This window comes from Acartia tonsa, chromosome 4, assembly GCF_053477335.1.
Source record: "Acartia tonsa isolate MP-2025a chromosome 4, ASM5347733v1, whole genome shotgun sequence".
Taxonomy (NCBI): domain Eukaryota; kingdom Metazoa; phylum Arthropoda; class Copepoda; order Calanoida; family Acartiidae; genus Acartia; species Acartia tonsa.
Genome location: NC_137263.1, coordinates 32,032,659 through 32,142,942, shown reverse-complemented (window position 1 = coordinate 32,142,942; position 110,284 = coordinate 32,032,659). Strand labels below are relative to the sequence as shown.

The 110,284-nt window shown below is 31.3% G+C and overlaps 1 protein-coding gene across 2 annotated transcripts; it reads right to left on the bottom strand.

Annotated features, from left to right (window-relative positions):
• Positions 1–34,540: 34,540 nt before the first annotated feature.
• Positions 34,541–101,264, bottom strand: LOC145316813 (inactive tyrosine-protein kinase 7-like). 2 transcript variants are annotated; one of them, XR_013878712.1, is made up of 4 exons: positions 100,039–101,264; positions 96,263–96,707; positions 36,072–37,562; positions 34,541–35,898 (listed from the first exon to the last, which is right to left on the bottom strand). XR_013878712.1 is itself a non-coding variant. In XM_080157552.1 (3 exons), the coding sequence occupies exons 1-3, from the start codon at positions 100,780–100,782 to the stop codon at positions 36,415–36,417; spliced, it is 2,337 nt and encodes a 778-aa protein (XP_080013678.1). In that variant the 5' UTR covers positions 100,783–101,264; the 3' UTR covers positions 34,541–36,414. The 2 variants fall into 2 exon arrangements, 1 of the variants encoding a protein (XP_080013678.1); XM_080157552.1 differs by having other exon boundaries at positions 34,541–37,562.
• Between the last annotated feature and the right edge of the window lie 9,020 nt (positions 101,265–110,284).

Sequence of the window (110,284 nt, the reverse complement as noted above, 5' to 3'; positions counted from 1 at the left end):
GAATTGGGCCATCTAAAGTTACTTGGATAGTAATAAAAAAACCTGTTTCTAGCTTTGTTATTGTATATGGTTTTCAATAAAAAATGTTGCTTATTTTATCAACTTCTAAGTAACTATACATTGGTTTAAAGCAAGGATTATGTTAAAAGTCAGCTTAACGGTTAGGAAAAATAGAGAACTCTGTCAAAAAGTTTAGTTTTAGCTATGGAAGGAAAAAAAGACAATTAACTGCACATTTATATAGTCCAGAAATTTTTTTCCAAATCTTAAACATAGTAAAAATCGGCGGAAAAGCCGTTTTTAAGGAAACGAGAGACAGTTTTGCCCTATATTTGAGATTATATGAATGAGATGATGTTAAGGTTTGATTATCTGATGAGAAATTTTCTCGTTCACAGTCCCTTTAAACGCACATCTAATAATTAACTTAATCATAAGCTGTGCCCCTAACCCATGGAGGTTTTAACTTGGAACTGAAAGATGCACAACAAATATCCAAGCTTATTAGGACCTCCATAAAAAGATCGTGTAATCAAGGTTTTTTGTCTCTAATATTTTGACCAAGGTTTTTTGTTGACACTAATTCAGAACTTGTGGTGTAAACGTTATTTATAAAGAAACTTTAGATTTTATTAGTACCTGTTATAATATTTTCAGAGGACATTGGACTATCTATTACACTAGTCCCCAAAGTTTTATGATAACGTTATCTAATTCGTCGGCTTAACATTGGTAACTTATTATTGAATTTTGACTGGAGTGTCCAGACGTTTCAATCATTAATTGTAATCTACAAAAGGGGAAATATTGTGTATCACCATTGGGGATGTACACCAACTTAATCGGCCATTATCTTATCCCTTTAGATACCTGTAATATATTGCATATTTATTATTAATAATAAGATATCTAATATTGCAAATTTTCTCAATAATAACCATGAATACAGTGATAACACAACGGAGAATAAATAAATCTTGCCTTTGTTAAAAAAAAGAACACTTTGATTGTTGGGAGACAAGAAAGGGTTGTGGGTTATTTTATTTTCAATTGTCCTCTCCCCTTCCTTCCTGATAATAACTTAATAAATAATCTGAAAACAAACATGATATTTTAGTGAGGCATATGAAATAATTGTGAGTTCCCAGGGGGGAAAAAGTGATTTTTTTATGTATATGTTATTAGAGTTTGGTATAAACTTGTAAATTAGGGGGTAGGGGTTACTTTTTTCTAAGGGCAATTTCTCTTTGGAGGGTTGTGGTACCTTCAAAATGAGAATTTATACTGTAAAGGAGCACCATATCGGTTCATCGGTTAGCGAGATCCTTTCTTTAGAGGTTTTAGGATATTTTTATGCAAACTCAATAACCTTCAAAATACCAATACCCTAGGTGCTAATGGTCCATCCACTAGTATCTATAATATTTTACAAGCCGCTTTATTATATCAATAATGATTTTAAATTCCCCACTCTGTTAGATATTGATTTCTGTGTACTCTATTTTTAATAAAGAGTTACTTTATAAATAATCATTTATCCCCTAATCAGCTATGGATATATTATAGATACACGCTAAACTTAAGTTAATTCAAGATATTTGGATATGTTAACAAAATATTTTATATTTTTGCCTTAAGATATTTTTTCTTCCAAGGGCCATTTAGAAGAATTATTCCACCCAAAAAGAGACATTTGATAATATATAATTTGTTCCAACTAATCAAAATTTAAAGGGCGAATATAGGTTCGATATGATATGAGCTTATATGAAAGGTGCCATTTCATACTTTTAGAATATCTATGCCAAATTTAAAAATTCAAAAAAATCCTTAAGTAGATTTTGCAATTTTCTGTTTCAATTGAACATATGATAAATGAGATTGACGACAAACCGTTTATTTTAGCCCTCAAGTACGCATTTTCAACACACACACACACGAACCTTAAAAAAACAGAGATTTGAAATCATTCTTCCTCCAAGAAAATTTTTTAGCAATTTTTTTTTTACTTTTTACATTATTTGATGTTTTTTTTTAAACTTTTAAATATTTTACTTTATATAATTTGTATGAAGGTAGAAGATGGATATATTTACCCCTGATTAATTGGTTTCCACGTTATTACGACTATCCTTTAACGAAAGCTTTTTAATTCAACCTTTCCACAAAGCCTTGTGTGATGCTAGGGTGTTTGAGTTCTTAGGGAACCACACTAATTACATAATATTATCTTGAGTTTGACAGGTTTTAAGCTATAAACAGACTTATACAATTAGATATGTCAATATCTTTAAGTTATATATAATCTATGGAATGGCACGGTTTTTTTGAGCCCATATCATATTCAACCTTTATTCGCCCTTTAACTCTAAATTATGAGTACCTGTGCTAACCATGGATTTTTTTATAAGAGAGGGGTTTTGATACAAAAATTTTTAGCCCCATCCGATATTACTTATCTCCTGAAATTAAATAAATGTTGAAATACAATATAAAAGGTCTAGTATTAAATCTGTATTTATAAGATATTTAGATTAGATGCTGTGAGTATTGGTGCAAAAAATATGACGTAACAAAAAAAAATTAGCCAATGAGAGGCCGTTATTGACCAATGTTAAAATTTATAGTGGACTCTCATTGGCTAATTTTTTTTGTTACGTCATATTTTTTGCATCAATACTCACAGCAACTTTAGATTATCTTGATTTGACTGAGGCAGAGTGTGATAAGTTTGTGTTTGATGATGGACAGTAATAAAATGCCGTTTCCTGAAGTCGTGCGCATTCATACCCAATGTTGAAAGTCTAGGGCATAATTTCAAATCTCAGTTTTCGCGATTTGATTCCCTTAAAATTTTGATAAATATGGGCGCAGCACCAGAAAATTTTTTTAAAATTTTTCTAAAAACTTTTTAAAATTAAATTTTTTTAAAAATTACCTCATGAGGCAAAGCCCCAAGATGCTAGGGGCGAAGCCGCTAGTTCTACATAAGATAAAAGTGATTATCAAGATTATCTAATTCGCTATGACTAATCTTTTCCAAATTACGAAAACTGATATCTTAAATTTGTGTCATATTGTGTATGACCGCATACGACTTCAAGAAACGGCATTTATTGCTCTCTTTCGTGTTTGATACATTCAGCAAAGGGTGACAACATGGATGCCAAAAATGTAGACATTTTCAACATTGATTTTTCCAAATGATTTAAAAATATTATATAGTACTTACTTATTATTATATCCTATATATTATATAAAGTAGTAAGTTTTTTTTGTCCGTAGCGAAGGAGCTCACTAACAGCTAAACCGTTATGGTCCTCATTTACAATGCAGCTTCTTAGATGTCCCGAGACGGTTTTAGGCTATTTTCTGAAAAGTCTGGGTATGGTTTTAAGCTATTTTTCTGCCCTTTCATATCTCTTTGAATATAGAGCCCCTAGATGCTAGGGGCACAGCCGCTAGTGAAGATATATAGACCAATAATATCAGTTTCTTCTTAATCAGAAAAGTTAAGAATGGAAAAGGATCCTAAGGAATGAGACAATGGACAATACATTGATGTACAATCATGATGATGATAAACTAAATTAACCCTTCTTTTAAGTTTAAATCATTGGTTGAATATTTAGAACACTTAGGATATACAAAAGAATAAATCTGTAATAAAAATAACAATTTTTAATAGTTAACAAAAATGTCTATATATTTTTTAGAATCTATAACAAAATAAAAGTTTCAAATGAACAAGTTTTATAAATAAATCTTTAAGAATTAACGTAATTGAGATAACCATTAAAAGTTTGTATTATAAATGAATAAAAATCAATACAGAGTGATAACAATTATCTCTTTCTTTTGTCTTGGTAACAATAAACTTCACTTCTGACTTCTCTAACCATTCAATTTTCTATTAGCAGATGGTAATTTGGACATTTGGTGACCAGAGGTCAACCCATTGTCCAACAGAGGTACTAGATACAATAGGGTCACCCAAGGAGGGAGGGGACAGTTTTAATCAGAGATTTAAAGGGATAAGACAATAACCGATAAATTGATTTACATTTCAAATGATGAAATACTCCTTCTGTAAATTACAATTAGTGGTTCAAACGTTTGGACATATAGTTAAATGAAGCTAATCCCAAGTCAATAAAATTCCCTAAAGTTGTTAAACCAACGAAAAAGAAAACGTCATCATAAAACTTTGGGGACTAGTTTAATAAACAGCCGAATGTCCCCTCCCTCTCTGATTTTAAAAGTCCCAAAAATTTGATAAACACATTCTTTCATTCTTTGGATTAAAAACTTTTGGCAATTTTATCAATACCTGATTGGTTGGTACAAAATAATAGTGTCCGAACCTGGTTTTAGTTTAGAAATTCACAGGGCGTTTGAAATTCTTATGGGTTGAGAAGGGGAAGGCATGCGTTCAAACTTTTATCCCATAACAAGAAAAATTCAAACTTTTCAACCCATAATTTTAAAAGCGAAGCTTTTCTATAATTAGGGTCGGTCCGTCCGTCCGTCCGTCCGTCCGTACGTCCGTCCGTCCGAGATAGATAGCTTTTATTCGTTAATTTAGGCATGTTAGAATTGTCCTATCGATTTCAAACTTTGCATGATGATTTCTGTAGTAGTTGGGTACGATTTAGAAAGCGTAGCAACTCTATAATCATTACCAGAATGTCCGTACGTCCATTTTAAACATGTTGATTTTTCTACTTTTTTAACAACGAATTTTCAAGTGTTTTAATTATCCGTTTGATCTGATTTTTGGTATATTGATTCCTGGGACAACAAATAACAATATTATAAGCGAAGCAACTCTATAATCAAGTCCAAAAATGTAAGTATGTCCATAAACATTATCCTGTTTTTAAGCAGTTTTTCAACAAATTTACCTACAATTTTGATTCGACATTTTTACATTTATGTTCCGATTTTTCAGATCAGATACTATACAAGTGTTAATGTCCGTTTGTCCTACCGTTTCAGTGCTTCGCTTTTATGGATGTTGTCATCCTTGTTAATCTACAGATTGGTTAATTTTGAAATCCCTTTAGAAAAGTTTTTAGAAAATATATATTAGTTCTTTATTACATCGTACTATGGACAGCTTTCCGAGGATATTATAAGAAAAAATTCTAAAATTAAAACTGGATATTCAATATTCGTGGAAAATTATCTATTATACGATGCTATACTTGATTTTTAAGTATGACTGAGAACTGGTTCTAATCCAGCGGATATTAATCGGTTTCAAAGCAATACTGGAAATGATTTTCTGTTTCAACTTTAGTATATTAGCTGAGTTAGTTGATAAGATTTGAATGAAAGTGTAGCACAATGCACAATAGATATAAATAGATAGAGGAAACGCCCGTATTTAATAAATTAAAAACTATGCATTTAGAATAGATTGAATGATATAGAGTATCAGAAATTAACATTTAATGTCATGTACAAAAAAAAAACACTTTCTTTAACCATTTTAATATTTTATAAATGCTCGTCTTTATTAAATTAAAAACTATGTATTGACAATAGAGGGGATGTTATAGAGTTACATTTATTTTATATTTTTTTATAATGTCCCGTAATATTTTGTTTTTGCAATAAATGTTATGCTAAATTTAATAGTTAAAAACTGGCAAATTCTTCTTTTATGTGTTTAATCAATGATTTAGGTAAATTAACTTGCTTTAATAAAAAAGTTTTTGTTGTGTAACATTGTACATTATGTACAAAGTTTGGAAATCTTTTTACTTTTCCTATGAAACAGTTTTATCCTGCCTCCAAGCAATGAAAGGCTCCGAAAATAATAATTTTAATTAACTAAAAGTTATTTAAATTTGGATATGAAATAAGAAAATAAATTATTGTAATGTTGCATTTAATCCAACTGCCATTGCTTTGAAAACTATTTTTCAAATTCTTATCTTCTTTGCCCAAGTTTCTAACCGAAGAACAAATGTAAACAAAACTAAAATTTGTATAATAGGAAGGAAGCCATCAAACGATTTTTTTCTGGAGTTGGATATAATTGATATTGAATTGGTTGATGAATTTGATATTTTAGGTTTACATTTTGATTCAAAACTTTCCAATATGCAAAATAATTGGAACAAAATTGTTACTAAAATGTCAAAAATTAGAAATTTTTGGGCACTTTTCTACCTTACTACACCTGGTAAAGTTGCTATTATAAAAGGATTCATGTTACCTTTACTAAACTATGTAGGGGCAGTTGTCTTTCCATCTGAAGAAATAATTACGCAAATTTAAAATCTTATTATTTCTTTCTTATGTCAAAGTAGACCAATTGCAAAATCTAAAATCTTTTCAAGTGCTGAAAATAGAGGTCTAGGAATAACAAAAGTAACAGATTTTTTACGATCTCTAGATATTTTAATGTATAAAAAATCTTTATCCATTGTTGATACTTGGTCTTCAGAATTAAAGAATACAAGATGCCAAGCAAATGATCCATTTTATTTTAATGAAAAATTAGATAAGGATATTAATCCCATTTATCTAGAATTATTGAATCATATACAATATTTTCAAATTCATTTTGGCTAAACCATGACAACATAAAAAACATGAGAATTTTTAAATATAACTTTTTTGGCAATAATGAAAAACAAATTGTAAGTAGGGCTATTTTTACAGAAACAACATGGTTACGCTATGAAAATGATATAAAGTTAATTTGTTTTGGAGACCTGCTAAATACTGATAATTTATGTCTAGATTATAGAAACTTTAACATCAAATCAAAGGTCAATTTCAATTACATGGAATATTTAAGACTTAGGGGATTTGTTCAGCACAATATTGCTATATATAGGTGTAAACTTTCTAAACCTCAAACTAAAATTAGTTCTCTATTTTTAAAGCCAAAAGTAAAGTCAAAACATTTTCGTTACTTCTTATCAAATGACGATCAGAGGATAGAAAAGTGTAAGTCTTATTTAAATAGGTATAACTGGGCTAAAATCAGAGAATTTGACATAGAGAGAGAGCGTAAATGGCAGAAAGTATGGACTTTGTCCTTTATTCCAATAAATATACGAGAATTTGCGTTCAAATTTATAAACAATTATAACTATTTTAATGCTAATATCGCTAATTTTAGGCCAGAGTCTCCAGATTGTACACTTTGTATACTAAACCAGAAGCTACCCGCACCCAAAGAAACTGCCCCGCACTTTTTTCTGGACTGTCCTGTCACAACTAATGTTACTACCAACTACTTCACAGACCTTCTACAAAATATTCAATATTCTTAATTTTGACGCAAGCTGGCTGTTAGTAGGAGTTCCAAAAACGCTCACCAGTAACATTATAACTGTTTTAAATATTGAAATTATTCTAGTTTTATTTTTCATCTTTCAGTCAAGACTGAAACAAAAGCTTCCATTAAATTCAAATCTACTTGAATTTATTTCCTTTCAAAGGAAATTTTTGCTTAAAAACAAAAATTATAAACTAGGATATGAAAAATTAACAACAATTCAATTTGACCTTGGATAAATTTTATTCCTACTCTGTCTGTTATTCAGCTCTAGGGTAAATACCTAGGTAAGAGACCAGTCGATAATGATCCTTCATTAATCCTCTGGCGACTCTTAAACCTAACAGGGTCAGAGCTGTCTACTATCAGAATACCTGTCCTTGACCCACTCATCTTAATTCAGTCTACCAAGCACATCTTATATGTGATACACTATTTTTTTGAGGCTTTATTGATGACTGGGCTCAGGGAATACCACAGGATGTCTGACTTAAATTAAAGGGACAATATCAAGGTAAGGGACCAGTCATTCTCTGGCGACCCTTGTACCTAACAGTGTTGATAAAACTGTCCATGCCCCTGCCTTCCTTATTCAGTCTGCCAATCACATCTTAAATGTGATCCATTATTATTTTATGAAGACGTAAATTATGACTGAACAAAGGGAATGTCACAGTATGTAAAAATCTTTTCTTATAACCAATGTAATCTTGATATAATATTCTTTAATATATGTGTACATAAATAATTTTTATCCAATTTTTTTTTGAATATTGTGAATGACTTTTAAAATAATATTGTTATTATTAATTTTTGTATGTAAATGATAAAGACAAATAAAGAATCAAATAATAAGAAAATAAATGTAATAAATCTCAATAATTTAGAAAAATTAAACAAACGAACGAAACTTTAGAAAAGCAGCACTTTACTTATTTAAAATTTGATAATAGCCCATCAATGATGAACGTCCAATAACATTTCAGTTGCGCGTATAACATGGTTCTATAAATCAAGAACGTAGTCAACTCAATTAAAAAAATACCCCCCCCCCCCCCCCAATGATGAGAATTACACTCTTTTTACTCCCCACAAAAAAAGCTTTCCCATCTAGCTAGGAGTATCAACTTCCAATCAACTAATATAAAGGTTTTATATTAATATAATGGGAAAAGCCATTTCTGGATTTTTCAAGTGCTAGGCTCTCACAAGGATTCTAATGCTCTTAGTCGAGGAAATCCCTTCTGTGTGCAGTTCAAATCAAACCCTCTTAAACCATATTTTTATGTGCTGTAAATATATAAAATAATTAATTTGAAGAGTGTGAAAAACTTTATACAATAATTCTCATAAAAATATAAAGGGGTTATTTTAGGTAAGGTACCAGAAAATTATGGTCTTTTTTTGAGTACATCTGAAATTTTCAGGTTTAGAATTTAAAGAGATATTTTAAAAAATCTAAAATCTTCCACTGAATCATTCATGGATCTGAGAATATACAAGTTGAAAATTGAAGTTTGATTTTGAGTATTTTATTTATTCATAGAAACTGAGATACAATTTACATACAATCTTTACATAACTATCTATTTAAATTCATATTTTCTGTTTGGAAGAAAGTATCTTAAATATGTAATTCACTGCATTGGCGTAAATGGTAAAGAGTCGGCAGGCTGTGGGGAGGTGTCGGGTTCGAGTCTGGACCACAACGTGTCATATTAAACAAGTTTTAAAAGGTACCTACTGCTGCTATGCCAGGCGCGTGGCAGCAATTGTAAGAGTAGGGAAAAGACTTGGTCCAAAAACAGGCACAACTCATTACCATGCACAGTTAGAACTTCCAGACAAAGGTCGTTTAATCAAAGGTTAGTTGTCTGTTGGGTAACCCAATACCAATCAGGCGAGTAGACGCTTAACACCTTAATTTTCAATGGTCGTGGAGAGGTCTAGACATCAGGTACCCTAGAGGTCATCACCTTAGATATGTCTCATTGGGATATTGAAGAACCGTCGGACGGATGGACTTTTTAAAAAACCAATTCATTCAAAAATTTTCAAATTTGCGAATTATACATACAATAACTTAACTTATCATTTCTATTTTGACAGGGAAATAGGGACTTTGGACTGTAAAAATTTAAAAAGTTTCATACAAACGTTCTCTGATTTATTGGTTTAAAATTGGTTGGATTGAACCAGCATTGTCAAACATTTCAACCTATAATTTTAATCTAAAGAAGAGATAAAATTGTTTATCAACATTAGGGGTGTACATCAATTTATCATCTATTGTCTTATCCCTTAATATCCCTACCGCTTGCATAAGTTGAAAGATGAAATTCCTTGCTGCGGATGCTCAAACAGTCAAGTACCTTCACTTAACTATAGAGCTATGCTTTCAAATACTTAATTCACAAGTGTATCATAGCAATGGATGTACAATATACGTGGATAGTATGACAGGGAAAAATTTAGCTTGCCCACATTGACCTCGTTTATTGGTCAGTTCGTACATCCAGTAGAATGGGAGGGGATTGGGTAAAGGGTAGTGGAAAAAGGGAATCGTTATTTTAGCCATCTGCAAGTTTCACTCTATTAAAGAACATAAAAATCTGGTGTAAGATCAAAGTAATAATATATTCATTATGAAAGGGGGAAGCTTTTTAATATTTATCAAACCATTCCGTTATCATTAGAAAAAAAACCAAGCATTTTTACAGTTAAGGTCAATCCGATCATTCGTCAGTATCGGATAGATTTGATAATTAATTTAGACATGTTAATACAGTCCTACCGATTTCAAACTATGATTCCTATGATAGTTAGGCAATTGAACTCACATCACCCTTATCAGAAAGTTTGTCATTAATTGAAAATAATAATAATGAAATATTTATATTTGAAAAATATACAATGAAATATGGGAAAAAAGGTAAAACGGCAAAGCCCCTTTTTTATAAATATAAATTGAGGTGACGAAACCAAATATTAATACTTTTACAGTTTGGATTCAAAACCAATCAATATCCGGTGGATTAGAGACGGTATTCAGCCATACAATAAAATCATGCATAGCATCGAACTACAGACAATTCTCCATGAATATTAATATAATAATCATAAAAATGATAACATTTTTGTTAGCATGGGCCTTCGATCCATCGGGGCTAACACAAATGGCTTAAATCTCAAAATTTTACATTTTAATAACCACGGAAAGCTATCTATAATACGATGTAATAAATAATTATTCCATAATTCCATCGATTAAAATGGTGGGTTTGGTGGGTTGTATTTCCCCCTACATATTTGAAATACATGGTTTATGCATTTTCAAGAGGGATATGTCCTAGAATACAGGGATTGGAAACTGGGAGAATTATTTCTTATTCGATATTTAAAACTAGTTGCTTCGCACATAGCCTCTAGAGGAAGACGAGAGAAGTCAGAAAAATAGCCTAAAACCCCAGAGACATATATAAAACTTCCCTAAAAAGTACAACCAATTAAGAATAGCAATTTCCGAACTTCAGTAAAAAAAACTTACTACTTTATAAAATGGGATATATCTTGATGAAATTATCATTCTTAATTGTTTATATATAGGTTATCTAACCTTGCAGGGCTACCATATTCAAAATTTTACCTAACCTAGTCTATGGTAAGTCATAATAATACATATATAAACCTTTTTTATACCATCTACTTTTTTCACAGAAGCGGCTGCGCTTCTATTATCTAGAGGAGTAAAACAGTCAAAAACCATCCTCAGACTTAAATTAAAAAAGAATAGGAAAAAAATCATCATGAGACTTCACCAAAATGGAATAACTCAATCGGTTCAACGGTTGAAGAATTTTGAGGAATTTTGTTGACAAATTAAACTTTTATTTTTCATTGGCCTATCCCTACATCTCCGGTTTTTGCTCTTTCCTCAATAGAGCAAAGAACAATCAGCAAAAAATTATAGAAAAGTAAAAAATATTCACCTGAAATTTTTTGTCTGTTAAGATATAAAAACTGAACTGATTGAGTCTTCACTGTTATGAAAAATTCATAAAGGTCCAAAGATGTTCTTATTTTAATTTCCTTATTAAGTCTCGTAATAGCTTTAGGCTACATTATTTTAAATTTTATGTCTTGTAGTGGTTTCAGGCTATTTTCTGTGTAAAAAATGTTTTTTTTATATTATATCAAAAGATTATAAATTTGTTCCCTTTTTTTATATACATTATAAAGAGCATCATCAACAACATAACTTCATAAGCAATTTAATATCGACAAAATGTCAAACCTTTCGACAGGGAATGTCTTTAGAATAGAGTTATATGTCAGTTATCACCACTTTATTATGGTTTAGGGCATGTTTTAGACTATTCTTTCTTATGGGGGGGATTGGGTACATATTCATAACCCCACCCCCATTAATTTGACCTCACTAGGCGAAGACAATTAAAGTCGAACAGCTGTTCAATGCTCTTAGGTAACACGCACAACACACATCTTTTGTTTGATATCAATTTACACACCCAACAATAAGATAAGCATGTTGTTCATAGCGAGGCTACTCTATAATTCCATCGACCAGTCTGTTTTTATGTACTAAGTACTTATGCATAAAGGAACGTGTTCTTTGTAATTGTAATTTTCTCAAATGCTATTTAATATAGATTATTTTTTTTGTGATACTTACTTTTTTCTTGGGAAATATTGGATGCTATTTTAAATAGACTTCAGTTATTTCTTTTTAAAATGAGAATTTTGTTTATATGATTCGCTACTCATGTGTGTTGTTATCCTTGTTATGTATGTAAATCAATTTATTAAATGTTAAAGGTAAACAACAATATGATATTCTTCATATTTTGATAGTACACAACAATAAAGTATAATCAAAACTCAAATAGAGGTGCTTTCAACATGCCGCTAATTTATTTAGTGGTTTCATTTATTTTCTTTTATTATTAATAAAGAAAATATTGTTTATAAGTAGCGTAGCAACATCAAGATGATAAATAGTTTAAAAGAAGGTTCTCTCCTTTTAGGCTTGAAAACCTATAGGTACTTTTATTGCATCTTATGAACTAGCAGTATCCGTACATCGCCATCAATACAGATACATCATACAGAAGGGGTAATTTTGTTTATCATAGTTGGGGGTGTACATCAATTCATCGTCAATTGACTTATCCCGTTTACCAAGGCTCTAGAGCATCTGTGCTACAAAATAAAAGTAGGATATTTTTAGTTTTAAATATATTTTATCTAGTTTGATAAAACATACATTTAGAATAATATAAGTCAGGCAGATAAAATTTCACAAAATCTTAACATTTATGGAATTTTAATTTTACATATAAGTCATGGTTTAGTATTTAACAAAATAGTGAGGGTTATAACAATAGACGATGAATAAATTTATTACCTCAATGATGATAAACAAAATTAACCATAAGTTTCGACACGGCTAGTTTGAACCAACCAATCAAGGTTTAATAAAAGTTCCCAATGTTTTATGTCAGCAAGTGAGAAAGCCTATTAACAAACTGATAAATCAGTCCAATGCCTGATAAAATCCGATTGTATATTCTAGGGGATAAATATATAAGATTTAATAAATGTAGTCATTATTGATCTACCCAACTAACATAATAGTGTAAAGTTGTGATAATCAGGGATTTAAAGGGATAAGACAATGGCCGATAAATTGATGTACGATGTACATACCCAATGATGATACAAAAATTATCCCTTTTGTAGATTACAGTTAGTGGCTGACACGTTTGGACACTCAACCTAATGAACCAACCAAACAAAATTCATTGAAAGTCCCCAAAGTTTTAAGCCAGCAAATAAGAAAATGTTCTCATAAAACCTTGGAGTCCCTTCTTTCCCTGGGTGGTAATGATATAGATAACATGTGCTTACAAAAATTATTATATTTATTTATATCACTTTGCAATAACTTTAGTTATTATCAGAGATAGAGGAATAGATAATAATTTACACTTATAACAGTTAGGGAGTTGAATCCATTTTTATAGAAGCAGAAACATAATCTATGATTATGGTTTGGACCCTCTAAAACTGTAATCTACCCTTCCACTTTCCCCTCTCTTGGTGAAGATATCTTCAACGCCGATACGATTTTTGAAATGTAAGATTCCACTTTCAATAGAGGCGAAACTGAAATCATACATTCATGTTTACATATCAGCGTATTCATAAACATTGATTTCCTTATTTATATCGACATAATAGTAATGTATCATTCTACTTTCAATAGAGACAAAACTGGAATGATACATTCAAGATAACATATCATATATTTAAATCGACATAGTAGAAATTGTACATATTAGTTATTTTTTTTTATATTTTTATTAGTTTGAATTTTTAAAGAAAAAAAGGACCTAAAAATAAAGGTTGCTAACACTTAACAATCAGGCCCATTTCTGGACCTTAATAGTTCAACGCTCCCCCCCCCCCCCACATATCATCTCAGCTCCTATTAGAGTTAGATGGCAAAAAAAATTGTGCATGCTCCCTGTTAAATAATAAGTTTCCGACTTTAAGTGAGACAAAGTCATTTTTTGCTTACTTCACCCTTTCATTTAACAACTTTCTATTAAAGGTTAATAAAATGTTAAATGGATGTAATTTCCTTATTTTTGAAGCTAGAACAATTTTTTCAGAAAATGTTTATCTTATTTTATATTAGAAATCTCAAAACATAAATTTTCTTATTCGTTTGCTTAACAACTTTGGGGACTTTTACTGAATTTTGATCTACTATCTATAATACAAAGTAGAACGATGTCTTTCTGTCTATCTGTCTGTCCATCCAGCTGTCCCTTAAGATCTCAGTAACAACTGAACCGATCAGATTCTACTCTTCAGGGTATATACCTATTGGTCCTGTTGTGGTTTTAAGCTATTTTCTTGAGGGGTGGGACAACCCCAACCCTCCAAAAAATGGAAATCCCCCCCCCCAAAAAAAATATTCTGGTGATGCTCATAAATTATGGGCGCAGCACCAGAATTTTATTTTTTTATTTTTAAAATTTTTTTTAAAAATTACCTCATGGGGCAAAGCTCCTAGAGGTTAGGGGCGAAGCTGCTAGTACTTAATAACCTAACCATTCAAAATCCAATAAAAGTCCCCAAAGTTGTAAAGCCAGCCAATAAGAAAAAGTTATTGTAAAACTTTGGGGACTAGTGTAATAAACAGTCCATTGTCCACCTCTCTGTATGCTAGTTCCCAAAGTTTTACAATAATGTTTTCATTTTTGTTTGCTTAACATCTTTGGGGACTTTTACTGAATTTTAATTGGTTAGTTAATTTAGTATAGTGTCGAAACGTTTCAACCACTGATGGCAAATTACAGTAGAGGTATTTTTGGGAATGTACATCCATTTATCGGCTATTGTCTTAAACCCATCAGATCCCTGAAAGCGATAAACTTGAATCAAAGTAAGGTAATTTCAGTCCAATGTTCCCTACCTCCCTGGGTACAATAAAAGTTGTATACAGGGAGGGAAAAATGGACGAAAAATTAAATAAATTCTGTCTATAATAACATGAGAAAACAGAATGAGAAGGACAGTAGCACCCTGAAATCGATATCAGAAAGTCCTGAATGTCCATTTAAAACATTTGACGAAGCTTTTTATATACAATATAAATTGATAAGATACATACAAAATGTTATTGCTTCTAAGCGACGGTTTCTACAAAAAGGGTTGGTAGAAGTCTATATGTATGTCTAAAAAAATCACTCTTATGGTTTGCAGGTTTCTATAACTATGTCTTAATAATATAACTATAATAAGGGAGGGTTTAAATTTCAGTAGTACCCAAAGTTTTATGAACATTTGTTGGATTTATAAATTTGTTTACTTTTATTTAATCTTAATTGGTTGATGAAAACTGGCATTGTCAGAACTAAACAGTCAAGATTAGTTGTTTATTGCATCTGTTTTCTAGTTTAGTTAGACCTGAAGGGGCGAAGGCCCAGTCTAACAAAACTGGTATTCATATTATAACTTTTTACTTTACTATTTGTAGAAAAATGTCTATAATACAATACAATACATGGTTTCAAGCATGGATTAGACGGGTCTGATCCAGCGGATATTAATTGGTTTCGTAGCCATACTGGAAAATCATAAAAAATCATGGACAGAATGACGGACAGGCAGAAAAGTGAATTGTAGAGTACCATCGCATTTTATTTTTTTTTAGTTAGCATTCGTATCCAGAGAGGGAGGAGACAACTGACTGCTTATTACAATAGTACACAAAGTTTTACAACAACAATTTCTTATTCATTGGCTTTGGGGATTTTTACTGAATTTTGATTGGTTGATTAAATTGTGTTTATAAACGTTGGAACCACTAATTTTTAACTACAGAAGGGGTTATTTAGAGCGTCATCATTATGGATGTGCATTAATTTATCGGCCATTGTCTTATCTCTTTATATCCCTGATATGTTTCATAATTTTATTTGTTAGCTTTGCTTAAAGGGACTGTAAACGAGAAAATTTCTCATCAGATTATCAAACCTTAACATCATCTCATTAATATAATCTCAAATATAGGGCAAAACTGTCTCTCGTTCTTTAAAAAACGGCTTTTTCCGAAAATTTTTACTATGTCCAAGTTTGGGGAAAAAATTTCCGGACTATATAAATGTGCAGTTAATTGTCTTTTTTTCCTCCTATAGCTAAAACTAAATTTTTTGACATAATTCTCTATTTTTCCTAACGGTTAAAGGAAGCCTGCAAGAAATACCACGCTTTAACTGCTGAAAGACTGCCACAAGTAGACCAAATACCCCAAATTTGAAGCCTTCAGCTTCTATAACAAAGAAGTTCTAGGCATTTTAAAATGACATTTTATGTACAATGAAAATTTTGAAAGAATTGCAATGCTCATGTTGAAAACTTTGAAATTAAACTACGTGGCCTAGAAACAAAATTATAAGCTTATTTTTGTCATAAATTTAGGTTTCCAGTAACTAATTGTATTTTTACAATAAAAATACCCATTTTTATAGTCAAAATCATTAAATAAAATTAAGTTTTACTTGCGTTGTACCGAATGTACTGTAGCCAATCAGAAGGCTGAATCAGCTCAACAACCAATCACAGCTAAGCTTGTATTAGTTTACCCCTTTGTTTCCGTATAATTTTCGTTTAAAAATGCAATTTAAATCGAATTTTTTCCATAGATTTTGACTATGAAATGTGGTGTTTTTATTGTAAAAATGTAATCGGTTACAGGCAATCTAAGTTTCTGACAAAGATAAGGTTATAATTTTGTGTCTAGGCGACGTAATTTAATATTGTTTTTTCTTTTATGAGCATTGGAAATCTTTCAAAAATTCCATTGTACTTAAAATGCTATTTTGAAATGCCTAGAACTTTTTTGTTTTTGAAGCTTAAGGCTTTAAAGTTGGGGTATTGGGTCTTCTTGTGGCAGTCTTTCAGCAGTTAAAGCGTGTTATTTCTTGCAGGCTTCCTTTAAGCTGACTTTTAACAATATCCTTGCTGTAAACCAATGTATAGTTACTTAAAAATTGATAAAATAAGTAATATTTTTAATTGAAAACCAAATGCAATAACAAAGCTGAAATAGGTTTTTTTTATTAGTATCCAAGTTTTAGATGGCCCATCTCTCGCCCACCTTTAATTACAAATTTGTAAATAATAAAGGTGCAATATTTTTTTATAAACAGTCTGATAAAAGTGTAAACTAATTCTTCAAAGTGGGTTATTTAATTGGCAATTTTATATTACAAAATAAATTCCTTAACAGTAACTAAATTGTTTCAACTATATATGACAAGTTAAATACCCCTACAAACATTTTAAGAAACAAAAACGTTCAGATTTTCCTTGTTTTTTCCTTTTTCCGTCCCAAAATACCATAAAATCAATGCATTATTTCTAGATATTTTTGTTAATAGGACGTTTTTGGTTGATCAATGTAGTGAAATGTGCTTAGAAAATGTTACGATTTGATAATCAGATGAGAAATTTTTACGTTCACACTCCCTTTAAGTGAAAGCTTTTCATTACATTAGGTTTTAAATCTTAAGTATGTGTTATAACATAGGCCAAAGTTAAACTTTATCTGAGAGTGATAGAACAATGGCAGATTGGTTATCACACCTTTTTACATAAAAATGAAATGGTTTTGCAAGGGTAATTAATATTCCATCGTCCTTTACCATTATCCCAAAGTTAATTAAATCTATAAGGCTTTTGAATCTAATTTATTAAGCTATTTGAAATATATTTGAATCTATTTTTACAGTTTTAAAGAATCCTGAGATAAGAATTACCTTTACATGAATTCAATCTACCTACAATGAAAGCCAAAATAGACAGGCAAAATTTCTGGATTCTATTTTGTACTTCAGTTTGAATTTTCATTGGTTTGAAATAAATGCACATTTAAAATAACCTTTGTTTATTTTTTGTTATTTATGAATCATTCCAGTAATACAGCAAAGGAATTTTTCAACCATATGATTTCTAAATAGCTATCTTTGTCTTAAGAAATGCAAATTTTATCTCTTTCCTGTCAAAATTTTTACACATTTCTTCAAAAAACTTAGCCAGATTGTTCTTCTGCAGTTATTCTATTGGCTGATTTAGAGATGGTGTCTCTAAAAATTCACGATTCTTAATAAGTAAAGAATTCTATACCTTAATGTTTAACCCATTAGTGCCAAGCGCCACTTTTATGGGCCGATCAAGCTGAAAATCTCAGGGAAGCAATATAATGGTCAAAACGGAATTCCAATTTTTTTGTTTTGATCTAGTGGCGTGCACAGGAAAGTTGCAAAAAAACCCGGTTCGGCATGGCCATAAATGCCCAACGGGCATTTAGACCCGTTTTGGGCGGTTTCACTCAGTATTAAAACCCGGTTTTGTAGTAAAAACCCGTTTTTTTTTGACAAAAAAATGAAAAATGTAATTTTTGAACGCCCAAAGTGAGATGAACACTTTTTAGAACTTTGATACGATCCGTAATTGAAAACTACATAAACTCATGTAATCTATAGAGCTACAAGTAATATACAAAGCGATTTATATCACATTTAGTGTTTTGGCTATAGGTACCACCCTTTTCAGTTAAAAAAGCCCGTTTGTTGAAGTTTTAAAACTTCACACACCCAAAAAAAGAACATATAAAAATTGGGTGATACATATCAGAAAAAGAGCATAAAAATATTGGGTGACAAATATAGAGATTACTAGGGTATATTTATTAGGGTGGCTCAAGAATAATAAATCATAAAGAAATATTTAATGGTTGAAAAGTTAAAACCAGGTAATAAAACCAAAGCCAAGCCGGGTTTTAAAACTGTCGGGCATTTATGGCCATGCCGAACCGGGTCATAATAGGGCGTAAAAAAACGATAAAAAAATCATATAAAAATTGATAATTAGAATAAAACGAATTCACAAATATATGTACTTGTCAATAAACTTTAGATTTAACGAAAAAAATCAGCGACTTTACTAAAAAAAACAAAAAAGTTAGAAGGGGTATTTTGAATTCACCAAAATTTTCATGGTTTTCAAATTTTGTTGAGCTATACCGGCAAACGGAAGTAAGCAAAACTGCCTGCTCCAGGGGGAAATGAAAACCAGGGTAGTAGAGGGGGGATTCATACTGAGAATGATGCAATTATGAAGCTGGAAACCGGTTATTTTTGTGATTTTCTGGAACCGGGCTTTAAAACCCGGTTCAGCACTAATGGGTTAAGATCAAAAAGAAAACAAATAAAACACTAAGACAAGTTAACCAAATTCAAGTCAAATCACAACTGCTGCATTGATTTCACATTAAAGGAAGCCTGCAAGAAATACCACGCTTTAACTGCAGAAAGATTGCCACAAGTAGACCCAATACCCAAAATTTGAAGCCTTTAGCTTCTATAACAAAAAAAGTTTTAGGCCTTTTAAAATGACATTTATGTGCAATGAAAATTTTGAAAGAATCTCAATGCTAATATTAGAAATTTTGAAATTAAACTACGTGGCCTAGAAATAAAAAATTATAAGCTTACTTTTGTCATAAATTTAGGTTGCCAGTAACTAGTTATATTTTTACAATAAAAATGCCCATTTTTATAGTCACAATCATTAAAAAAAATTAAGTTTAACTCGCCATATACCAAGTGTACTGTACCCAATCAGATCGACCTACATAAAAATTGGTAAGACCTAGAACTAATCTGTAAAAACCTTTTTAACTAAGAATTGTGCCCTATTTTTCAAATCGGTTGAGAGCTTTAAAATAGAGTTAATATTTTTTTCAAAAATGACTAGAGTTGGGCTTTTTAAGAATTAGGCCAAAAAGGGGGTAGGACAGTGTTTTTGTATGAAAATATTTTATTTTTAAAGAAATTTTTGCAAAAAAATTAAAATTTCACATCTTTAAAAAAATGATTTTTGACAAAGAAGGAATAGTCTAATCCTTATGAATTTTTTTGTGGTTAATCCCTCTAACCTAACCTAATTATGTCTGATTGGCTGTTTTTCATTGATTTTTTTTAGGTTGAAAAAAACGTTATTGGTTTAGCCCCCCTGTGGGGTATTAATCGGTAACGACTTTGAGTCCAAATATATCAAACTTCTAAAAGTCCTAGGATAACCTGATAGTCTTTTCCATAAGCTTTCTAATGGTCTTGGTTTCATTAGAAAATATTTTCTTTTTTCAAAAACTGAAAAATTACCGGTTTAGCCTGCCCTCACCCTCACCCTAATGCTAAGAAAATTTAACTCTTTCATTTTGTACAAAAATAATTAAATATAAATTTTTGATTAATTGTTTATAAGAAATTAATGAAAGTTTTTGTTTATTAGGCTTATATACCAAATCATGCCATTTGTTGATTAATTACTTTCAAGCAATCAATCAAAATTTTTGCAATTATCCAAATCATGGTAATTTTACGAAAAAATACTCATAATCAATCAATAAAAATTATTGCTTATTTGGCTCATATACCAAATCATGCTGTTTTATGATAAAATACTTATAAGTAATCAACTTGATTGATTGATTGATTAGCCATAGTTTTGTATGGTTTTGACCTGGAGTAGGCTGAGACACTTTTCCATAGAAATAGGGCTATCAAGCTCCATGTTCAACCACATTTTGACCTGACTTGCTATCTCATGAGATCTACTCTTTCCTTACCCTTGCCGAATATGGCAGATGTCCCAAATAAAGTCACGGTAATGAATGATGCTCTCCAAAGAGGAGCTTGGGTTAAGGGTAGTACTGTAAGTAAGTGACTATTGGGTATCCAAACTTACTCAATAATCCCCTTCTTACACTCCAGGGGATGATGCATGATTAATGTTGTGAATGAGAAATTAGAGTCAACCTACAGAGAATTGAACTTGAACTCTCACCACTGTAGCTCAGTGTGCTACCACTATGCATGACACCCCTACTAAGTAATCAACGAAAATTATTTGACTTACATATATACAAAATCATACTATTTTTTGATAAATAACTTATAAGCAATCAATTAGAATTATTGCTTATTTGGCTTATATACCAAATCATACCTTTTTATGTTAACCCTTAACGGTCAGGGGGATATCTCCATCCTGGCGGGCACAGGATGCCAGCAAACCTGGCAGGGTCATCCAGGTAAAGCGCAAAAATATTTTTTTTGACTTAAACAAAGTATTTTATCTTGCCAAAATACTAAAATATCCTCTAGTAGTACATCCTTTTATGAAATACAGGTGTTCAAGTCAATTTCAGGTTCCAGGTATGATCCTGTAGGTCCTGATCCTCCAGGTCTCTAGAAATCTTTAAAAGGCTCCTGTGGCCTCAATATTTGACTTAGAGACTTCAAATTTTAAACTTAAGCTTTTATTACATGTCTACATAACGTATTAAAATTTCATAAAGATCCACCGCCGTTTTCCCGCAAACCGCCGACTGCGGCGGCTGGCAGCTGCCAAGTACAGCTGCGGCCGCTGAAATTTATATTTTGACATTTCAAAGATAAAATTTACATAAAGATAAACATTTTCAGCAAAAAAACTGTTCTTCTAGCTTCAAAAATAAGAAAATTACAGCCGTTTGAAATTTTTAAGTAAAAAAGGACCTAAAAACAAAGGTTGTTAAATAAAAGGGTGAAGGAAGCGAAAATTGACTTTGACTTACTTAAAGTCGGAAATTCATCATAACACAAGGGACTTGTACAAAAAAATTTAGCCCTCTAGCTCTAATAGGAACTGAGATAATATGGGGGGGCGTTGAACGCCCCCCCCCCCCCAACTGATTAAGGTGCGGCAAGGGGCCCGACTGTTAAGGGTTAAATTTCTTTTAAGCAATCGATGAAAATTTTTGCTTATTTGGATTACATCAGTCAAATCTTCAATTTTCGTCATAAATAGCTTACAGGAATGAAGGGATTAAGGGGGGGGGGGGAAGTTCTGACACATTTGCGTAAACCTGGTGTATAGGCTTTATCTTCGGACTGAGAGGATAGGTTATTAGGGATAAAATCATTCTTGTATGATGAATTTCCCCCAGATTTAAGATTTAAGATAGGCCTCCAGGTTCCGGAGCTCCAGGCCTCAAGGTGGTCTCTCTACAGGTAAAAATGAAAAAAAAATTTTTTAAGAGTTAGAAGTCAGCTTATGAGACAAAATATGTATGTTTTTTCTTCAAATATGTGAATAACAATCAAAAAGAAGCATATTTTGTCTTATAAGTTAACCTTTAACTCTTCAAAAAAAATCTTATTTTTAATTTTTATCTGTACAGAGACCACCTGGAGGCCTGAAGTTCCGGAACCTGGAGGCCTATCCAAAAAATCTTAAATCTGGGGGAAATTCATCATATAAGAATGATTTTATTCCTAATAACCTATCCTCTCAGTCCAAAGATAAAGCCAGGTTTACGCAAATGTGTCAGAACTTCCCCCCCCCCCTTATTACTCCTCCTTCTTTTTCTTCACTTCAACTGATACAAGCAACTTTTACTATAAATGTCCATTTATTTACTCCATCCACTTTTAACTCACAAATCAGAACAAATTGTTCAGTAATTGATCAGTAATTTACCACAAAAATGCACAATTAGATAAGTAATTAACCTTTAAGTGTTTCCTTACACGGTGAGAGATTACTAGGGAAATATTAAGATGAAATAAATTTTAAAAAAAATTATAAATATATACAATTGAATTAATTAATAAACGACTTTCTTAAAATAATTTTGATTACTCATTTGATACACTTTTGAAAGTATTTTTTTAAATAAACAAAACATCTTTTATAAAAGGCTCTTTGTATGTTTTGTTTAATTAATTAAGAATTTACAACAATGTTTAAATTATATATAAAATCTATGCTTTTTTTCACATTTGACATAATTATAAACTAGTATGGTACATTTCTATTATGTCGATGTTAAAAAAGTAATGGAAGATTACAGAAACATAGATATTAATAATGTAAACCATGATTCCAGTTTCGCCTCTATTGAAAGTGGAATCTTACATTTCAAAAATCGTATCGGCGTTGAAGATATCTTCACCAAGAGAGGCAAAAGTGGAATCTTACATTTCAAAAATCGTATCGGCGTTGAAGATATCTTCACCAAGAGAGGGGAAAGTGGAAGGGTAGATTACAGTTTTAGAGGGTCCAAACCATAATCATAGATTATGTTTCTGCTTCTATAAAAATGGATTCAACTCCCTAACTGTATAATAACAATATTTAGGGTGTTTAATAAGAGATATAAGTTTTCCGGAATTTTAATGTAGGGAGGAGATTTGAAATCTGCATCAAATTTTAAGGATCTTTTATAAAATTCGTTTTTTGTATAATTCTTTATCTAAAAGCGGAAATACATATTAAGTTAATTAATTTTGACCAATAGGATAGGTGGATTTTAAACTACCTGCGCTCTAATTGGTTGAATGATGTACGACATCCAATCAGAGCGCTGATTTTTTAAATCCACCAATCACGGATGCCAAAATTAATTAACTTAATTTGTATTTCCGCTTTTAGATAAAGAATTATACAAAAAACGAATTTTATAAAAAATCCTTAAAATTTGATGCAGATTTCAAATCTCCTCCCTACATTAAAATTCCGGAAAACTTATATCTCTTAGTGTTTAATAGAAACGTTTTTTTAAAATCTTAATTATGCATAGAAAATAGAGTATTTATATATTTGGAAAACCTGTTCTGGGACATTTATGTTTCAAATATTTAAAAAGGAGTTTTACAACAAATTAAACTTAAAAAAACCGTTTTTTTCTAAATGCCTTATTTTTGAAGATTTACAGATTTTAGGTTTACATTATAATTTTTAAACTTGCGTTTAAACATTTTTAGTCTACTAGGTGTCTGTCATTTATTCACCTCTAAGGATAGTTTAGCAACCCATGTAAAAAAGTAGTAAGGAATAAGGATGAAATATTAGGGAAGCATTGCAAAATATTTAGAGGGCATAATGAACAAAATATAAAACTCACATTATAAAAAGTGGGATAAAAGACAGTCTGACATATCAATGGACAAAATTAGCTTGTATAGATGATGCACCCTGGCAATTGGTATTATATTGATTTGCAATAACAGGAGTTTATGTTGACTTAATGGCTTTTATAAAAAGTAGTCGAGTCTGACATCATATCGACAATAATTATTTTTTTACTAAACTACTAAAATTAACAAGGTTACATATCCCTTTACCCTAATTCTCTGTTTTCTTAATGACAGCTGTCCTTTAAACTTATAAAGAGAAAGGATAACATTATATTTATATGTTATAACAAGAAGGGTTAATATAATTTTCATATGTTATTATTGATAGGGATAGTACAATTGGCAAAGAATTCAAATAACTTTTAAAACAAGATGGTCTGCTAGAATAATATGGAGATTGCGGCATTTATGAGCTCTACGCACAAAGCTTAAAAAATCAGCAAAAATAAGAAAAGTTGCGCTAGTCATTTCCTCAAAACTAAATTAATCGATTTTAGATTTGTTGTCCTTTCCCATACTGACTATAAATAAATTAGGGTTTTTAGGTCTCAAAGTGATGTTATTACAGCTTAAAGGGGGGAAGGGGGGGGTGAAATTGGAAACCCCAAAAACCCTTTATTTAATCCAAAGGCCACTATTTTTTAATAACTAGACTTATAATCAGTGGCGTTCACAGTTATTTAACTGGGGGGGGGGGGGTGAGCGAAACCATTAGGGGGTGAAAGGGGGAAGGAAGGCCTTTTTAATTTTATGGGGGCTTGATGACACCCTCTACACGCTACAGCGTATATCTATTCATTTTTTTTTATAAAATAACCCTTCATTTAATTAAAATAATCATTTATATATCATATTAACAATACACATAATAATTTACTTTAATTTAATGGAAATATCTTTAATTGATATAGATAATATGTTTATCTTTCGGAGATTAATAAGTTTCAAGTTAAAATATTTTTTTTAAACATGGATGACAAGATCCTAAAGTGGCAAAATTACAAAAAACGGAAAAACGGACAAATTTAGTTAAACAGCAGATGTTCAGAAATAATAAAAAGAAATGATAGAAGGAAAGAGAGTGTTTATATAGAGAAAATCATGAAATCTTTAAAAAAAAAACAATCGGTCTTTTATTTTGATGCCAAATTGGCTAGGATTGTGTAATAAACCTGTAGTGCTCTGGAGAGGTGATAATTATTATCAGTTTTTGTCTTCTTAGCATGAACGAGAGACCAGCAGACCAAGTAAATTACGGATGCTCATTGGTATAGTGAATCTTCACAACAAATTTTAGCCGTATATCTAAAATAGGAGCCGAGAAAATCAATTTCCCCAAAAATATTCCGAACATACGGATATTTCGAATTAAAGAGTAGCTGTAACAAATAAATGCACAAATAAGTAATTTAACACTTAAATTGATTGTAGTATTAAAGCTACTATAAATTAATTTTTTGTGTGTTTGTATTTTACTTTAGGACAGGTTACTAGGTTAGGTTATATTAAGTGCATTACAGCCCCGCAGGGTAGGCACAACTGGTATAAGTCCTGCAAAGTTAGGGTCCCCCGTAGTGGTTAGGCATGAAGAAGAAGAAACTACAATCCTTTACTCTTAATCTATTCTTAAAATAATGGAGAGGGGGAGGGGTCTGTACTCGGTAAGCACTTTGAGGGAAAGCAGGTATCTTTTTTCTTTTAAAAAACAGATCTCTGTAAAATTGTAAGTAAAATTTGATTTTTTCGACAAAACTAATGATTAAGAAAAGTCATAAACAGAATATCAATAAATAAATATAAAAATATTCTACTAATCGATATATTATTGCTTGGATGTTACATCAGATTTTCATGTACTCTAATAAAGAGATACACGCAGCGGAATAAAATAAAGATTCCCCCCTTCCATCTCCTTTACTCCATCCCCTCCCCTCCTACTAGATGAACGTACTAACCAATAAATGAAGTCCATGTTAGCAACCTTAATTGACAACAAATTTTCCCTGTCAATATATCCACGTAAAATCCTATATCCATTATCTGAACATATTCTACATATTTATCATCTTCTTTATACAAAGTGTAACATCTAATGATTTTTATAAGAACAGCTCCTGGACGTTACTTCTTAGATTATACATACCTAATTGTGATAGCTACTTAATATTCTATTCTGTAGATTACAAATATCATTGACAAGGTTTGGATACTGCTAGTTTGTAGAACCAAATCAATCTATAATAAGAACTATGTCTGCCTGCCCCTTGGAATAGATTGGGCTCTACTCTTCAGAGAACATAGCTACTGTTCCTGCGGTGTTTTTAAGCAATTCTTTTCGGGGGTGGGACACCCAGGGTTCCCCCCCCCCCCTCCAAAGAAAAAATACGCCCCCCCCCCCGATTTTTAAAATTTTTTTTGTAAACAAAAACAAATTATTGGGGTGCTGAAACCCTGGCTATTCCTTGGGGTTAAGCCCTGGTTTCGCCCCTAGAGGTAAAGCCACTTCAATCAATAAAAGCAAATGTGAGATTAAAGTGTTTATAGGTCCTATCTGCGATTGTCCCTTCCTGTAATAAAATAAAGTGATCCATTTGTGGAAGTGATATCACACAACAGTGCAGTGAATCATTAACTAATTGTAAACAAATCTATACATCAACAAAAACAAATTTATCCCTATGTAAAAGTAACAGGATGTTTGTCTGTGTCCAAAATGATTATAGAATATTGTCTGTCTGATTTTACTTAAAGATCTCACAGAAGCTGTACGGATATGATTCTCCTTTACAATGAAGCTTCTTTTAGGTTTTCTAACTATTTTTTGGAAAGGTTACCTTCATCCTCCCCAGAAGTAATATAAGTACTATCCATCTGATAATAACTACAGAGGTTATATAACTACATGTTTATTAATAATGTACTGGAATCTACTCTTGGACAAACAGATGAACGGACAAAATACCCCAAAAGAGAAAAGCTATGCTTTAAGCAAGGACACAATCTCTCAATTGGTAATCCACAAACTATTACATTATGTTTACAATAAGTCACGCAGAAATAAAGCTTTAAAAGTTAGTGATCAGTCCAGGATATTCAGGGAAGCATAGTATTTTTCCTAGACATTTTTATGTGATAAAACAAGGGGAGTGGGGAGGTGTCAACCCCACTCAATCCCCAAGAAAAATTTCTTTTCCCTTGACACCAGACATGGATTCTAATAAGTAAAACCTGTGACTGGCTGAAACATTGATCTCTTTATCCACCCCGTTTTCCCCATATCCTTCCCCCCTGTCCCATAAAAGACAGAGGAAATAACTACTTAAATTGACTAATATTTTCCTCCTGTGATAATATCCACGTATATTGTACATCCATTTAAAAGAAAGAGGTTAAAAGATTTATAGGTTTAGTAGGAAAGAAAATATAACAGGATATAAAAAAAGGGATCGAAAAATTCATAAAATCGTACCTTACTAAATAATAATTCAATGCTAATAATGTTAACTTTTAGACTTCAATTACAGATTTGTCACTTTATTTCATAAAGGTTTGACATTTTATTATTTAGTATATTTTTTTTAAAAACTTTTGATAAATAAGATCTGTAATATATAAAAAGAATGAAATATTTATAATAGAGATATTATAATTGTTTTTTAAATGATTTATTCATATTACTAGAAAAAATCATAAATAAATTTAATATGATAATATTTAAGTGATAATACAAGGGAGATATATTGATATACTGTACCCCAGTAATAATAGACAAAATTTCCCCCTTTTATACATTATAATTGTTGGTTCAAACGTTTAGACAATATAAATTTGAACCAACCCATGAAGATTTCACAGAAGTACCTAAAGTTCTTAAAGCCAACTAATGAGAAAGTATAAATTATGGGTACCAGTATAATTTACAATCCAAGGTCTCCTCCTTCCTGCAAATCCTTAAATATAAAAAATAATGACATACAGACTTTGGTTTTGGAAAGGCTTTGCTTTTTATATCCAGAAATATTGGGGAATCTTTCATTGTTTCTTTGTAAATATCTGATTCTTAAGATGTAAAATATTGGAAAAACATATTTCCAATTATCCAAACAAAAATTACATTCTACAGATACATCAATATTTAGTTCTGTTTCTACTACGCTGTTTTAACAAAATACAGTAACTAAACTTAAACCATTCCAAGGCTTAACTAAAAACATACAATAGTCTAAAACTGTCCCGGGACCTATGTGTAGCCTCTCTTAAAAGGAAAATTAGATAAGTTAGTTATCAATATTTTAAGCTTTAGAAAAAAAGCTCTATATTCTTAGCACATTCAATCTGTCAGTTTTCCAATAGTGAACATCATATTTTCAAGAGGAAAATGATTTTTTTTATTACCTGATAACTAGAACATACGACTGAAATTTCTCGTGAAATCTTGTCTTTAACAAAGGTTATAGAACATACGTGGAAAAATCATCTTCAATTTAGGTTGCTAACATGGACATCATTAATTAGTCAGTTTGTTCATCAAGCAGGAGAAGATGTTGGGGTAAAGATGGTGGATTGTGTTTTTTAGCCCGCTGCGAGTTTCACTTGAGAGAACTTGAAATTCTGGAGTTGGATCCATGTAATAATACATCCATTTCTATAACTTACTTTGTCTATCCATGGTTTTTTTTTGTGCCTCGATGTTTATTGATGTTGTCATTCTTGTATCATATAAAGTTTTTTTGTGACATAAAAGGTTTTTTATTATGTAATGCAGCATAAATTATACTAAATAGATTATCTTTATATTATTATTGTCTATGTATGGATGGATATTATATTAGACCTAGTCCTTATCCTATCCTAGGTTTTGTTTTGTCTGTAGCTTAAAATATCAATACCAACTAAACCGATTGAGTTCTCCAGTTTAGGGAAGCTTTACATAGATCCTTGGATGGTTTTAGGCTATTTTATTTTTAAATTCAAGGTTTGGTGTGCCTATCCTTTCCCTATGAATACGGAGCCTCTAGATGCTAGGGGCGCAGCCACTTGTCTTATAATAAAGTAACAGGGTTTATGTCTGTCTGCATTAAAGGATCTCGCTGACAGCTAAACGATATGTTTCACCTTTACAATGTAGCTTCTCACAGGTCCTGGGAAGGCTTATAACTATTTGGGAGGAGGATCACTCCACCCTTTTAAAACTACAAATGGTAGAGGCCTCTAGGGGCGTAGCCGCAAGTTGAATATATAAAGTAGTATACAGGTTTTTTGTCTGGATCTTAAGGTTTCGATAACTACTGAACCGATTCAGTTCTCTATTTAAGGATAGCTTATAAAAGGTCCCAGGGTGATTAGGGCTACATTATTTTTAGATAAAAGAAAAAGTAAAATAATAGACAGGCCTAATGTATATTGCTACTGTCAAGCTAAAAAAGTCTCAATATTTTTTTCTTACAAAAATAATAAATACTTCTTGACATAACCAAAAAATTGTATGTAATGCTTTTTTCTAGATTGGGCGTTAATACATATAGTTATTTATCACATCGTATTATTTCCGCGGATATTAAAATACAAAACTATTTTGTGGGCCTGGAATTTCAGCCCCTCGGAAACAAAAAATTCTTAATTTTTTTATCCGCAAAATGCTGTCTATAATAGGATGCGATATATAAGTTTTCTTTTATTGGGGTAATTCAAATGGTCATTCAAATATCTGGAACTTTGATCTCTCTAACCACTGAACCAATAGTAATTAGAAATAAACGTAAAAAAAGATTGAAAAGGGTAATTTGCTACCAATTGTATTTATACTTCAAACATTTTTAAAGACTTCTTATGTATTTACAAACACAGGAAAAGCACACTTAAGTTAATTTAGTAGCGAAGATTCTCTAGAAGTTCAAATGTCCGTCTGTTTTAGAGGTAAAAGTGCACTTTTTTGCTTCTTTTTTTCGGTAGAACGCCTTTTTGGACTAAGCAACCAGTCTATTTTTTTCGTCGGTCTGTCGGTAATTCTATTTTTGTTTCAGATAAACGTCTGACATATGATTGTTTACCGTCATAAATTTCTTGGCTGTTGCACTTGAGATGGTGGGGGGGAATTCGATTCACTATTTTTTCATTTCTTTAAAAAATAGAAATAAAAAAAATATTTTTAGGAGGGGGGAATTTCTTGGGAGGTCGGAAGTACTCTCCCCTAAGATTGTTAGAAATCTTCCAAGGAATAATGAGAAGCTACATTGTAAAGGAGTCCATATCGGTTCAGCGGTTAGTGAGATCCATTAGTACACACAGATAATTTTATATAAGGATATGATTAAAATTTCTTATCGCTGTTTTTTTTTATTGGGCAAACCATCTGGTCTTAAACTAACTTTCTTCGCACAATTTTTTGCTTTGTTACTTGTCTTTCTTGTAAAAAGGTAAATTTTCTCTAAAACGAGAATTTAGATAGGGCGTCTAATGATTTCTTAATTGGGGAAATTTTGTGGAATTTCTTATTTAATCTGACATAACTAATCAAATGTAATTTGTGTTAAAACAATCTTGGAAATTAATGGGTAGATGGATCTACATTTCTCAGGGAAGCTTAGTATTTTGCAATGGCTAATTTTTAGCTCATTTATTATGGGAAAGGTAAACCCACCAAAGAGAATTCTATAAGAAAACATACCCCTCTCCCAAAACTAAAAATTCCTACATTATTTCTTATTTAACATCAAAATTATATATTGGGATATATAATTTTATTTTATCTTAGGAAACATACTATGATGAATACATCTCTGTGCACACCTTTGGTTATTTAATGGGAAATTAAGAGGGGAGAGGGGTAGTCAACCGAAACGAAGACTATGTAGTATATACTGTTTTGAGAAGTGACTTTAATAATAAATGTATAAGTATAGATGTATAACCTAGACAACTACCTGGTGTAAGTGGTGAGGAGCTTTCTCGTCTGCTATCAAATTGCTTTCTGCTTTTCTTTAGCGATTAGGCTGTGTTTATATTTCTAACGCTATTGGCTGATATTGACTCAATTGAAAGTCGGCATAGGGTCCCCATCTCGTGTATAGAGTTCTATATAGCTCGTGTCCCATCTATTCTTTTTCTTTAATCTTTAAATCAAACTAGCACTAACCCCCTATTTTTTTTAATGTAATGTTCTACGTACAGTAACAAGGATGACAACATCCATAAAAGCGAAGCACAGAAACGGTAGGACAAACGGACAATTAACACTTGTAATGTAACAGAACTGAATAATCAGAATATAAATGTATAAGGGTCGAAGCAAAATTGTAAGAAAATTTGTTAAAAACTGCTTGATACAGAATAATGTTTATGGACATACTTATATTTTTAAGACTTAATTATAGAGTTGCTTCGCTTTTAATATTGTACTTTGTTTTCCCAGGAATCAGTATACAAAAAATCAGATCAATCGGAAAATTAGATCACATAAAATTTTGATGTTAAAAAAGTAAAAAAATCAACATGTTTAAAATGGACGTACGGACATTTTGGTATTGATTATAGAGTTGCTACGCTTTCTTAATCGTACCTAACTAGTACAGGAATCACCATGCAAAGTTTGAAATCGATAGGACAATTCTAACATGCCTAAATAAACGAAAAAAGCTAACCGTTACGGACGGACGGACCGACCCTAATTATAGAAAAGCTTCGCTTTTAAAAATTGAGAACCCCCCTATTATTTTCAACACAAGAGCTCTAAACCTTTATGGCTTATCTCCGGCGCAGTGGGGCTCTCATCTTACATAACCTAATGCATCTTAAAATAAGCATCAAAGACAGTTTGTTCGTGGTCCATTTTTGGTTAAAGGGAAATTGTTCTCAAATAAATTTTTATTGAAATTGTGAAAAAGAAATTAATTTTTTATGATTCCATTTGATTCGACTAGACCATATTATGTATATACATTAAGATATAAGTTTTCCGCAATTTTAAAGTTAGGGGGAGATTTAAAAATCTGCATCAAATTTTGAGGATTTTTTATAAAATTAGTTTTTTCTATAATTCTTTATCTAAAAGCGGAAATGCAATTTAAGTTAGTTAATTTTGGCATCTGTGATTGGTGGATTTAAAAAATCTGCGCTCTGATTGGATGGCGTACATCATTCAACCAATTAGAGCGCAGGTAGTTTAAAATCCACCTATCATATTGGTCAAAATTAATTAACTTAAAATGCATTTCCGCTTTTAGATAAAGAATTATACAAAAAACGAATTTTATAAAAAATCCTTAAAATTTGATGCAGATTTCAAATCTCCCCCTAACATTAAAATTAGGAAAACTTATATATCTTAATATACATACCAGAGAAGGAGGGGACATTGGACTGTTCTTTACACTGGTATCAAATTTTTATAACCACTCTATTCTATTTGTTGGCAAAAAAAATTTTGTACTTTATTTGAATTTTGATTTGTTTGTTTAGAGCTATCATTGCCCAAATCCTTTAACCAATAATTCTATTCTATAGAATAGCTAATTTTGTTGAATTGGAGTAAATCATTTGAAGTTTTACTATAAAAATCAAGAAGGGAGTAAAAATGGGCTGATTATTACACTAATCCCCAAAATTTTATAATATGGTTTTCTTATTCGTACGCTTAACTAATTTTGCTACGTTGGTTCATTTAGAATAGTGTATCAACGTTTACACCTCTAATTGTAACTTACACAGGGGGTAATTTTGTATATCATCATTTATAATATATACATCAATTTATCGTCTATTGTCTTATCCCTGAAGATCCCTGACTCATAACGAAAGTAGACTAGGATAATGGAAATATGTGAATATATTTACCGGGAAAAATTTGTCATCAATTTAGCTTGCTTATGTGGGCCTCATTTATTGGTTCATCCAGGAGAAGGGGGCGGTGGGATAAAGGGGGTGAATGGAGGATGTCATTATTTTAGCCAGCTGCGAGCACTGAACCGATTGAGTTCTCCATGCTAAAGAAGCTGGGTTCCAGGATGGTTTAAGGCTATTTAATTTTTATATTCAAATCTTATGGTTTTAGAATACTTTTTGCCCTTCCCGGCCACTTGGAATATAAAGCACCCAGATGCTAGGGGAGCAACCGCTTTAATACCAAAGAGTCCAAATTTTCTTTTTAGTAGCGAAGCTACTCTATAATTCGAAATGTCCGTCCGTCCGTCTGTTTAAGATAGAAGGCTGATATTTCTTGTCAACATTTCCATTAATATGGAGCATAATTAAGTATAAAACATGGATGCCAGTCGGACCCCTTTTTAGCAGGTTTTAGGCTATTTTTATATTTTCTAATTTTTCTCCATATCTTTGGAACCTAGTAATAGTGTCTAACTTTTTATCTTTGTGACGTAACAAAAATCCATCTCTTTTTTAGGGGTTTCCTTTCCCACCTCCCCTCTCATCCTTAGATTTTTGTTTCGTCACAAAGATAAAAAGTTAGACACTATTACTAGGTTCATATCTTTGGTGTTTATGGTCCGATTTTCAAATTTTGTTCAGTTATAGATATCAAAATTAAATTTCCTGTCGATTAAAGAAAACAAGCTTGACAGTCCGACTGCCTTTTTGCAGGTTTTAGGCTATTTTTATATTTTTCATACTATTCTCAATATCTTTGGTGTTTATGGTCCGATTTTTAAAATTTTTTCAGTTATAGATATCAAAATTAAATTTCCTGTCGTTTTAAGAAAACAAACATGGCAGTCAGACTGCCTTCTAGCAGGTTTTGGGCTATTTTTATATGTTTTACAAATTTTCCCACATCTTTGGTGTTTTTGGTTAAATTTTCAAACTTTTTTGGGATATCAGTATCAAAATAATTTTTCAAATTGTTATGAGCATCTTGTGTCGTCATCATAAAAAAAACAACGTTTCGTGTTTATTTTCTCTGATAAATTTATTCTTGATTTTAAAAATACACTTTAAATCTACTTGTACACATTCCATCCACGTTTTTGTGCTTCGCTACTTATGGATGTTGTCATCCATGTTTTAAATTTAAAAGTTTGTATTTATATTTAAGTATTGAAAAGATATTCTAACCTATTGTCATATTGTTTAAATCTTCACCGATTTTGAAAAAAATCCTCCTTGTTATATGAAAATTAAGAAAGTAATGTGAGAGTTTGAAAGCCATAGGAAGTTTACATTAACCCCCCACGGATTTTCTCATTCTTGTTCTTAATTAAATTAAATTGTGTAAGTTACTTCATGATAAAATTTGGAAACGGTTTCTATATTGCGTCAGGATTAGTCATTTTCCATCCAGTGGCGTTAACAGGTTTTTGCTTTAAAGGCTAGTTTTAGGTATAAGATTTTAGTGACCCGCATATATAGAGCGTTCCGCAGGGGTTAGACAAGCCTTTTTAATAAAGGGGGGGGGGAGGGGGAATTCAGATGTCAATTACCATGATAAAGGACGAAGCCCAATTTGTCCTTCTTTTGATTCCTGTGACGTCATAAAAATGAGGGATTATTCATTTTTTAGGGGGTTTTCTTTCCCATTTCTCTTTTCACCTCATTTTTATGACGTCACAGGAATCAAAAGTAGGACAGATTGGGCTTCGTCTGATCCAAGTAAAAACCGCTTTACAGACATTCTAACAATTCTACTGTTGTAGAGTAAATTTCCTAACAAAAAGATGAAAAAAACTGTAAATACGTACGAATTACTTTATTAATTTACAATAATCTCACAGCCAAATTGTCGACTATATAATAATACATCAAATAATTTTCAAAAAAAAAAATAATATTTACACAAAAAAAATTATAAAAGCACTATAACAAAAAAATCACACAATTAAGGATTTAAATTTTTTTTAGATTAACAAAAAAAGTTAGGTCAACCTAATCAATTTGAGAGGAATATCTACATTGATGTGATTCCACCAAAACTAAAAAATAAAATTTTGGAAAAAATCGAAAAATTTACTTTTTTCTAAATTAAGATTGTTAATTGTTATGGGATGATCAAGTAAGAACCTTAATGCGTGATTATATAAATAAAATAATAATTAGAAATGTCATAAGTTATTGTATCATAAATGAATATAAAAATTAATTATAAGCGACAACAACACAAGAAAAATGACTCGTTTTTGTTAATGGAAAATATACATATTTATAATCATTAATTATAACTTTTTTGTGCTTGTTTTATATTGTCAAAAAAATCCGTTTTTGATATTTTTTAAAGCATAAAAAAGCCTTAATCACAAAACAAAATAATATGCTTTAAAAAGTAAAACTTTATTTTTAGGTTGAGTCTTTAACATGATTAAAAATAACCGAAGAACTTTGAGCTTATTTTTACACAAAAAAAAGAAAAGCCCCCAAAATATTGATTCTAGAATGACTTGGTGATTTTTAATAAAACACTTCTTTTTATCTATCTGTCCTATTTTAGGGAAGCAAGTCATGTAAAAATACGTTAAATTTCAACCAGGGGCGTGCCAGTGGCGTGCACTGAGATTTGTCAGGGGGTAAAAAAGAAGAAGGCTGACCTTATAAATTTCAATTATTTAAAGTGTAGCGTGAACACCTCATTTCTGCACTCTTAAAGGGCGTGCAATAGGGATAGGGGGTGTAAAATAAAATTTGTGGGTTGCTTTCTCCTTTTTTCTATAAAATCCAATGGCTTACACACACATTGTGTACAATATAGGTAACAAACTTGCTTTTTCTGTCCATTATTATGTCAGCTACCAAAGGATTGAATGTTCCTTGTTATTTACTATTTGTTGAGCCCGGTAATTTAATTGCTCTGCTTCAGGGATAAAAGGATAGGACAATAAAAGTTAAAGTTGTTATCCGTTAATTATTAAATCACAAAATAGTTTTTTTGTTTCGTGAGTGTTTTAATTCTTTTGGGGAAAAAAATTTTTTGATGACTTTTTTTTCTTTCATTTGCAGTCTCTGCGTCCCTGGTTCCCGTGGTTGCATGTGTCTGTGTGTTCCACTTGGTTGACTAATCAGTCTATGACAAGGTGTTTAACCTGTCTAATTTATCTCTGTCTATCAGGGCTCGGCAGCCGTGCGTCAGCTGCCTATATAAGCCTAAGGAAAATCAACATTGTACAATTTTGAAATCAGCTAAAAGTCTAAACTACACCCAAATATGGCAATCCCTAACATCCAAACTGGTTTAAATTTTGGGCTTAGTCGTGGCTGACGCGCGGCTGCCGAGCCTTATCTGTCTGTCTGTTTGTTTGTCTATGCATTGTTTAAGTTTCTACTGTCAACATAAATTTTCACTCTAGCCACTGTTTATTTGTTTTTTAGATTTAAATGTTTGATAGAATCAACATTGAGATTTTTTCACGACAAGAAAATGTATCACTTGAATTTTTCTTTACAGTTTAATCAACTTATCGGTAACATTCGCATTTTAAAATTAATTTTGCTTGTCTTGAGTTTCAATGAAAACAAAATTTCTTAGATTTTTAGAGAATCCGTTGGAATTTGAAATGCTTTTAGTTGATGACTCATCGCCACAATTGTTTAATGATGAGAAGGAAATTTGTATGAAAATTAGTCAGCATATCTTTCTCTAAAACTGCCATCTTCGTCCATTCCTCGTTTCAAGAATTCATCATCCAGAAGGGACCCGCAGGATCCTGTAGACTTGTCCATGGCCGCCAGCCGGCGCAACGTTTTCGGCGTAAACATTGTCGCCTTGGCGGGCGTAGCCCGTCCGGTACCGCTCACTTCTGAAAAGGGAACGTTGTCCTGTTCCAACATGATGCTGTCCCCGTCCTCGGTGGTGTAGTAGATGTCGGACTTGTTGTGCTTGCTCTTCTCAGCGCCACCGTTCTGTTCAATGTCCTTGACACCGTAGTAGCCCTTCCCCTTGCTGCGCTGTCTTATCCTGTAGATGGCGAAGGCAATGATGATGAGAATCAGGAGGATGAGGCCAATCATGATGATGATCCAGAAGGGAAACTCTGACTTGATGTATATCTCGCTGGGCTGGCTGCGCAGACTGCCTGCAGGCTCTAGAGCTGTGCTGGCAACACACTTGTACAGCCCGACATCCTCGCGGCTAAGATCCTTGATCTCTAGAGTGTAGTTAGCATACATAGTGTATCTGTTAGACTTAGCTTCATCATTTTCATATTCATAGTCAGTAACAGCGGCCTCGTCGGGAAGGACAGAGTTATATTCATTGAAGTGCATGGCAGGGGCAAGTAGCTCATCACCGCGGTACCAATCAATCTGCAGCGTGTGACCCAGGTTAGGATCAACCTCAATCCTGCAGTCCAGCCTGACTCCCTGACCCTGGCTGTACGCAACATAAACAGGTTCTGTGAGGATCTTGGTCTTCTGTCGGATCCATACCTGGACACCACGGCTGTCGCGGCCCCATGGGTTGACCGCCTGGCAGGTATACTCGCCAGAGGCGTCAGGATGTGTCTTCTTCAGTGTAAGGACATTGTGGTTAACGTGCACGCTATCACTGGCCTCCACAGGTAATCCATCCTTGTACCAGTTCACCACAGGCGCAGGATAACCGCTCAGCACCAGACATTCAATCTCAACATCCCCGGCGCCCTCCAGCTGTTCAGGTATTTGGATGATGTCCTCCAGGGTGGGCGCTATGCCGGAGACGGTCAGGTAGCCAGAGTCGGTGGCCGGGTTGGAGATGGTGGACTCTGTGTACGCTACACAGGTGTACGTACCTGCAAAAAAAAGTATTTATTAGTAAATTTAACTTGTTATTATCAAAAATAAAATTTTCTAATTTATTGTCCTAAATTCAATTCTTCTTCTTACTGCCTGTAATAGTGTACATACACATTCTATATATATATTGATTAAAAACAAACAGATAGACATACAGACGGACAGACATTCACTTAGGAATATCTTTTGTAACGCAGCTACTCTTTATCTAAGGGTCTGTCCAAAAGTCAATCTGTTATTTAACATGACAAACACACTACGATTGAATAGTTACTACGCTATAATACTAATACAATAATGAATAATAATATGACTATAAGTCATTATTTATAAACTTGTAGAACATTAAACTAAGCTAAATTTAAGAATATTTATTTATAGGACAATACAATAACATTAATACAATAAAAATTAAATTATTCCTTACAGTCATTATTTAAGTATTTAGACCTTTAAATAGAGTTAAATTTAGACTTATCATAAAAATGTTTTGGTAGAATATTTTTATAGTCGCCAATGTTTAATGGCAAGTAATTGTCGGGTTTGAATCTTAGCCCAACATCGCGCTATAACTAAGGACGTTAAAAAAAGGTTCCTACTGCTGCTAGGTCAGAGAAGTTGTAGGTTGGATTAGGGCAAATGCGTTTGATAATGATTTGCTTGTAAAACTCAAAAGAAATAAAATGTAATCTACTCGTTACCTCTATAATAAATTTTAGCATAAGGGCGGTTTTAAATAAGCTTAATATGTGAAAATTTTCCTATTAATGATTTAGTTTATGTATTTGTATCTATCATTAGACAACCATTCATAAAATAAATTAAGATTTAAATTAATGGAATTTATCAGGAATCTAAAGGGATAAGACAATGGCCGATACTTTGAATTGATGTATATCCCCAATGATACACAAAATTACCTCCTTTGTAAATTACAATTAGTGGTGTAAACGTTTGGACACTAAAAGAAACAACCTATCAAAATTAAATAAGCCAACTAATAAGAAAACTATATTATAAAACTTTTGGGACTAGTGTAATAATCAGCTTAATGTTTACTCCCTTTCTGAATTTTATTGTAAAACTTCAAATGATTTACTTGAATTCAACTAAATCTTTAAATTTACATACAAAAGAGAAAAATTCCATCCCTATAAAGGAAATTATTTCCTTTGAGTAGACAAGTAATATAATAATATCATGTCTTTACATTATGATTGGAGAGGGATGGTGAATAACTTTAATAGATATTTATCGCATCGTATTATTAATAAACAGTTTTCCGCGGTTAATATAATGGAAAATTTAAAGATCAATTCCAGTCATGAAAAATGGTAAAACCAAGTATCCTTTATAACTATTTTCTTGGAAGGTGGGACACCCCTAACCCCCCTAAAATGAAAAATCCCCCACCCCCAAAGAAACTATTTTTTACATTCTTATTTTAAATCTAAAATACGAAAATTTGGTTTTATCAAACCTCTTGGGGCCCAAGCCCATAAGGGCTAGGGGCGAAGCCGCTAGTTTGTAATAAAAAGGTAAATAATATATCCCAAAGTCACGTCCCTACCCTATATTAAGGCTGGAATATTCAATACATGACTTTAAATAAATGAAATAGAAATGAATTCAAAGGATAAAATAAAATTATAACAACATTAATATTATTATTTAAGAATAAAATAAAACTTAATATTGAAATATAATATTTTATGAAATATAAAACTATGTCATTGTTAAAATAAAACAAAATCATAATAGTTTGCTCTATTTTCCACGGCCTGTAAAATAGTCTTTACTTTACATAACCTAAAATAAAGAACAAAAGTTACAGTCTTACATTTGAGAAAAAGTGTGGATATGTAACTACTCTAGAGAAAATCGCGTGGATACTCAACTTCTATTGGGGAAATCGTAGAACAATTGAATGCTTTTTTCTCGGCGGGAATTTTAGAAACCCTACCTAACCTAAACTATAAAAACCATTAAAATCTAATTTTTCTAAAGTTATATGCGAGGAAGGGAGGAAGTTACTCAAGTTTCTAACTAAGAGATTTGTCAAATCCTTAGTTAGTCCCAAACCTATATAAAAGTTTTATAAAAGCCATCCAAATCTCTTAACAAAGAAGAGAATAACAACTTTTTATTAAACTTTCAATGTTTAGATAATAGTGTTTGTGTGGGGGGGGGGGATATTATTTTTATTCTCTTAAACTAACAAGGGTAATTATGTCCATAAATAGTTTAACCCAGAGACCTTAGAGAATAAAACAAATTGAGTTACGCACCCAATTATGATAATATTTTTTTACAAGTTTTTTCATAAAAAATCAGGATTTAGTAAATATACCCAAATTTTTTAAAGCTAACAAATAAGAAAGCAATTTTATAAAACCTTTGGTTACTAGTACAATTTATAGTTTAATGTCCCCTCCCTCCCTGCTTTCAGCTGATTTAAAGTAATGAGTTAGATCACTTTTGATCTTAAATAGAACTCCTTTATTTACCTTTTTAGAGGAAGAGAAATATTCTATCCACTCAACCGAATAAAAGAAAGAGATTGAGAGAGAGAAAATTAAATAAACTCAGGGGGGTAGGGAACAATGTTGGTTAAAATAATCTACAACTCCTTCTTTCCCCTAATGTTAACCAGCTAACTAAGTCATAATCTTAAAAAAAAAATAAGTTAATATTTATTAATTGCCCCATCCCTATATTCCTGAATAAAACTAAAGAGCTTAGCAATCAATGTAAAATTATATACAAAATCTATTGATTTTTTTTAAAGAGTGGTTAAATATATTTTTTTAGATGCGTAGTAGCATCTCTATAAGTTGTATAAGTCTCCTTTTCCCTGACTGACTGACTCTAACACTCCTCCACTACCTCAATCTAAGTATGGTGTATATGCTTTTAATTTTAGATAACCTTTTTATTTAATTTGTTTATTGTTTAAGCTTATTCTTCCCTTTTAATTTGTACAATAGCTTTTATCCTATAATATAGAGCAGTCGGTTTGTTAGCCTGTCCTGAATCGATTGAGTTTTCCTTTTCAGGAAAGCTTTACATATCTCCAGAGATTGTGTTGGGTTATTATGTTTCTAGTTTCTGAATTTATGCCCTGGAATTTTTAGGTTACTTTTTCCTCCCCTTAAATTCAATTAAAAAGAATTAAAGAAACTAAATTTTGTATTATGTAAATGCCTAAACGCTTATGGCCGTTGTTAGTCTTGTTTTCTAACAAAGAGCAGTTTTTCATTTATAAGAGTATCCTTAAATTTTACGTTTCTATAAAATTGTAAATCAAATCATCAAATAAATAGCTAAAATAACGGTTACAGCTCATAACAAGGTTGAACTAATGAAATAAGATGTTTTAAACTAAGGAAAGTCATGTTTTTTATTTTTAAAATAAGCCAGAACACAAGAAATCGTTGCCACTGTCGACATCCAAAGAGTGTAAAATATTTATTTATTTAACTAATTACAGAGTAGGTGCGCTTTTTAATAAAATTAATTATGTTAAAGAAGGTGGGGGGGGGGGGGGGGGGATAGATCAATATTTTTGGTTGAATTAAGAGAGATAAAGAGAAAAAAAGAAAAGACATTCATACACTTCCGCATTTAATCACATCCCCGTAGTTTTTCATAATCGCAAAGGCAGGGCTTGGCAGCAGCGACTAAGCCTCAAATTAAAACCCGTTTGAATGCATTGAACATTGTTTTTAAATTAGAGTAAATTAGAGGGAGAAGGGTTAAATAACTGTATCTCCCCCTGTGTCCTTGTGCAGACTCTCAATTGGGTCATTGAAAATCAACCTATGGTGTCGGTTAACACAGCCAAGTAGCAGAAAACAATTTGGTAGCAGACGAAAAAGTCATTAAAATCTTTACATACATTTATAGTATAGATCTATTTTTTGTTAAAAGAGGGATTACCATATTTGGGTCAGGTTTATGCTTCCAGCTGATTTTAAAAATTGTATAAGGTTGAACAATTGCAAATACATTAAAAGGGGCTGTTATAATAAATTTCATTTTTGGTGATTTGATACATAAGCGGAAATAAAGGCACACCAAAATAAAATCCCTAATGTAAGAAGATTAACAAATCAAAAATACAAAATCATTTAAATTAAAATAAACAGAAAACATTTCTAATTTTTTTTATTTAAAATTAGCAAAAACTAAACAAATGTTGTAAATGTCTGTTTTTCTTTAGGTGACTCATCCCTGCAACTTAATTAAGTTATCTTTTTCTTGGGAATATCTATCTCTGGTAATTATTGATCAAGAAAGAGAGGGACATTGGAATGTAAATCATATTTGTACCCAAACTTTTATGATAACGTTCTTTTATTCGTCGTCTTAAAACAGACTACTTTTATAGAATTATGATTCGTTTGTACAAACTAGCTGAGTCCAATCTAGCTTATCATTATTTTGGATTTACATTAATTTATCGTTCATTGTCTTATCCCTTGAGATTCCTGATAATAAATAGGTTAAGAAGATTAGTAAACTGACACCGCAGCAAAGTTTTTCCCATAAAAAAAGTATTCAAAATATCTACAAAATTTACACTATTTACTATTCTTAATTTTTTTTTCAGTGTGGCTTCAAAACTGATTAAAATCAGCTGGATTAGAACCGGTTCTCAGCCATACTAAAGATCATGTATAGTATCGTATTACAAACATTTTTCCACGTGTAATACAATTAAAATTTTAAAATTAATACCAGTTTTGTTAGCCAATTCCTTCGGCGCCGCTAGGCTAACAAAACTGGTTTGAATCCTATATTTTTTAAATTTTATATCCGTGATAAATAACTATTATTGAAATCTGAAGAACTTTTTTTGTTTCTTCAACATAAAAAGCGTTGCAACTCTGTAATTGTTATTGTTTGTATGTCCTTTCATCTCATTTGTTCAGTAAGCAAGGATGTTAAATGATAAGACAATTTTGATGTACAACCCCAATAATGTTAAACAAAATCAACCCTTCTATAGATTATAATTATTGGTGAAAAAGTAAGGGCGCTGTGGCTGCTAGTTAAAAATACCCAAAGTTTTAAACAAACTAACTAGACAAGGAGCTAATAAAACTTTGGGGATTTGTTAGGTAATCTTTAATTATATGATTGTCCATTGTCTTATCCCTAAAGATCTATAAGTTTACTTGAAGCTTAAAAATGAGAAAATGACGTGTTGCAAACTTTTAATTTAAAATCAATTAAAATGTTAAAATTAAATTGCCTAAACAATATGTATATGTACTTTTAGGTCGCTATTACTACACTATTTACCATCAATTAAATTAAGTGAAAAAATGTGTTAATGCTTTAAAGAAAACTGGAAATACAAATGTGCGATTTCTAGTCTCTTGGAAGAGTTGTAGTACCCTCACCCAAAATAGTTTTAAACCTTCACAAATAAATGAGAAGCTCCACTGTTAAATGAAAACCATATCGGTTCAGCGGTTAGCAAGATCCTTTGGTAGACACAGTAATCCTTTTACTTTATTATAAGAATTATGACAGTGGATGATTTAAATTGATGTACATCTACAATGATGATAAACAAAATTACCATTTCTGTAGATTACAATTATAGTTGAATACTTACCCATAACAATTAATCAAAAGTCCCCATTTTTTAAAGCTAACGAATAAAATAACGTGGTTTTAAAACTTTGGGTACCACTACCAGTGAAATTTCCAATGTACCTTCTTCTCTTTTAATAGTTACTCTCTGCTGGGCTAGCATACCTTTTATATGGACTACATAAATATTATCAGTATCAGGTTTCTAATGCATTTAGATTCATCAGGGATAAATGTACAGAAAAATTATTTTTTGTTTTCCTTAAGTTTTCATTCACTCTTTTTGCATGTTTTTTTTTAAATATGAAATTAAGTGTTGAGCTTTCCATCAACCCTTACTTTAAAAAAAAAAAGGTTAATGTGTTCCTGCCGAGCTCTGCCTTTTTCTCTCTTCAATAAAAAAGTCTTACAAATTTGTAGAAATTAATAACAAAAATTTACTTTTTTTTCTCACATTTCATGATTTAAGACTACAAGATGTAATTTTAAACTGGATTTTGTAAAACTTGTAAAACTTAGCATACCTGTCGATAAAATAATACCAATTAACATATTTCATATCTACAACCAGATTTTTATAAATTTCAAATCCCATTCCTTAAAAAATTCAAACATTTATCTACTTAAGTTTGATGCTTAAATAAAAGGTTACCACTGACCATGAATTGAAATATTTATTAAGATTATTTTTATATTATAAACTAAATAAAGATCTTAATATTATTTAATAAATGGTCTTAAAAGAAACTTGTGCTTTTTTAGTATCAGCATATTAACTTCTATTCATTACTAGAGTTGGCTCGATATAATTATATCTCGCTATTGGCTAGTGTTCTATAAGTATATATCTATTTATCTATTTCTCAATAAATCAATTTTCCGCCCCCGCCATTATCATCTAAAAGAAAGTAGTGAATATTTAATAATTTAAATGATTTTAAGATTTCTTCAATTATATTTTTTTTCAGTTTACCATCACCAAAGGGTTAATATGATAAAAATTTTAGTTTCAATATTTGAACACACAGGAAGTGTCGCCACAATCGAATTCTTTTAAAACAGAGTTTTCTTAAATTTACTATATTATAAATTTTGATTTTCTTTTTTAAGATTATAAATTAAATACATCAATATAATGTAAATAGCAACATGAAATGAAAAAAATGAATTTATTTTTAATAAAGTAAATAATGGGTCTTACCGTTCTGGGCAATGAGAGTTTATTATGGATTACTGGAGCACTATGAGTTTTAAACGATTATTCCTTGGAAAATTTGAGCTCATTTATAGACATTTATTTCCTATATAGATCTGTCATGGATCTTGAAGCAATAAAGCAGGCCCTTTTGTAAATGTTAAAAATTGGAAGAATCTATTAAATAAAAGTTATCGCAAATATACTTAGTAAATAATATAAGGAACATATTTTTAGTAGCGATTGTAACTATTGTATGTCTGTCCATCATTCTTACAAATACTACCAGCTATAATGGCTGGGAACATTGTGTTTAAAGAAATTAAAAAGGAAAAAAAAAATTAAATAGTTAAAATTTGAAAGTATATTTGTAAAAAATGTCATAATAAATGTTTTATGAACAATAATCACTAAAAAATACTGTATATATACTACATTTAACTTGCATGAACTAAAATATCTTGAATTTAAGTAGTAAAAAGTTAATTTGCTAATAAAAAATTCGCTAAAATATTTTATTTACCAAATTGTAAATGTCATGAGAAAAGCAAAACTATGCAACCTCACTTTAAATATCTTTAATGCATTTATTGCACGGTTTATCGATTGACCGCGGATACGAAAATAAAAAGTATATTGAATTAATTCCTATTTTGTTGGCGGTGTACAACCGGTTTGTAGCCAGCTGAAATAATTCAGAATCCGTTAATGTAAATGTATTAAACAAATAAATGGATTTAGAATATACGTGGATATTATGACAGGAGAAAAATTGTCGTCAATTTATCTTGCTAATATGAAACTCGTTTATTGATAGTTTGTTCATCCAGTAGGAAGGAATGGGGTAAAAAGGTGAAAGAGCCCGCTGCAAGTTTCACTTTAATAGAGTACATGAAAATCTGGTGTAAGATCCAAGTAATAATATATCCATTATTAAGCACAAATGTATAAATTATTCTTAAGCAGGACCAAAATTTAACGAGTATATTTATGTCCATAGGTAGTATCCTTAATTATTAAAATACATATAATATCTTTGTCATTTATTTTCTGAAAAGCAGTTATTTACAAATCATAAGAAAAGTTTTTTGTCTTTAAGATCTTGTTTGAATCTGTAACGATTGAGTTCTCTATTTAGAGAAGCTTTAAAAAGCTACCGGTATGGTTTTAGGCTATTTTCTCCCTAAATTTAAGTCAACGGATAGTTTTAGACTAGTTTTTAGCCCAATCCCTATCCTTACAAATTCAGATTTACTAAAATCTTAGGGGTAAAGGCTTTAACTACTATTATATTTCCATAATTAATAATTTTAATCCAGCCAAATTAAAGTAACTCTATTAGACGAACAGCCGCTAGTTGTAGAGTAGCCTTGTTTCCTGTAATTATATGGTGCGTATAACACTCCCCCAAAACAGACATAAAAAGTGGCACAAGATTGGCATATTGTTTCAAACACATATAATTTAACTCTCATAAATTTTGATACTATATTTTGACCAATTTGAAAATATCCTTCTAATCTGACCTATTAAATTTATCTTTTTTTAAGCGAAGCTTTTTTACGATGGGTCGATACGTCCGTATGTTACAGATATAATTTAGGCATGTTAGGTTGTAACCAGTGAGGGAGGGGACATTGGGTTGTTGCATGTTTATTACAATAGTCCCCAAAGTTTTATAATTACGTTTTCTTATTCATTGGCTTAATAACTTAAGGAACTTTTCTTTATTTTGGTCATTAAGTTCATGGTTTACTTTACAGGCAGGGATCTAAAGGGATAATAAGACAATAGCCGATAAATTGGAGTACATCCCTAATTATAATACACAAAATTTCCTTTTATGTAGATTACAATTAGTGGCTGAAACATTTGTACACTTAACTCAATTAACCAACTGAACAAAATTTAATGAAAGTCACTAAAGATGTTAAGCCAAAAAATGAGAAAACAATATTATAAAACTTTGGGGACTGGTATAATAAACAGCTGAATGTGCCCTCCCATTCTGCCCTGGACCCCTGCAATGGTATACTTTACATGTCTATTTCCTTGGGGCGTAAAACGCGCAGCTTGGTAGCGCGAACATATAAGGTGTGCTTTCATAACAGCATAAGTTTTTAATTAGTGGCAAATTTATCAAAATCAAGAACGATTACGTCCATTTGTAGCATGGTTTTAAAGAGAAGCTTCGTTGATAAAATAATCTTATACAATATTTTTTTCCTTATAGGTATTAATAAACAATATATTTACTGTATTAAAATATCTTTATTTTATATTAACACCCTTTGAATAACCCACTCTTTATTTTTACACCTTTTCATACTACTTATCACAATACCATCAAATAGGACAAAAAATTAAATTTATTATTATGACTCTTAAGTATTTCTATTATAAAACTAAATCATTTTTTGTTTTTGAATTATCAAACAATAATACCTATCATTTTTAATGATTAACATAAATTTATTGACCTCATGTTCTTTTTTCCCATTAAAAATATCGTAAGCTTGTTATACATTTTGTTGTATTTTTTGTCTTAAATAACCTATTTTAGCCCAAAGTGAGGTATTAATCGGTTGGCAATAAAGTAGGCGAGAAGTTGTATTTCAATAAAAGAAACATTCACCAGATATTTATATCTTAATTTTATACTGTTTAATAAAATAATAAACCAATTTGTATGATACCAGGGATCTCGGGGGATAAGACAAAGGCCGATAAATTGTTGTACAACCCCAATGATGATGTACAAAATTACCCCTTTTGTAGATTACAATTAGTGGTTTCAACGTTGGATCACTCAACTTAATGAACCAACTAATCAAAATTCATTAAAAGTTCCCAAAATTGTTAAGCCACCTTTTCAGAAAACGTTGTTAAAAAACTTTGAGGACTAGTGTAATAAACAGCTCAATGTCATCTCCCTGCCTGGTATGATACACTGCAATAACAATCATGTCCAAAAATAGCGAAAGCAATATTGAGAACAGTAAATTGTTATTCACTTATTAACATGAACGGTTTCTTAGAAATGTTAACAAATCCTAATCATCCTATCTATATTTTGCTAGCCCAATGATAGTTGGACCAAAATACCCTGGTGATATATAGAGTAACTGCTCTATTAAAGAGAATAAATGTCTTAGGAGCACTATCCTTGTGGGGCTCTAACTATTTTAAGACTTACCTAAAAAATAAAATTAATTAATGTTAATTCTGCTATAAAGTTGAGTTTAAAAAGATTTAAAAGAAGATAACCTAAAGATCTTCTGATTATTACAACAATTATTCATAAAAAGAATTGATAATTAATGATTTTTAACCTACATAGAGGATGTGCTAATAGTTATTTCTCGCATCGTATTATAAACAGCTTTCCGCGGATATGGAATGTACAATTATAAGATTAAAACCATTTATTTAGCCCCGAGGTGCCGAATGCACGGGCTAAAAAACTGATTTTAATCTTATGTTTGTACATGTTTATATTCGTAGAAAGCTAAATATAAAACGATGCTAGACATAGTTTTTTCGTATGGATGAGAATCGGTTCCTATCTACCGAATTCGAATGAATACGAGAAAAATTATGACTATATGAAAGCCAGATAAAAATAATGGAATATGAATAATAAGATTGATAAAAAGCATAAGATCATGGAGGGGGGGAGAGGACAATAGGGGATTAAAATGGATAAGACAATGATGATACACAATTTTACCCCTTCTGTATATTAAAATCAGTGATCAAAAGTTTAAACCCTTAACCTAATTAACCATCCAATCAAAATTCAATGATAGTCCCCTAGCTAAGTTCTTAAGCCAATGAATAAAAAAAATTGTTATTATAAAACTTTGGGGACTAGTGTAATAAACAGCTCAATGTCCCCTCCCTCCCTGACATTTTCCACCATTTAAAGGCAGAAATTGACACTGAAGGATTTTGAGGAAAATTAATTGATTGACATTGTTCTATCCCCCCAACCCTGGCACAATAGCCAGACTCAAAATATTTCAGGGAGGGAAGGGCCATTGCACTGTAAATAATACCGGTGCCTAAACTTTTACAAAGACAAACTCTCATTCGTTGTCTTTAAAACTTTGGGTACTTTCATTAAAGTTTTAAAATAAATATCAAAACCAGAAGGTTAAATTTTGTTTGTCATAATTAGGAGTGTACATAAATTAATCGTCCATTGACTTATCCCTTAAGATACCTGGATAATATAGTCAGAAAATCAATCATTGATATCTTTTTAAAAGCGAAGCTTTTCTATAATTAGGGTCGGTCCGTCCGTCCGTCCGTACGTCCGTCCGTCACGGATAGCTTTTTTCGTTAATTTAGACATGTTAGAATTGTCCTATCGATTTCAAATTTTGCATGGTGAATTCTTTAGTAGTTAGGTACGATTTAGAAAGCGTAGCAACTATATAATCATTACCAAAATGTCCGTACGTCCATTTTAAACATGTTGATTTTTTTACTTTTTTAAATAGCTTTTTTCGTTAATTTAGGCATGTTAGAATTGTCCTATCGATTTCAAATTTTGCATGGTGATTCCTGTAATAGTTAGGTACGAGTTAGAAAGCGTAGCAACTCTATAATCATTACCAGAATGTCCGTACGTCCATTTTAAACATGTTAATTTTTTTTACATTTTTAACAACAAATTTGTATGTGACCTAATTATCCGATTAGTCTGATTTTTGGTATACTGATTCCTGGGACAACAAAGTACAATATTATAAGCGAAGCAACTCTATAATCAAGTCCTAAAAATGTAAGTATGTCCATAATCATTATCCTGTATCAAGCAGTTTTTCAACAAATTTACTTACAATTTTGCTTTGACTCTTATACATTCGCATTCTGATTATACAAGTTCTGACATTATACAAGTGTTAATGTCCGTTTGTCCTTCCGTTTCAGAGCTTCGCTTTTATGGATGTTGTCATCCTTGTTGGTAGTGAAAATACTCTATTAGAAAGTCCATTCTGTGACAATGTTTGTAAAAAGATAACTTCAAATAGAAAATGTGGTAGAATGTGGTAGTTAGGTACCTAATATACATAATCTAATACAATTCTAGAAAATAATAATACTTTTATTGTGTATGTAATTTTTATATTATAGAGTTGGGATTTATTTTTGTTTATGTATATGTAATAATATTTATGCAGAATCAATTAATCGACCAATACACTTTTTTACAATCTGAGCTTCAATGGCACCATGTTTCACTTTTTAGCTATTAGATTTATGAAAAAACAAGATTTCTTAATTGTTAGTTAAAAATATTGTGAACTTTTCATTGGTTGGGTTGAAAATAAAACCTGTAGGTCTAACACTAAAGTTAACATTAACACTAAAATTAACATCACAAAAACTTTTTTTAGAACAAGATAGTTTTTAGATGTTTTCTAGTAATTTATGGGATTTTGCTACCATTTTTGTTATTTATGATAGAATGACCTATATAACATACATAAACAAACATGATATATACAAGGAGCTATTAGTTTAGTTTAGTTAACCGTGTGACAAATAAAATCTCTTATACGGTTAAATGAAAAGATACATAATATGATGAAGTTTTTTTTTTATTTTTCTCAGCAAATTTTAAGATATTTGGCATTTACAGCAGACGACTGACAAAATTAATAACATAGTAGATACTCCTTTTACATCTAACTTAAACAGCAGCCGAGAAAATCACGTTTTCTTGAACTGTAGAGTAACATGGATTAAAAGTATTTATAAGAATTCACTTTTACTCATGTGAAATTTGAGAACTTTTTATAATGCATTTCAAGAAAACTTTTTTCATACAAAGTTTTTTTTTTATTATTTTAATATTAAATTAGTTAAAAAGTTTTTGAGTGAGGGAGAGGACATTTATTACACCGGTAAGATATCTTAGTTTAGATTTTAGTCTTAAGATATGCTAGGGGCGCAGCCGCTAAATTGAATATATAATGTGACACATAATAATTGCAGTAACTGCATGGTAAAGCAGGGATAAGACAATGGCCAATAAACTGATGTACATCCCAAATGCTGATATCCAAAATTATCCCTTCTGTAAATTAGAATTAGTGGTTAAAACGTATCAACACTCAACTCATCAACAACCAATCAGTCATTGTCAAAGTCCATATAGATGTCAAGTCAACGAATATGAAAACGTTACTATAAAACTTTAGGGACTAGTGTAATAAAAAGGTGTCCCCTCCCTCCCTGATAGTAAAATATTTATGAATATTGCCCCTAGAAGGATGTAATATGCAACTACCTTGTATATTAGCATGTACCAAAAAAATCAATTGGTAAAACAACTTTTATTAACATGAAATTCTGCCTTTTGTGACATATACTAAAATTAAACGTAAAAAAGTATTTATTTTGATCCAGTCTATCGGGTCTGTGTTGCATAATTATGATCTAGTCTATGATGTATAAGTTGCATAATTTTGCTCCAGTCTATCATGTATGCGTTGCATAATTTTGATCAAGTCTTTTGTGTATGTGTTGGATAATTTTGCTCCAGTCTATCGGGTCTGTGTTGCATAATTTTGATCCAGTCTAAGTTGTATGAGTTGCATAATTTCGATCCAGTCTATCTTGTATGTGTTGCATAATTTTCATCAAGTCTAATGTGTATGTGTTGGATAATTTTCATTAAGTCTATCGTGTATGTGTTGGATAATTTTGCTCCAGTCTATCTTTTTTGTGTTGCATAATTTTAATCCAGTCCATCTTGTATGCGTTGCATAATTTTGATCTAGTCTATCGTGTATGTGTTGGATAATTTTGATCCAGTCTATCGTGTATGTGTTGCATAATTGGTTAATTTACTGTTGACTGATGGCAAGCGAGCTTCTGCCGATAATAATTTCATTTAGCTAGGGTTCGTTCAAAGTCACCAATTCTATCAATTTTGGGTACTTTAATTGGATTTTAGTAAGTCGATTCATTAAGTTGAGTGTCCACACTAACCATTAATTTTAATCTACAGAAGGGGTAATTTTGTGAAGCATCATTGGGGATGTTTATCAATTTATCGGCCATCGTCTTATCTCGTGAGAATTTATTACCCTTAACTAAAGGATATATATTGGTATCATTGTATTAACATCCTATTTTATTTAACATTATATCTTCGCAACACACCCCTAGGGTGTGTGAGTGTGCATAGTAGGAGGTGGGGGAGGTGTGGTGCGTGCACGAATGACTGATTGGAGTAATTTGGTTGACGGACAGACGGACGGACGGGTAAAATTTCAGGGGGGTTAATTATTGTTATTGGGATTAAGTGATCGATAAATTATCAAAAATTTTAAAGGGGTAGTTTTACGAAATGCATTTGAACTTAATTTTGTGAACCGCATATTTTTTCCTAGTTGAAAATAGTCTTTTTAAATTGCATATATCACAAAAAGACAATTTTCAAGTCTTGATATTTTAAAAACTACGTGGTAGAAAATTGAATTTATTTCAAATATATGCTATATGAATGTAGTTTAACCCATTAAGTAGGAAAAAATATACGGTTCACTAAATTAAGTTCAAATGCATTTCGTGAAAATACCCCTTTAAGTATATAAATAACATAAGTAAGATGGAGGAAGGTAACCCATTGGTAAAATCACCGAAAGTAACATCCAACAGAAAACCAATCACTTTATAACATGACAATTGCCTAAAAGTCTTTCATTTGGATGAATTAATATACAAGTGACTTTAACCCTAATAATTTTGTAGTTTAAATTAGTGTATATGTTGTTGTGAGGGGGAGGGGGGGGGGTGGTTGTGTGGTTATAGATAGGTATGAAAATAAGTCATGAATAAATTGAAAATATTATTATTTTCAAGGTTTCTTTACTTAAAAGTTTAACATTAACAAAATCTTTCTGAAGAATGGATTAAGTAGAAAAAGAATCCTAAAATTTAAATCAGAAGATATAGTCCTCTAATTCTCAAAAACGTATAAAACTGCTTATATAGTATTGGGTTGTGGGACATTTTTTGTAGGGGAGAATTCTCTTTAGAAAAAAAAGTTATAGCCTTCCCAGGATCTATGAGAAGCTACATTGTAAACGCGAACCATATCGGTTCAGCGGTTAGCGATATCCTTCGATGCAAACAGACATTCTGTTACTTATATATAAAGATTATTGTTATGTTGATATAATAACAGCTGAATAGTTTAACAGGGCTGAGAAGCATACATAGTAAGCACAGCGAGGGTAATTACATAAGTTATGCATAATATTTAATATACATTCATAATTAAATTCATGTAATTTTACACACACACACACATACACACTGCAGTAAATAAGATATGTTCGTTTGTACGTCATATAGTAATTTAGGTACATAGGATTTACAATATCTAATAAGTAAAATGTATTGAAATTGATCTTTTTTCTTAAAAAAAGACATATATAGTGATAATAACATTACTTTTAAAATCAATTTAGCATAGTTGTAATATATTCTCCATTTTTTACGTTACAAAAGCCCCTTGTGTATGCTTAGGTAAACGAGAGTATTAGGCCCCCATAGGGGGTCAAGAGCTTGGGTGTAATTGTTTACCAAAAGTAATGAAAGGTTTGAAAAAGCTGTGACACCTCTATTAATTAATAATGAGTGTGTATAAGTTTGAATAAGCAGATGTCAGTAGTCAAATAACTCTGTCAATCAATAATGGATATACGATATTCGTGGATATATTGACAAGGGGATATTTGTCGTCATCATTTATTTTCTGGTCCGGTCATCCAATAAGAGGGGGGGGGGTCGTTATTTTAGCCAGCTGCGAGCATTACTTTAACAGAGTACATGATAATCTGGTGTAACTTCCAAGTAAAAATATATCCTATGATATAGAGTAATTACCCTTTTTTTGTCTGTAGCGAAGGATCTCGCTAACCGCTGAACCGATGTGGTTCTTTTTTACAGTGAAGACTCTTATAGGCTCTGAGATGGTTTTAGGCTATTTACTTTTTTAAAAAATAAGTCTGGGTATGGTTTTAGGCTATTTTTCTGCCCCTTAGAATATAGAGCCCCTAGATGCTAGGGGAGCAGCCGCTAGTATCCATTATAAATATAGAAAAATAGCAGGGAAGGTATTTCTGAAGAAACATATGTAACAAATTCTATTGCACATTATAATGGCACGTACCAAACTTTGAGAATTTCTTATAGCACATTGATTGGTTGGTTCAAACTAGCAGTGTCCAAACATTTCAAATTAATGCTGCACTACTTACTGTCATAACTATCCTTGTTACAACATGAAAGCCTATGTAATATTTGTACAAAAAGATCTAAGAAAATGAATTAGGATGACATACACCCAGTAGACAGAGAATATACTCAAGTATAAAAAGTACAAAATTTGATTAAAGAGTCTCTTTGTTATGTAAGTTTTGTTAAATAAACCATCTTTTTATATAAAGTAGTAAGGTATTTTTTGTCGGTAGCTTAAGATTTGGATAACTAATAAACTGATTGAGTTCTTAATTTTAGGAAAACTTCAAATAGGTCCTGAGATGGTTTTAGGCTTGGGGCGCAACCGCTAGTTTTAAATATATTTGTAAAACTTGAGAAAAACCCAATGTTCAAATGTATGCTGTACAAAAGAGACCTTTAATGAACCCACCATTGAATCTAGAGATGTACTGTACTGCAGATATTTAAAGAGGAAAAGGCTGCATAGTTTTTTTTACACCATGGGACCGAATCAAAAGAAATTGGTCAAGTGTCTTTTTTATAGATCAGTTGCTGAACAATGTCATAAAGTATAGTTCCTCCAGCTGCTATTATATACGCTTGACAATATTAGTATTGGTAGGGGAAGGTGCCTTGGCCTTTAAAATTAATTTGTTTAGATCTAAAGAGTTAGCTATCAGTTATGCTTATCAAAATTCAGGCACTAAGATATATCTTTTATATTCTTAAGTTTTGTCCAAAAGTAGGTTAATATTGAATTAGCACTAGCGCAAGTAGTTACTGAGAAATAGTGCAGGGGAATTCAAGATTAACAAATTTGGTTGGGACAGGAAGAGATGGGACATTAGAATGTTCATTACACTGGTACCCAAACTTTTATAACCACGTTTTCATATTCATTGGCTCAAATACATTTGATACTCTTTTTAATTTTGATTGGGTGATCCTAAATTTAACCAATAATTTATAGAAGAATTGATTTAACGACCATTGTCTCATCCCTTCAGATCCCTTGTTTGGGGGGAAAGTGTTTTTAGTTAATTGAAAGTTCAACCCCTCCCCCCCCCCATTCACCACCAATATATCATTTTCCCTCAAGCGTAAAATATATTAAGTTAAGAAATTAAGATAATTAAAGAATTTCTGACAAGCTAAAGTTTCTGACGGTTTATTTTTAATTTATCTAAAAGTCAGCTTAATTATCAAATTAAAATAAACAAAATTACGAGTTATATTAGAGTAGCCTTGTTATAAAAAAAATATTTTTATATAAATTATTATTTTCTGCAAATAAGAAGTGAAACAAAAAATTTCTAATTGAATATTTTAAAAGCAAAGCTTTCCTATATTTATATCTAAATAAGACCATAAAGCAAGTAAATATGACGTTTTTTGTTTCTCTTTTTATACAAAATGTTCATATTAATTTAATAAATTTAAGTTTTATTTCAAATACTTGTTTAATGTGTTTCTTCACTATCAAATACACATCAAATTCTTGTGTGTTGACGTTTGTTTGTTTGTTGAGCTTCGTCATTATATATATCAATATCCTTGTTTTGTTTTTTCCTATACCTCAGAAGTCCATTATGCCAAAAATATTGTAAAAACGGTCACATTAATCATGCTAATGGATCTACTTTATATTTGGCCTAATTTATAATTTTTGTTTATATTGCTTTTTCATGTTTTTAAAAGAGGTTTTGATTTCTTCTTAAGAACGGGGAAATTTTGACACATTTGCGGAAACAGTGAGTATAGGCTTTAACTTTTGACTGAGATGATAGGTTATTAAAGATAAAATCATTCTTATATGATGAATTTTCCCAAGTTTAAAGATTTTTTGGATAGGCCTCCTGGTTTTGAAGCTGCAGGCCTCCAGGTGGTCTCTGGACAGGTAAAAATAAAAATCAAATTTTTTGAAGAGTTAGAGGTCAAATTATAAAACAAAATATGCATCTTTATTCTTCAAATATGTTAATAAAATTAAAAAATGTTTCTTTTATAAGTTGACCTCTAACTCTTTAAAAAATCTTTTTTTATTTTATTTTTGCCTGTCCAGAGACCACCTGGAGGCATGCAGCCCCTGAACCTGGAGGCCCGCAGCTCTTAAACCTGGAGGCCTATCCAAAAAATCTTAAAACTTGGGAAAATTTACCATGGAAGAATGATTTTATCCCTAATAACCTATCCTCTCAGTCCAAAGATAAAGCCTATACTCACTGTTTCCGCAAATGTGTCAAAACTCCTCCCTCTTGTTTGGGGTTGTTTTTTTTGCATAGAAGCTTTTCTACAAATATTTAGATGACAGAAACCTAGAATACCTAAAATGTACAGGGTTAAATAACCACTAAAATACTGCTTCAAATGTTGAATTAATATTTGGTTTTAAAACATCTTTGTTTTGTATATTTGTATAAAGAAAACCTTTAAATCGTATAAGTAAGACTCGAAAAAATTCCATACGTGTGTTCTTTCAAGTTCTTTAAATTATTTCAGTAAAACAATAAAATGCGTTAAGGGCAAAGTATTATTTTTTTGCTTTAGGTGTATGTATAATATATATGAACAAAATCGTGCAATGCAATATGCATTATTACAAACTAGAGACAACAAACTTTTTGTTTGTACTACCTTTATCTTGAAGCCCTAACTTTACACATTTTACTAACTACAGGATACTACGGGTTTAAACCTTTTTTGACCAAAACACCACAGTATAATTAAAAGACCTAACACAGTTCTAAATTTGATCTTTAAATGACTTAAAATGTTACTAATAAGTCTCTCCTTTTATGGCAACCAATTATCTCTGCAGTTTTTTAATAAATCAACCAACCTTTTCAAATTCTTACAAAAACCTAGGAATCTAAAGGGATAAGACATTGGGGATAAATTCATATACTCTCCCAATTATGATAAACAAACATGACCCTTCTGTGGATTAAAATTTTTGAAAAAAAAGTTTGGTTGTTAAAATAATAAACTTAAGGTTAAATCAAGCGAATGAGCTTGAGTGACAATACCTAACACTTTTAAAGCCAGTATAAATTATATTCCAATTCTATTCCAAAAAATTCAACCTCAATTAATTATGTTTAATATAAATAAGTTGATTATACTAAAGAAATTAAAGCATCTCTAACATTATTTGGACTTTAGGCTAAAAAATAAATAGCTGTTTTGATAATTAACTATAAGATATTAGTAGAGATATAATATATCATGCTGATAATTACAACGCTAATATCGACAAGTATTTAATCAAAGTTACAATCAAGGCAAAAAGTATTTTTAGCCTTGTTAAAAAGGCTTTTAGCAGGGCTCGGCAAATTATAAGCTTAAGCTAAATTGACATATTATAACCTTAAAATTCAGCTGGATGTCCAACCTTTTTCCTAAACAGATAATCCATTTTTACAGAATTTTATTTTTGCACACAAACCGTATAAAATTTGAGGCACATGCGCGGCTGCCGAGCCATAACTTTTAGTGTTATCCTTTTATGCTATTACCATGGTAATAAAATGTCAGTATACGAAAGCAACGTCGAAAAAAAGTCAGCAATGACCACTTTCAATTAGCACCATATAATATAGTCGACATAGATGTAAACACAATGGTTCCATGTTTGAAAATGATAGAGCAATTTGTTCTCAAGTAAAAGTATGAAATGTCAATAGCAGATAAATTAATCTTCCTTCAATCCTTGCTAATAAATCAAATAAATTATGGCCCAAGGATATAGGATAGGTTGATGGGAGATTAATCTTCTCAAATCCACATCATTTTTATAGGCTACCAAAGGCAAACTTTTTTTTTTACAAAAAATCAGGCAAAATAAATATTTATCCTCCATTGTGCTATCAATATCCCTGAGGAGAGGTTAAATTGTATTGGAAGTATCTATCCATGTGTCTCTGGTTCATATCAGTCTGTTTCATGAAGCCATTAATTTCATCTTTACATTAGATATTTTCAGGAACGAGGGATAGTGTATATAAAGATATTTTAAAGTCCATTTCCTTCCAGGGTGGAAGGGGGCATTGGGCTGTTTTTTACGCTAGCACACAAAGTTTTATAATAACATTTCTTATTCGTTGGTTACAAAGCTCTGGGGACTTTCATTAAATTTGGATTGGTTAGTTTATTACGTAGTGTCCAAACGTTTCAACCACTAATTGTAATCTACAGAAAAGGTAATTTTGTGTATCATCATCATGAAAATATTATAATTGACTGGCGCGGTGTGAACAAAAGTTTTTTTTATCCATACCTAGTCCCAGAATATATTATTTATAAATCATCATACATTAATCATTATATATAGACTTAGCTTAGATAGAGTATGGAATGTTATTGTACACTGAGAAGCATAAAAACAATACATTTGGTCTAAAAAATAAATACTTTTAATTTTAAACTATAAAATGGATTAGTACATAGAAATAAAGATTTATAAAACATCGTTATTGGTTACTGCTCTCTTTATACTCTATAAACAAAAACAAACACACACACATACACTCACACACCCATACACGCACACGCACACACACACACACACAAACTCAAACACATACACACTCACACACACAAAAACCAACTAAAAATAATCTTGTATTATCTTTAAAACTATCTAGATATTAACATGTATATCTTGTTAAATCTGCCTCATTACTCTCATTACTCAGGGAGGGAGTGGACACTGTAAAATATACTAATACCCAACACGTTTTCGCTGTCCTTAAAAACTTTAGGAACTTTAAAACTATAAAATACTAAAATCTTTAATCCAATGCAACAGTACTAAAATTAAATTTGTGAATGGTTAGTTTAAAGCAGTAAAACCAATCTAGTTTTTTTATTCAACCTTTTTTATGTGGTTATTTATATGACATTTACGATTGTGCGAACTTAAATTTTAAAACGTCACTGTAAAAAAATTATTAATATTTTTGATTTTATTAAAAGATGATTAATATTTTTTGACATACCTATAAAAAATCAGTCATAGAAGAAAACATTTTAATATATATAAAAAATAAAATAAAATTATAAGATTTTATCTAACAATCAAAAATCGTGATAATCCCCATTCTTTTGGTGTTTTATAGGCAGCTGGTTTTAAATCAACAAAAGCAAACCACATTCAGATTTACATAAATTTAATTTCTAAAAGCTTTAAATTTACTTGGGTTTGCGCACCTAGCATAGAGGAGTATTTTTTATATGGAGAAGGATGACTTACCTTAAAGACTTTTTTTAAAGCAAACATCTCTGTAAACAAAACTAAGGTTTAATGAAATTTTATTAATCATTTACTAAGCTACTCTATAACTCACAATTTCTGTCTGTTCGTTCCACTATTTATTGGGACATTCTCGGCTTCTATTTAAGATATTCTTTCGATTTTCTTGTGTATATTCTTCTGATTATGAACAGCTTTTTTCTGCTCTATGACTTCTAAATTTAATTCTATCCTTTATAGATATTATTAAGTTATGATAAATTAAAAAGTTTAACCATCACTGCTTAAAGATTCATGATTCTTTTAAAACCCCCAGGTATATAGTTTATTAGACAATGGAAAATACTTTTTCTTCTAATTTTTCTGTAGCCTATAGTAACTTGGTAATAAGGATAATAAACCTTTCATTTACATATTACTAAAGCCCTTGGAAAAAAATCATCACTCTTCCCTTTATCCTTTCTCTCATTATAGTAGATAATTCAGGGATCTAAGAGATAAGGCAATAGGTTATAAATTCATTTACATACCTACGGAAATATTACTCTTACTGTAGATTAGAAATATTGTTGAAAAAATTTGAACATTCATTCTAAATGCTGTGTTTTAAGTATAAGCTAAGTTGGTAAGTCAATCGGTATGTGATTCATTATCTCATCATTTAGCACAGTTAAACAAAGTAAAATATGTAATAAGACGTAAAATGAAAAGGAGGATTTTTTAAAAAATTACAAAACTTAGTGAACGTTAAGAGAACGCTGCAAAAATAAATGAAGATTTATTCTTTTATTTTCGTATCCGCGGTCAACTATACCTTATAAATATACTTTGTCTTTCCCTTTATACCTGACCAGAATAATATTTTAATATGAGAACTTAACACATATTATATACGTTCATTTATCAAAAATACATTAAACTATACAATGCACAAGAACAAGCATAATCATATCCAAGCGTAAAATGATGGTAAAATATTAGATTTTATTCGATATATTATTACTTGGATGTTGCATCACATTTTCATGTACTCTGATAATGTAATCAACGCAACTGGCTGAAAAAACGATACGCCCCATTCATCCTTTCCCTCCCCTTCTACTGGGTAAACAAACTGGCCAATAAATAAGGGCCATATTAGCAAGCTAAATTGACGACAAATTTTCCCCTGTCAATAAATCTACGTAATCCTATATCCATTTATTCACTTTCTTTTTAAATTTTCAGGAAAACCTAATGTTTGTCATCATGGTAAGGTTTAATGCTATTTTCTTAAGGGGGTAATGTTCAAAGTTTTTGAGAAATGGGTATAATTATGAAAGAATTTATAATATCATAAAACAATTTATATAATTTTTTTTATAAATCTCAGACAAAGAACAAAATATTTTAAACACTTTAAAATATAATTTTCCCCCCTTTGATCTCTTTATGAGTGAAAATTAACCCCCGGGCCCCCCCCCCCCCCCACCACTACACTCACACACACACACATTCCCAATCCATACTCAAAACTGTATTGAAAACTTGTTATAATCCAACAACAAATAGACCGCTGCCACCAATGGATTTATTATTACTTGGATCTTACACCAAATTTTGATGTCTATTTAAGCAACCTAAATTTACGACAATTTTTCCCCTGTCATAATATCCACGTATGTATATTCTATATCCATCCAGCTACTCCGCATAAGTTGGGCTATGACATCCGCATACAATCATATCCGTTATAAAGTGTTTAATATTTGCAAAAAAAGAAAAAATTTCATATAATGAAATTTGAAATTTAATAATGCAAATTTTGCCAGTTTATGCCGTATTAATAATTTGCGATTTGAATGAGTTGATAAATTTGTGATACAATTGGCGGAAATATTTGTACACCCCTGCAATAATATTGTAAAAGATTATATATTTAGTTATGTTTCTCTAAATAAACTTTGTAGTCCAAACAATGAAGCTAAATTTCTACAATTATTTTGTTGGAGATGGGGCGTTGAATTGGACCTAAAAAAACGTACTTCAAGCATTATAGTCTAGGTTTAGAAATGTAACTCACAATGGCTAAAAACAAATCCTAGGTTTATTTTATAAGTTTTGTTTAATGGGCCTTTCTTAATTGTTCAGATATATGAGTTGGGTAGTTTCGATTTAATTTATTAAATATTTTCACGTCATTTTAGAGAAAGCCATAATTTGAGATGTACCATCCCTTCCACAAAATGTATCATAATTTAAAATCATCACAATTAGCAAAATATTACAACGCCACAACAACTGCCTCTTAATTTAATTTAAGTCTGATCAAACACTCAATTTCAGGGACTTTAAGGGATAAAATGGAAGATAAATTGATTTAACTCCCTAATTAATCCTTCTGTAGATTATAATTTTTATAGATAAAACGTTAGGTCACTGCTTGCGCTAGTTTGAACTAACCAATTAAGATTTTCTAAGGGTGTGCAACAATAGAAAACCAATGTCCCCCCCCCCCCCCAATGCATCATTTCCTATTACGCCTTTTGCAAATAAATTTGCGGAATTGATGATTCACCAAAACTTTAGAATGGTTGGTAAGATTTATTGAATGGGTGAATTTACGCGAAACAAATTGTACAAATATTGTTTCAACAATCAGAGATATATATATTTACAAAACTAGAGATCGACAAATTTCATTTTTTTGTGTTTGTACTGAAAAGTTTCAGGACAATAAAATGATGTTCTATCCCAATGATGATACACAAACTTACCCCCTATGTAGATTATAATTTGTGGATAAAACGTTTGGACAATCAAGTTAATAAACGAACCAATCAAAATTCAATAAAAAATCTCCAAAGTTGTTACCTAACGGAAAATAAAACGTTATCATAAAACTTTTGGGACTCTAATTTAAGAGAATGCACAATGTTATGGCTGTACAAAAACAAAAATAAGTATGGTCGATCTAAAACTATGAATTGTGGGGAAATTTATACTTTGCTTTGTAATATTGCAAAAGTAAGTTTTCTAAATATTACATTTACTTGAAATAGCATTTGCTAAAACTAAATTAAGCTATATAGTATTATTGTCTTATTGATTAGTTTTAAATTTTAAAATATGAAGCTTAACAAAATTGTAGAATTGCCTCTGACCAAAATCTGCAAAAAAATGTAAATCTATCAATCAAAAATCATAATTGACAGAAAAAAATCAAATAAATATAATGCAAGCAATAGTGACTTGTACTTTTCTATAAAATCATTTAGCATTGATTTTTCAACTTTTTTTACAAATTACTTTCCAATATGGCTTTGAAAGCTATTAATATCAGCTGAATTAGAACCATACCGAGAAATCATGTATAGCATCGTTTTACAGACATTTTTCACGAATATTGAAAAAATCACAAAATTAATATTAGTTTTATTAACATGTGCCTTCGGCCCCTCAGGGCTTACAAAACTAGTTTTGATCCAATAACTTTTTCATACGTTATAAATAACTATTTCTAATTTTATTAAGAATTCATTTAATACTTATTTTATTTCATAATATCAGCTAGCCGTACTTTCTAATTTATGGTTTAATTTATTTTCTGTGTGTGTGTGTGTGTGGGTGTGTGTTAGTGTGTGCGAAAAATCAATAAACACACACACACATACATAAAACAGCATTGCGAAATTCCTTAATTTCTTTTTAACATTAAATATTATAAATACTCGTTCATAATTGGCAGAAATCGATATTTTGGTTAGAAAATGTTGTAAAAAAATATCACGTCTTTATGTTTATGTTTTTTTCAGCACAAGTAGCTAAATAGTTTTAATTTTACCAGCTAAAAACCCAGCGATCTAAAGGGATAAGACAATGAAAGATAATTTGATGTAAGCCCCCGTCACATCAAAAAGATTTGCAGTTATAAGCTTCTGTAGACAAAATTTATAGATGTTAAGTTTGGACACTGATAGTTTTTAGTAAAAGTTCCCAAAGTTTTTAAGCCAATGAAAAATATCTGGTGTTTATTAAAATATTGGGGACAATCAAAATTTACTGTCTAATCTACTCCCCGATTAATTCTCATTAAAATAATTCATTTCAAAAGTTTTATTGAACCTTATTAAACAATTTGAAATTTCTAATTCTATATAACAACTTTTCTTTGATGACAATTAAAGCAAGGAAAACTATGTCCATTATTACAATGAAAGAATAGTTAATTATCGCAAACTGGTTTTAATTCTATGATTTTTATTTTATATTCATAGAAAATTGTCTGTAATACGATACAATACATGATTTTTCAGCATGGCTGAGAACGGGTTCTAAAATTATGGTCAAAAAGAACGTTTATGAGAAAAAACATAATTTTTAAATGGTTTTATTTTTGAATAATCAAATACAATAAGTTACGTCGGATGTAACCCATAATTATTGAGTAGGTGCGCTACTCTATAATAAAAGGGTGAGTACATTACAGAGAATGAATACACCGGAAGAAACGGATAGACAAGTATTGTAGAATAGACTTCGGATAAATCCTAGTCACCAGGAGTACACGGATAGGGATATGGAGTAGGAATTAATTTTCCAGTATGGCCACGAAACAGGTTAATATCCGCTGGATTAGAACCGGTTCTCAGCCATACTGAAAAATCATGTATAGCATCTTATTACAGTTAATTTTCCACAAAAATTCAAATAAAAATAATAAAATTATATTTTTAAATTTAAAATCTTGGAAAATTGTCTGTAATAAGATGCGTTAAATAACTATTCCTAAGCCAATTTAGAAGTTCTATATTTAAGTGTACATGATACCCGAAGAAAAAACTTTTGTATTTATTTACGTTTCCGTGGGAATCTATAATAAAACAGTAGTATATCATCTTTTAAAGTTTATTTTTTTCAGTAGATTTTGAGACAACAAAAATATTTTATCTTACATTTACCTATCCCTGGAAGTTCACATCTGCACTACACCCTTTAGTTTAATAGGTGTGCAATTAGTTTTGCAAAATTAACAACTTTACAATAGCAAAGAATATGAAATATGCACTCGATTCCTATAATTTTTAGAACTATCGTAACAGCCGTTAATGAGATCTTAGGTCACACAAAGGCAATTATTAAATACTTTGACATAAAACAGTAGACAAATTTAATAATGAGCATTTTTGGCGGTTTTAGGAGAACATATATGGCGGATATTTAGAAGCTGGTTTTGCGGCATTCCTCGTCCCCTAATGATAACTATTTTGCATTGTTCTACAGACAATGAATATATTTCAGGGAGGGAGGGGTCATTGGAATGTAAATTATACTAGTATCCAAACTTTTATGAATGCCATTTCTTAATTATGACTGAAACTTTGGCGACTTTCATCTTAGTTGGTTGGTTCGTACAGTTTCATATACTTATTAATATTTTTTAATTAACATATTGAGGTAATTTATTATCGTAATTAGGGTTGTACATAAATTTTTATCGTCCATTCCTCCGAAGGATACCAGCAACAAAATAACAAAATATTTTTTTTTGTGGGGGGGGGATTATTTATCGCCCATTCTCCCATCCCTAACTCCCTGGAATGAGATACAACATTTGAATTTCTTAATCCTGTCTCTATAATATAATAAACTTTAATAATGAGGTGTTTCTAAAAAAATATCTTTGCATCAGTTTTAGGATATATAACCTAAATAAGTAACGGGACAAAGTGTCTCAAAAACAGCCATGTAACATCATTAAAATGAGGGATTGTCCATATCTTTTTTAAGGTTTTTTTTCCAATTCTCATCTTCCTCATTTTATGACGTCACATGGCTGATTTGTGAGACATTTTGTCCAGTTACCCTAAATAAAAACAATTTCACCTCCTACATATCAAAACTGTTTTGCATCTTTTTGAACAATAACATGCTGTTATTGATACAACACTGGTTAATTATATCATTTAGCCATTCAGTGTTTACTTTCTGCTTTCAAATGATTTCAAGAAACCTCAATAAGAAAACTAACTTACCTAAAAAAGTACATAAAACATAAGAAATAAGTCTTACAGAAAATTCATATAAATAAGTTAAAGAGGTAGGATGTTTGTCAGAATGTCTGTACCAACAACATCAAATTGGTTCTCCTTCGTGAGGAGGCTTTATATGGAACTTAGAGAGTTTAATTCCATTAAAAGAGAATGGAAGATCTATAAATTTACAAGAACAAAAGGAAGAAAATGAAAAATATTTGCTATTATGTTTTGACTTTCAATTTTAGTTTTTTTTTAACATTGTAAGAACAACTATCAAACACCAAACTAAAATAATAATCTGCTCTAAATGAAAAGGATTTGCCGTTTCTGCACAATTCATTCATGTTATTCTCACATTGGGCTCAAACTGTAAATTAAAAGTAGTAAAAAAGGTGGACTCATTCACAAAATAAATCCTTATATAAAAGTAACAGGATGCATTTCTGATTATGTGCGCTTGTCTGTATCAAAGGATCTCGTTCACCACTGGACAAATAAAGGTAGAGGAAAGGTTTAAAAAGGTTATCCGCTAGGAAGATAAAAACTTTTCGATATCATCTTTTGTCCACCGAAAACGAATATTGGACCATTGTATGTATTATTGTTAATCTGGTTTTAACTCTTTTCTAAATACTGATGACCAAAGGCATTAACATTCATAGAGGAACAGTGGTATTTTTATAATCGCAGCTACGCTATGATTAGATTTTGCTGCTTTATGTACGTCCCTCTTTAGCTGTGCTACAGTATAAAAACTTCGTCTTTGTTAATAGTGTTAAAAATGCTCCTAATTAAAAAAATACAACTGAACATGGGGACGGGGTTTTAAAGAATACTCCTTGTACCTAGATATTTCCTACACTTAGAAAAGGTTTTAGGAGAAGCTTAAAATGTTCCTATACTATTTACAAGTATAGGATTGATGGCAATAATATCTATTTATCGCATCGTATTATAGACAGCTTTCCAAGGATATCAAATGTAAAATTATAAATATAAAATCTGTTTCGCTTGCTTCAAAGGGGTCGATGGCCCGGACTAACAAAACTGGTATAAATTATACGATTTTTTTTACTATTTGCAGAAAATTGTCTATAATGCAATGCTATACATGATTTTTCAGTATAGCTGTACAACGGTTCTAATCCCGCGGATATTCATCGGTTTCGAATCCATACTGAAAAAGGATTGCTGATAATAAAAATGCTTCTAGCATAAAAAAGGGCGTTATGGGAAGGATAACATAGCTCCCTTTCCAATCATTATAATTCGTCATGTGTCGTTCAGTGTCAACTAAACGCCATCCCACCAAAAAAAAAAATGTTCAATCATTTCAGCAAAAAATTATCTAGTTAATTTCAATGTAAATCACAATTACTAAATAAATTCTAATACACACAAAATATATTTTGTCCTTATAATGATAATTTATTTAATTAGCCTAAATATGAAATTTAAAATAATGAAAACACTTAAATTGGGTTATAATTTGATTTATATTGTCATAGCTGACATATTTAGGTAAAGATATTCTAAAGCTTAATAAATGCGTCGACAATACGACTAACATTACTAAATTATGTTGATATAACAATAGCACAAAAATCTGTTTGAAATTGAAAACACATACAAAAATTTTCCCTTATTTTCTAACCATAATTCAACACACGGGCTTTCATATAAACAAACAAAATGTTTAATTTAGCAATGTTTAAGATTTTTTAACCTTATCTGTCCCTAAATTATTAAGTGCATAATTCTGCATTTGGTACTTCATAATTCTTAATCAGAAAGAAGATAAAATTGTAGAAAATGAAGATAATTTGCTCTTAATGAATTTTTGTTGTTTCATAAGAACTCCCCCAATCTAGATTAAATATACATCAACTGTGAGCCCAAGGTGCAAATGACATAGTGCACCACCCGCCCCTGAATACCCCCCCCCCCCCCTTAACATGAGCGTCACAAAATTAGAATAAAAATTCCAAAGAAGTTGTATCAACTTTTTTTTTTATAGCTAGCCGGTTCTTTTAGTAAGTAGTAGATGTAAAATTTTTCATAGAATTCAAATATGCAATCGGTTTTTTTGTAGACCTCTTATTTTTTAAGTAATTTAAGTTTTTAAAAAAAATAATTAAGTCGGTTTTAAGGTACTAAAACGCAACAAAATAAAAGAAGAAAATGGTCAGTAAGAACAAAAATAGTAAGATCTTTAATTTGACACCTTACTTTTAAAATTCTGTTGAGTAATTATTGAAAAAATCTATTTTTTTAACCTCGGTATAATAAAAACTTTAGACCTAAATATTTTCTCAAACAGACATAAAAAACATGGGTTCATATATACCATTAGAATCAGAAAAATATTACGAATCCATTGTAAGCAAAATTGAAAAAAATTAAAAAATCAAAAAATTACAGAAATGGCCAATTATTTTTTTTGTTCAGACAACACTATTGTTTTCCCTTTTTTACCCCCTCTTTACCCCCTCTTTACCCCCTTCCCATTTTTATACTCAATTGAAGAATTAAGACGTTGCCTGTACAACATAATATGATATTTTCATATAATTCCTTTTATTGTAGTTTATATACTATATTGTAAACTTTTTTTTTCAATTTTGCTTACAATGGATTCGTAATATTTTTCTGATTCTAATGGTATATATGAACCCATATTTTTTTATTTGTGAAATAATAAAATTAAGTTCAAAGTTTTTATTCTCGTGGGTTTAAAAAAATCGATTTTTTCAATAATTACCTGACAGAATTGAAAAAGTAAGGTGTCAAATTAAAGATCTTACTATTTTTGTTCATAATGACCATTTTCTTTCTTTTTTTTGTTGCATTTTAGTACCTTAAAATCGACTTAATTTTTTTTTTTTTAAACTTAAATTACTTAAAAAATAAGAGGTCTACAAAAAAACCGATTGCATATCTGAATTCTATGAAAAATTTTACATCTACTACTTACTAAAAGAACCGGCTAGCTATAAAAAAAATAGTTGATACACCTTCTTTCTAAGAACCATGGAATAGTTATGTATGGTAGTTACGCCAGGTATAAAAGGAACGGTAACTTATTCTCATATGAAAGTAACAGGACGTGTATCTGTTCGTCTATGTTTTTGCACCTCAAGAATAGAATGTATCTAGAGTCCTTACAAAAGAAACTAGTATAAAATTTTTTTATCTATATTTATGAGCCTTTTTCTTTTTAAAAATTATACTTTTTACATTAGGTTCTTTAGTAACCTTTTTATATTCCATCCGAGACATTGTTTTTCATTACGAGTTAGAACGTGTAAGTGAATGAAAAGAGCTGTATAAAATAATTGAAATTATTGACCTAACCCCTAATCCCTGGTATAAGAAGGGGAAGGGTTAAGGAGCTGCTCAACTGCTACTACATAGGGGGAATATGGGAGGAGCAAAAATTGGATTCGTATTACATATTATAACAAGGACAATTATGTCTAAAAGTAAATAGAATTATGATGCAATATATAGTGTAAGGTGTAATTTGTTGCCAAAATATAACAGGAGACGATTTAAAATCAAAACAAACAAAAAAAACATAAATTCTAGAAAAACAAATAATTTAAAAGCAACATATGATTGTCGACCATTATTTAGTGATTATAAATTTTGGCGGACATACAATACAAACTAAATTATAGAGTAGCTGTGCTCCTAAAAATATATAAGTGATATGTAATTACTTGAATGTTGCACCAGATTTTCATGTACTCTGAAAAAGTGATGCTCGTAGCTGGCTAAAATAAATATACCCCTTTAACCCATCTCCACCCCTCCTACTGGATGAACAAACTGTACAATAAATGAAGTCCAAATTAGCAAGCTAAATTTACGACAAATTTTTCCCTGTTAATTTATCCACGTATATCCTATATCCATTATGTGATGATTTGTGTGTGGATATATTTATATATTCAGCAGTTATACTACAAAATCTGATATCGATCTCTTTCTATCAATCTAACCAGTTCAGGGATAAGGGATACTTCTCTTTTAAATAGTCATTCTTTCAAAGGTGGGGGGTGACAAAGTCCCAACAGAATAGGATGAAACCTTATTATGACCAATACAAAATTCTCCTGAGAGGGGGGGGGGATAGGTCACTCTACTATACATCTATCATAATCTATTTTTAAAGGGGCTGGGGGGTAAATTTAGAGGGATTCCAAAATAGCACAACTTTATTTATAAAGTCTGACCTAATATTTGCTTTGCTAAAGTTTTATTTATATTCCTGATAACAAATTCTTAAAGTCATTTTCCATTTTAGCATCCTGTTATCCCTGAGTTAAAAACTCCATATGTAAAAACTAAAAAAGTAAGATGAAGAAAAAATTTTGTGGTGAAAGGAAAAGGAAAAAGTTTGTGGATGGGGGGGGGGGGATATTGAGCTAATGTGTGTAAAATGGCTGACAAACTAGAAAGAAACACATCAAAAAAGAACGGAAAGAAAAATTCTGTGATTTTTTTAGAACAAACAAAGAGGGGGAAAATAAACTTGAACCCCTCCCCTCCCTAAGATCCCCTGATTTTAGATAGTAACCCTCCCCCCATATATTGAATGACTTAATTTACAAACAACCCCCTCTCCCCGCCCCCCCCCCCCACTTTTTCCCCAACAAACCAACCATACCAAAGATTTTGAATTTCATTAAAGTTTATTCAAGTATAAAAAGGGATTGGGGGGGGGGGGGGGGGAGATGTGGTCTGTTAAATATTTCCGGAATGTATATATTATCGTTAAAATATTATTCATTTTAAAAGTTTTTGTATGTCCGAGAAATTAGGCATTATAGAGTTGTCCTATCGATTTTAAACCTTATTTATAAATTGTCAACATAGCCTTTTGATTTTAGCCATTAAGATACTTTACTTGTAAGGACCATCCTACTGATTAGATATTTAAAACAGTTTGCTAAATTTTGTAAATATTAATGTAATTTTAAAAAAAGATTTTCTTCAGAAAAAAAATCAAAAACTTCAATATTAACTATTAGATAGAAACAAAAAGAATTGGAGCTCTTATTAATATATAGCAAGAAATTTTATATTTGGTTGTCTAGGTGTAATTCTGTGTGTTTATACAGTATGTACTATTTAATCTTTGTAGTTTTATATATTTGCAAACTACAACATTTTTTAGACATTTAGAATATTTATTTCATTAAATGAAAAAATATACAAAGTAAATAAAGTTATGATTATTGTTTTGTTAGTATGTTAGTTTAAATTAGTACATTTTAAATTAATACATTATTTAATATTTGAAGATAGTATAACAAAGTACTTAAATTATCGTTTTTTAGTTGTAAGCACGTTTGTTTAACAATCTAAAAACATTTCCCAGAAAAAGAGCAATAAAATATAGTATTATACCATACATGTAGGAAAACGTACATAAATACAAATAAAATAGAATAAAAGATAATATTTTTTAACCTGTACAAACCGCATAGCAGAGTCTCGACGACCGATTTTATCGATAGGAAATTGGAACTAGAGAGTTTTTGTTCTCAATAATGAGAATAAATTATTAAAACTGCTTTTTACAAAAAGATGGATAGTGGAATGGATATATTATTACTTGGATGTTAAACCAGATTTTTATGTTTAAACATGTCAGATAAGATCTCCTAAACGAAAGAAAATTTTCAGGGACGCCTTTTAATTGACAGGTATAAATGGAGAGGGGCCCAAACCCAAAAATAAACCGCCAAATAATGAAAGTCACCCCCCCCCCCCCCCCCAAAGAGGTTATCTTTATAAACTAAGGTAGATAAGGGTCTATAAGCCATCCTTCCTTTAAAAGCCCCTACAAGTTAGGGGCGAAGTAAATAGTTGGCTTTTTATATATGTACAAAAGTCTATTCCTTCCCAATGAGGTGCGGATGTCAATTTTAAAATGCGAAAAAAAGAAGTCGGAGGGGGGAAGAAGGCATTCCTCCACATGCGCAATTATATAACTTTGCAAAAACAGAATAGTAACAATATATTAAAACAGCACAAATATCACCTCCTATGATGTGACACTGTGTGGATATGATAATACACAAGGAAGAAACAGTTGATATATTTTTACTTGGATGTTGTACCAGATTTTTATTTACTCTGATAAAGTGATGCTGTCTAATATAACAATACCCCCTATCCACCCTCTTTACCCCATCCCCATCCCACTGGATGAACGAACTTACCTATAAATAATGCCCATATTAGCAAGCTAAATTGATGACAAATTTTCCCCTGCCAATATATCCACGTATATCCTATATCCATTAAAGAAATACATACAGAAAATATTTAAACTCAAGAGACCAAAACTTTGTTAAATTTTTTCTCTCAAATAAACAAAGAAAACTTTTAATGTTGTATAATTAAAATATTTCAGGAACAACTAATCAAATCATATTAAGAGCGCAGCTATTATAAAATTAGATTATGTCCGTAAGTCCGACTGATGGTCACTCTATGAATAATGCTGTATCTACGAGTCCCTACATAATTTGCGCTGTCGGCAATACAGTCTATGCAATCTAAAATCTACAGAATCTGTCAAGTCCATTAGTAATCTCCGCTGTTTAAACTCTACAGTATCTACACAGTCAGGTCTTGCAGTGTCTTAGCAGTCTAAACTCTACAGTATCTACACAGTCAGGTCTTGCAGTGTCTTAGCAGTCTAATATCTACAGTATCTACACAGTCAGGTCTTGCAGTGTCTCAGCAGTCTAATATCTACAGTATCTACACAGTCAGGTCTTGCAGTGTCTTAGCAGTCTAATATCTACAGTATCTACACAGTCAGGTCTTGCAGTGTCTCAGCAGTCTAATATCTACAGTATCTACACAGTCAGGTCTTGCAGTGTCTTAGCAGTCTAATATCTACAGTATCTACGCAGTCAGGTCTTGCAGTGTCTCAGCAGTCTAATATCTACAGTATCTACGCAGTCTAGACTCTACGTCTACAGTATTAGTTTGTTAAACATTATTATCAATTTTATGATGCTGGGTTGCTTTTGAACAAAAAATCCTTAAATGACATAAAATAAATTAATTTTTTTGCCTGAAGGGGAAGATCTAGCTAATTGTAAAAACAGTTAGAACCAAGGAGGGGAGAAAATTATTTTGTGGTGTAGAAAAACATTTCTCTTATTATCATTATCATTTATTACAAACTGAGATGTGGTAATTAATGATTTTAGTAGCGCAGCTATTCTATAATTAAGCATCTGCTAACAAACATACCAGAAGATAAGTATGTCCAATTATTGATTCCTTGGACAATCAAGCATGATGTTAAACGCATAGCGTCTCTATAATTACGTCTCAAAGCAAAGTTATAAATAGAATATGAAACTTATGTATTTTCAAATATGTAAAAATTGCCATCCTTGTTTTTGTTTCATTAATAATGATTCAAAAAATTATACAATGAGGAAGCGTATTTTTCTTTAAAACTTTTCATATTTTTAATAATATCTACTATAATTTAAATAATATGTTAATACCAACTCTTAGGAGTGAGTTTTAAGACATTTTTGCCAATAATTTCACTAAAATCAACATAACTATTGTCATTTGAGAATAAATTTAGAAATTATACACTTTAACAATAATTCAAAATAAGAATATAAATATTTTAACTATATACATGAGTAAAATCTATTAAAAAGCTCTACAAAAACATTTTCAAACGTCAAAATATAATCTTAAGAACAAAATATACCTAGGTATGCCTTTTGTATGATTATAAAGAAGGCAAAATATCCTTCATGAGATTAAAAGTCTCTTTTGATTTGGTGAATAATATTCTATACATATTTGAAGTTTGAACAGAATAGAGAGATTAAAGAATAAGTTTCTGGTCTGACCATTTCACCCTCTTATCATAATTACTCTGGGAGGTAGGGATAGATTTATGGAAGATTATTTAATCCCACCACAAAAGATATTTACAGGCTAAAAAAGAAAGTTTGGCAAAGAGAAGTAAAAAAAAACCTTGCCCCCAAAACAGTCGAAAATCATTATCCTGCACGGTTAAGACTTACAGACAAAAGTCGCGCAATCAAAGGGTTGGTTGTCTTAAGGCCGTTTGACCATATAATAGTGCACTTTGTTAGGCAAGATTTGGTTCAGAGATAAACCCCAAAATAAGATTTCATGGTGTAATGGATATAGGATATTGTTGATATATTATATTGACAAGGGAAAATTTACCATGGACATATTCCTTAATCCCTGTAATTACTAGAGATTAATTGGAAATTCGGCCAAAGTTAACCCAAAGTTTCTACATATCAAACAAGGGGAGCATACACTGCCGCAAGTAATCACACCAGAAGAGAGCCCTGTGGTACTCCAAAGTTTCTACATATCTAACAAGGGAAGCATACACTGCCGCAAGTAATCACACCAGAAGAGAGCCCTGTGGTACTCCAAAGTTTCTACATATCTAACAAGGGAAGCATACACTGCCGCAAGTAATCACACCAGAAGAGAGCCCTGTGGTACTCCAAAGTTTCTACAGATATAACAAGGGGAGCATTAACTGCCGCATACTATCACACCAGAACAGAGCCCTGTGCTAGTGTCTAAAACGTAAGATCTCGCGAACCGCTCAACCAATATGGTTCTCCGGTTATAACTATTATAATTACTTTATTTAGAAACTATAATGAAATGGATAGTCAACTTACCCCCCATCCCCTTCCAAGATGTGCCCTTTTAGGTCTCTCGAGGCGGAAGATAGTAACAAGTGCGGAAGGGTATGATATCACCATCTAACATATATTCCTTTATTAGAAATTCATATTACATAGACTTCTATTCTCAAAATAAGGAATAGAGGCATTGTACAATCAATTATAAATTTTCATTCTCATTTTATGCTGAAATGAAATGCTGTCTTTGGTATCTTTAAAATATAAGGGGGATGAGTGGGTTGTGGATTTATTTAATCGACATTGTCCTCTCCCTCCCTGTCTAAACTGGAGTAGTCCAAACTTTTTGGTAAATATATGAGTCAGATATTTTCAAAATACTTCAAAAAGTTCTCAAGAATTTACTATTTTAAAAGTAGTTAATCAACTTTTTAATGATAAAAGATTTCTGAATAAAAGTTTTTACATTATTTAATCTTTATAAAAGAAAATCGGCTCCGCCCCAATCATCTAAGGGCTCTGTATTCAAAGGGGGAAGAAATGGCCTAAAACTTTCTCAAGTCTTAAATTAAAGGAAACAGCCAAGAAACATCCCAGTGTAAATCATTCCTAAAATGGAGAACTATAACAGTTCAGTGGTTAGCGAGATATTAACGGACAAACATAATACCTTAGTTTTATTGCTTCGCTACTTGTAGATACAATTGTCCTTGTTTAAAAATGTAAAAGAACCAGGCTTAAACTATTTAGATTTAGGTCAAAGTCTACTAAAGTTTGTATGTATGTATGTGTATCTGTACATAATAAATATGTCCATCCTTACTCAGGGATATTAGGGGATAAGACAATAAATAGTTAATTAAAGTACATCCCCAATTATAATGAACAAAATTACCTCTAATGTAGAATGGTGGAAAAGTTTGTACAAACAAATTAAGATTCAACAAAAGTACCCAGAGTTTTTAAGCCAACGAATGAGAGATCAAGCTTACTAGCCAGTATAATTTAAAGTACAATGTCCCCTCCCTCCCAGATCTGTACTACTCTAGCCAACATATCTCACACTGTGATAATATACACGAAAAAGTTAGAGATTACAAAATAGAAAAGTTTATTAACAAAAAAATCGTAGCTGGTCCTTCTTTTAAGAAATTTATTTAAAATTGAAACATAGATAACCTTTGATTATAAAAGACTATTATTATTATTTTCTATTCTTACTCAAAAAGTTGGTTAATAGTAAGTTTTAGTAAGTACCATATAATCTAGTAAGTAGCATACTCTATATGCTAAAGTAATAGAAATTCTCTATATGTCTCCAAACAGGTATGTCCTCGAGAAATCATAAAATATTTTTTCTAGCATAAGCTTTATTTTAAACTTTTTATGTGTTATAAGTCCAGTGTGAATTATCTCCTAATTAGTGGATTAAAACTAACCCTTACTGTATATATTTTCCCTTGTGTGAAAAAAGTTACAAAATAGTAATCACGCGTTAGTTTCGATTAGGCGGATACTTAAAAATTAAAATTATGTCAGAATCTTAAAGTTAACAGATTGGTCAAAAAAAATATATTTTTACAAGAAAAACATTTTGGGGATTACAGATTTATCTATTAAACATAAAGCCAATGTAGTATTTAAGTAAATTTGTGTATTGGACAAAAATATGATTTTTAAGGATTGGGCACAGCATAGAAAAGGTTACAAATTTGACGGCCGCAAATGCTCGCCAAATCTGGTATAATTAGCTTGGTTTTTAACATACACAACTGGGGGATTTTTTTTTCCAACGGCGTTATGGCATTTTCTCATGTAGGGGGAAATTAGAGAGGAAAAGGAAAAAGGGGGCAACTAGAGAACGGCTTTGAATTTTGAGCCTTTTAATCAGTACTAGTGAAAGCGTCCTAATTTCTTTAAGGGTTGGAGAACCACCCCCCCCCCTTTTGTTATTTTACAAAATAGTCTTAAACCTCTCCAATACCAATAAAAGCTTCCCTGAAATAGTAATTTTATCGATCGAAATGAAAATAAATCTTAATGAACCCACATACATATGATACAGTATTAAAAGAAGCTTTATTGTAGTTGCCCTTCTTTTTTCCCCCCTTAAACTTAAAGGGTAACGTTTTTTAACTGTTTTGTGAATGTACATATAAAATGCATAGCGAGTAACTTAATACATAATTTTTCAAACTTTTATGTCATCAATAGTATGCATTTATAAGAGCTGCTACTCCATAATTAGGGTGCGCAATATTTGACAGACACTTTCTTGTTTATACACTTACTTTAAAAATTCAAAAGCATAAATTCCTTAAAATGGGTTACTTTAAATGTTAATAATTGTCTATTTTTCAAAATAAGTTTTCTAACTTTTCTATTTTTTTGGTTTTGCTATGAAGCAACCTAACCATATAATTATCCAATCACATATACACACAAAATTAAACACCCACACACAAACTTCACACACACACATACACACACACACACACACCTTTTGGCATAGTAGCCAACACTGAATATGTTGGAGGAAAATTAAGTTGTCTTAATCAATGATTAGTATATCCAGGAAGGAAGGGAGTGGACAATTTACACTGGTACCCAAAGTTTTATTACAACGTTATCTCAAAATTTTGCTACTTTTATTGAATTAGATTGGTTGGTTTCAAAATAGAAGTGTCCAAATTTTTCAACCAATAATCATATATACAGAATGGGCAATTCTGTTTGATGCCATTGTGGATGAATATCAATTTATCTATTATTGTCTTACACCTTAATATCCCTGGGTACATCGGGTTGGTAGTCATCTCAATGATAAGACAATGGAGGAAACAAAAATCTTTCTACCTAAAAAGTGGTAAATATTCAAATCAAATTGAATTTATCTAAATAATAAAGTTGCAATAGTGCAATTGAACTAAAGAAGTAGTTTTTTCTATCTTTTCTTATTCCAATAAATGTATATAACCAAATCAAACTTATAATTTGAATATTTCAAGATTTTTTGAGAAAAATTATTTTGCTTACACCTTAGGTATATATGACAATAAACATATTAAGAACAAGATTGGTTATCATGAAATGAAAACTAAATACTTTGAATTGACTAACTAAAAAGCTACCATTTCCTTTCTTAATAGACATACAAATACCATGAAATTAAATAAAATCCTAATAGTCTAAAAAATCAGGTAAAAAGAAGTGAAATATTTTTTGTTGTAATTGGACAAGCATTCATATAAAAAAGATTTGGATGCCACCTTTTCAGATACAAAGACTAATAAATATATGAATAACAAATTTTTAATGAAAATTGTCGTGATATCTTTTATTTCCCTATATCTTACAATATCCTAGTATGTTTTTGAACCTTACATGCCCGGGTTAAGAAAAAATAAAATATGCATTTCTGCTGCTCTTAAAAATTTGAAGCATGCATTGTATATGTGTGTTTTTGTATGTAAAAGAGTTTTTGAGTAAAGTATTAAACTAGTTTCTAGATTCCATAAAAGCTAAACCGAAAAATTTAAAACAATTCAAACTGAAAAATAGCAATTTGATATCCTCATTCAATAACTACAAAAGCAATTGAGTTTTTCATTTTGGGAATGCTTTATATAGGTTCAAGAAAGGCTTAGATATTTTAAAAACCCCTTCCCACTCCTTCAATACAGAGCCCTTAATTGATAGGGGCACAGGCTTTAGTATTATAATAGTGTACTGTTGTTACATGTTATAGGGACATTGGAGAATTGTAAAAACTAGAAAAACAGTTCTTAAGTTTGTAAGTCTATTTTGTATTCGAATGTATGTTTGTTAGAAAGTTGATACGGAATACAAATAAGCAAATAATATTAATTACAGCCACCAAAAACTCTGCAATATTATAATTTTTATTTGCAAATTTTAAAAATTCTTAAAAACTAAAGCATAATCGAAATCTCAAAGTACAAAACTGTGAGAGATAAATAGATAGAAAGAGAGAGATAAATGATAGGAAAGAGAGAAATGATAAAAAGAGTGAAAAAGAGAGAAAAAGAAGAAAATAAAAGAAAGAAGGAAGAAAGCAGAGAAATCGAGACATAATTTTGCATTAGGAAAGGAAAAATTGAAAGACACTATCACATTTGGAATAATTTCAACGATTTATAGTTTCTATAGCTATCACTAAAAAATCTAAATTGATTAAGTTGAATACCAAAAAATTAAATTAGCATAAAACATGAATGCCCCAGTGCCCACTACTTTTTCTGCTACCAGCATGTATATCATATTAAGAGTAAGAATTGTCCCTCTAGCTCTAAAACCTCTAATACTTGTTAATAAATGTAACTAGATGCAGAATACTTCAAGCAAATCCTATTTGATAACTACTAAACAGATTAAGTTCTACATTTTAGGGAAGACTATAGATACTGTATTAGTTTGAGGATGTTTTATTTTTTTATTTAAGATTTGAGAAGGTTTTAGGCTCTATACTGCCCTCTCCTTACCCCTTAGAATACAGATCCCCTAGAAATATTATTTAAAATTGACATGCCTTAACTCTAGAATGACTACATTCTTATATTGATATTAGAACAGCCAAAAAAAGAGTTTTTGGCAAGCTATAAAAACACAAAACTGTACATTATGGTTATAAATATTTAATAAAATATAAATCCAGCCCCTCCCCCTCCCCATTTCCTACTTTTTCCAACTTCATGTTTTATTCAAATCTGATAATTAAATTTTCCCTACATCTGGAATTCTTTTTGTTGCCCTGGGACTCCCCCCCCCCCCTCCCTGCTATGTAAGTCCATTCTTTTTGCTAATTGAAAAAATTCCTATATTTCTCTCCCCTTCCCCCCCCCCCCCCTAAACTAAATATTTCCTATAAATATTACCCCAACTTACACAAAAAAACGTATAGCACAAGTCAAAGATAAAAAATTCAGGTTTTGAGGGGGTAAAAATTACACATTTTATCCTTTTGATCAGGGATTTTAAGGGATAAGGCAATTTACAATATATTGGTTGGTAATGGTGAACAAATTGCTCTTTCTGTAGATTTAAATCATAAGTTGAAAACACTAAAGGTTGGGAACCAGCAAATCAATTCATCAAAGTAACCATTTTATTTGTGACTTTAGCTACACCATTTTATCAGTAGTAAATCTAATTCACTAAAAGAATTCAAAGGTTTTTTATGGCCTAGAAAGCTGTCAAAATTTGATAAGTTCTAATCAACATTTTTAATTTAATTTGTGGGTCAGAATTATAACAAAACACATGTCCAATTATCATTGTTACATTGATCTTAAGGGATAAGACAATGAAAAACGGCATACACTGAACAAACCCCCCCTTCTCACTGATTTCAATGACAACTTAACTTTATACCTTCTGTAGATTAAAATAATTTGTAGAAAAGTTTCGACACTGAAGGTTGTAACACGGGCATACAAGAGATTGTATTGATAAAACTTTGGGGACTAGTATAAATTCCAGCCAAATGTCCCGTCCCTTCCTTATTTTTAAATTTTAAGGATTTTTAAAAGCGACGCGCTACATTAAATGACAGGCATGTCAGTATGTCTGCCACGCTTATATGACAAGTTCTTCTATTTGTTTCAAGAAATCTTCCACTTTTGCATGAGTCCAAAACAAACATTAAACATACCTGAAAATACAAAAAAATCCTTAAATTAAAAAAAAAACTATAAAAATAAATTAACAAGGAGGATAAAACGGGCTATTTTTTATTTTTAAAAGAAAATACTTCAACTTTCAAGTATCATGTCTCTAAAAAAGCAAAGCTTTTCTAATATCTATAATTAGGTTCTTTATGATCGTCCGTACGTAACGGAAAGCTCTTATCGTTAATTTAGTCATGTTAAAATTGTCCTATAGAAATCAAACTTTTCATGTTTCGTCCTATTAACCTAATTTTTGAAACAATCAATTCCTAGGACAATAAGGTACAATATTTTAAGTGAATCATCACTTAAATTCAATCTTAAAAATCCCAAAGTATGTACTTAAATAGTATCCCGTATTTTTCATCAAATCAATATACAATTTGGTTTAGATTAAATTTTGCTTCTGACTTTTGAGCAACGCTTTTATGGAAGTTGGCATCCTTGTTTTTTTTTGTTGCAAAAACACGTTTCAACACTTAAATCTATTTTAGTAAAATTTTCCTTCAATAAAAAAGCTATGACAATTTTGTTGACAGTAATGTTATTACAAATAAAAATAGAGGTGATGTGTGACCTACAATTGCACTCGCCCCAAGGATATGACAATAAATGCAGGGATAAGACAATAGCCGATAAATTGATGTATATTCCCAATTATGATACACAAAATCACCCATAAGTAGATTAAAATTAGTGGAAGTAACCAACTTAAAAAGTCCTCAAAGTTGTTAAGCCAATGATAAAAAAAAACGTTATTATAAAACTTTTGGGGCTAGTGTAAAAAAACAGCCCTTTGTCCCCTCTCTCTCTGCTGTAGATTAATGTAAACTCCTTTAAAAGATACTAGTGCAAAAATTTTTGACACTGCTATTATTAACAAATAAATAAAGATTTGATTTTAAGCCAACGATTGAGACATTATTTTTTATAAAACTGTGAAGCTATTATTACTTAGATACACTATTAAGATTAATCAAAAGATATTACATATATGTACATATAACAATCATATGACAAAGGATTTGCTTAATTTATATTCATTTGAAAGCTATGAATATTAATAAATGCATAATGCAAATATTGTTACACTTTCTTCAGATATCTTTAAAGATTATCATTTATAATGTATAAGTGATATTTTAGAAAAATTTTGCTTTAGGAAGATTTTTAACTTTAAGAAAGTTTATTCAGGGGTCAATATTTTCTAACTTTTATGGATAAAGGACTGAAAATTATACTGGTCCCCATGTTCTCTCATTCGTTGGCTTAAATACCTAGAAGACCACTTGAAATGAAAACATATACATCCCTTTTACATTATCAGGGGTGGCTGGATTTCTAACAATTTAAGAAACATATACACCCCTGTTTTGTCTGTATTTAGAGTCTAAAGTGTGACAAAGATATGGATGGATAGAATGATGCATAAATCTTATTTCTTTCCTTGTAATGTATTGTTGACAGTGATGTATATACATCTAATCTTACAATAGATACAAGTATTCACTATATTATTCATAAACAAAGTTTTTTTTCAACATTTTTTGTTCAATCATTACTTACAAGTTTTCTAAAACTCACAAATGTATCCATCAAATTTTCTTCAAGAATAAATTGTATAAGAACAGTTATTCTCGTGAAAATAAAAACATTTATTAAATGTTGTGCCAAAAAAATGAAGACCTTTTGTTATTAGTTGAAAATTAATATGTTTATCGTTAGAACTAATCTCTAGTTTTTAAAAATATAAGTACCATTTTTGTGTTATTTACAGTTATTCTGTGCTATAGCTACGTCGAAGAGTGTGAGAAAGGTTAGAAAATGTAACTTATGAGTAGTAAATGATAAAAAATCTTCCAACCAATTTTACTAGAGATCCACAGCCCTGGATTTAGAGAGTTCAATTACTATACTAGACAGATGCATAGGATACTATTAGAGATCCACAGCCCTGGATTTAGAGAGTACAGTTACTATACTAGATAGATGAATAGGATACTACTATAGATACACAGCCCTGGATTTAGAGAGTCCAATTACTATACCAGATAGATGAATAGGATACTACTAGAGATCCACAGCCCTGGATTTACTGAGTACAATTACTATACTACATAGATGAATAGGATACTACTATAGATCCACAGCCCTGGATTTAGAGAGTCCAATTACTATACCAGATAGATGAATAGGATACTACTAGAGATCCACAGCCCTGGATTTAGAGAGTCCAATTACTATACTACATAGATGAATAGGATACTACTATAGATCCACAGCCTGGATTTAGAGAGTACAATTACTATACTAGATAGATGAATAGGATACTACTAGAGATCTACTGCCCTGGATTAAGAGAGTACAATTACTATACTAGACAGATGAATAGGATACAACTATAGATCCACAGCCCTGGTTTACTGAGTCCAATTACTATACTAGACAGATGAATAGGATACTACTATAGATCCACAGCCCTGGATTTAGAGTGTCCAATTACTATACTAGACAGATGAATAGGATACTACTAGAGATCCACAGCCTGGATTTAGAGAGTCCAATTACTATACTAGACAGATGAATAGGATACTACTATAGATCCACAGCCCTGAATTTAGAGTGTCCAATTACTATACTAGACAGATGAATAGGATACTACTAGAGATCCACAGCCCTGGATTTAGAGAGTACAATTACTATACTAGACAGATGAATAAAAGATGGGAATTGTCCTATTAAATTGAATGCAACTAAGTGTAAAAGATCAAGATGGCGGTGTACATTAACTTCCGCACATGTTTTAAATCATTAAATTCATAAATTATTAATATATTACAATTGCTTAACTGTCAGTATTTAATACTTTATATGTTATTTTTTGCTATAAGTATATTATTAGTTGCTTCGCCCCTATGCTTCAGACAAAAATATAAATCCAATGTTCTATCCCACATTCCCTGTATTGGATGTTCATCTGTGTATGAATCTTAACACTTACAACTTAACTCCACAATGGAGTAGAAATGAAAAGAAAGTATCATAACACAGTGGTCTAAACTTAGCAAAAAGTGGAATCTATAATTATCTTAATTGCTATTACTTTAAAAATTCTGATATAAAACTTCCACTTTTAATCCAATGTACATTGCCTTATCCGTTATCAATAGAAGGCTTCATAAAAAAGGCCTAAGATTTGTAGCCAATCTAAAGAAGCTTATGCTTTTATAAAAAGCACAGCTATTGTATTTTTGCTCTTTGTCTTTTTTTCGTAGTTTAAGTGAAAAGTTTCTTAATACTAATGCAATGTCCTAACAAAGCAAAAGTGGGAGGGCTTCAGGAATAATAAGGAATAGACAGTGGACATCCCCAATGATGACAAACAAAATTATTGGTGGGAAAGTTTGGACTTTAGAGGTTTGTACAGCTCAATCAAGATTGATTTTAAGGCCCCAAATTTTTTAAGCTTACGAATAAGAGATCATGGTTATAAAACTTTGGGTACCATTTAATATACAACAATTTATGCGCTGCGCCACATTTTATTTGAGATTTAATTGTCCTTGTTAAAAAGTGATTATGTATGTTAAAGAAAATCTATGAATAAGATTTGAATGCAGTGAAATAAATCTCAGGGAAGAAGGGACATTGGACAGTAATTTATACATGTACCCAAAGTTTTCTTAACCCGTTATGTTATTCTATGGCTTTTAAAAGTTAGGATTTTAGACGGGTAAATGTTGTTTTCATCATTGGGGCTGAACAAAAATTTATCATCGATTGTCATATCCCTGAAGAAATCAGTATTTGGTCGATGATTCAATATGGGAAAGGGTAGGGGGGGAGAGGGGCTGTATTTTTCTTCTATGAAAAGCCTTTGAGGAGGGTGGGGTATGGTGGTGATTTAAAAAGTTGGTGTGCTCAGCATGTGATATAAACAGGGAGGGAGTGGACATTGGACTATAAATTACACTGAGCTGGATCTTTAAATCATTTCAATGGTGCGCTAAATCGCCCCGCGCACCATTGAAATGAATAAAAGATCCAGCTCTGGTAACTTAAAACTTTGAATTTGATTGATTGCTTCCAAGGTAATAGTGTCCAAACCAGCAATTTTAATTCATAGAAGGGGTAATTTTATTTTTTTCTGGGGGTGCATATCAATTTTTCTTTCAGAGTCTTATCCCTTAAGATTGCTGGATATAAGCCTGTGTTGAGTAGTGCCTGAGTAGAGTAGGCCTACTTTCTAATACTTGATAAAAAAGGCTTGGTACAGTTTTTAAAGCCATTCTTCAGGCCTGTTTGGATATGCTCAATATCACTATACACGCATTTATAGTAACACAACTAGTCTTTAGCTTACTCAAATAATATAACCAATAATATAAACTTTTTTTGGTTCTTGTTTCTAAGAAGAAACTTGTTCTAAAATTTCGATTTTAAATATTTTATATAAAATTAATTTCTCAGAAAACTAAAGGAAAATAAGTATCTTTAAGAATTCCTTCAATTATTAATTTTTTATGATTGCGAAATTGTACATTTTTTTCATGAATGACTTATCCAATGGATATGGACATAGATAATGACATATCATATATCTTAGTAAAAGTAACATAAACACGGAAGATTCTTAGATGTCCAGGAAAGATTTTTATAAACATTTTAGGGGAGGGTTCTGCTACCCTACGAAAAAAATCGGATATTGAAAAAATCCCCATCCTCCTACCTCAAGAATTTATTAACAATTCCTTAAATATAAATAAATTTAATAAAATTTAATAACAGTCAATACCTGACAAGAGTGATGAACGGACATATCCTAGTTATAGAGTAGCTGCGCCCCTGAAAAATCTGCTAAGTCTACACGCAAACTCAAATTTTAGCTGAAAATTAATAGTTGTACTTTACAGGCAAGTATTTTAAATTTGGTTCCTCTCAGGGAGAAGGGATGAAAATCCTAAATTTTATAGGTTATTTCTGTTGAATCTAGTGCCCTCGCACCAAGCCTCTGGGGGCTACACACAAAAAATAAGAACTTTTGATTAGGGTTAATTGTATTTTTTCGGGGGTTTACCTTTGAGGGGAATGGAAACCTCCAACCCAACCCCCTTCCAAAAAAAAAGGCTAGCCCTGAACTATTACAACCTACCCAACTATAACACACCCTACAAGAAGAAAGGATGCGCAATAATGCTTAATATTAAAAGTATCATGACTTAGTTTCCATAAGTTTTTTAATGGTAGAATTTTATTGGTACACCCTTCAAGAACCATGTTAAAAGTGAAAACTAAATTGATAGACATCAATTGTAGCTTTCAGTAAATAATAAAAAAAATTCAAATCATGAAGAGGAAAATTCACATCAACCAATTGTAAACCACATTGAAAGTTAATGTTAGGTAGGTTTAAGTCTGGGTTAGGAGAGCCCCACATGGTTGGGCAATGCTGGGATCTTAATGGATTAGCCAATATGACTAGTTTAAACCAACCTACCACTAAAAGTTAACAAAGTTTAAGCCATCAAATAAGAGAATGTGTATATAAAACCAGTTCATATGGAGAAATCAAAGCAGAAAATGCCAAAAATCAGGTCGTGTTATATGCTTATTATAGCCAGTGCCGTTATTTTGATCTTTATTGACAAACACTGATCCTTATATTGTTTAGATGGGATGTTAACATGAGTAGCAAACCAAAGGTATGACTAAGGATTTAATAAACAAGAACGCCTGCACCCATAACATTCAAAATTGAAATAAATCTAAATTTGAAAACAAATAGGTACTTTTATAAAGTTGTATGGCTTTTATGTTTGTACGTTAAGATCTCGACCACTGAACCGATACAGATCTCCATTTTAATGGAGCTTCATATACAGCTACAGGTTGTATTAGGCTATTTTTTTAATCCCTTAAACAGAGGGCCTAGAGATTTCATATACATTTTTAGGGAAGTTTAATACATTTTGAAGCTGGTTTTAGGCTATTTTTAGTCATATGAAGACCAATTTTTTAACCCCTGAATTACCTCAAAGGAAAATTACAAAAATAAAATTGGACAAGCACAATCAAGTAATTTATTTCATAGCATAATTTTAAATATTTTGGATAAATTATTCTAGAAATAACCGCGTTACGTGTTACTTAGATATAATTACAGACTACAGGGAAAATAAGCTTGGAAGAACATGCGTTGCGCGTTGAGAAAAGTGTTTGTTAAGGCATGCATAACTTTAATCTTACTCATGTCAGCAACTTTGAAAGAATGGAATTTCGAAGAGTCATCCAAAATTTAACAGTCATAGATATTTACTCTTAATTTTAAATTCTTATTTACACAGAGTTTTTTTGAGGGATAAAAGATAACGAAACCCACTTACCATTGACAGAAATTAATAATCAATATCCTATTTTCCTCATTGACTTGGTGCATAATGATTATTAATATCTGCCAATAGTAATGGGTTAAATTAAGCAATATCTTTGTTCCTTCAAAAATGAAAACTGCATAATATGTTTGTCCGTTATGAGTTAAGACCTCTTTAACCTTTACAATGAGTGAGTTTTTACATTTTAGAGAAGCTGCATATGGGCCTTGGGATGGTGTTAAGCTAATCTATCTCGAATTAGTCTTAATTGGGATTGGTTTTTTTTATGATTTTGATGGTCATTTTTGACTGGCAAAAAACTTTAAAAGAAAAAGTCGTTTAAAAACTTAAAAAGATAAAAAGAAAACAAAATTTTAATACCTAGAGTTTTTAGCATTTAGTACAAAATTTTCATTAAGAGTGATTTAAAAATTAAATCATTAATTACCTACACAATTACTTATTACTAATGAATTTTTAAAGTAAATTACTGAAGTATAGAGTGTTTAAATTTTTGGCTTTTCAATAACAATTAAAGAGTTAATAATGCATAAAATCGACCACAAGTTTTCCGCCCTCTATTTATTAATTGCATGTGTTTATGCCAAATATGATTATAACAAGGATGACAGTATTCATAGAAATTAGATACTAAACAAGGACAGGTATGTCGATATGTAGCCAAGCAATAACAAGCTGACATAAGTGATAAATTAGGTCCAGTAAGTGAATTTTCTTTTGGTAGGTAATGTCAATTGAAAATGTTATTTCTTTAATTTTTCCGTAATTGTTTAGATGGTGAGGTTTTAAATAAAAAATCTGCTAAAAAAGTTAATAAATATCTGCAGAAACTTAAAAATTTTCAAATAGACAGTCAAATAAATATAAAAAAAAGTCGCGCATTTTAATGTACTTCAAGATGGATTAAAGCATTTGAAGTATTACATTCCATTTAAAATTTCTATTTTTGAAATTACACAGTTAAGGAGAATTTTAGAGTGGCTCAACAGCTAACAAGAGTTGACATTCGTTATACCTAAGGAAACAGGGAGAGATTAAAGGATAGTTATTCATCGCATCGTATTATAGACAGCTTTCTAATCCAGCGGAAATTAATCGGTTTGGAAGCCATACCGTGAAGATAAATTAAACTTTTCTACTATCAAATGAGGCAAAAATATATTCTTTTGCAAGGATAAGATATTAGTGGAGATAGGACTTGTTTTTCTTCCATCTATCAGTCCCTAAATGCCTGGTGACACCTCTCCGGAAGGAACTAGTGAAAATATTGGAAGCAAGGGATGTCAGGAAACAAATATTTTATAATTCAATTTGTCAACATATCAGGGATTAGAGGGATTAAGTAAGTTGACAATGAGTGGCTTTAGGCTATTTTCTAGATTATTGAGTGAGTTCGAAGCCAGTAGTGTCAAAAAATGGCACATGGATCTAAATGGATAAGTTGATGAACATCCTTTTCGATGATAAACAAATTTACCCCTTATGAAGATTTAAATTATTGGTTGAAAAGTTTGAACACTTCTAGTTTGGGGCAAACAAATCAAACTTCAATAAAAGTACACGATCATTAATTTTTAGATTTTTTCTTTCTTTTTATTTCTCTAGCAAAAAAAAATGCTTAAATGTAAAAATTGACATTATTTTAATTTGCAATAGAAACAGGAATTTCCTAAAAAATTGTAGATGAGAAATATTGTTGCAAATTGTTGGTAATTTAATCAATTATCACAAAAATTCAGGGACGAGACTAAGGGTATTCTAAAATACGGTTGTATTCATAATTAGCAATGATTTGGGGAATAATGATTACTAAGACAACAAAGTAAAAACTTATAAGCAAGGGATCTCTATAAACAAATACTAAAAATGAAAGTATTTCCTTTTATTGTAATTTAGCTACAAAATTATGTTCAATTTTGTTTACCTAGACTTGCACATTAATATTCAGCTTATTTAGTTCTGACACTCTACAAAAGTTATTGTTCGTTTGTCCCTACTTCTAATTGTACAGCTCCGCATTTATGGATGTTGTAATCCTTCTTTATGAGTGATGGGTATGATTGAAAGTTACAGATAAGTTACGCTACTTTTCTCCAAAGAGTTACGGACTGACAGACCAACTGGCGGACAGACAAGGAGAATAATAGAGTAGTTTCGCTGTTAAACATTAAATTTGATTTTCAGAAAATCTATGTAGTTCAATTTTTTTTTGTTTGATTTAAACATGTATGAGTCATTTTTTTTAAATGATGATTCTTAAAATATTTGGAAAAACTTTGTGAAATAGAATCATGTTTTAAAAGTGCATGACACCAAAAATTAAATGAATCACGACTTGTAGATTGTGTAATAAAGGTTTCTTTTGTATGTGTTTTTGTTTGTTTGCTTGTTTGTTTGTTTGTGTGTGTGTGTGTTTGTTTATGTGGGTGGGTGAGTGTCGTGTATGACTTAAGAGGAGATGAAAAACTTTTAAAAGTCATTTTCATGTTATTTCAAGTCATAAAATGCACCCGTTATAAAATCGAATATTCTCTGACAGTATGTTTGTTCATTCCCCCCAACAAGAACATTTGTCAGAAAGCTCTCACTAGCTCTTTTAGCTCCTCAAAGCTGGCCATAAAAGAAGTTTCAAATTAAAAATTCAAATTAAAAAAAGCATTTCTTGAAAGTTGAACACTTATTAAATCAATACATGACACACATTTTGAAATAAGGTTTTTCTTAATGTCTTTAATTTAATTAAAAACATATTAAGATCAATTAAACTAATTAAGGGCAAACATAAATGTTTTATTTATCTTTCAAAATTCAAAAGAAAATGCATAAGTAATATATAATTAAACAAGGAAGATAGTATTTATAAGTAGCACAGCAATGTGTTACAAAACATTAAAGCGGCTGAATGCAGTCAAGGAGCAGTCAAATGATAATGCTGTTCAATACTAAAATATGCCTTATAGCTAAAAGAATCTACAAAGCAAAATTCAGACTCCTATCTTACATAGTAGCTTAGAAATCAATTTTGAGAGTAGCTGCTGCGCTTTGAGAAAAAAACCTAATGTTTGATTTTTCCTGAATTAAATTATGGTGTGCAGACAAGAAGTTTGCAAAGTTAAATGATTCTAGACATGAAAGATAAAAATTTTGGTTCTTGTTTTGCTAGGTAAGTGGTATATGTCAGGGAGGGAGGGGACAATGGACATTGAATTATTCTTGTCCCCAAAAGTTTATAAAATACGTTGGTTTATAAACTTATTTAATTAAATTCTACAATTTATAGGTGTTCAAACCTTTCTACCAATTATTTTAATCTTAACAATGGCCATTTGGCATCAAATAATTTGGGATTCTCATGAATTTATCGTCCATTGTCTTATCCCTTAAAATCCCTGGGATATGTGTAAATACATAGTGTGCTATTATTACCCCTAGAAAGCAAAATTTAAGTTCGAAATTAATTATAACCATTACTATAAGAAATAAATATTTCTTAATTTCAGCTCAATAAGAAGGCCCCCCAAAACAGCTTAAATTACTAAATATTTTCAAAAGCGAAGCTTTTCTAAAATTAGGGTCAGTCCGTCCGTCCGAGACAGATAGCTTTTTTCGTTAATTTAGGCATGTTAGAATAGTCCTATGGTCATGCGTAGATTTTGCATTTGTGTAGATTTTCTGAATAGTAGTATTTCTGAAAAGGTCTAATCATAATCTATTCATAACAGTTCCAATAATATGCTATGCAAACCGATCATAATTTTAAAGAAATATTATTGTATTAAATACAACTTTTTTCTCATTTTAAGAGTAAATGTATTTTTAAAGGTAAAAACATATATTTTAAAAATAATTTAAGATTTTTAAAAAATTTAATTTTTGCAAATATTTATTTTTTTTTATTTTTTTTTAAACGTGATAGTATCTTGGAGTACTATAAACAATTATAGGTCATTAAATGATAACATAATCAACCTTTACATTACAAGAAAACTTTATTTGTAAAGATTTAAATTATTTTAGTGGAAAAATTTATTTTTGATTTACTTATCCCTGTATCCCTGAGTAAGGATGAAATTACAAGAAACAGGTGCAGACTGCAGTTTTCAATAATTTATACCATCAGGTTAAAAATTAAAGTCATACCAAATTTCATGCAAACTCAGCACTTTTAATTATAGTGCTTTAGAATTAGTTTTTTTAGTAGAGTGTTTTTAATTAGGTTTAAAAAAAGATTTAAAAAATAAAAACAATTTGGGATATTTTCCCTCACATGGACCAAAAATGTTTCTGGTACTTTCAATAGGGCATTTACCCTGCAGGACCCTATGCGTTATTTTGTGTTCACATTTAATGCTATTAACTTTTAAAACTTGTTTGTTAGTTATCCTTGACAGAAAAATTTTGGACAATAAAACACTTCCTGTATGAAAATTAGAGTTGGGGAGTTAATGTAATTAGGAAAAGCAGATGAATTTCAAATAAACATATATATTACCATAATTTCACAGCGTAAACAAGCTAAAGATAATTTTCTTCTTATACCTTTTTAAGAAATTATTATTTTATGAAAATCATATCGAATTATAATTCAATTAAAGTTTTAGCTAAGATTTTCTAAATCTACGGATCGACTTTTCTATGAAAATATCTAAAAAAAAAGCAGTGGCGTGCACAGTGCTTCACCAGGAGTTGGTGCAACCGTTAGCGATTGAAAAAAGTGAAAGACAGGCCTTCCCAATATTAGTTTTAAGGGGGGTGTTGAGTCTTGACACCCTTCTACACAATCCTAACACATGCCACTGATATCGCGTATTTTCCACATTTTTACGACAAATCAAAATAAAATTTATGTTCAGATCCTTAACTTTACGAGGGGGAGGAGTAATGTAATTAATAATGAGGAGAATACCAATACAAGATGTTATGTTAAGTTGGCAGCGCAGCTACATTATAAAAATGATCTTCAAACAACATAACATTTAAAAGTAAAATAGGAGAAATTTTGATTTTAAAACTTTTACAATCAAAAAAAAAAATTTCTGCCTCTTGAGCCATATTTTGGTACATAAATTATCTTAAAAATTGTGTATTATTTATGTGATTTAACATCTCATCAAACAAATTATTATTCACGTCCATGAATCAGGAATGTCCTTGTTAATTTGTCTCATTTTACTCTGCACGTCTATTGACATTTTTAAAAGCGAAGCTTTTCTATAATTAGGTATGATTTAGGAAACGTAGCATTTCTATAATCGTTAACAGAAAGTCAGTACGTCCATTTTAGCATGCTATTTTTTAAAATTTTGACAGCAAATTTTATTATATGATATAATTATCCTGATTTTTACCCATTACAACAAGGTACAATGATATAAGCAATTCATCTCTATAATCAAGTCCTAAGAATGTAAACATGGCCTTACACATTATCCTGTATTAAAGCATTTTTGCCAAAAATATACTTACAATTTTATTTAGACATATACATTTATACTAAATTTATTTAGTTTTGATACTCTACAAGTGTTAATATTTGTTTGTCCTATTATTTCAGAGCTTCACTTTTATGGATGTTGTAATCCTTGTTAGAATATAAACTTGAGATAATTAAACAAGGATAACAACATTCATAAAAGCATAGCTCAATAAATCAAACGGATACACACACATAAACACATGTAGAGTAATAGGACATTAAATATCAAGTTCGGACAAAAATTAATTAATTAAAGGGTAATTATTATGGATACCAATAAGACTTGCTTGTAAATATGCTTCGCTTAAAACGACGGGAGGGGACATTGTGCTGTTTTTAAATTAGTCTCCAATATAATAATGTTTTATTCAGTTTTGGAGACTTCTATTGAATTTGATTGGTTGGTGCATTAAATTAAATGTCCGAATGTTTCAACCACTAATTGTGATCTACAGAAGGGGTAATTTTGTGTTTAATTATTGCATTTTTATAAAAATTTATATTTCATTGTCTTATCCCTTTAGATCCCTGACAAAAAAAGTAGGAGTTACATTATAAATGGCGGGACAAAACAACCCATACAGATTATATTTTTTGGGGCGAAGCTACTTTAAAAATAAGATTTTAAATTACAGTAATCAATGATATGTATTAATACCCTTATAAATAAATGTTATCCTATGCAAATATGGACGATAGATTGACGTACATTCCAGATGGTGATTAAACAAGGATGACAACATCCATTAAAGCGAAGCTCTAAAATGGTACGACAAACGAACATTAAAACAAGTAGAGTGTCATGATAATTTAATATAGGAATATGGGAATCATCATGAAAAGTTTGAAATTGATTGGACAATACACACCTGTTTAAATTAACAAAAAGGGCTAACTAATTAAAGGGCGTTTTATTTTGACATACTTTTCAAAAAGCGAATCTTTTCTATAATTAGTGTCGGTCCGTTCGTAACGGATAGCTTTTTTCGTTAATTTAGGCATGTTAGAATTTTCCTATCGATTTCAAACTTTGCATGGTGATTCCTGTAGTAGTTAGGTACGATTTAGAAAGCGTAGCAAACTATAATCATTACAAGAACGTCCGTACGTCCATTATAAACATATTGAATTTTTACTTTTTTACCAAAAAATTTTTATGTGATGTAATTATTGGATTGATCTGAATTTTGGTATATTGATTTCTTGGAACAGCAAAGTACATTATTATAAGTGAAGCAACTCTACAATCAAGTCATAAAAATGTAAGTATGTACATAGACATTATTATGTATCAAGCAGTTTTTCAACAAAATTTACTTACAATTTTGCTTCTACTCTTATACATTTATATTCTGATTATTCAGTTCTGACATCATACAAGTGATGATGTCCGTTTGTCCTACTGTTTCAGTGCTTCGCTTTTATGGATGTTGTCATCCCTGTTTTTAAAGTCTTGTTAGTAAATATGCTTCGCTTATAACATTACAAAAACAAAGTGGGGGGATATTGTGCTGTTTTTAAACAAGTCCCAAAAGTTTTACAAAAACAACCCAGGAAAACAATCCTTTTCTGTCCAAACACCCAGGGTATCAGGTTAAGTAACATCCATCAGACAACTAACTCTTTGATTACACGACCTTTGTCTCCGAAGTCCTAACAGTGCATGGTATGAGTTGCTCCTGTTTTGAGCCAAGGCATTCCCAAAACTCTATCTATTTATGTCGCGCACCTGACATAGTACAAGTAGGAACAACTTTTGATGTCTTTTGTTATGACGCAGTGTTAAACCTATCACCTCCCGACGACGAGCGGATGCGCTTTGTTTTGAGCAACGGTCGTGAGTTAAATTGAAAATTACTAGCAGAGAAAAACCTTTCCTATTTACCGACGGAATGATCGACGATCAAATTATTGAGTAGCTTCACTCAAAGAGAGAGAGTGGGGGGGATGTTTTCTTATTCGTTGGCTTAACATCTTTGGGAACTTTTAATAACTTTTGGTAACTTTGTTAAGTTGAGTGTCCAAACGTTTCAACCACTAATTATAACCTACAAGAGGGTTAATTTTTGGGTATTTATATTAGGGATGTACATTAATTTATTGGTAATTTTCTTATTCCTTTAAATCCCTGAGCTTTCTTAGACAGGTGAGAATTGTTTCTTATGGTGTTTTATTCTTACAACAAAATAAATTTTTTTTGAATTAAAAGAAATAAAGTATATAGTTCTATGAGAACTTGTGAGCAGTTATAGAAAAATTAAAAAATAGAAAGACAGTACAAAATGATTAGGTATATGCATTAAAATTCAGCAATAAGATTTATAACATATCGGTAAGAAATTTGTAAAACAATAATACATAATATTTGCTGTAGTGATTATTTGTCGCTGTGTATGAAATCAATATCAAGTTACTACTATTATTGGACATTTAGTGTGAATTCGAAACAGTCCAGAAAAACATTACTGGATATTATAGACTTAGAGTTGACGAGTTTAGCCAAAGTCTTTTATACTTTATATAAAAAACAAAACATTGAAAATAATAACATTTCATTTTGGTATTCCCTAAATTCATTGGAGACCCTTCAATATTTTGTATTTAGAAGCAATCTTTTCTAAGCAAGATTATTGAGTATTTTAAGATAATTTTATCTCTTTTTTACACAATTTTAGGTATTTATTATCATTTGCCAATAAAAAAAAATGGAAATTGTATAAACACCATGTAATATGTATGACATGTATGACTTCCGTTCACCAATGTCGATTAGGAAGGGTGTTTACATGGGGCGTAGAAGGGGATTGGAGACCACCTTTTTTAGAATTCAGGATTGGTTTAACTTCCAGAATACAACTAAATTGAATCTTCAAAATTTTAAATAACATTGACAAGAAAGGTATTTTTTAAAGGTTTTACCGTTTTGACACTTAAAGGAGAGAGTATATTCGATAAAAAAATATCCTAAATTGGAGAGAACACCGAAAAAAAAGTAAATTTTGCCAATTTTTTTCTATTTAGCTTAGATCTGAACTTCCTGATATCATTTTAGAATTTTTTTGTTAATAAGTGATCATATCAAATAGCCCCACTTTTATTTGATTTTGAATATTCCCCTGTCCCCACGCAGTCTATACGTTTTTTCTACATTTATGTCCATTCAGAAAATCTATTTCAGAAAACCTATAGTCAATCAGTCCTATCGATTTCGAACTTTGCATGGTGATTCCTTTAGTAGTTAGGTACGATTTAGGAAGCGTAACAGCTCTATAATCATTACCAGAATGTCAGTACGTCCATTTTAAACATGTTGATTTTTTACTTATTTAAAAACAAATTTTTATGTGATCTAATTATCCGAGTGTTCTGGTTTTTGGTATACTGATTCCTGGGACAACAAAGTACAATATTATAAGCAAAGCAACTCTCTGGCTTTGACTCTTATTCATTTACATTTTGATTATTCAGTTCTGACACTATACAAGTGTTAATGTCCGTTTGTCCTATCGTTTCAGAGCTTCGCTTTTATGGATGTTGTCATCCTTGTTTTTAAATAATTTCAGTTTATTAATCTTAAACTGCAATTATATCAGATTACCAAATTATCTAATCCAAGTTTTATACCTACTTTTATTTTTTATTAAAATAAAATAAAAACACCATAAGACTTTCCTCAGCATAATCAATTCGGACAAGCTATTTTTGTGATCTTTTGATTCAACAATAAAAAAACCTTACAACTTTATATTTATTATTAAACTTTTTGGAGCATTTTAATGTTGATAAATATTGGAACACCTATTTTATACCTGTCCTACATGTAATTGTACATTCAGAGTGATTAAAAAAAAAGTTTATCTTAACAAATTGGTGAGACCAATAATAAAATTAAATTGTATGGCACTATATTTCTTGTAGAACATTTTATATTGAAATAAATAAGATATTTATATAGTCCCAAATATACGGTATAGAATTTAAATCAGTACACTTAAGAAAATCAAGAATCTCGATTATAAGACTAAATTTTTGGAAGAATTTTTTGTTGAAGTTTATCATTGTCACGATCTTATGGACATAAATATCCTTTTTTCCTGCTGAATTTGAGAGTTAAAGCAAAATGAAAAAGGGAAAAAAGGGCAATTTTATTTCAACTTTTAGTAGTACTGACAGTTTCTTCCCTTTGATTTTCTTTATAAATATTATATTAGGTAGGTTGCTTTGATTGCAGGGTTATTTAGGGATAAGACAATGGATGATAAATTATTGTTAGGAAATTTTAATACTCAAGGTTTGTACGGCCCCAATTTAAATTTAATTGAAATAACCAAAGTTTTTATGTCAACAAATTTTACAATACTTTGGGTTCCAGTACAAAGTCTCGTCCCTCCTTGCATAATAATAAATTCCAGGGTTTGCTACGAGAATTACACCCCCCACCCCCAAAAAAGTTAAGTAATCTTTAAGCATTAATTTTGGAGACTTAAATTTTCAATGGTTTGTGTAGACTATATAGTATCAAACAAAGGTGGTATATTGACTCAATATCGACACGATGTTATTATAACAAGAGCACAGATGTTTTACAGGAAAAATTTAACTTATATAAAAAAATACAGTAATTTAACATAAATTAGTAAAAACCTTTCTACTATTATAAATATAAAATAAACATACTTTGCTTAGTTACCTTAGTTTAAATAGCTGTTAATATACATTCTTCATACATTGCTTCAGAAATATTTTAAAACAAATATATTATATTATTATATCTAACTTAAATGTTCATTTTTTTGTCGTTACTTCAGCTTTTAAGGGCTTAATTTAAAATTTTCATACATATAGAATTCTACCTATAAACCCAAAGAGACCTTAGCCCTTGTGGTAAGCCTAACCCTTGCCACAGTGCGTATGAAGGTGCTTTGACTTTTGTGTCAGAACCTAAATTGGGACATAGTGCATTTCATGAAATGAAGTTACCTAACCTAGGGTAATGAAACGCATGTCCCAATTTAGGTTCTGACACAAAAGTCAAAGCACCTTCAACGGAGCCTATAAAACGGTTTTGAAATTATAAATCTATTCTATCAATAAAAATAAATATCATCCCTAAAATGTAAAAATAATCTTACCTTCATCAAGTAGAGTGACATTATTAATGATGAGATTATAATTTTCATCCTGAGAAATCCTCTGATCCTCAGAATAAACACTTTGTCCCAGGTCCACATTATTTTTCTTCCATACAACGGTCAGCTTCTCGCTCAGATCCGACACCACGCTGCAGTTCATGACCGCCGACTCGAAGACCTGCACGGTTTGGGCGCGCGGCCCGTTGATAATTTCCGTTTTGCTCTTCACCACCAGGCTGCCGGTGTGACGGGCCTCGCCCTGGTTGGATGCGACGCACGTGTACGTGCCCTCGTCGGCGGGATCGGCGTGCATGATCAACAGGCCGCCGTTCGGCTGCAGGATGTGCTTCTCTGACGCGGCGATGGGGGTGGTGCCGTTCAACAGCCATTTTACCGTGGGCTGGGGGTAACCGTCGGTTTCACACCGAATTGTAACGTTAGATCCCTATAAATAATAATAGAAATTAGTTTTGCTTCAATGGCAGGGAAGTGTTCAATCGTAACTACGAAAGTGACTGTTTATAACTGCCAAAGGCCAGGGATTAGACAATGGAATAAATGGATTTATTATAACTTCGATCTTACACAAGATTATCAAGTTCTCTAGTTATGTGAAACTTGTAGCTGACTAAAATAACGAGCCACCCCCCTTACCCATTCCCTCCTACTGAATGAACCAACTGACCAATAAGTGATGCCTATGTAAGCAACCAAAATTGACGAAAAATTTTCACTTATCATAGTATTCACGTATATTCTATATCCATTTTGGAATATTAATAAATCTTTCTATGACATTTGTCCTCTCCATCCCTAAGCAATAATCCTAATAGAAAATGGGGTCATAAGAACAAATTTGCAGTCATGAACAATCAAATATCAATATTATGCGGAGATGAATGAACATTTGATTGAAGGGGGGGGGGGGTGCTTCACACCCCTGTCCTGGATAAAATGTTTATTTAAAAAAACATGCGCGTTCAGTTTTTTTCATTTCCTGATACATTTTTGTCCCCCGATTCCAAAAATATCTTTCCCAAAATCCTAGCTGTTCTATAAGATCTCCAAAAATGCAAATTACTTTTGTCACTGATTTTTCAATAATTTTCTTAATAACCAATACCAAATTTTGTTCAAAACATGTTTTAGTGCACAGTAAAAAGTGTCTAACACACCTTAGAATATACATTCCTTGAATGCCAACAAGACCTAACAGAATCAATAAAAATATACCTGCTGTTTTGACCATTATTAACTGTTAAACAGAGCTAATTAGGTTTTTAACTAGAAAAGACATTGAAGGAGCAGTTTTTCAGATTTGACTAAGTAAAACAAAGTTGTAGAACTCGCCAAGCGCCTAAAAATAGTTGAAAGATACACTGTTGCAGCAGTGGCAGAGATTATCTGCATCAAAAATATATAAAACAGTGTATAGCAACATTGTGTCCATTTTTAGACAGCAACTTTGTGCTTTTCCAATAAATATAAAGTTGTAGAACTTGCTAGGCCTAATAATAATAAACATTATTGGCATCCATCTAGGAGACTTTCTAAGAAAAACTGAAATTGTGAGTTTAACAGTGAATAACGGTCAAAACAGTGATTGGTGGGTTCAAATTTTCATCTAATTTTATCCTCATTGGTTTGTTAGTTTGTTCAGACCACACTAATATTAGTGCATCCTGTAATAAAATGGAGAACTTTTACAAATAGACCATGACAATGACCTACTAAGCCATTGCCAAAATTGTGTTGGAATATCCTTATGGAGTCCTGTCATCTCAGAGAACAGCTGGAAAAAGTTACAAATACCACAGAAGCTCTCAAACTCATTACTGTTAACCTTAAGATGGCCCCAGAACTACATATACATCAAGAAACAAAAATTTTACCACCAATCAAAGAACATTGCATGATGAAATCAAAACAATACCTATTGACCAGACATCAACCTGACCATCCAGCATACAAAAATTTTCACAGACCATGCACTGCCAGCAATGGTAGTAGAGATTATCTGAGTTAAAAGTAAATAAAACCAAACATTTTAATGATGTTCTCCATTTTTAGACAGGAAAGACTTCACAATTTTCAGTTTTCTTCAAAATGTCCAGAAAAGTGTGTCAAAGGTAGATGTCAATAATGTCAATGTTAAGCCTTGCAAGTTCTACAACTTTGTATTTATTGTTAAAGCACAAAAAAAAGTTACTTAAGTTGTTTTGGGAAAAACTGAAAGTTCTGACGTTTAATGGTTGATATGGTTGTTGTTGTTGTTGTAGCCCTGATTCTCTGAAGTTAGGACTCAGATGCACACGGAGACTGGAAGTGAGAACCCTTAGGCCAATCTTAGATTGGTAAGCTTCTCGCATAGCTGATTGTATTCTATGTTACATTACAAGCTGACCCGCACTTCTCATGGAAGCTACTCAAATTTAAATCACCCTGGCCTAGAGTTTTGGCAGGTGTTCCACATCAAGCCACACTAATTAATGACACTCTCATACAAGAAGCATAGACAAGGGAAAGCATGGTTAAAGCTGCTTGATATGTAGAACTTCCTACAAATCTCCCTCCTTACAAACTAAGGGCATCTCAGGGATGGTTGTGTGATTCATAATCTAATAAATTACAACAGCATTTGTCAACGAAGTGCAAAGTCTATGCTGGGACTTGGACTTGGTTTCTCCCAACCACAGCTTAGTGCGCTAACCACTACTATGGGCAAACCATCATTGGCAGGTTCAAATTTTTGGCTTAAATTCTGTTAGGCCTTCATTGGATTTTTTTTTTGTGTCTGATGTCCAGGTCCCCCCAATATGAGTCCTTCTTGTCTAAAAATGGGCACAACATTGCTATGCACTGTTTTATCTATTTTTAATTCAGATATTCGCCGCCACTGCTGCAACAGTTTGTCTTAGGCAGATGCCCTTCTTACAACTATTGTTAGGCTTGGCCAGTTCTACAACTTTGCTTTTTTTAGTCAAGTCCGAAAAACTGCTCCTTAAATGTCTTTTCTGGTTTAAAACAAATATGTCTATGTTTAACAGTTAATAACGGTCAAAACAGCAGGTATATTTTTATTGATTCTGTTAGGTCTTGTTGGCATTCAAGGAATGTATATTCTAGGGTGTGTTAGACACTTTTTACTGTTCACTAAAACATGTTTTGAACAAAAATTTGTAATAGTTATTTAAAAGATTATTGAAAAATCAGTGACAAAAGTAATTTGCATTTTTGGAGATCTTATAGAACAGCTAGGATTTTGGGAAAGATATTTTTGGAATCGGGGGACAAAAATGTATCAGGAAATGAAAAAAACTGAACGCGCATGTTTTTTTAAATAAACATTTTATCCAGGACAGGGGTGTTCACGGGGAAGCAATTTGTTTGTTTATTTGATGTTTTGTTGATGGATTTATCTTTTATTCATTCGTGTGAATAACAAGTTTTTATGTCAAAGAGAAACCAAAATAAGAACAATCATATCAATAAGTAGCGCAGCAATAACAATAAGAAAAAATAAAAAAAATAAAGAAAATAAATTAAATTTAAAATACTAAAAACTAATAAAATCTGAAAATGTCCGGTTGAAATTATTGGGCAATATTTAAAGACTTTTAAGATTAGATGGTTTTATAAATAAGGAGAGTTTTTGGATCAATTTTAAGTTTTTAGACGGTTTTGCCATAAAATCTATGATACAACAATTCCGGTACTTAAAGTTTCTTATTCTTTAAAAATTTAAACATTTAGGTATGTATTGTTTTAATGTTTACCTTAGAAACGATAAGATTTTCTGGTCCAGCGGTGATTACAGCGTTAACAGTCAAAATATTCAAATACGTATCTCTGTACTCGTAACCAGCAACATTAGAGGCGTTACAGGCATAGTTGGCCACGTCCGCCGGCCCGATATCGTGAATAACCAGCTCTGTATTGGTCTGGCCCGCCATCACATCACCGTTCTTGTACCACACCACAGTTGGCTCTGGAGTGCCGCTGGCCTCGCACTGGAAACGCGCCGTGTTTCCGGCCCGCAAAACTTCAACCTCCGGAGATCGGACAAATTTAGGGGCCCGAGTACCCTTGGGCGAACGACCGCCAGCATCCGGTGTTACATGCACAACGGTGGACTTTGCACGGCCGTAGTCATTAACCGCCTCGCAGTGGTAGAAACCCTCGTGATTCGGAGCCGGCGTTTTAAATTCCAATTGGCTATGATCATCGCTGGTCAGCAGCTTGATGCCCTCGTAGGTCTCGTCAGTCAACGGTTTGCCGTTCTTAAACCAAGAATACTTGGGCAGGGGCTCGGCACTGGCAGAACATTCCAGAACAAATCTATACATTGGCCCAAACATAAGCTGCACCTCCTGATTTAATTTCTTAATAAACAACGGCGGTTGCGGCGGTTTTGTGAACTGTTGCGCTTCCGCTGTGTTGATGGCTGTTCCCGCTATGAGCATAAGCATGGTGATGACCGGAAGTTTCGGCAAACACCTGCTATTTAATTTCTCCTCCATGCTTGATATACGAATTTAACAATATAATTAGAAATAAATTATAGTTTCTTCAACTTTATATTCAGATGTGTGTCTTTTTAAGTATGATTTATATTTAGAAAAGGTTATTTACCATCACGATTTAAACACTAGGTATGGTTATTAATTTTCAACACTACCAATATAAATCAGTCAGACTTGCTTACTATGCAATGGCATATATAGGTATACAATATACTATACATACACTCTTTAACCTTTTAGTCAACAAACACGTTCAAAAATGATCTATATTTTAGTTGTTAGCAATTGTCATTTGAGTTTATCACTTAATTTAGACTTTTATATTATTAATTTAATATATTTTAATGCCTTTTTATGATAATCCTCACTTATTTGATGTTTAAATTGGTTTAAATATAACTGATATAAAGAGCGCAACCAACTCTTGGTTGCTCTAGACGATTTTTATTACTGAACCGTCTCGTGGATTTTTCTTTCTCTATATCCACTCCCTCCCTCTCTCTCCCCTGTTTCTCTCCTCTCCCACACTTTTCCGGCCGGTGCGGAAAGGCCCTTTTCCCCCTTTCCCTTGGCAGTGCTAACTCCCTTTATCCTTCCCCTTAAATTAGGAGCAACCATTCTAATTTCTGACCCCCCCCCCTTCCATACCATGTATCTCTCTCACTCTCCTCCACTCTCTCCCTCTTTCTCTCAATTTATGAATCATTTTGAATTCCGTCGAAGCCTGAATTACGAAATTTACTCTCTCTACTTCTATTTAATAAGACGTACGAAGTTGCTTTAAATTTTGACCTTAAGGATTTGACTCAAATTTAGTTATTACTCATTTTCTACCCCATATTCAAAAAATGACTCATTTTGTTTTACATTTTACATTCATCAAAAATGAAGTTTATCCTTAATTATAGTAACAGGATCTGTGTCTGTCTGTATTTGTAAATGTGTCTGTACCTTGAAGGATCTCTGTAACTGCTGAACCGGTGTGCCTTTCTTTTACAGTGAAGCTTTAGACCTCTTAAACATCTTAAAGGATATATTAAGATGAACTTTTCAGGAAAGCTCTATTTTTTAATTTATCAAAAAGTTAGTTAAACCCAATAGAAAAAGCCCTTAAAGCAGTGCTTGTTTACCCGAAGCAAAATACCTCTACAATTAACCAGTGTTGCGGAGCCGGAGCCGGGAGCCGTGGATCCGCTATATTTTGCCGGAGCCGTAATTTTCGTTAAAAAACGGCTCCGGCTCCGGACTAGATAAATAAAGATTTTTATAAATTATAATTTAATAACCCTATTTTGTCATGTGCAAATGCCCATATTAAGTTTTTCAAGTCCATTTTTATCAAAAATTGAACTCTTAAAACCTTCAAAAGTCAAAATTAGACGTGGGGAAAAAATATCTCGAGTTTTTTCTTGATTTTAGGTCGGAGCCGGAGCTGGAGCCGGAGCCGCAATCATCATAGACGGCTCCGCGGTGCCGAAGCCGCACCAAAATCAAACGGCTCCGTAACGCTGCAATTAACAGTCCGTTTGGTTCGTGCTTTTCAGGGAAGCATTAATTTGTCTAAAGGTTTTAAGATATTTTCCAGATATATAAGCGTTAGCCCTATAATAAAATATCATGGTTTTCGATCTTAAATGAAGCTTCATCTGTGATTATTTTCTGATCCTCCAATAAAAGTTACAGGGTGTGTGTCCGTCTGTGCGTAGCCAAGTATCTTGCTAACAGCTGAACCGATATGGTTCTCCTTCACATATGTATTTTTTCTTTAGGTCGTAGGAAGGCTTATAACTATTATAGGGGAGGGTACCATGAACCCCTTAAGAGAAATCTCCCTAGAAAAAAGATAACCCCTCCCCCCAAAAAATTAAAATTAATTTACAATAGAATGTTTAAAGACATATTATTTTATGCAATTTTCAGGTAAGCTTTGTAACTATATCCGGGAAAGTTATCAGACCCTTACAATTTACAACTTTGTTTGAAAAAATAACCCTACCAACATGAAACTTTAACTTACCCTTTGCAAAACAAGGATATCAATATCCATTACGAGTAAGGGTCAAAATACAATTTACTGGAATAAAAGCTAAATTAACAGACAAAGTGAAATATTGAGTAGATGCCAATTGATTAGCAGAACCGTAACAACAAATTCAGTTTCTTATATATAAAAACACATTTCTCCACCGATTACAGACAGACCGACGGACCAAGTAAGTTCTAGAGCAGATGCTCATTAGTCAGCAAACTCTTCAAATATTAACAGCTATCTATCTCTGATAACATCAAGGTAAATTACAAATCCCCCTTAGACCAACATACCACACATTAGTTATAAGAATCTTTTCTAACTTGTAACGCCATACTAAATGGCAGACGAGAAAATCACATTTCTCCTATGTTGTTCGGACGGACGGGTGGACACACAAATTGAATTACAGAGTAGCTCTATTAATAAGAAACTAAATACTTGAACCGTAAATACTCAGCAATAAATTACATTTTTGCAACTTTATTTAGGGTAAAAGCTTTGCAAAATTAGACCCATGTTAGCCTTAGGCATTATGTTGACTTACAATTTCAATGACTTGTGTGTCTACAATAAATGTATAAGTATAGGTATATTAGTATAACCCAAACAACTACTTAGTTCAAGTGGCGGGGACCTTTTTTTGTCTGCTTGTTTCTGCTCTTTTGTAGCGACTTGTCTGTGTTAATAATTAGTGTATTAATAACGAGTAAAACAAGAATTTTTCGCGCATTTAAGCTTACTGGTAGATAACTGTGCATTATTGAGAATTGACTATTCCTAATTTATTGTAGGCTCATTTCGGTTAAAATTTTGTGCAAGCATGATCAGTACGTTCCTCCATTTGGCCATTAGCAGCCTTTAAAGTTCATAAATTTTTGCAGATAATCGTTACCAGGAACATTTACCGTGAACTGCCCTAAATCTCAATTTTGTCTCCTGCAAAAAGCTACAACTTGACCTTAAGTGAATTATCAAAGTATTTATTTTGCATGCCAAAAGTTTTGAATAAAGTCTGCAAAATTTTCTCCTATTTATGCATTATGTATGTATTGAGTATTATGCTGGCTATACCAGGGGTCTGGGGCTAGATATTTTTTTGATTTAAAAGAATAGGACGATTTTGTCTGGTAAAAGTTGTTTTTTTAGAGAGAAAAATACACATAAAGTAAATTTTAGAGATTTTAAAAGTTCTTTAATTAACCTTTTCTTTTTGAAAGCTAAACTTTTCTTCAATTAAAGTCTTATTGTTAAATTAAGCATGTTAGAATTGTATTATCTTTTTAACCCTTGCATAATTATTCCTATAATAGTTAGGTACAATAAGCAATATGGAACACGAAAATTTTTAGATTTTTCAATGATGAATTTTTGAACATTGATTCCTAGGGCCACCAGGTACAATTTCATAATCCACCCTATTTAAATGGGGGGAGTAAAAAGGCTCAACCCCCCTGGGTTTAATGAACTGCAAGTAAACTAATAAAACCATTAAACTATGATCAAATAACCACGGATAAGGGAGGCAAAACTTACTAGAGAGAGTCCTGTTAGGAAAAATAGTATTTTTAAGCTTAATTGGTTGATTAGGATTAGAATATAGAATTTTCCCTCCTTTGTCCCAGCAGAAGAACTTAATATTCTAAATATATAATTATAAACTAGTCTAAATTAGTCACCTCCCTTGTCCCTGCAGAAGAACTTAATATTCTAAATAATTAATTATAACCTAGTCTAGATTAGTCACCTCCCTTGTCCCTGCAGAAGAACTTAATATTCTAATTATGTAATTATAAACTAGTCTAGATTAGTCACCTCCCTTGTCCCTGCAGAAGAACTTAATGTTCTAAATATATAATTATAAACTAGTCTAGATTAGTCACCTCCCTTGTCCCTGCAGAAGAACTTAATATTCTAAATATGTAATTATAAACTAGACTAGATTAGTCACCTCCCTTGTCCCTGCAAAAGAACTTAAAATTCTAAATATATAATTATAAACTAGACTAGATTAGTCACCTCCCTTGTCCCTGCAAGAGAACTTAATATTCTAAATATATAATTATAAACTGGTCTAGATTAGTCACCTCCCTTGTCCCTGCAGAAGAACTGAATATTCTAAATATATGATTATAAACTATCCCTTGTCCCTGCAGAAGAACTTAATATTCTAAATATATAATTATAAACTAGTCTAGATTAGTCACCTCCCTTGTCCCTGCAGAAGAACTTAATACTCTAAATTTATAATTATAACCTAGTCTAGATTAGTCACCTCCCTTGTCCCTGCAGAAGAACTTAATATTCTAAATATATAAATATAAACTAGTCTAGATTAGTCACCTCCCTTGTCCCTGCAGAAGAACTTAATATTCTAGATATATAAATATAAACTAGTCTAGATTAGTCACCTCCCTTGTCCCTGCAGAAGAACTTAATATTCTAAATATATAAATATAAACTAGTCTAGATTAGTCACCTCCCTTGTCCCTGCAGAAGAACTTAATATTCTAAATATATAATTATAAACTAGTCTAGATTAGTCACCTCCCTTGTCCCTGCAGAAGAACTTAATATTCTAAATATATAAATATAAACTAGTCTAGATTAGTCACCTCCCTTGTCCCTGCAGAAGAACTTAATATTCTAGATATATAATTATAAACTAGTCTAGATTAGTCACCTCCCTTGTCCCTGCAGAAGAACTTAATATTCTAAATATATAAATATAAACTAGTCTAGATTAGTCACCTCCCTTGTCCCTGCAGAAGAACTTAATGTTCTAAATACATAATTGCAAAATAGACTAGATTAGTCTTGTAACAATGGATTTATCATTCCTTGGATGTTACACTATATTATCATGTACTCTAATATACATTAACCAGCGGTTTCGCCCATAGCCTCTAGGGGCTTTGCCCTAAGAGGTAATTTTTTTTAAAAGAAAAGAAAAAAAATTGGAGATGCATCCACTAATTTCGAACATATTAAAGAAAAATTTTAACAGATTTTTAAAAAAAATTAGTGGGATTTTTGAAATTTCGCACGTATTCAAAATTGAGACGTATTTTTTTGTTTTTTGGGGGGGTTGGGAGTGTCCAACCCCCAAGAAATAGCCTAAAACCAACACAGGACCAGACAGGACGGACGAACCGACAAGCAGTTTAAGTTATAAAGTAGCTCTGCCATTAATGAATTCTTAAAAATTTATTTCAATGCTGTGTTGTAAGTTGTTAGATAAGTGTATCTTTATTTTAATTATATGGCTTGCAAACACATAAATTCTGGATGACAGATTAATTTAGGGTCCAGTTTTGTACTGTAATGTTCTGTACACTAGTGCGTTCTAAAAGTTTACTTTCTAAAAAGAAATTAAATTTTAATTCAACATTTTTAAGAAGTATTGTGGTGGTTATTTGCCCTTGTACTTTAAGGACATGTGTACATTCTTGGCCTACTGGGTAATTATAACGTAATTTTGCAGTTAATTAGCATAATCTAGTAACTGGTTCAGACAACTTTATGTCAAGTGTGCCATTATTTCTGCATAAATCAGAACAGCAAAATTCAAAACAATCTAAATCCATTGTCATCTCTCTCTCTCTCTGGATGTTAAAAATACACTAAAAATGCCTAGAGGGATATTTTTTATTATTAAAAAAAAGTTACAGATATCTTTAGCAACATACATACAGACAGAAATTGGTCTACTTTGTATTACAGACTAGTGGGTGCGCCCCTAGCATCTAGAGGCTTTATATACATCCCAATGTCTTAATATAGATATAAAATAGCCTAGTACAACCACCACAGGATCTATATGAACCTTTCCTAAAAAGGAGAACTTTATCAATTTAGTAGTTAGTGAAATCCAAAGCTTAAGACGAAGAAAACATTAATCTTTAATACAAAGTATACTTTATATACTAAAAAATAAAAACAATGAGCACCTAGATGCTATGGGTGCAGCTGCTAGTACTAGGATATATGTACTTGGAATTTTGCAGACTTTAGAAGAGTGCAAAAACCGTTGACTATACAATGGTTAGTCATTGCGCGAGAATGACGTCATTGCTATACACAGAAAAATAAAGATCCATACAAAACAAAACAAAAAAGAAATAATTTAGCAACAATGAACATAATCTTTACATAAAGATGGTAAAAGATAGGACTGTATTTCCCTTAAAATCTCACTGACCTATGAACCAATTGAGTTTTTCATTTCATGGATCTTCTTATTGCCAAGGCCAGGGAAGGTTTTTGAGAAGGGGGGGGGGGGTAGGCAATAAGCTCAGTCCCCCTTTAAAAATCGACACTTACTTATTCGGTGCGATACATAACTATTCTTGGCTTTGTAGGAACGTGTTGACCTTTACCAAGTAAAAGGTTCTAAATTCTAGGCTAGAAAGTTGTAAAAAGGATTTTATGTGAAAAAAAAGACTGTTAACACATTTCGAACAGTACTTCCCCTTACAAATAATTAAAATTGAGGAAATGTTTCTCTATAATTAGTGTAGCAATAGTAGGCTAACTTTACTTTCAGTGAAAAGAAGAGTAAAATAATATACAGTAATATCTAAAAAAATATATGATGTGTCACTCAAGTGTAGCAAGAATTGTTGAAAAAAGTTTTAGCTATTTTCTAATTTCTTCATTTGGCACCAAAATGTTTGCATAATAGAATTTTCCTATTCTTTTAATCTTTGAGTTAAGTTTTCCTTTTAAGCAAAGTTTTGATATTGAATATATTGTAGATTTCATTTGCAAAACTGTTACTCCTATGACTTAGCCATGATAGTATAGTAAAGAATATAGTAAAATATCTATAATAAAAACGATGCATCTTATTTTTAAAGCTTTCTTTAAAAGTAACTGCTACTAGTATTGCGATTGTGTAAGGGCCAGGTAAAATAATACAAAATCTTATCAAAAACCGAAATTTTTTAAATTTTCTGTAAAAAATCAATATGATAAAATTGTTTTCCTTACCAACTATTATGGTTATTAGAGGAAATGAATACAGCTTTTTAAAATAAATTCTCACAGTAGCTTTGAAACGGATGTAGAAAAAATTGGCCAATAAATGGACTTTCCAAGCAGATTTTTTATGAAGGGCCGTCAAATTAAATCTTGAGTATGAGTATGTCTGATTTTTTATTGAAAATTCTGCTGGCATATGAGCATCTATCCTATAACTCACTTGGTCAGTCGGTCTGCCTGTAATGCTCTGGAAGCCATGAATTTTCTACAAGAAAATATGAATTCTTTTTAACTAACTGCTAGCTATAAACAATAGACAACTGATTTTTTTTAGGCTTACCAATTTCTGTTTTTCTCAGGGTGGGAGGGGACATTAGGCAATTTATTTCACCAGTAACTCAAAATAAAAGTCTCATACTAACGTTTTCTTATTTGTTGGCTTAACAACTTTCAGGACGATCACTATTAGATTGGTTGGTTCAGTAAGTTGAGTATCCAATCCTAAATGTAATCTACATAATGGGTAATTTTGTGTATTATCTTTGGGGATGTACATCAATGTAATGACCATCATCCCTTTAGATGCCTTGTTTTTTGTTTACATAACAAATCTACTGTGTTTCCCTCATTATAATTGTCGCATCTTTCTGCATAAAACCAATACTTACTAAAATAATTGCATATATCCACACAGGATAAATTAAGCTAAATTAAGGAAGGGTGGGGTGAGGAAAAATTAACAAGGATTATTATGTTCGTAATTAGCGTAACAATGAAAAGCTTACAATATTCTGCATGAAATGAAACAACAGTTAACTATAAGACATTAATTTAAAAGAAAATATTACATCAATTTTAAAAAGTATATTTTTGGGAGGTTTTTTTTATAGAGGAGAATTCTTTTGGGTATGTGGAGGTATTCTCCCCCAAAGTAATAAAAAAATTATTGCTAGACCTATAAGAAGCTTCACAACAAGATCCTTCTTTTAAGAAAGATGGACATCCTTTTACTTTTATAAAAGAATTTTTAAATTCTTGAATTTTATTCGCGCATTTATTTATTAATTTGTTATAAACAATGTTTGAGTGTTTACGAGTTTGACGGATATCCTGTTGTGATGTAGCTTCGCTACTAAAAAGAGAGCTAATTTGGCCGGATATAAAAACCAAATGTCCGGTCTCCTTAAATAATTTTCCTATCAAGTTTATATAGGAGACGCGACTAAATAAATTCAGTAATGTTTCTACGAACCAACTGAAAATAGGAACCATATTTTCTTTTGTAGCGAACTAATCAGGAAGGGGGACCTTGGGCTGTTTATTACACTAGTCCCCAAAGTTTTATAATAACGGGTTATTATGTTCGTTGGCTTAACATCTTTGGGGACTTCTATTGAATTTATTTTGTTTGTTTATTGAGTTGAGTGTCCAAACGTGTTAACCACTTATTAAAATCTACAGAAGGGGTGATTTTGTGTATCATTATTGGGGGGTGTATATCAATTTATTGGCCATTGTCTTATCCCTTTAATTCCCCGAAAAGTAATGGTAAATAGATCAGCAATAAGAGTCTTAAAATAGTTTAAAGAAAAGAAATATCAGTCAGGTAAACAGATATAGAATATACGTGGATATATTAACAGGGGAAAATTTGCCGTCAATTTAGGTTGCTAACGTAGACCTTATTTATTGTTCAGTTCGTTCATCCAAAAGGAGGGGAGGAAATGGGCTAAATGCGGTATTTTAGCCAGCTGCAAGTATCACTTTTTTGGAGTACATGAAAATCTGCTGCAACATCCAAGTAATAATATATCGATTGTAAGACTACAATTTTCAAAATGCAAGAATGATACAAGCACATGAAAATGCTACTAAGTATCTCTAAAACGGATACATTTTACAAAACAGTATTTTTTGTCAAAAATTATGCCAATAAATACTCGATATTGACCTTGAACGACTAAAAAAGCAAACATTACTAATATTTGCTAATGACTAATATTGGCCGGATTTTCAAAAACCCTTTTCAAACCAAAAGAAGGGTGAAATAAGGGGGAGGGGATGGTAGTAATTTAAATGCAAAGAAAAAGCGGCTACTGGTTTAATTTAGGGGGGGGGGGTGATATAAAAGGGGAGGACAGGCCTGATAAAGACAATTGGACACTCCTAAAGAAGGAAGGAGAGGCTAATGAAGGGGGAGGGGGTACAGACAGGAAGTTATACCAAAACTTAAAGGGGCAGTATTGCGACTTATTTAAACTATTACTGGATCTTTAATATATACTTCTAAAAAGAATCATTGATCTTTACACAAACACTAGCGACATTTAGATTAACTAGCGACTTCGCCCCTAGTACTAGAGGCTAAAATAGTGTAAAATCATACAGATTCAGTTACAAGGCCTTCTCTATTTTTTACCTCCAGAAATAAGCTGCAACCAACAAAACAAAACAGACATATGTCAATATATGTCTCAGGAAAACACA

Excerpts from the sequence above, each read along its gene's own strand:
- LOC145316813 (XM_080157552.1), bottom strand. The coding sequence starts at position 100,782 with ATGGAGGAGAAATTAAATAGCAGGTGTTTGCCGAAACTTCCGGTCATC. Across the intron at positions 96,708-100,038 it reads AAAATCTTATCGTTTCTAAG|GGATCTAACGTTACAATTCG; the intron begins GTAAACATTAAA and ends TATTATTTATAG. Across the intron at positions 37,563-96,262 it reads TGTCACTCTACTTGATGAAG|GTACGTACACCTGTGTAGCG; the intron begins GTAAGATTATTT and ends TTTTTTTTGCAG.